This window comes from Phalacrocorax carbo, chromosome 7 (genome assembly GCF_963921805.1).
Source record: "Phalacrocorax carbo chromosome 7, bPhaCar2.1, whole genome shotgun sequence".
Taxonomy (NCBI): Eukaryota; Metazoa; Chordata; class Aves; order Suliformes; family Phalacrocoracidae; genus Phalacrocorax; species Phalacrocorax carbo.
Window position 1 is genome coordinate 23,990,999 of NC_087519.1, and position 133,470 is coordinate 24,124,468.

The 133,470-nt window shown below is 52.1% G+C and overlaps 3 protein-coding genes across 5 annotated transcripts in view; 2 read left to right on the forward strand and 1 right to left on the reverse strand.

The window, feature by feature from the left end:
* Positions 1–13,553, forward strand: part of TRIP4 (thyroid hormone receptor interactor 4) — a 33,502-nt gene extending 19,949 nt beyond the window's left edge. Inside the window, exons 12-13 of the mRNA XM_064456940.1 lie at positions 8,273–8,375; positions 13,333–13,553. Coding sequence (XP_064313010.1) covers positions 8,273–8,375; positions 13,333–13,400 — 171 coding nt within the window. The 3' untranslated portion in view covers positions 13,401–13,553. The remainder of the gene's footprint in view (positions 1–8,272; positions 8,376–13,332) is intronic.
* Positions 13,554–18,432: 4,879 nt separating this feature from the next.
* On the forward strand, positions 18,433–91,291 carry ZNF609 (zinc finger protein 609). Of its 3 annotated transcripts, none has more exons than XM_064456933.1 (10): positions 18,433–18,625; positions 33,001–33,862; positions 74,351–74,576; positions 83,671–83,758; positions 84,157–86,509; positions 86,793–87,159; positions 87,321–87,496; positions 88,103–88,319; positions 88,524–88,602; positions 88,797–91,291. In XM_064456933.1, exons 2-9 carry the CDS (start codon positions 33,116–33,118, stop codon positions 88,595–88,597), a joined length of 4,248 nt encoding a protein of 1,415 aa, XP_064313003.1. In that variant the 5' UTR covers positions 18,433–18,625; positions 33,001–33,115; the 3' UTR covers positions 88,598–88,602; positions 88,797–91,291. The 3 variants fall into 3 exon arrangements, with proteins under 3 accessions (XP_064313003.1, XP_064313005.1, XP_064313002.1); XM_064456932.1 differs by having other exon boundaries at positions 18,434–18,625; positions 32,998–33,862; XM_064456935.1 differs by lacking the exon at positions 88,797–91,291 and having other exon boundaries at positions 32,998–33,862; positions 88,524–88,772.
* A 1,641-nt stretch (positions 91,292–92,932) lies between these two features.
* Positions 92,933–106,184, reverse strand: OAZ2 (ornithine decarboxylase antizyme 2). Its single transcript, XM_064456943.1, is given in 6 exon segments — positions 92,933–93,739; positions 95,500–95,585; positions 97,330–97,505; positions 102,574–102,654; positions 102,656–102,731; positions 105,977–106,184. Coding segments are annotated over 6 exon segments (573 nt in total). The 5' UTR covers positions 105,997–106,184; the 3' UTR covers positions 92,933–93,605.
* Between the last annotated feature and the right edge of the window lie 27,286 nt (positions 106,185–133,470).

The window sequence follows — 133,470 nt, forward strand, 5'->3', positions numbered from 1 at the left end:
GGAGGATGAAAGTGGCTCTTTCAGCTGAGCCTAGTACACTACTGAATATTTTTCCAAGTCCACCCAGTTTCCCCCAACAATCATCAGGCTCTCTATAAACATCACAAGCCCTTCTTGCGCTGCTTGTAGGGTTTACCATGGGCGGGTATTTCCTCAGCCTGGGATTTGAGCCACAGAAGGGTGTTGGTGGCTGTAGGTCCTGTGACGCCGGTTTAGGGAGAGCAGGGAGAGTGCAACGTGCCTGGTGTTTGCTGGCACCGCTGAGTTCTCTGGGTCTCCCTGCGGACTGGAGGCCTGGCAGACTGCTCAGTGTTTTAAAAATCTGAATGCACCAGCATGAGTTTGAATATTAAATCTACATTTCAAAGTCCTGTTATTACTTACTACGTTTTAATTGCTTCCCCTGCCCTTTGAATGAAAGTACAGCGTGTGGTGTAGGAACACGACGAGAGAGGGGCTTGGGGCTGGGAGGCGGAGAACACCCACTGGATGGATCTGACCAGCTGGGGGAAGGATCCTGTGGCGATTCCAGCCTGCTGCGTCTGGATCTGGTTGTGTACCAGCTAAGCATGTGAGGAGCAGAGCAGGCAAGGACTGACAGACACCATTGTGGGAAGAAGGGGAAAGGAAGGCAGGCTAGCAAAATCCCTTGCACATCCTCACGAAGAGAGTCTATGCCAGCACATGATCTGCCAGCAGCAGATGTAAGCTCTCAAAAACAGCAGGGAGGATGTTGACTGCAACAATGCATCAAGGCTGCGGTTTGTAACCTCAATAGTAAGGCAGTTAACTTTTTTTTTTAACAAAGACATTTTGATTGCCAAATCCATAACCATTAGCAGCTGTGGTTTCGAGCTGTTCCTTCCTCACACGTTGCAGTCTAGACCTGACAGGCTTTCAAACAAAAGTTTGGCTGCCAGCTTTTGTTTGTGTTTCTTTGCGAACCTGCTTTTTTTTTCCTTTTTTTGCCTATTCTGTTGTTTTGGATTGAATATCAGCACGCATCCCTTTTCTAATCCAGCCTCCACAGAGTGGTCTCTGCATCCATGTGGTCTTCTGCGGCCAAGGGCAGCATGTAGAGTTCCTTGGGTGCATGTTCACAAGGCTGCAGTACTGGATGTTTCTGCCTCAGGCTAGAAAATCTGGTGTTTTTAGAAAGTTGGATCTCCTTTGCGATTTCTGTTTAGGAAAATGTTATATTTTTCACGGGCCAAAGGCTGGTTGGCCTGTGCTAAGGCAGAGGGAATGGGTCCTTAAAAGATGATGCTTGGAAATGTGCTCAGAAGTTGATAGCGTGATGTAAGACCATGTCATGAGGGAGATCAAACCTCAAAATGAAGCACTTGGTGCTCTGCAGGCTTTTTCCAAAACCGGAGGTCTGAGTCAGGAGAAGGTGACACAGAGCGGTGGCAAACCTGGATCTCCTGGCGCAGGTGATGGCTTCTGTTGCCAGTCAGGTGTCACCTTTGGGCTAATGTGCCCTGGAGCACTTCAGGGTGAAGGATGGGTTGGGAGATTGGCTAGATAATTCCCAAAAGTGAAGGTCTGTCTAAAGAGTCGGTAGAGACTACTGCTGTTAGAACAACGGATGGGGGAACGATGCTTCAATACCACTCTTCTTGGAAAAGCCGTTCTTGAAGTCTGGTCCTGCAGACTGTGAGAAGGGTGGGATTTTTTTTTTTTTTGTGGTTTTGATACTGAATAACTCCTACCTGCAGACTGACCACTGAGCTGGTAATTGAGCTTAAGTGCGGGATCAGCTCTGGCTCCAGCTGTACCTGGGCAGTTCCGTGTGGTATCTGTGGGTGGGAACTGGGGTTATTGTTGGTGGTGCTCAATCTGCAGTTGGGGAGTTTCTGCCATCCACAACCGGATAATCATTACCTGTCTCATTTTTGAGGGCTCCATTTCTCATGCATCCTTATGTCCATGTTGCTGGTGCCTGTGAATGCCCTTCTTTGGCTGCATCACTTCCTAGAAACTCCCGACTTTCTTTTCCCCTTTGCAAACCACTGAAGAAACATTTTCTAGCTGGCTGGTGAGCAATTTCCCTCCGGAGAGGAGGAGAAAATGGCTGTTTAGTAGTTAATTACCTGTTACGTTAGTCTGACAGCTATGGAGCTTATGAGGCGTGAAAGAAGAACGGATCTGCCTTTCCCACAAATCACTGAGAAAACGGGTGAAGGAAGTTGTGCCTGGCTCCCAGGGGATGCCTCGCATTCTGCTCCTCTCCCTTGCATGTGGCCAAGGGCCTTCTCATAATGCCTGGGGAAGAGCCCAGTGCCTGTTTTTGCCTGCTGGGGAAAGCTGATTTATTGCCACCACCGATTACAGCAGCCCGGCTCTTTTGGAGGGGATGCCTCTCTGCCAAGTTGGTTTTTTTTTTTTTCCCCTTTGAATGCATTTTACGGTGAGCAGTCTTGCCAGCATATGGGCTCTGCTTGCTTTTATTCTTTCCAGACAGCGTTGCTTTCCAGCGCTGCCTCTTTTATTTCGAAGCTCTTAGCAGTGGGGAAGTGAAGGCTGGAGCTGGTGTCCTGGCCCGGTGCTGCCTGGCACAGTGAGCTGTATTTCCCCTGTTGTTCACCAAGGAGGCACGCCAGGAAAATGATTCAACCCTTTCCATTATTAACCTTGCAGAACTTCTCAACCACTTCCTTGCTGTTTGATGCTAGTGCCCCAAGGCCACCCCTCAGCAGCTGTTAAGGTGGAGAGGGTGGTAGCCACCCGCCAAATAACTACAGGTTCCAGCGTGCAATTCTCTGCCACGTTTTGGCTAACCAGGATGTGCACCGGGGCTGGGTGGGCGCATGCTTGTTGGGCAAGAAGAGTGGAGGAGAGCTCAGTCTGCATTGCAGGGCTCTGTAGGCCAGCCTGTGTAAAATGCTGGGGCTGTTCCCACCTGGTGTTGGCATTTGGTCTCTTGCACTGTGTTTGCTTGTATCCTTTTGTATCTGGAGACCTTAATGAGAGCAAAAGATGCTCTTGAAAGGTTGCTAATGAAGCTGCTGGGGAGTGTTTTGGCTTTGTGCTGTGCAGAGATGCTGCTCCATTGCACGCAGTGCTTTTGTTCCTTCCTCGGAGGCACCGGAGCAGAGCTCATCTTGTTAGTGATGGTTTGGCTCCCTCCCCCAGCGTGTTTTCCTTTGGCTCTTTCAATTCCCCTGACTTCGGTTCATGGCACTCAGGTTCAAGCAAACACAGCTTATTGGGGAGGAGTGAAGAAATCGAGGGGATCAGGACAGCCCTTTTCCATGTTTTTTTTTTTTTTTTTCTGCTGCTGAGACGTAATCAGGACGAGCTAAGGGTCCCAAGCCCCCTATTGTTTCCAGTGATGCTGGGCAAGCTTGCCCCCGCATCCCCCTGCAGGCTTTACCCAAATCAGGGAAAAAATACTTCAACAGATTGGAGTGTGTGTGGGAAATTAGCAGGATTTTTTTTTTTCTCAAATGTCAGAGAAGGTGGGTTCATGTCTCTGCTGGCTCCGAGCTGGCTTGTCCCCTCCTTTGCTCTTTTGCTGTGGGCTGCAGAGTGGGGAGGTTGGGCAGCCCTGCTGCTATTTCTGGTGGTGACAAGCTGGTGATGGGAGATGAGGGATGGTGAAAACAAAGTGTAGGGAACATTCATTAGCAATTATCCCTGCTTGCAGCTTGATTAGGGTGGCTGTTGGGGAAATCTGATAGCCACTTAATGTATGTTCAAAGCGCCGGCTCCAGTGAGAGGGCAAATCTGGTGGCTGGTTTTCAGAGGAGCCCAGCACTCAGCTGCCTTTTCCAGCTTGTACTCAGAAGCTACATTTAACCTTGAGCTCTTTCTGCCTGTGTTAAGCTACACTGAGATCTGCTTCCCCCCGCCCCCCCCCCCCCCCCCCCCCCCCCGCTAATCTGTTCACAGCTAGGATCTTACAAACCTGTTAGCAGCAAATTGAAGCCCGACTGGTGCAGTCACAGAAATGGGATGAGCAAGGAGGGTGGTGGTTGCGCAGATGTCGGTGTATGGAGAGCGTACGTGGGGTTTTTGATTGTGCGAAGCAGTGGGCTGGAGCAGCAGTTGGTAAGCTGTGCCGGCTGTTTGCAGCCCACGGAGCCCACCGTCCTCCCGACTGCCTCATTGCAAGTCTGCTACAAGGTGACAGAAGGTCTGAAAGGAGGCTGAATTATTATTTTTTTAATGCTGTAGTTACATTGCATAACTCTCTTCTTTTGAGCTTTCCTGCTCATCTGCAGGATTGGAGGAGGGTGGGTTTTCTCCTTCTTGAGGGACAACCTGGCCTCTGGCCTTTATGTGTTGTAGAGGGTCTTTTTAGCCACCTTCTCCTAAATGCTGAGCTGGTTCCCGGCAGAGGCAGTGTCAAAGGCCGGAGTACTGGCACCTCTCTTATTTATGCTCTCAAGATTGTAATGATGAGCATTGTTGAAATTAGGAAGGAACATCCTCCATCAGGCTGCTGGCTGGGTTTGATTCTTGGTCTCTTGTAGAGAGGGAGTGCAGTTTCCCTCTAAATTGACCTTTTCTTTAAAAAATTGCTGTTGCACATCCTCTTTACTGGGGATATACTCTGTCTTCTCTCTCTGGCACACCAGGTGTGCCTTTTGGGCTTTTACTACAAGCCTCAGGTCTGCTGAAGTGCCGATGGGCAGTGGCCGCTGTCTGTGGGGTGTAGTAGTTGGGAGTAAATTGGTTCTCTGTCTTCTAAACCTACTATGTTGCAGCTTGTAGAGGGACTTGACCAACCTCTTACAGCAAAAACATTGATAAATAAGTTTTTTACTTGTTAGATACTTGGGTGGCTTTGGAAGATGTAACGCGGGCACTTGTGTTAAGTGGCAGTGTCTCCACTGAGAGTGTAAGTTAACTGAGGAGTTGCCAATAGCAGAGGTGTCCCCGGTGTTGGGCAGGTAGGTAGCGATATCTTAGCTCTGAGCTAAGCTGCAGAAAGAGCTGTAGAGGTGAAGGGGTGCCGCTGTTCTGCCATGCTGTCTGTCTTGATCCCATTGATGATGAGACAAGATAGTGTAGGTACAGTCCGTAAGTGCCTACTGGCAACGTTGCTCATGGTGATCATGCATGATGTCGAGAGCACTGTTTAGGGGACTGAGCAGCAACAGGGAGAGATTTTGCGTAGGAAATAGTAACAGCTCTGGTGACTTCATGGAGGTGGTTTCTAAACACGTTAAATGTTGGCGGCTGGTTACAGGTACACTGAGGAGAGGCTGGTCTTAGTGATGCATTGTGCAGCAAAAGCATTTCTGACTGTTTCTCTGTTCAGTTTGCAGGCAATGGTTTCAAGAGATGCAGCAGGCATATCTAACCTCTTGCTGCTATCCAAGAGGAGTATCGGTTCCTACCAGCACCTGGCCACATGCTCCTGCCATTCACCTGCTTCACTGGCCCCTTCTTTGAGCAGTTCAGCCCATTAACCCAGCAGAAAATTTACTTTACCCAAAAGCCCCCTAAATTTCTGCAGGATGAATGAGTTGAATTGACTTGTGGAAGGGACTGGGGGAAGAGGGGAGCCTGGCCACTAGGTTGGCTCAGCATCTTATGAGGGCTCAGCATCTTGGGGGAGCTCAGCCCCAGCTTTTCCACCTGGAGCATCTTGCCTCTAGGCAGAGGAAAGGGTTATGGCTTTTTCTCAGCTCCGGCAGGCAGGAATATTCTGCTTTTGTTGTTCACCAGGATGGGATAAGAGGTTTCCGGAGTAGGTACAATAGGAAGCCTTAACTGTAGCAGCTCGACAAGGGGCTCCTTCCCTGCCTCCTGGGAGTGGGATGCCAGAGGAAGGACTGGGGCTTTTAAAATGCAGGACATGGACGGATTTGGCACATGTACAGAAACTCACCCTGGGAGTGGAGATGAAAGGCTGCGGCACGGAAGTGTAAACCTGAGTCACAGCTGTGGCATCTGCCTTGGCCTTGGGATCGGATTGATCTGGAAGCTTTTGATGCTGAAGGTTTGATCCTGGTTTTGGATGAAAGCTGTCAGTGGAGAAACCAACCTGGCTGTTGCTTTTGCTGCCGATGCTGGGGTATCTGCCACAGGCATAGTCCCTGTGTGAGGGCCTGTAAGGTGCATGAAGGGGGACACAGTGATGTCCAGGTCCACCTAGGAGATGGTGGCTAAGGAGATTTGGGAAGCAGCCATACTCCAGGCAGCAAGACAGCACACTGGTCTTGGCCACACAGCCTGGCTGAAGAAGGCACTGGCTGAATCATGTGTAGTAGAGCGGCGATGGACCACCTCTGTGATCAGGTCTGGATGGTGGCTTACGCCTCACCACTTTATGGTTTGACCTTTGGAGGCCTTGCTGGTGTGGGAGCTGCTGGGTAAGTCGGGTGTTGCGGCCGTGGAGGAGCCACCAGTCACACGCAGGATGCTGACAGCAATAAAGCAGCTCCAGCATTCCGCACTCGCCAAGCATTGGTTGGGGATATTCATGTTGGCTCTTTCCAACCTTCCAAGATCCTCTTCCCTGCAGATGGGAAATGAAAATCCTGGCATCGGCATGGAGCAGTGGAAGCAAGTCAAGTAATGTGGCTCAGCCAAAAAAACAAAACAAAAAAAGGGAGAAACCTCTCCAACCCCAGACTGGTACAGCAGGGCATCTGCATGCAATGCAGATCAGTGCAGCTATTCCTCCCCCAGCGCGGGTGTTGTACATTGCAGCTAACTGCACACACATTGCTGTCTTGCTCGGTGAACAGCTCTTACACACTGCTGTAAAATGAGAGGGGCTGGAAATGCTTTCCCCAGTTGATCCAATCCCAGTGTCAGGCTTCTGTAAATCTCCCATAACCGCTGGCAACTCTGCCAAGCCCTGCTACAGTACTGAGAGAGTGGGGTGCTCCCTGCTCCCCTCTCCGTGCCCAGCTGTTCCAGGGCAAATCCAAACTCATCTTGGCAGGTCGGTGAGAGCTTTTCGAACACTTAGCCTAGGAATCATTTGTTAGTAACAAATGGGGGATTTGCCAGGACACGCTGCTCCATCTGGTCTGGCATCCAGTCCCCTACAAGCAGCCTTGATGGATCTGCTTAAGGAAGGCAGGGAAACAAAAAGAAAAAAAAAAGGCATTTTTCCCATGGAAGGAAAACTACTTCCGCATTCTGTTTGAACTGGGTTTCCTGGGCTGGAGCACCTTTAGGGCATGCCCTCACCTCTGCACCTGTCAGCGCAAGATCTGCAGCTGATGGAATCTGAAGTGATGATTGGTACATACATTTTTTTATTACTGTTTTGCATTTCACTTTTGAACACCAGTGAGGCCGAGCTGCATCCGGAGAGGACTTTGGTGCACTTCCCTCACTCAGTGGTTTTTCTTTCTCTCCTTTTTCTCCCATGGTGAATGAGAGAAACAATCTGTTTATACTCTTCCTATAAAATTCCTCCAGGTCTTCATCACATTGAAATCTCTCTGTAGGCTCCGTGTGCGGAGCCAGCCCTGCATGGAGACAGCTGACTTCTCTGAGCCATTGACCTGGCACGCCACAAGCGGTTTTTCTACTGCTAGCCCTTCAGATGCAGACGAATCTCAAGGGATGCACGTCCCACAGCAGGATGGTGCATGCTCTCCAAATGTCAAAGCCCTTGTGTTTAGACTGAGCTTTGTGAGGAAGAGATGGGCGTGTATCTGCAGCTGGGACAGCTGCTTTAGTAGATGTGGCCACTCTTCTGGTGGTCATAATTCTGTTGGCTTGGCCAAGCTGTTTTGGTTGAGGTGCTGGTGTGCTGTCCACCACCTGCTGGGGTTTGGTGGGGGTACCCACAGCCCTGGTCAGCTGAATGCAGGAATGCTTTGGGCTGGAAATTGGTCCTAGTGCAAAGCAGGCACTGAGTAGGCAAGCTTGGAAGGGCGGGGCTCCTGACTGCTTCTCTATTGACATCCTGTGCTTTAGATCAGCTTAAGCGAAGTGTGAAACCACACCTTTTAAGTGGCAAAACACAGGCCGGTGCTAAAGGGTGCTGGAAAGGGTTAGGGAGCACACAGGGAAGCAGCTTGGTGAGTAGAACCAAAAAGGGAACAAGCCCTGGCAGAGGCATGATGGGAGGATGCTTAGCCTAGGGGCTTATTGACTAAGACCCAAACCCGCAATTTGTTTTATTTATTTATTTATTTAAAGTGAAAAGTTCTTGAACTGGTTTAGTCTTAGCTGCTACAGCCTAGATATAACCCATCTCTTAAATAAAGCTTTCTCTGCTCCTGACTGCTGAGCTCTTTTCACACCCGCGGCCGTCGGTCTGACTCTGCTTTGTGTGTGTGTCTCTGTTTTGCAGTATCCGGATCTGAGCCAGGAGTCCGGGTCTCCATTTGTCTTTATCTGCACTAATCCCCAGGAGATGGTTGTGAAGTTTCCCATCAAAGGAAAACCCAAAATCTGTAAGTAGTAAAGTTTCCACAGATGCCCCCCATGGCCTTTCGTGCCTGCTCTCATCACCACCTCTGCTTGCCTTTGCCATATGAGTTCGCAACCTTTGCCCTGCGCTCTTTGATCTGTAGGTGTTTGTTTAATGACTCAAATACATCTGTAATTTTTTTTGTCTTCAGTTCCCCTTTTCCCAGATGTTCCTTCCTTCCAAATACATGCTTCTTCCTGCCTTTGCAAACACTCGGGAGTCAAAGAGCGCTCGTGCCTGCAGCTGATCCGCTTCTGGCATCGTCCTTGGTCAGGATACGAGCTGGTACAGCGATGCTCAGGCAGATCTGCGCTAGCTCCTTGCCTGCAGTTTGAAATTGCCCTCTTGCCCGTGAGGATGGTGAGGGCTTGGAGCAGTGAGAGCTACAGGGCCAGATGGATGTTCTCCATCCACAGGCGTCAGGATGGGATGTCCTGGCAGAGCTTGCAAGGAAGTGCTGCAGCATCTGTCCGCACTCTGCTTGCCAGTGTCATTAGTTCCTTTTATGAGCCACCAGCCCCTCTGCAGGCTGCCAGTTATTCCTGCCCACTGCTGTAAAAAGAATGGAGGAGGGATGCAGCAGCTGGGGAGCCTGCAGTCAGCTCCATCCTTATTAGCAGCTTCTCTGCCACACAGCCTAGGGAAGGCACCATACATGCTTTCAGGGGATGTGAAAAATTAATTTGACAGGCTAAAAGCAGCATAAGCAGAAATAGTCTTGGCTGTTTGTTTAGCAGAGCTGATGACTGGGTTTTCTTTCTTGTTTGCAGCATGGTTCTCCGGGAGTAATTATCTAGTAGTGCAGGAGTGGCAGGGCTTTTGAAGCACAGTGTAGGGTTATATTTGTTGTTTTTGAGGTTCTTTCCCCCTCACTGCTCAGAGAAGCACTGTTCTCCCATGGCTTTGGTCTTTCCTGGGGTATTGGGGGTGTTCCTGCCCTGCTGGGGTATTGAGCAGGGCCAAACAATTTGGTTTCTTCCCTGCCTTTTGTAGCAACATCTGGGAGGTGCATTCAGCTGATGGCAACAAACAACGCTTGGTGAGCTGCAGCACTTGGATCTTGCTAGCGGCACTGTCCTCCCCCAGGGACGGGTCTTTCCCAGCACGCTGGGCTGCGCTGAGTTATTTAGGATGCAGACATCTTTGCTGCGGTGGAACAGTCATTCCTGTTGCATACTGGAGCAGCTGCTGCATCTCATTCTTTTCTTTTTCTTTTTCTTTTTTCTTTTTTCTTTTTTCTTTTTTCTTTTTTCTTTTTTCTTTTTTTTCTTTTTTTCTTTTTTTCTTTTTCTTTTTTCTCTTGTTTTAACCTCGCCTTGCTCTCATACAGGCTCTCTTATGCCCCTTCACTGCCACATCTGCCTCCATCTGGCTGTGGTTAGGAGGAGAGCTGCTGGCAGCGGCTGAAGGAGAAGCTGCTGCGTGGTGTGAGCACAGGGTGGCCAGCTTCTGCATGTCTGCCTCACCGGGTGCAGGCGCTGCTTGTCCCCTCCCCATCTGTCACATCGTTTCCTTCGTGTTGTGACACTTTCCTGCTTGGAGAAGGATCAGTCTAACAGCCTGGAAGGAAGCCAGCTGTGCTGGCAGCCGCCTGCGCTGCCTTCTCCTGCTGCTGGCCCTGCCTTTCCTGCCCTCCATCCCAACAGGAGCTGTCACGAGGGGAGTGGCAGGGGAGGCTGTGGAGTTGCATTTTCCCCTTCTGGAGGGGACGTCATCCATCTGGGTGAAATTTGTGACAGCCTAGGGAAGGAGCAGGGAAGGGTTTGACCTTTCACTGGGGTAAGGTGCTGCTTTAATAGGTGCTGGCATCTCGTCCGAGGCAGTCAAAAGCTTAATTCTCCAAGCTGGAAGCAGAGCAGGGGTAAGGTGTCGGCTCACATCCCCAGCTGAGCTCTCTGGCTGCCCTGGTCTCCTTGAAGCCTGGCTCAAGCCATGACAAAATGCCAGTTTGTATTGTTGGGAAGCCAAGCTGGAGCAGTTTTTCTTGCCAGATAACAGCATGGACCTTGCCGCGATGACATCCGAATGCTTCTCTATTGCAAATTAGTCGTTTTTAGCAGCCCGGGGATGGGGAGTGGGGGGAAACTTAACATAGCCTGTTTTTTGCTGCCAGGGTTATTGTTTGTGTGGAAGAAATGGGCACTGCGTTTGCATTGTGTTTGGGAGCACAGCTGTCCCCAGGCATGTGCCCGCTTAGTTTCAGCACATGAGGATGAAGCTTGGTGGCAGTTCACATGGGAGATTTCCTTGAATATGGGCAAAGCTTCCTTGAAGCCTCCCTCAAGCATTGCTCAGAAACCTCCCTTCAACAGCTGATGGCTGGAAGAGTGTGGAGGAGTGGACGAAGGGACATGTTGCAGTGCAGTATAAGAGTTCCTAAATCACTGAGCAGAAAGAGAAGGGGACCCTTGGGCCATTGCCTTATTTTTAGCCTTTTCCTAAAGGTTACCCATGTGTTGTTTTTATCTTTGCCAGCTGACAGAGCCAAGGAGCCTCCCAGTTTGCTTTTGGGGTCCAGGAGGAGCAGGCAGGCATGTTAAATATGAAGCTTACAGCCCTGGAGGTGACACAGACCTCCAGGTGGTGGTGGGGACCAGAGCATGAAGTGAGTGTGAACTCACTGCCTTTCTCCTGCTAAAAACCCCACAGCCTGGTGACGTGCTGGCCCAACACGCTGCTTCTGGACAGTCTGGCCATGCTGGTTCAGCCTTCTTGGGTGCCTGTTGCTGACTCCAGCCGTTGCAAGGAGGGGGCTTCTTCCCCATCCTTAGGGAAGTGGGGAAAGTTGTCTCCCACACAGGGGGGGCAGAAGGGACAGTAGATTTCCCAAACCTTGGAGGAGAGCATCATCCAAACTCTGCAGCTCAGGGTGAGAACACTGTCTGAAAACAGATGCTTCAAGTAATGCCCTGTTTTGCCCTTTCACTTTGCCTCAGTTTTAATTTTCTAATTTGTGATGGTGGAAGAGTTTTGCAGACACCCTTTTGTGTCCCGTGGGCTGCAGTTTGGCAGCTACTGCGCTGAGATAGCAGCAGCATTCCTTCTTCCAATTTTGACCTGACTGTAGCTGCGTTTCAGTTTGCGGATCTATGGCACAGCGACCTGTAAACCCTTGCTCGCTTTTTGGTTTTTGCATGTGTTATGGGTTTGGTGCATTGAACTTTTTTCTCAGTCTCAGACAGGAACAGGGCTGGCCCAAAACTCAAGCTGAAGGAGGACCGGTTTCAGGGAGTCTGGGTTGTCCTGGTGGGACATCCTGAGCAAAGCAGTTTTGAAACTGCCTCTCCTGGAAAAAGTGTTGTTGGACTCTTTGTTGAGCTGAAATTGATAAGTTTTCTGGGTTTGAAGAGAAGGTGGTGATCTCTGCGTTGTTTGGAGCCATTTGCTCTGGACAAGCACCTGCTTCTTGCGGCACATGGGTATTTGCCAGCAGTTTTTGGAGCAGCGGCCAAAGTGGGACCCGTTTGGAGCCTGGTGGATCTGGTCCCCACCAGGGATGAGATCTGCTGGGTGCTGTAGCTGGACTGGAGAATACAGCTCTCTCAGGGACTGCGTGGGCCATGCTTCACCCATGGGGTGAAACCAGGCTAGATTCCCTGGAGGGAGGATGCTGTGGGACCCGGATGAGGTGCCTGCCAGCTCTGGCTCCGTCCACCTCACTGGGATTTTGCTGGGACGGGGTCTGTCTGTCCACCTCCTTGGGATCAAGCTCTGATACCTTTGCTTCCTCTCCTGACGGTGTGGCCACAGTGGCCACCTCTTGCTCCCAAGGGACACAGGGGATGCTCCCCAGGGACCGGGGCCGCTCTCCCCAGCTCACCACAGGCTCTGCAGTTTTTCCTGCAGGCTTCTGCAATGTGATGAAGCCCTGTCCCTGCTCCCAGCACCAGACAGAGACAGGATGAGGCTAGCATTTGGAGGATGGGAAGACACGGGAGCAGAGGCAGGGAGGCAAGCTCCTGGGGAGATGTGTCTCATTAGAGGAGGGGACCGGTGCTGGCTGATGGCAGAGCCCTTCCAAGAGGCTGGCTCTTTGCTGTGCTGCCTTGCTTAAGCTCACCTTCCCTTTTTTCCTCTCCCTTTTGGCAGACAGAGCTTTGCCTGGGAGAGCAGGAGCATCCTTGCTTTTTTACAGGCAAGGAGAGAGGGATGGGGACACTCCTCCAAGGCAGTGCATTGGCTTGCTTGCTGTGCCTGGCTTTTGGCTTCTCCTGCAGGAGTTGCCCAAATCCCATGTTCTGGTGTCCTGCTTCTCTCCCAGGTGGGAAAGTGGAGCTGGCAGCAAAGCCATTGAGGGCTATGAAGGACAAGGGGAGGCAGCATTTGCTCCAGGTCCTACCAGAGCAGCTGGCCGTGGGTGCCTGGGTCCCCCTGAAGTGCTGCTCACTGGCAAAGGCAGCATGTCCCTCCCAGCTGGTGGCCTTGGAAGCCACCAACTTGGCAGCACAGAGTGTTTGACCCCCATCACATTGTGTGCCCCATTGCATCATCATCCCCAAGCGTAGGGTTTGTTGTCCCCAAGCCCCCATGCCATAGAGAAACATGTCCCCTGACATGGTGCTTGATGGTCCCCCATCTCCTTCAAACATGTCGACACACATCCTGTGGGTGGCTGAGGGCATCAGTTCGCCCCCTGGTAGCAACGGGAAAGTGCTGGATGTCAATTTACTCTCCTCCTCACTGAATTTACCCCTCTCTGGCATCTCTTTGCCATGTCGGATACACTTGCCCCCGGCGCCCCAGTGTTGGGCCTGCAGAGGGAAGCCACAGCAGCTGGAAACGCCTGGCTCCTCAAGCATGATAATTGAATGTGACATGAACTCACTAACTAGGAGACCTCGCTGCCTTCAGCTGATTTGCATTGCAAATAGCATTTAAAAATAAAGAGTGATGAGGGTTTGTTGTTTTTTTTCCCTTTTTTTTTAATCCCCTCTTTACAGGGAAGCTGGATGCAAAGATCCATCAGGGAGCAAAGAAGGGGTTAATGAAGCAGAAAGCGATGGGGTGAGCCGTGGGGGAGCAGCACCACTTTCCCACCGAAGAGTGCCAGGATGGTCCTCGACTCTGGAAAGCAGGTGCAAGACAGATCCAAGAGCGCTTTTTAGGTATTGCTTTATCCGTTGTATTTCAAAAGCATTAAAAGAGACTGATTTTCACCAAGCTCTTGCCCAACAGCCCTGTGCTTCCTGGGAAGTTGTATGCTGCAGACAAGGGCTGGTGGGAGATGGAGCTTGACAGGTGGGATTCACCCAAGTGCTGGCATCTCCGGTGAGCCCTGGATCCTGGGACAGCAGCCAGACCAGCTGCATCTGTCTCAGCAGGCAGGAGGTGGCTCCGTCCTGGCTTTGGCAACATGTTCCTCCCCAAAATATGCTTCGAGGTCTTTTGGCAGGATGGGGTCAGACCCATTGCGGTGTTGGCCTTGCAGGAGAAGGACGAGAAATGGGGGGTGAGGGGGATGACTCCCAGCAGCTGGAAAGCCCAAGCCCTGTTGAGGGCATGCAGGGGACTTGGGGGGATGCAGGGAACTCAGGGTGCAAGGTGGGCTCTGTTCCTGCTGGGAGGCTTTTTGCTTGCTGGAGCTTGCCCTTACAACTCTTGGCATTACCAGGAAGCGCCCAGCCTTACATCTTTCTCCTGATTTGTACCAAAGCAGCAGCCGCCCTGTAAAAGGTGACGCCCCTGCCCCCCAGCTCTAGTAGTTGTGTGCATGAGTTAAAAACCTGCTCTACCTCATGAATAAGATTAATTTCTCCTTTTTCTTTAATTCATTTTCAGCGCCTCCCTGTGTTGCTGCGTCTATGCTCATTGCATGTTGGTGTTTGCTGGGCTGGGAGTCTTTCGTGCCATGTTGCTCCAGGCTCTGCCTTGCTGTGGTCTAGGTGCTCTTCATTCCCCAGAGCCCACCCTGCTCCAGAGGGGACCGAGCAACTCCCCAGCACTGCTGGCATCCCTCCTCCTCCTCCCTGGGGATGTGGCAGGGAGCAGAGCAGGGCTGCAGGCTCAGCTGCTTGGCACGGTCACTGGTTGCAGGTTGTCCCAGCCCTCTGCCTCAGTTCCTGTTGCTACCCCAGTGGAGAGGAGGAAGAGGGTGTGAAGCCTTCGTGCCAGCTGTCTGCCTGCCCTGAAACTTGGCAGCTGGACACTGTGTTTTCCCTGGGAGTCATCTTATAGCTCCTCTTTTATGGGATCTCTGGGGCACTGGAGATGGTGGATCTGGATTCCATGCCATTCTTGTTTGGGAAATCCTTACGGGTGTTTCAGCTCAGGCTTGGCATGGAGGTTGTGGTACAGGAGCTTCTCTTTGGCCTGGCAGAAGGAGATGGGCTTCTCCTGCTTCCTTCCTCCTCTGCCTGTGTCCCCCCATTCACCAGCCTGTCCCTGTCCCTCGTGTCCCACCAGTATGGTCCCAATCAGTTGTGCCGGCACTCTTGGTGACTTCCCTGCACACATTTCTCTTCTTGTATCATGGAGATTCTCCTCTTTTGGGTGGATATTCCTTGAGAGCTGGGGGAAAATGCCTGCGGTGCCCATAGGAGCCGAGCTGGAGAGGAAGGTGGGGCTTGGGGTGGTGTCCCGGGGTCCTGGTGCCATGGGGGAAGGAGGCAGGAGAGGACTCGGTCTTGGTGTCTGGGTGGGAGAGGCAGGACATGGAGGTCACTTCACCTGCAGCCTGCAGCTTCCCAGAGCATCTCTTCTTAAGGTGGCAGGCATGGACCCTGGAGCAGCCAGCACAAAGGCAGTGCTCGCAGGATGATGGTGGGGGAGAGGCTCTCCCAGGTGCATGGAGAAGCAGCTTCCCGTTCTGTGGTGGACAATGTCTTTCACAAAATCTCACTGATGTCTCTGCTGCCCTGTGCCTCACCAGCATGGCCTGGGAGGAGTGGGATGCTCAGGACATGGAATGCCCAGAGTGGTGAAGCGGTCAGGGAGGATGTGCTCAGCACCCGGGGGTTGCACCCAGCCTGGGCTCCGTGTGCCGCAGCCTTGAGGTTTCCGGCTCCTACTCCTTATCCCAGGAACGCAGCACCATTGGACAAGGCCATGACAGTGGGATCTTGTCCCATCCCCATGGGACAAGGGGGCTGTGGGGTTCATGTCCCGTCCATCACACCTAATTCCCATCAAAATCCCCATCTCAGGATGCCACTTCTCAGGATGGGTTGCTTGCCCCCCTACCTAAGACAGGCTTTTAATACGAGCCTGCAATTTGGCTTTGTATTAAACGAGATCCATCTTCTGTATCCACCTCCATGGGAGCGGCAGCTGCTCTTTATCAGTTCCCTGTCCTTTATAGCTCTTACAGCTCACATCTGCACGTCACCTAATGGCGTCATCCCCAAGGATTTCATGTTCTCCATCAGTTGTTGGTAAAATCCATGGAATCCTGCTGGGCTGGCAGCCCAGTGGCAGGGCTCCAGCAGCCCCAGGCAGGCTGGATCCTGGATGCCACTCATGGTCACGGTGAAATGTACCATTGGAGGGATGCTGAGGTCATTTCCAACGAAGCTGCTTTGCTCAGTGGTGTTTGTATTTTCTTCCTGTATTAATTACATAATTTATGGTTTTAGCCGGGAAACGAGCAGGCTGATGCATCTACCCAGCCCTGGTTTATTCTGCATTCCCAGCAGAAGCTGGTTTTCCCACCGTTCGGAGCATCATTCGCGGTCTGGGATGTGCTGAAAATCAATACTAACTATCCAGAATAGAATCATAGAATCACAGAATGGTTGGGGTTGGAAGGGACCTTTAGAGGTCACCTAGTCCAAACCACCTGCCATGGGCAGGGACATCTTCAGCTAGATCAGGTTGCTCAGAGCCCTGTCCAACCTGACCTTGAATGTCTCTAGGGATGGGGCCTCCACAACCTCTCTGGGCAACCTGTTCCAGTGCTTCACCACCCTCTTTGTAAAAAATTTCTTCCTTACATCCAGTCTAAATTTACTGTCCTTTAGTTTAAAACCATTACCCCTTGTCCTGTCACAACAGGCCTTGCTAATGAGGTTGCCCCCATCCTTCCTACAGTCCCCCTTTAAGTACTGGAAGGCCACAATAAAGTCTCCCCACTGCCTTCTCCAGACTGAACAATCCCAACTCTCTCAGCCTGTCCTCATAGGAGAGGTGTTCCACCCCTCAGATCATTTTTGTGGCCCTCCTCTGGACTTGCTCCAACAGGTCCATGTCATCCTTGTGCTGAGGGCTCCAGAGCTGGATGCAGCACTCTAGGTGGGGTCTCACCAGAGCAGAGCAGAGGGGCAGGATCACCTCCCTCAACCTGCTGGTCACGCTGCTTTTGATGCAGCCCAGGATACAGTTGGCCTTCTGGGCTGCAAGTGCACATTGTTGGCTCATGTCCAGCTTTTCAGCCACCAGTACCCTGAGATCCTTCTCCTCAGGGCTGTTCTCAATCTCTTCATCCCCTAGCCTGTATTGATATCAGGGGTTGCCCTGACCCAGGTGCAGAACCTTGCACTTGGCCTTGTTGAACATCATGAGGTTCTCACAGGCCCACCTCTCCAGCTTGTCTAGGTTTCTCTGGATGACATCCCATCCTTCCAATCCTTTAAAAATTCCCAATCCTTTAAAAAATTTAGGTAAAAACTGATGTGAATTTGTTAACATAGGTTGTCTTGGGGCCCACCAGGGTTGGGTTTGTGCCATGTGAGGACAGTTTATCTTCATCATTGTGATGAAGAATAATTTCTCCTCTTCCTCTCCCTCAGGCTAAACCAATGCTCTTCTCATCCCTCTTTTCGTACTGCTGTGCTCCTCTCCCACCTGCTCCAGCCCCAAAAGCCAGAGAAACATGGTGATGGTGCCCAAACCCAGCCCTTTGTGGCATCCCACCTCCTTCGCCAGGGCTTTGGGTCTTGCATTGTCCTCTTTTGGGGGCAAAAAAAAAATCAGAAGAAATCGGTGTCTCCCTCGGCATCATCATGAAACCATGCCAGAGGAGGAGACCCACTGACCCCAGGGATGGTGGCACCTCTCTGGGCTGGGATGTCTCATGCTGGAGCCCTGGTGGGTAGAAGGAGGTGGCATTCCCTGTTCATCACCTGTGCTGGCTCCAAGCTTGGCACTGCCGGGTTGCCACCTTAGATCATATGTCATGTCTTCCATTTTCACAATTGCCGTGCCGGTTGACCTTGCTTGGGGCAGGTCGCTCCTGTGCTGGGCTGATTTTGGGGTGTCCTGGGGCCAGGGCTGGGACACCCCTGGCTGTGGTGAGCCCGCATCTCTTCACTGGCCAGTGTGGGGCTGGCACTGGGGCTTTGGGTTTGGGAGTGGAGTGTTTGGGGGGTGCAGAGGGCTGGGGATCCTGATGCTTTTGGGAAGCAGGAAGATGCTCCCTCCGTCCAGCACCAGAGACCCACTGGGGATGAAAAATGACCGCCTAGGCATTGATGCCGTGGGTTCTGGGGGTTGCGTGGGTACTCCAGGGCGCACCCCGGGGGCCATCCCCTCCTGTCCGCTCCCACTGGTCTGCCTGAGCGCTTCTCTGCCGGCTCAGTGAGGCGAATCGGCGGCGGTGCTGCTGCCGGCGCCCCCGAAAGCACAGCCTCGGGGGGGCGGGCCGGGCAGGGCGGGGCCCACACGACACCCCGCAGCGTGTAAAACACCCCCAAAATTTTGCCTCCCCCACCTTTCCGAGGTGACACCGCGGCGGCTCCGGCTCCTCAGGGAGAAAACGTTCCGCTCCGGGCTCTGGCCGCCGCTCCTGCGGCCCGGTTCCCGGTCGCGATCGGGTCTCCACGTTTTCCGGCCGCGCCGCGCCCGCTTTTCCTCCCCGCTGGGGAAGGCGCTCCCGGTCCTTCCTGCTCCTGGATCCACCTTCCGGGTTTTGTCTGGCTTCCGCGCCACTCCGCTCCAGCTGCCGGGCGAGTTCCGGCTCCGGACTGCGGCGTCCGAACGGTGCCGAGCGGGGCCGAACGGTGCCGAGCGGGGCCGAGCCGACCCGAGCAGGGCCGAGCCGAGCCGAGCATAGCCGAGAGGTGACGAGCGTAGCCGAGCGGTGTCGAGCGGCCCCGAGCTCCCGGCCGGCCCCGCCCCGCCCTGCCCCGCCCCGCCCCGCCAGGCGGACACCGGCGCGGCCTGCGCGGCGCGGCGCGGCCCACAGGCGCGGGCGGCATGGCGGCCCCGGCGGCCGGCCCCTAGCTGCCGGCGGAGCAGAGGAGCGGCCAAGCGGGCTCCATGGAGGAGACTTAGGGCCACCGGGGACGGGAGCGGAGCCGGGTGAGTGCGGGCCCGGCCTGGCCCCGCGGCGCTCCGGCCACCCCGCCCCCCCCCCCCCCCCCCCCGCCCGCTGTGACCGTTGGGCCCGGGTCCCCAGCGGCTGTTGTGGCACCGGTTACCACTCGGGGGCCGTTGGGGCCTTCCCCCGCGGCCGTTTGTGCCGGGACCCTCTCGGGCCCCCTCCGCCGGTTGAGCCCCCTCCCGTGGCGGGGCGCCGCCACCGTGGCCCGGGTTCGCCCCGGGACCATCGGGCCGCGGGGTGTGTGCCCCCCGGCCCACACCCCCCCGTGGTTGTCGGGTACCGCGTCCCCCCTGCGACGGCGGGGTCACCTTCTCCGCGGCCGTGGGACCCGGAGGCACCCACAGGGCGGCTGGGGCTGGGGTCCATCCTCCCCACTATGATGGGGGGGCTCACCGTATATGTGGGGTACGGATTCCCCCGGGAGGGGGTTTAGGGGCTCGGCCCCCAGCGCGTCCCATCGCCAGGGTGCATGGGGTGGTGTCACGGAGCCCCCACAGCTGCGGGGTGTGTGGGGGGGAATCCTCCCTATGTGGGGTCACCGCAGGGCATGTTTTGGGCTGAGGGTCAGGGCTGGGACACACACACGCACACGATATGTCCGGGCCGTGGACCTGGAGTGGTAACTGGACACGGAGGTGCAGTTCCCGAGGGGGTGGCTGCGTCCCTGTGGGGGAGCGGGTTGTGTGTGTCCCTCAAACCTCTCATCCCCGCACAGATCGGGTGCGGGGGAGTAGAGATGCCCCGGGAGGGCAGGTTCCTCTCGGACACTGCACCCCAGACCTTTTGGGGTGCTGGGGGGAGTTGGGGGTACAGCCCTTCGTGGGGGGTTTTGGGCCCAAATCACGTAAGAATAAATTTTCCCAAAGGCATTTAGCAAGCACGAGTTGACTGTGTGCACTCGGAGAGGGGCAAACAGTGAGAACGGAGCTCCTCTGGCGGGGGGCTGGGTGCCAGCCCCCCTCAGCTGCACTTCAGAGAGGGCCTGTGGGGCCCCTGGGTGATGGTGACCCGGTACTGCAGGTGAGCCGGTACCGCAGGACGAGCGGCTGTCCTTCGAGCCCCTCACGTTGCCATTTTGAGGGCCAGTGCGGTGGGGCCGATCCTGGGACAGGGATGTGGGTGGGTGACACGGCAAGTGACAACGTGGCTGTGCCGGCAGTGAGGTGTCCTGTAAAGGCTGTGGGTTTCTGCGGGTGAAACGGGGGGCTGAGGACGGCTGCTTCTGCCGTGAAGCTCTCCTGTCGTCTGTTGTGTGCACAGGGAAGGTCACAGGTTCAGGTCTGGTCTGTGAGGCTTGGCTCCCCTCCATCTCCCAGCAGCCCTCTAATTTTTTTTTCCCTTTCTTTCCTTCTTCCCCCCCCCCCCCCCCCCCCCCTCCCTTCTGGGAAGGCCCTTTCCATTGCAGGAGGTGTCAGACACACATGTTTTTCATGGCACACACCAAAGAGCTCGCATGCCTTTTTTTTTTTTTTTTTTTTTCCTTCTCCAGAAGAATTAAGGATGCAGGCATTGGGGCTGGCTTTCGGGCTCAGGCGTGCGCAGGGACGGTGCGGGTGCTTGCAGCCTTCCTTGCCTGGACATCCTCAGGAAAACCTATTTCCACGCTTTGTGCGATGACTCTGGCATTGGATTATGCTGCACATTTCTAGCTCTTTGTTGGCAGTATGCGGCCGCACACACAGAGCACTCAAAAAATCCAGTCAGCTTATTTATTGATTAGCTCTTGACCAGAAATAATTTATAATTTATTATTTTGAAGCCATTTCGCTCTCGAAACAAAAATCTTTGCCCTTTTATGCCCTCATTCATCCAGCAGTGTTTTCTCCTCTCCCTGTGTCCCTGCAGGGTAGAGCTCACTGGAAAAGGGAGTCATGCGCAGCACCAGGTGCGTGGCCGTCTCGGTGGCGCAAAAGGACAGGGATTTAATGTTTCACCTAAACTGGCCTCGCGTTCAGGACAGGGGCTGCGAGCCAGTTAGAGCCACCAGAGGAAATTGATTATCAAGCAAGTTCTGATGATAGGTAATTGAGTATGTCCGGGAGGCCTTTTTTTTTTTTTTTTTTTTAGGTTTCCAGCAGAGGGTCTGTTTTGTGAGTTGCTATTAGGCTGCTCGTTAGCGAGAGGGGCTGGTGTGTGCCCATAGACGCATATAGGTGTCTCTTAATACATACATGTGCTACCCTGTTGCACAAAGTGTTGGGTTTTTCTGAGGGTGGGAGAAGCTGCTGCGAACAAGGGACGTTTGTCCGTCTGTAGCCCTGTGCTGTGGGCTGAGATGGCAACTGCAGATAATGTCTCTCCCTCGCTGCAGCTGCAAGGTTGCAAAGTCCCCTCGTGCTCGCTGTGCCTGACTTGTCGGATGTCGATGGGCATGGCATCTGCTTCTGTTGCCTCTAAAGCTTTTTCCCTTTAAATTGTAAGGCTAGCTGAAAGCGTGCCTTTTTCGGCAAGAAAGGGTTCGCAAAGTCAAAAGGCAGTTGTGTTGGAGCTACCTAACAGCTTCTGTGTCTTTATTATGTATGAACAAGAAGGAAGGACTAGAGTTCGCTCCATCTCGTTTATTCTCTTTGAGAGTGGGACCGTGTTGAATTGAAATTTGCTTCCAGATTATATTTACAGTATCTGTTTAATTTTAATTGCATAAATTAAAGAAAACCAGAAGCTGCCTTGTCTTTCTAGCGCTTCCACGCAGGCATCCCTACCAAACCAAAGTTGATGTCTGTGAGTCATGTCTGCCATGGCAGAGGTTGGAGACCCATGGCTGGTATCCCAGGGCTCAGCCACAATAGAAAGGCAGTCAGGGACCAGAGTTGCATGTTGTGCCCAACACTGTGATTTACTTGGTATTTCCTGGGAGTACGCTGCCTAAAAAAGGGATCTTCCTCTGCTTGCTCATGGAGGGAAGGAGAAGAGCTGGGCTGTGCTGTGTTGCTCTCGACCTTGGACGGGCTGGGAGTGGGGATGCACCTCGCTGCTGTCCCACTGTGCCCCATGCGGCAGGGCTCTGATTTGGATTAGGGCCTCTGGGCGCTGATGCAACACTAGTCCCAGATGTAATGCAGTAAGCCTCTTTGTCCCCTTTATCCAGAGCATTATGTAAATAAGATGGTATTTATGGTCCCAGGTATGTTGTTCTGGGGATGTGTGACAGCCTGTGTGTGCAGCTATGCCCTTTGAGTGTTGACGCTGTTGCTTCTGGCGGGCTTCTCCGGCTGGAGGCAGGGACCTGCTGGGGACAGGCAGCGAGAGGGCAGATGCTTGTGGGGAGCATGTCACGTGCCAGCTTTGTACTGAAAGGAGGTGAGGCCGCAGGTGACCTTGCTGGGGCTGGTGACAGTTTAACTGTGCTTGGTTGCTTGTACACAGCGAACACGGCAAGCAGATCAGCTTTGCGTAGTCTGCAGGAGATGGGGTGCTTTCCCAATGAGTTCAAGGTGAGGTCTGTGTTTATCTTTGCAGGCTTGCTGCAGAATATAGACTGATGTTTGCCCAGCCTCAGGGCCGTGAGAGCTGTGGGTCCATTCCCAAACTTGCCCCATATTTCCTTGCGGCTGATGGTGGTTTGTGGAGAGATTTTTACGAGAAGCAGCAAAGTCCCTGAAGCACTTGGAGATGGCATGGGCTGTCTGCAGTTCTCCTGCGACACCTCTTCTGATGCTTCATGAACCATGGGTCAAGCGTGCCTGGACCCTCTGTGTGTGAGGAGAGCTGGTCCCTTCCCCATGGAGCTTGCCCACTTATTTGGGAAAGTCATAGTTTGGATGCTTGTGCTACAGTGGTAGTGGCTGGAGGGAGGACAATGCTGTTGCGTGGGGGTACCTGACTTCCACAGGGTTTTGGGGATGTAGGGGTATGTTGAGGAGCTCATCTGGGCGTGAAGGGTCTTTTATAAGATCAAAGAGAGGTAGGTGAGCTTGCTCGGGGCTCACTGGTGGCCATGTGTAGCTACTGAACTGGAGCTTTGGCAACCCTGGCAGCAGCTGGTCTGTTCCGCATCCCCGTGCCAGGTTGGTGCAGGTGGGGAAGGGATGCTGTTGTTTTTGGAGAAGGGAAGAAAAAAAGGTCCCACCAGGATGTGGCTTCTTTTGCTGTGCAGTTGCATTGAAAATGCACTTTCCTGCTGTTGAGGATCAGTGCCTTGGTGTGATGCAATTTCAGAGGAAAGAGTAAGGTTTTGCGCTGATGGTCCCACGGTAAAGAAAATAGGTGATGGCTGCCTGCCTGGGGAACTTGCTCTGTGGCTGCAGTTACTTATGCAATTTCTTTTCTTTGAATTTATATCGTTTCTTCAAAGGAAATACCTATTTCACTTCTGGGTTTTGGTGAAAAGCCAGTTTTCAAGATGAAACCAAGAAGTTGTTTTGCTTTTGCAGCTCAGTGTCCTTCATGTGCACAAAAGTTACTGATGTAGCTGCTTAAGTGTCAACTCAGGTATTGTATGTGGTGGGAGTTGTGTAGAGAGGGAGTATAAAAGGATGCGAGTGCATTTTTGTGGATGCGCAAAGATAATTTCAGGAGAATCTTGATATTTTGTATTTAAACATCAAATGCTCAACTTCCATAACTCATTTCCTTGTTTATGGAGTAAGAAAATAAATGAAAAGGGAAGATAATAGTGTCCTGTTATGCGGCTCCTTCCCCAGGCGTGTTGTGTACACAGAAAGGTTTTGCGGCATTGGATTTTCCGAGCTGTTCCTGGGCCCCCTCGGCCACTCCTCTGAGGGCTGGAAGGATGACATCTTTGTACCGTGCTATATCACACGCAACATCTCGTTTCTTTGAGTGGCTACGCTGATTTATTGATAACAAAACAAAGCAGTTTGAGAATGATTTTAATAAATTTGCTGAACCTCTTTGTGGTTTTGATTAATAGACCATTTCTGGCTTGAGCCAAGTCCAAAGATTTGGCTCGGAGTTATCCCAGTGCTTCTCCAATGGGAGAAATGGTGGCTCTGAAGGAGTCTGCTTTGCAGATTTTAAAGGAGTGAAAATGAGGTGTGTAATGACTTCCCTAACATTAACTGCCATGAATTCAGTTGAAGAGGTAGAGTCTTGCTAATCTCCATGAGAATTACTGCTCCTTCCCCAAAGACTTAGTAGCTGATGCCATGATGAAGTTTTTTGTCCTGAAGAGCTCCTGTTTATTTTTTTGGGGGTTCGCATCTAATCCGTACCTTCCCTCTGTACCTATCACCACAAGTATTTAAAAGTGCACTATGATTACCAGAATAAGCCAAGTACAATTTGATGCACAGTTCTTGCTGCTTTTTATTTTAGTCCTTTACATGCTGGCTAATTCACAAAATTCAGCAATTTGCAATGGGTCATTAGCATGAATTAGCAACTTTCTGATCTATACCATAGCTTTGCAAGATGTGCTTTATTAATCTGTTAAATACACCTATTTATTAACCCTCCCAAGAAGGGAGTTCTTTGTATGGTACTCACTGTGCTCACATTTGTTTGTCTGTGTACGCCTGCATTCCTTCTTTACTTTGCAGTATGGATGTTTTTTCCCAAAGCGTTCCCAGGCTGGTGACTTGACAGCAAGAGAGATTACAGCCATACGTATGGTCCTCTGCTGCAAATGAAGCCTTAGCTTGTGTAGCCAAGGTGCCCTAATTGGTTATTGAATGAAGGGAATTAAAGGCATTAATAAGTGAAGTGGTTAGGAGCAGAGGAGAGAAGTTCGTCCTCTTCTGAAGCCTGCAAAACAGCCAAGGCTGCCTGTGTGCTCTTCTAAAAGAAAAAATAAAGCCCTGAGGCTCTCCCTTCTCTGGGAGCGAGCAAGCGAGTGTCTGCCTGTCCTCTCCAAATCATGCTGCTGCGTACCCTTCTCCTGTCGAGGTGGGGCTGTGGCTGGGAGCCGCTACTCAACAGCATCATTCAGCTGAGATTGCTCTGGCAGTCTTCCTTTGGATGGAGAAGACAGAAATGAGGTGTTGACTTTCGGCATGGAGCCCTCCCTGCTCTGCCAATTCAGCCAGTGGTTTCCTTTGCCTGCTGTACTTCTGTGGAGGGTGATCCTCATTGGAAACACTTGGTGGTGTCCCAGCTTGGGACTAGGACTGCCATGGGGTTAGGGGACAGCAGGGGTACCAGGGTGGCTGGGAGCGAGGCGAGGGGCCTTGCTGCCTCCAAAGCCCATAGGGAAGGGTACAAATGGCTGGTGCAGAGGCGCTCGGGCTACTGCCAAAACTGTGTGCGCCTTTCTGCAACCCTGCTGATGGTGCTGGGTGAGCAGGGGGAAAAGGGTGAGTCCCTTTTTTCTGGTGCTTACTCCAGCAGTTATTTATGCCCATTGGTTGTCTTTGGTCTTTGTCAGCTCTTTTTTCTTCTCATCTCCATGACTGATGCTTTGGGGATCTTTCCTGGTCACATCCATCTTGCTGTTTCCTCTTGCTGCTGACTTTCTTGGGCTGCTGGCAGTCTTTTAGCCTGCATGGAGCTTTATCTGAAATTTGAAAGCCTTTCTGGTTATTTTTTCATGCTCTCTACCCCCTTCTAGGTTGTGTATGAGGACAGGCCACTGATTCAGATATCTTTAAGCCTCTTGTAAATCAGTTTGCTTCTTCGTTGAGGTTAGCAAGGCAGTAACCAGACAGGTTTTAAATTCACACGGCTGGTCTACTTTCCTGGTGCACACCAGCTCTCTGCTTGAGGGACAATCAACCCCCAGGTTTGTCCCTCTGGGAGGCATTGCGACTCAGAGCTTGGTGCCAGACAGGCTTCCTCAGATGTCCTGTTTTGAGTGTTTAATGTTATTTTTTGAATAAGGCAGCAGCGGCATGGCTGTCTGGGTTCAATCAGAATGGGCTTTGTGGTGGTGGGAGAGCACTGGGGCCATGTCTGGTGCTGCTGGCAGCGCCTCCACTGAGCCATAGCACGCCGGCTTGTGCGCTAGACTCACAAGCTTAGACTCATCTGAAGTGCTTCTGAGTTAATTCTGGCCAGTTATTGCTCATGGGGTTGCTTTTTGCTTTTGCCGCTATGTAGCTGCCAATGGTCCATGTGTCAGCCTTCAACAGCCAAACCCTGTGGTGATGCCTTTCTGCTCTTACAGCACTGACTGTGCCTGCCAGGCACCCACTGGGTGCTGCGTGCCAGTAATGCCATGACATCTGCAGTCACACAGGGTGGCATGTAGGGATTGTGGGGCGAGCAGGGGATACTGGCTTTGGGTGAAGGTGGGGCTGTAATTCTATTTATTGTTAAACCATTGCGAGCAGGTCTGGGCACAGCGATTATGCAGCGATGTCTTCCAGGATGCAGACACACCACTGAGGGGTAAATCCCTGTTCAGCACCCTTAATTCAGAATAGATCTGAGAGCTGAACTTGCAGGAAGGAAGGTGGCTCTGTTGTTTTACCCACTGAATGCTTCTCCCATGCATCTGGGTTTTTCAATTCCTCTTTACCAGTACAACTGAATGTTAAGAGTGCTGGGCACCAGTTTATGTTTATGGATGTGGATCTGAGTGATGGGGTTGCTGAGAAAGCTCTTGGCCATTTTCAACTGTCAGAGGTTTTGAATTCTGTGAGGTCCTGCTTGCTGGAAGAAGCCTAGCCTGGCATTTTTGGGCAAGCAGGCTATGGCCAGCCAGCATTCAGAGGAAGATCCAAGCCTGAACCTTGCTGCTACCTGCTCATCTCTGCATCAGAGGCTTGGGAAGGGGATGTGCCTCACACAGGACGGTGCCATGAGAGTCATAACAAAGTGCTGTTATGGTTCTTGTCTGCCCTAGTTGTGCTTGATGCTCCTCTAGTCCATGCTGCTACTTTATCCCACCACTGTGACCCTCCCTGCAAACCTAGCTCCTGCCCAGCAGGACATCTGTCAGCTCTCCAAGGGAGGGCCATGCATGCAGACAAGCCACTGGACTTAAAGGGCGGCTATGAAGGACAGAGCCTCTCTTCACAAGGAGCTGCATGGAGAAGTCAAGGGGCAATGGATACAAGTTGCACCGGGAAAGGTTTAATCTCAACATAAGAAAGAAGTTTTTTACAGTGAGAACAATTATTCACTGGAACAACCTACTCAGGGATGTGGTAGAATTCACATCGCTGGAGGTTTTCAAGATGTGAATGGACAGAGTAGTAAATGATGTTATCTGTGCTCCCTTTCCCATGAAAGGTTGGCCCAGGTAACCTTCTGAGTTCCCTTCCAACCTGGACTGCTCTACAGTTCTGTGACTTGAGTCGTGTTGACACATATGTTCCGGCTTCTGTGTAAAGATGGTGCTTGCTTGGCTTCCTACTGGAGAAGTGACTCCAGCAGTATGATTCAGCAGAGGGCAAGTGGGAGTACAGAGAAGATGATGTTTGCCTGTTGTCCTTCATAGGAACAAAATGAAGTGACATTTGGTGCCTTTGTGTGGATCTGTAGATATGGATGTGCCTTCTGCTTGAGTTGAGGGCCTTGAGTGACGTTTCTCACACCGTTAGTTTTCTTGAAATATGATGCTCTGGACTTCACTGTGTGTTGGTGGAGGAAATCTGAGTTGCATTTTATTCAGTACAGAGGTAGGTAGGTTGAAAGAAATGCCAGGATTAAGAGACATAAAAATTAAATAACTGTAAATCTGAAGATCTGCTGGCTCTTGAAGCACAAACAAATGAAAAATGAGGACTTTGGTGATGACACTTCCAAGAGTGAAGGGAGGATTAGAGAGGAACTTGTTCCACTTTTCTCCATTTCGCAAAGGTGAAGGGAAGGCCTGAAACGTTTCCTCTTTTTGTTTTTCCCCCTTATTGTGTACCTCACATATTGGTGATGTCGCTGCTGGTTGTGTTTGGCTTGTTGGGAGTTGAGGGAAATGAGGGGGTCTGCCAAGGGTGGATTTGCTATCGAGCCATGTTCAAGAATGTTGGGTTTTTCAGCCCTAGATCGAGGTTTCTCCTCAATGCCTGTTTGGCATCGAGATTAAAGAGGTGTCAATAAGAAGCAAACGCTGAATTTTAGCTAATCTGGTGAAGTGTTTTCTTCAAGCACAGCCAGGTGGAGATCTGGCACCCCATGTCCTTATCTTGTATCTGCAGTTTTGCTGGAATTACTTGTGTGCTATAGTTCTGCTGAATGTTGCTGTAAAGGTTGTGTGTTAAGGTTGTGAGCGGATGGGGGTGGACGTGAGGTTGAATTTTTATCTGAGCTGCATCTTTGGGCTGATGATGAATGTGATGTTGAGACTTGAGTGTGTATTTGGTAGCAGGTGCATGTTGTAACTGATAAATCTCCTGAGATTTGCTCCAGATAGAGCGATTGCCTGGCCACCCTTACACTGAAGAGGTCTTTGCTAACCTCTCCCATTTTCCTCCATCTCCAGCCTCTTCCAGTGACCTCGTCTGCCCTGCTTTTGTAATGCATGGACTCAAATATTTCAGGCTTTTCTCAAGAATGCCAACAAATGACTCATGACTTGAGCGCTGTCCTGTGTCAGGTTCATCTCCAGTGTCAAGGCTCAGCCTACGGAAACTTGGAGTCCTGGCATAAGTTTCTCAACATCTCTCCGGGTGCTCTGGTTGCAGTGCATGCTGGAAGATGTAGTCTTGGTGGGGTGCACCTCCATATTAAAAAAAGAAGGGTGGCTCCATTTTATTCAAATTGGATTCAGCCTTCTCCCTCCTGGCAGCTTGCTGGCACTGTCCCGCATGGCCCCGAGAGCCACCAAAGTTCTCTCAGCGCCTTGTGTGAGCGAGGAGGTGGAAGCACAGCTCCTCCGTTCAAAATCTAGCTTAATTCCACATTGAACAGCTTGTTTTGAAGCCCTGTGCTTTAGAGTGTTTTGCAACAGCTCGGACTCCCGCTGGGCGAAAGCGATTGTGGGATCCTGCCCCTGTTGGGTGGCAGTTCTGGAGGGTGTCATGGTAAATCTCCTTTGTCTGCTATGGCTTGACTGATGTATGGGGGAGAGCAAACCCTCCTCCCCTGCGTGATTTCTTGAGCTGAAAGCAGCAAGTGAGTGAGGAAGCTCCTTTGTGCAGATTTCTCCGTCTCCTCTTGTGCGTGCCAGCTGGCTCATGTTCAACATTTCTCTTTTTTTCTCTTTTTTTTTTTTCCTCCCCCATCTCTAGAGAGAGGGGGCGGGGAGAGAGGGGAACATCTTAAAAAGAAATCCGCAGAAAAGACATGGGAGTTACTTAACAAAAATCCAACCCAAACAAGCCCAGCTGGGGGATTACAAACGTGGTGGTAGGAGCTGAGCAGGGAGTGAGTGCGGCAGCTCAGGAAAGGCAGGCATGTTCCACCCCACCCCCCCCACACCCCCCCCCGAGTTTCTTTAGTCGTAAAAGGAAACAAAAAGGGATCTTGTGCAGAGGCAGCGTATAGGGAGAACTGCCGGCTGGCCGCCAGTGGCGGGAGGAAGGGCTTCGGCATTGCAGCCCCTCATGCGGCTGCCTTGGTGGAATGGGGCCGGGTTCTTGGCAAGTGGTGGGGGCCAGCATCTCTTCCATGGATGCTCTCCCCTGGATGCCAGTGCTGTCTTTGCCTCTGCCTGGGAGGGAGCAGGGGGGTCTGTTTGCTATCCAGGGTCATTCCCAGCCAGGGCAACCATCTCGCTGAAACCCTCTGCTCCCTCCCTGCCTTGTGCCCTGCTGGAGGAAATGCCGTGTCCTGGAGATTCCGCCCCCCCCCCCCCCCCCCCCCGTCTTTGCCACTCCTTCTTGCGGGCATTCCTGAAAGTTAATCAGGGTGAAAATTGCAGTCGGTCATGTCTGGAAGCCACCAGAGGCTGATCTTGGAGCGCTGCAGGCTGGAGCACATGGGTATGAGACAGTCCCCCTATGTGTGGGCTGGTTGTTGCCAGGAGAAAAGCTTTCTCCTGCATCTCGCCGCCCTTGGGTGTTCAATCCTTCCCCACCTTGGTTTCTTGGCCTCCAGTAACTGGTAGAGAAAGCTGGAGTGGCGCGGTCTCGGAGGGTTTGCTGCCGAGCATCCTGCACATGTTCAGCACAAAGAGCCAGGGGCGCATGCGGTTTCCTTGCTCCCTTTTTGAAGACAAGCAATTCTGTTTGAATAGCTTTCTCTAGGTGTGTTTGCAGCTCTGAAAGTGAACTTTCAGGTTTGTCTCTTGGTTGGCTCCATCCCAGCCCATGGATGCGGATTGTAGAGGTCTCGGCACCTAATGGAGCTGAATTATTCATGTCTGGTGCTGTGTGTGCATGGCATTCCCAAGCAGAAAGCTGTCTCCTTGTAGGATCTGCGCTCCAGGACTGCTCTTAAAATGCTTTGTTGGCAGGTCTCCAGGCCAACAAGTGAGCACATGCTTTTCATGTTGCACAAGGATCAATCCCCCGCGATGGCAGGAGGTAAGGGGAAGGACACGTTTATAGCTGAATCAATCTCCTCAGTCTGTTTTCTGAGATGCTGTGATTTGTTATCCAAACACAACCCACCCCCACCCCCACTTCCCCCCCAGCAGGAGAGCAGGGAGGGTCTGGATAGCACCCAGTGCTTCTCCAGCTTGGGCAAACCAGGCAGTGGGAGAGGGACCCCTTCTCTGTACCATAGGCTGCGGTAGCCAGGGGTTCCCATCTGCCCCAAATAGTGACGGCATAGCAGATCGGGGGTCTTGCCTGGGAGAGGGACCTGAAACACTCCTCTGGCTGCAGAGGTTGAGCCTGCGAGGTTGGCTCTTTGGAGAAGAGAAGTGGGGGAACTGGATGGGAATTTTGGTGAGGGGGTGTTCGAACTGCGGGAAATGCTTTTAGAGCCACGTGCAGTGGATAGTGGATGGCTTGCAGGAGTTGCTCCCCAGATCATGTATTGGGGTCCCAGCCTTCAGCCCTGGTCTGGAAAGATCCCTGCCCAGGTTCCTCTTCCCGCAGTGGCATGTCTCAAGCTCCCTGCCCTGCTCTCGGCTTGACGCGCCTTTCTTCCGCTCTTGCAAATCCAGCCTGTTCTTGTCTGTCCTGTTTGCGATTCCCTTCCCTCTGCATTAACATTGCTCGTGCTCCCTCGATGCTCCCTCTGTAGGGTGAATGTTTTTCTCCTCTTGTTTTCTAACCCTTTGATTGTTCCTGGCTCCCTAATCGCTGGGGACCCAGCAGACTTCTGGTCTCCTTCTTCCTTTTGTTGTGATAGGAACTGGTGAACGCTGCTTGTGTTTGCATAGTTTCAGACCAAAGTCCTGCTCACCTGCTGTCCTTATTTCATATATATGAATAATATTTGTGTATATGTGTGTGTGCATATATATATGTACACATGCAGGTAAGCTGTGTGAGCTCCCTGGTGCGAGCTGAGAGCCACCCGAGCCAACATCATGGAGGTGTTGCATGGAGTGGGTGATGCTTTGCCTGTTGCAGTACAACCCTATGGATTGTCCATCACCTAACTGTGACTGCAAGGCCAAATCCTGGACCATGTCTCCTGATCTGAGCTGGCCGTGACCCTTTGTATGCTCCAACCTTGAGTAGGCAGCCCTTGGAGTTGGAGACTGAGCCTCATCCTCTCCTGGTAGCTCATGTGTTGCCGAGCCCTGTCTGGCAGGCTTATGGCTGGACCCTGTGCTTCAACTTTGGGCTGGGAGGGGGCTGTTACTGGCTAAAAATCTGGTTCATCCGCCTTGTTACCGGCTTTGCCCACCCAGACAAAGGAATCGCTGCGGATCCGCAGCACAAAGGGAGCTGGCTGTGGCAACATGTGCTGGCCAGGGAGGTCTGTGCTGTGCAGAGATGAGATGGTCGCTGCTGATCACCAGCCTCATCGGTGGTTTGGAGAGAAACTCCAGAGGGGCAGGTTGGCGAGGTTGGGCTGGATGCCCCAGTTCGGGGCTGGGGAGTGGGTGCTGGGGCAGGAGGAGGAGGCAAGAGAAACATGCGGTGCGGCTTTGGGAAGCCGTTAGTGACTCTGGTGCAGAAAATGATCTCCTGATTCCGCACTTTCTCTGCTGCTGAAATGAGAGGTCAGTGCTTTTCATTTCCAGCTTGCATGCTAGCCTCTGGCTCCTGGGGTTAAAAATATCCGTAATGACCTGTCAGAGAGTGGATTATTAGCTGTACAGAGCTGAGGATGCTGTGGGGAGCAGATGGAAAATGGTCTGGCTACGGCAGCCTGTCTGATGAAAGAATCCCTGGCATTTTTACAGTGTTTGCATCTCTGGAAATGCACCATGAAGCTGCTTTCCAGGCTCCTGCCTGCTGGGGTTTGAAGAAATTTGTGCATGTGGGATTTTTTTCTTCTTTTGTTTTTCCCTCCCCATCTCATTTCTCTTTGTCACCTGTTTTTGAAGTGTTGCTTGTAAATAGTACCAGGAGCCGGCAGGCCTGGAGCTCAGCAGGGAAGGGGAGGACAGTGCTGCTGGAGAGGAGCTTCATCCAAATGGGTGGCCAAGGATTTCTTAAGAGATCTGGAGAATGGGCAGCTGGGGCTGAGTAGCTGGCCGGGTGGCTGCTGGGAAGAAGCTGTTTCATGTGTTAATGATGTCTTGTCAGTGTAATTGCCAGGAGCTAATCTCAGTGAGCAACTCCGGTGCTTTTACGGTTTCTGCGTGGGTGTCTTTTTTGTTTTCCTCCTGCTGCTGCCGCTGCCTCCGAGGACAGGGCAGTGTACAATGCATCTGAGAGCAGGGAGGGCGAGGGGCTGGGAAGCTGGGAGGAGAAATTTTGGGCTAGCTGGGGTTGGCCATGGTGTGGGCAGGTATGGCTGGTCCCTCTCTTCCCAGTTAAGGCCAGGTACCCATGCAACTGTGCCTCAATTTCCAATCCTTCAGAGCCTGCTACATGGTTCATCGTGCTGGAGGTGATGGCAGTTTAATCTCATAAAGCCAGGTGCCGTGTTGCGCTGCCTGGAGGTGCGGGATGGAAAGCCAGTGCTTCCCACTGCTGTTTGGCCTTCAGCGACCGCTCTGACGCATCCCAAGTGTCACGGGCATGCTGAAGCTCAGGATTTATTTACCACCAAGGTACTTGACTTCCCTGGCAAGTGGCTCTTGTCCCTCACAGCGAGGCTGGCGTGGAGCGGAGCCCTCCCCCCAGGTGGCATCAGCAGGAGAGGAATCAATCCTCCCTCCCAGGGGCAGCACTCGATAATTCAGAGGGAAATGGTGAACGGGGAAATGTGTGAGTAATGTCATGTTGGAGCTGAGAGCCGTGACCTGCCAGGGCCGGTATTGATCGAGGGACTGGTGCCAGATGGCTGCTACTGTGGGGACAGCCGAGGAGCAGCCTCCAGCCCTAAGGGGGTGGCAGGAGGATGCTGCCTTGCATTGTGTGATGGGGGATTTGGGAGGTTGGGGGCTTTCATCCTGCCCAGGACTACTTCTGCCTGTCCATGTGGCTGCCGATGAAGGCAGATCTGCCTGCCTGGGTCTTTTCGTGTGTAACCCTCTTCTCTTTGCTCTCCCTTCCAGCAGCGATGCCGTCACCTGGGCAGACCCCGAGTGCTGGAAGCCCTCCGAGGACGTAGGTGACCCCCAGGGCGTGGAGGCAGGGAAGAGCCTTGAACTGTGAGGGGCCGTTAACTCTAAGATGTCCTTGAGCAGCGGAGCTTCCGGAGGGAAAGGAATTGATGCGAACCCCGTTGAGACGTACGACAGTGGGGATGAGTGGGACATTGGTGTAGGGAATCTCATCATTGACCTGGATGCTGATTTGGAGAAGGATCAGCAGAAATTGGAAATGTCGGGCTCCAAAGAGGTGGGGCTCCCAGCACCCAATGCGGTGGCAACCCTACCGGATAACATCAAGTTTGTGAGCCCAGTGCCGGGCCCACAGGGCAAGGAGGGCAAATCCAAGTCAAAAAGGAGCAAGAGTGGCAAGGACAGTGGTAAGCCAACCCCAGGGACCTCCTTGTTCACTCCCAGCGAGGGAGCTGGTGGCAAGAAGGAGGCTCAAGGACGCTCTGGGGACGGTGCGAACTCGGGTGGCTTGGTGCCTGCTGTCACCCCAAAGGGCTCAGAGAAATCAGCCAAGGCGTCTCGCAGTGTGGCCGGCTCCAAGAAGGAGAAGGAGGGCGGCTCATCCAAAAGCAAGAAGGAAAGGAGTGAGGGTGCTGGGGCTGTGGCAGAGAAGGAGCCCAGCATGCTGCAGCCTCTGGCCCTGGCAGTCAGGGTGGGACAGTATGATGGGGGCCAGGGGACAGAGCCAGCTGCTGCCGAGCAGCTTGGGAGTATAGCTATTGACACAGGAGCTGCACTCAATCCGTTGGGAGTTAAGTCGGAGCTGGAAGATGGGGAAAATGAGTGCCGGCAGCCGAAAAAAGTGAAGTCGGAGAAGGTAAGAAAGGTGTTGGGGTGTGGGTGGAGGCGGCATTGCTGCTCGGCTCTGGCAGTTGCTCCTGTGCCGGGACATGCTGCTGCGGGTGACAAGGGAGCGGGAGCTTACAGCAGGACCATGTGTCTTGTACTGTTGGGGGCCAGCACTGATGTGCGGCTGGTGCCTCCTGGTTGTGGTGTGAAGATGGTTTGGCTGTGTGATGTGCCAGGGTTTGGACATAGCAATGGGAGGGCACTGGTCGAGCTGTGCCTGGCTTCTGGAGATTGTGCACCAGCAAATTGCTTGCAGTCACTGCATGTCAGGGTACCATCCTTCTGTACCCTTGGGGATTTGGTTTCTTTGGTGCTGTGGCTGTGCCGAGCAGGTTCAAGCCTCTCCAACTCCTGTTACTCTTGGGAGGAGCCTGGGCTGGCAGTGAAGGTGATGTCCCAGTCCTGTGCCTGCTCCAGCTCCCAAGAGGACAGGGCAGTGTCTGTTGGCTCCCATACTCTGCTTCCCAGTGGCTTCACCTTGTGTGTCAAAGCTCCCTGCAGCTCCCGGAGGAATTAATTTCTTTCTGATTGCATCATTTGCAGGGAAGGGGACCTTAATGTGTTAGTAAATGTGGGATCTGCATGGGTGTGCGGGCAAGCACAGGGTGCAGGGTTGACAGGAGTTACCGCCTCATTTTTTGGTCTGCTGTTGCTACGTGGGCTTTGTCCCTCTTGTGATGATCAGCCTCGGGCCAATGGGTGGCTGTGTGTGATTTTTTTTTTTTACGTGTTGCTCCTCTGCTGACATACAGTGGCAATGCTGAGCTGGCAAAGCTGCTCTTCCAGGTCACCGGGGCGTGAATAGTCTGTCTGTCTGTCTGAGCTGGCGTTTGGCTCTGGGTGGCTGCGCAGCTGTTTTTGGATATGGCCGCTGGAGCGGCAGCTCGGTTAGCTTGTTTCGTAGTATATTGCAGCGGCTAATGGGATTTCTGTGGGCAGATGGGGGAAGACTTTGAATACATGTAGTTCTTTGCGCTTGGAGGAGCCAGTTCTCTGCACTGGCTGCATGCATGGTCTTGTCAGTCCATGCCTATGAAGCCACACGTTTGCCATGCATGGGGTGAGCATCATGAGCATGTGTGTTCGGGGTGGCTCAGCCCTATTCCCATCAACACATGCTGGGGTATCAGGAGAGAGTCTGGGGGGGTGTTGAGGTGTGCATTGCCATGTTTATAGCCAGTGGCTCCCTGGGAGGATTTCTGCTTTAGTGTGGGGATCACGGTACTGGGAAGGGAAGGGTATGGAGCACACAGTGGATTTGGGAGAGTTGCTGAGACCAGGGAGATGTTGGGGAGAATTTTTTTTTCATTCGCAAAAAGATAGAGCATATACAGGGAGAAGAGTGGTAGGGATGGCTGGCCGTGGGATGGCTCTGGCAGAACAGCTGCTAAGTAAGTTGGTGCTTCCTCCACTCAAGAGGAAGACTCCTGGGGCAGGTGACTGAAGGCTGTAAAATGGAGTGGTGTGGAGACAACATGTTGTTTTCTTGTCCTTTCTGGCAGCAGAACCAGAGTGCGTGAAACCAGGAAGAGAAGCAGGTGCTCTCTTGCATGATGGACTTGAACGCTGCTGCAAAAAGCTGCAGATGTGGGAAGTTCACCAATGCTCTGGGGCACCTGCATGGGTTTGTGGAAGAGGAACCCATTGAGGGGGGGGTGTACAAGGCAATTTCTTTTGGCTGGGGAAAATCCCAAAGAGGGCTGGAGCTTGGGAAGCGGTTTGGGAAATATGTCAACATGCTTGGCTGTTATGTTCCTTCATAGCCATCTGCTGCTGGCCGCTGTCAAAGCCAGCATGGGAGCTGGCTGGACTTTTGGTCGTACCTTGCATGGCTTTTCCTGTGTTGTTACTATTAAAGATTTATTTCTTTTACTGATGTAGCTGCAGAAACCCTCTGCAGGTAGGAATGCCAAAGCAAGGTGGGGATTATGAAGGCAGAGACCAAACATCATGGATGTCAACAGGCTTGAGGAGGAGGCCCATGTAAACCTCCTGAAGTTCAACAAGGCCAAGTGCAAGGTCTTGCACCTTGGTCACAGCAATCCCCGCTATCAGTCCAGGCTGGAGGGGAATGGGTTGAGAGCAGCCCTGTGGAGGAGGATGTGGGGATGCTGGTGGGTGACAAATTGGATGTGAACTGGCAATGTGCGCTTGCAGCCCAGAAAGCCAGTCACATCCTGGGCTGCATCCAAAGCAGCATATCTGGCAGGTGGAGGGAGGTGATGCTCCCCCTCTTCTCTGTTCTCGTGAGACCCCACCTAGTTTATAGGGGGCTTCTAAGAAAGATGGCGAGAGACTTCTTACCAGGGTTGACAGTGACAGGACAAGGGGTAGCAGTTTTAAACTGAAAGATGGTAAGTTTGGATTAGATATAAGGAAGAAATGTTTTATGATGAGACACCAGAAGAGGTCATCCAGAGAAACTGGATGCCTGGTGACTGTAAGTGTCCATGGTCAGGTTGGGACGGGGCTTTGAGCAACCTGATCTAGTGAAAGATGTCCCTGCCTGTGGCAGGGGGGTTGGACTAGGTGATCTCTGAAGGTCCCTGAAGACTAAAACGATTCTATCATCTCCGTACAGATACCCACTGAGGATGGTTCTGCCATTTTACTTGTCCAGATTCAGGTACATCCAGATTGATGGAGGCTCAGCCTAGAGGGTTGAGCCCTGTTCTGAGAAGTAGTTTAAGGTCTGGATCTGTAGGAAAACATGTTGTGTTTGTATTCAGGAGGAAACATCAGCTGTGTTTCATCAGCCTCCTAGGGACAGGTAGATGGCCTCCTTTGGGTTGGGAAGGCAGTGGGTGAGGAGAAGGAAGGTGTTGGCATGGCAAAGGGTAGGAAAGCAGTTTTGTTCCTTGAGGAAGAGCCTGAGAGCAGGCTGATGGCTGCAGCAGGGTGGAGGACAGAGGGGATGAGATGGAGGTGAGCGGTGGTGTTGGGCTCTTCCTGTCTCTTGAAAGCTGCAGAGATGCCCCAAAAATGGCATGTGGAGTCCAAAGGACAAGTGAAGAGTGGAGGTGCATTCTGGCTGTGGGATGGCAGCTCCTCTGGGGAATGCATGGGGGGGACAAAGGTGACAGGTTCCTGCAGGCCTGGGGACAAGCCCTGCCTGAGAAGTGAGAAACTTGCTCAGACCGAAACAGGAACAGCCACAATGTGACGCAGACCAACCTTTGGCCTTCGGCAGCTTGTCCTCTGCTTAACCCTGTGCTGCTCCCACTTCCGTTTTGGGCAGGGAGGCTGGTCTCCATCTGGGGATGAAGAGAGACCATCTCTCCCTCCATCAGCTTCAGCCTGGGGAGGTGACCTCCCCATAGGTACATGCATGCTGAGCAGTCAGCCTCTAGCCAGGAGGTTTTGTTTTATCTCCTTGGCTGGATTGAAAAGCACTTCAGTAGTGAGTATTTTTCCTTGAAGAGGTGCTTTGGTAGCACAGTCAGCTCACCATTTGCCCCTCTTCCTGCTTTTGTGCTATTTAAATATCTCACTCTAGGGTTTTGTAGCCCTCCAGTCCTTGCTGGGCTAGAGGAGAGCTTTGCTTTGGGGTTTTTCAGACACCCTTTCATGTCAGCAGGAGCTTGAGCTGGCACAGTGTCTACAGGTGAGATCACCTTTTCTCCCTGTCTGACATCGCAGCGGCGGAGCCTGTGGACATGGCCCATGGGCTCAATGGGACCTGTTTTGCTGGTGTGAACCCATGGCTCCTCTCATCGCTGCTTCCCAGGGTGAAGCCTCAGGAACTGAATATTCCAAATGCCCTTTCTCTAGGTGCATATCTTGGCTGTATCCAGCCTCCTGTCTTGTTACGTACCCTCCTCAAACCTGATGTCATTGGTGTGTCGGTATATGCAAGCAATAACTTAGCCAAGGATGGGGCTGATAGTGGTGAAAACTGTTGACAATAACCCTGCTAAGACCTTCCAGGGTCTCTTGGGTGGGCTGAGCACCTAGCACAGGTATGCCTTGGGCTGTGGTTCGGTGCCGGGGCGGTTCCTTGCACCAGCCCAGGCAGCTGGAGCCCCAGAAAGATATCTTTCATGGGGGTGGGAGTGGGAGCTTAACTCTTCTTGCAGCAGCAACAGAAGTGAACCTGTACTGATGTACCCACGTCCAGATCATGTGGCCCAGCAACTGGGTCTGTCCCCGACTTGGTGGACGGCAAGCCATGGATCACTGGGGGTGGCTGGAGCTGAGCTGGGGTTTGGTTTGGGGGGATGCCAATGTCTGGGAGGGAACGGCTGCTCTCGGTGAGCAGCCATGCTCAGCAAAATGGCCGTGCATGGAGGAGCAGTGCCAGCCCGGCTTGGGAAGCCTGTTTTTGCCGCCTCCCCTGCTGGCTGCTTTCATGTGGCCGAGCTGGCCCCGGGGTCTGTTTGCTGGGATGGCAGGCACTTTCTTTTGCTGGCTCTTCACTCTGGCTCTCTGCCTGTGCCATTGCCCCTGGCAGCCTGCTCCTCAGTGCACTGGGGCGGGCTGGCCCGGCCAGGGGATGTTAAGCATTAAACAAAAGAGCCTCCCAGCTCTTGGCTGCCGCTTGGGCTTTGTTTTGATTGAGAGGTTGTTCAGCAGGAGGAGGGCGTGTTTTTTTTCTTTTTTTTTTTTTTTTTCTTCCCCTCCTGACGAGGGTCCAGATGTGACGCTGCTGCAAACAAGGGAAAGGCAAACAGAAGCTGCTGGAGACTTAGCTCTTCTGAAAAGCCTCTCTGGGTCACATGCGCTGCTGTTTTGGGCAGCCAGGAGACTGGATTTGGTTATGTCCCTCTGTGGAAGAGGGGGCAGAAGCCACTGGTGCACTTTTAGCCCTAAATTTTCTCCCCCAAACATAGAGTGGTTATGCCTTGCATGCCTTCAAGCAGAGATCCCCTGCTATGGGTGGCGTAATAGTGAGGGAATGTTGTAAGCTGGGGGACACCATGGAGGATGGGCCCATATAGTTTGTGTGAAATTACATTTCTGGTTCTGTGGGAGGACAGTGTGGCATTGGAGGTGGTGCTTGAGCAGTGGCTGGGAGGTCAGACAGTGGTGGAGGAAGTGGGGTGGCTATGCTACGCCGGTGGCAGCTGCCAAAAAAGAAATAGTCCCCAAAAATACATCCCTGGGCTCTCCCTACTGCTGCTGTCTTGTCTGGCAGTTTGCAATGTGGCTTTGGTGTCATCTGTGTAGACCTTCTTCCCCTAAACCCTTAGAGGTAGACCTGCATGGTGTCTTCAGTGCTGTTCCTACAGTTGTAATGGTCTCAGCCTGGCTGGGGGATTAATTCCTTAACTGGAATCAAAACACAGTTGCCTTCTTTTTTAAAGCCATTTTTGGTGGGAGGGATGAGGTTTAGTGGTGGATGGAGGGTCAAGTATTGGGGGGAAGAGGTGCTCAGATGACACCAGCTTGAAGAGGTGAGATCTGCCCAGAAGGCAGTAGCTCTGCTATGTCTAAGCCTAACAGGAGATGGCCATAGACACTCTTAGGGACATTTCTGTAATTGGATATTGTATTTGCTTCCAGTTTTGTATCTCAAAAAGAGAGAGAGGCTCTGTGTAGAGCCTGGAGACTGCTGCAGGCTTGGCCCCAACCTGATTGTGGAGGCAGCTCCTTGCATGTGGCTGTGGAGATGGGGCCACTAATCCTGTGCTGCTGCTTTGCATCATCCTGCTGGTGGGTATAAACATCTCCAGCTCTGCTGTGGCCTCTTCTGTCACAGTATCCCAGCCATTGGCAGCTCCTTGCTGTCCCTTAGCGCTTGTCCTCTTCTCCTTTGCTAGCTGACTGTGGCACCAGTAAAGCAGACCCATGGATTCACATTGCTCAGAGCTTCCAGCTCTGCTCTTTGCGCATCCTTTTAGGCCTCGGTCTCACCTTCCACGAGCCGCTCTTTGTCTCTTGCTCCCATACAGAATGGTTCAAATGCTGTTTGACCACCAAGCTCCTGAGGAATGGTGCGGGAAAAGGGAGCTGCTGGGCTGAGGGCTTGAGCCCTCTGTGTGCTGAGTGCCTTCTGTGCTTGTAAAAAAACCCAACACACCAAAACAGCTTTTCCCACCCTAATTGACAAGACATTTGATGCAAGGCTTTGGCAAAACCTGAGCTGCTCTGACCCAAGATCCCCATCAAGGTGAGGATGAAAAGTGCTACTCTGTGTTCAAGGTGGTGGTTTGGACAGCTGAGTCACTTGATGTGGGGCAAAGCCAGGGTGGGGTGTTGCACGCTGGTCCCAGCCTTGTGCTGGGAAGGCACGCTTCTGATTTCCACCCAGATGTGTTGGGCAGGGCCCAGCATGGGTTTGCATGTTTTGGGGACAGGGTTTGGAGGTAAACCTCCCAATAGAGGTGTTTCAGTGAAACTGCCCTTTACTTTACAGCCCACTGCAAAGCTCGCTCTATCCATCCCTTTAGAGCTGGTGTTAATCCTGTAATTCCTTTTCCCCTGGGATTTTTAGGGCACGTGGGTAGCCAAATGCTTGGGGTAGGGACCCATTTGTACCAAAACCAGCAGGCAGAAGCTGTTTGCTTGCCATCCCAGTGCTGCTTCCACCCCTTACTCTGCAGGGCTTGGCTCTTTCTGGAGAACAACAGCCAGAATGGCATTGGCAGCTCAAGGAAGTGGCAGGCAGTGGGGGGTGCCAGCAGCTGTTGGCTCTTGTGGGCTTCTCTTGCCGTGATTTCTTTTCTCCAGCCACGATGGAATCAGCCGCTTCCAGAGCTGCTGACAGGGCTGTGTTGGGAGGCCTTAGGAATTACACCGCTCATTTCCTTATCGTCCCCGGACCCGCCACCCAGAGCCTTCTGCTGCAGGAACAAGGCAAGAAGGGGGCACGCAGCCAACATGTGTCAAGAGCTACAAAGGAGGAAATTGGCCTCCTTCACTTAAAACCATGGGGTTAGTCTTTGAGTTTTGGCTCCTGCTGAGAGGTTATTTATATGTGGGCTTTTTTTTTTTTATAACTGCTAGATGTAGAAGGCTGGGAGTTTCAGCAGATCCCACCTCTGAAGGTTTTATAAAGAAAAATTGCATCTCTCCTTATTTGCTTTCCTGGCTGGCAACATGAGGAAGGACTAGTTAAGGGGTGAGTTAGTTTTGCTGCCTGACCCATTGGCATTGCTGTATGCCATTTAATAGGTCGTCGTGCTGAAACACAGCCCCATCTCTGCTGGAACGAGAAGCAGGACCTGTGTCAAGGACACAGGAAATGGAGCCGCGCTGGGGAAGGGGGAAAACACTTCCCCATTCCCTAAGTGTGAGAGTGGAATGACAGTGCGCTAACAAGGAGGCTGACAGAGAGGGACAGCTCCTTCAGTGCACTGCTTCCTTGGCAAAAGCGAGCTGCAAGTCTGCTGTCCTGATGCTTTGATTAGAGATTTTGATGAAAAGGCCAGTGGGTGATTGATCCTGCTGACTCATGGACGTGATTTCTTCTCCGATGGAGACAGTAACCGCTGGAGATGGGTCAGATTTTGAGGCTAAGCAGCTCGGGTAGACTCTTGTGTTTGTTGCTTTGCTTCCAGGCTGGCGGTGGCTGCTTATTAGCCTAATGACCCCAGCTACTCAGCACCATTTATCTGCCTGAGCGAGATTTCTTTAAAGGAAGATTTGCACGTCTCGAGCACCGTGTGACGCCGAAGGCTTCAAAACCTGGCGAGCTGCTCCTGCAGCCCTGCCGGGGAGCTGATGCAGGGGGAGTGTGCCAGGAATAACCCACTAATGAGCAAAGCTGCTCCTCCACCTGGCAGCTGGGGAGGCTGCTGGAAAGGACTGTGGAGCAAAGCACTGCCTGCTTTTCCCTTCCTCTGCTTTTAAAGGCTGACTTGTTGGGGATTCACTGCCTTTTCTCAGTCCTGCAAGCATGATGTCTTCTGTGTCATTGCTTTCCTTATGTTTGCCATGCAAATGCAGCACTCTGCCACTGTTCTTGAAAATGCTTTGGGCTGGAGCTGGGAAATCCATCTCACCTGTGAGTCCTTGTGTGCAGGCAGCCTTGAAGATGTGCTGGGTGAGAGGGCACCCAAATATATAGGCAGCACCCCTATGCAGGAGAAAAGGCAACTGGCAATGGCAGTGGACTTCTTGGGGTGACTTCTTGTGATGTTCCCACCTTGTGGTGATCAATGCCTGGAGCTGGAGACCTTGGTGGGCTGCCAGGGGAAAAGCCACCCCAGGTCTCATATAGATGTTGAGCCAGCAGCTAGAGTTGGAGAGCAGGGGAGACGCAGTCCAAGGCTGGAAAGAGGTCACTAGGCTCCAAAATGATTTAAAGCTACCAGCAGCCTGATGATATGTTGTATTTGGTGGCAACATCTGCTCGAGATATTCCTGTCCCTGTTACTCATTCCTGCCCATGGACCAGATCAGGGAACTGATCTGATGTAAATAAACACACTCGGGGTTTTCTAGGGTGAGCTCAGGTTGCGGGCTGACACAGGTGGGCATGCAGCACCACTGGAATGGACAGGATCCCAGGCAGCAGTGATGCTGCCTAGGGCTGGAGATGGAGGCTTTACTGGGGCGATAACATGGTGTAAAGGGTCAGGGGCTCTGCCTGGCTGCCAGCCTCTTGCAGGACTTTTAGTGACTGGAAGCTGGCTGCTCACGGCTTGGACAAGTGCACTCTGCGCTGAGTTAAAAACTGGCTGGACAGCCGAGCCCAGAGAGTAGTAGTGAATGGAGTCAAATCCAGTTGACGGCTGGTCACGAGTGGTGTTTCCCAGGGCACAGTGTTGGGGCTGGTCCTGTTCAATATCTTCATGATGGATGAGGGGATTGAGTGCACCCTCAGTAAGTTTGCAGATGACACCAACCTGGGTGGAAATGTTGATCTGCTGGAGGGCAGGAAGGCCCTACAGAGAGACCTGGACAGGCTGGATCATTGGGCCAGAGCCAACGGTATGAGATTCAACAAGGCCAAGTGCCGGGTCCTGCACTTGAGTCACAACAACCCCATGCAACGCTACAGGCTTGGGGAGGAGTGGCTGGAAATCTGCCTGGAGGAAAAGGATCTGGGGCTGTTGGTTGACAGCCGCATGAACATGAGCCAGCAGTGTGCCCAGGTGGCCAAGAAGGCCAACAGCATCCTGGCTTGTATCAGGAATAGTGTGGCCAGCAGGAGCAGGGAGGTGATCGTGCTCCTGTACTCAGCACTGGTGAGGCCACACCTCAAATACTGTGTTCAGTTTTGGGCCCCTCAGTACAAGAAGGATGCTGAGGTGCTGGAGCGTGTCCAGAGAAGGGCAACAAAGCTGGTGAAGGGTCTGGAGAACAAGTCTTACGGGGAGCGGCTGAGGGAGCTGGGGTTGTTTAGTCTGGAGAAGAGGAGGCTGAGGGGAGACCTTATCGCTCTCTGCAACTACCTGAAATGAGGTTGTAGCGAGGTGGGGGTCGGTCTCTTCTCCCTAGTAACAAGCAATAGGACGAGAGGAAATGGCCTCAAGCTGTGCCAGGGGAAGTTTAGGTTGGATATTAGGAAAAACTTCTTCACTGAAAGGGTTGTCAGGCATTGGAACAGGCTGCCCAGGGAGGTGGTGGCATCACCGTCCCTGCAGGTATTTAAAAGAAGGGTAGATGTGGTGCTTGAGGATACGGTTTAGCAGTGGACTTGGCAGTGATAGGTTAGCGGTTGGACTCGATCTTAAGGGTCTTTTCCAACCTTAATGATTCTATGATTCTATGACTTTGGCCAGCACTGCTCAACCCAGGAGAGTGTGTGCTGTCCATTCCTCTTCCTCCCATGCCCTCGCTCTTGCCCCCATCTGGCTAAATGGTGCTGGCTCCATCCCAGTGCGCTGCAGACAGGATAAATCCCTTTGCAGGAAGATGTTAACCACAGAGCTTTTATAGAGTGTGGTAGTGGTTCATGCTCATACCTGCTGATGTTTCCCCTGTGCTTGATGCTGAAATTGGTTTAAAACTCAATAAGTGTCTAGATTTATTTTAAAATATTGCCTGGCCCTCGTTCACTTGGGGTCTCTTGAAAATGTGCCGTGATGAATAATGCGGAGAGCAAGCCTGCTTTGCAGGGTTAAGCTTTAATTCTGGTCACAACATAGAGGTTGCCGATTTTACATCCCATCAAGAAGGTGGGATGTGATACAACTCAAAAGCACTTTGTCTGGTGCTGATGGAACAAGAGAAGGTGTCGGGGCTTTTGGCTGCCCTTCCTTCATGCAAAAGCTGGAGCCTCTGTGCCTCAGTTTCTCCCATCCTTTGCACGGATTGGATGCTCCCGTTAGGCACGAACACAGACTTTGTCGGGGAGAGCATTCAAGGTGCTCCAGGGGGAGAAGGCACCATGACAGCTACCAATCCTGTGGTTGTGGTGGTGTCGGGGTCTTTCGTTGTGTTTTGTTTTTTGTTCCCCCTGCCCCCTCCCCCCCCCCCCCCCCCAAGCCAGAAAGTAATTTCATTCTGGGAAACTCGCTCCCCCAGTTAGCTATGTAAATGCAGTGTTGCATTTTGTTTTTCTCCAGTTGCTATGCAAATAGATGCTGTTCCCAGACTCCCCCTGCTTGCCCCCCACCCCCCCATCCCTTCTTCCAGTTGTTGGGATGCAGGTATGCTGCCTCCTGTGCTGGGAGAGGCCCTCCTCATCTGTTTAACAGATGGATGTGGCTTGTTCTGGACTGAACCACGTGCCGCATGGCTGGTGGCTGCTGTCCTCGGGCTCGGCCCTTGAAAGAGGACCCCAGAGCTGGAGCTCGGTCCTGAGTTGAAGCCTGTTGATGGCCAGGCTAGCGAAGGGAGAGCTGCATACCTCCAGCAGCTCATCCATGGATGGTGTCAGGTGGAGGCATGGAGTGTGTTGTCTGAAAGGGGCTTGTTACCTGGGGAGGGCATCCCAAAAATCATCGGAACTGCTAAAGCTGGTGTTGGTGCCAAGATGCTGCATTGCTGGCACGGTGTGGTGAAGGGGCTGTGATGTACTTGTGGTCCCACACCAGCCACGGTGCATGCCAAGAGCCACAGCTAAGGTGACTATACCAGCTCCAAGTGAGTATTTCTGGCTGGTGCTGCCCTGCCAGCTTTGGATCCCAACCCACCCTCCCCAGTGGGGTGCACAACCCCAAGTGTCTCCTCTGGTCCTTCTGCCAGTGCTTCTGTATCTCCTTTACCCTCCACGGTGAGATGAGAGGGGCCCTTTGCAGGAAGAAGGGAGCAAAGGCATGGGAAAGAGGAGGGACATCTGTGCCAGAGCTGAGCTCCAGCAGTTGAGCGGGGGAAGGAGACTTGGGATAAGAGGAGAGGGCTGGGGCCAGGCATGCATGCTTGGGGGCTGGGGGAGATTGCTTTGGAAGGCTGAAAAGGATCCTGTAAGGGGAGGAAGGCTAGGCACCAGCCAGCTCTTTGAGGTGGTAACAAAGTCATCAAGAAATGCTGGCATGTACTGGCAAAGCCTCTCCTGTCTGGTTGTTGGGGAGAGGAGCAGATCTATAGGATGTCTTGTAAGTAGAGTGGTGTTTTCAGGTTTCCAGTGCTGTTTGCTGTTCCGTGGCTTGGAGGGGAGGAAGGCAATCGTGTGCATATATATATATGTCTCACAGATCTGAGCAGTTTGCCAACAGGAAAATTTCTGGTTTTTTGCTTAGGATTAACATTTCAAGGTACAGGAACTCCTTAGCTATTTAGTGTTTTACAGTGTTCTAGACCAGCTATTAATATTCTGCTTTGTGTATGGGGTGAAGGGAGCTGGAAGGGTTGAGCTTTGAATGTCCCTTTGAAGGAAATCAGCCGTTCAGTAGGAACCCTACAGCCATGAGCAAAGCATTTCTTAGCTGCCCTGACCTGGGAGAAGAGTTAAAGCCCCTTGCTAGTGGGGAGAGTGGGTGGTTCAGCTCTCAGGCCATGCTTTGTAGGTAATGGATATTGCATCAGAAAAGCAAAGGCTGCATGTCCAGTGTAAGGGTAACTGAACGTGCCGTGGTTTTGTCAGATTGCTGCTTGGTTCATTTGTGGAGGAGCCATGTCCCAGCAAAAGGCCCTGCTGTTGAGGGGCTCACAGACTCTGCTCCTCTTTGCTCTGTCCTACAGATCCAAAAAACAGGAGTTGTCGGTGTTCCCTGCAACAGATAATGGTAGCTAACAGTAGCTTGGACCAGCTTGTGTGTTGTCCATGTGGTCTCTGTAAGTGGGTTCAGTGTTCACCCATTCCCCCAAGGATGTGAGGAGGCATTAAAAACTTGGAAGTTTTGGGATTTCCAGGCTGGCTGTGAACTCAGCAGTAGTGCCTTGGCTCCTGGCAGGAGCCCCTCCCTTTGTGGGGCCCTTCAAAGATGGAAGACACAGTGGGGAGGGCAGCAGCAGATCTGTTTCTGGTTTTTCTTGTTGTGTGAACAGAGGCTGTTTTGGGGTTCCTGTTGCACCACCTCTGTATCTGACGCTCCCAGGGTGCTTGAGTCCTGGGGTCAAGCGCATCTGCCTTCCTGCAGGGAAGGGGCTCTCCTCAGCTGCTCTTGGCCAGGAGAAGGGGATGGGTGAGATGCACCACATCTTTGTGGCACCCTGATGGTCTCCAGCATTTGGCCGCAGGAACGAGAGTGACCAGTCTTGCAGGTGCCTGTTGTTTCTGGACAAGAAAACCAGTGGCTTCATCCTCTAGGCCACAGAAGCAGCCAGATTTTCTGGGCAAAGAGGGGGATCCAGTTTGGCATAGATCCCAGGCTGGTAGTGCAGGGAGCCCATGGTGAGAGGTTGGCTCTTCTTTTGAAGCCATCATGATGAAGCAGAGCATATGAAGTTGGGGCAGGGGACCGAGGTTTTGTTAAATTGGACGCTTCTGGGCATGGAGACCTGTGTTATGCTGCTGTGCTTTGCTCCTTACCCACTGCTCCATTGTTGTCCATTGCCCAAAAGTCTTTGGGAACCACCCTCACCAGCCAATCCATTTCAAATGCAGCTCTAAAGCAATGCCTGGCAAGAGGTGCCTTGATAGCCCATGCTGACTGAGCAATTCTAGCCTCCTGCCAGCGAGCGGGGCCATTAAAATCCAGTCTCCTCTGGGAACTGATGGTCTGATACGGGAGATGGGAAGAGAATCACTTTCAATTTCTCATTGATCCTAACGAGCCAGTGTGGGAGACTTAGATGGCCTGGCTGTGTCGGCAGCTATTAGCTCTGGCACTCAGTGTTGCTCTCAGGTCCGCTTTACTTCTCAGTTCTAGGAAATTGAATAAAGAGAAAGCCATTTAGGAGGATTTTAATCAGAACTTGGCAGAAGAACTTAAGGAAACCCAAGAAATCTTCTGACAACAGTGCTTCATGCTGAGATTGCTGATGAATGGAAAGGGCAAAGACGGGGCCGTGGGTTGGGTTTCTTCTGGTGTGTTTAATGGGATTGTGTTAAGTGTTTCTGCCCCCCCCGGGCTGGGTGAGAGGAGGGAGGAAATAAGCTGCCTTCAACGGGCTGGAGACTTGCTGTCAGCTGGAAATGAGACGGAGTCCTCTGGGAGCAGTTGATCAAAGTCATCCCAGATCTGCTGGATATGGCCAGCCTGGCTTGAGAGGAGAAGATTGCTTACTTTATAGTAATAGTGGCCTTGCAGATTGGGGCACTAGTGTGACACATTTGGATTTCTTTAATAAGTTGACCTTGACAGGCTTGAGGAGGAGGCCCACGTAAACCTCCTGAAGTTCAACAAGGCCAAGTGCAAGGTCCTGCACCTTGGTCACAGCAATCCCCGCTATCAGTCCAGGCTGGAGGGGAATGGGTTGAGAGCAGCCCTGTGGAGGAGAATGTGGGGATACTGGTGGGTGACAAATTGGATGTGAGCTGGCAATGTGCGCTTGCAGCCCAGAAAGCCAGTCACATCCTGGGCTGCATCCAAAGCAGCATATCTGGCAGGTGGAGGGAGGTGATGCTCCCCCTCTTCTCTGTTCTCGTGAGACTCCACCTGGAGCACTGCATCCAGCTTTGGGGTCCCCAGTGAAAGAAAGACAGGGACCTGTTAGAGCAGGTCCAGATGGGGACCATGAAAATGGCCAGAAGGCTGGAACACCTCTGCTATAGAGAAAGGCTGAGAGAGCTGCGGTTGTTCAGTTAGAGAGGCTCTGGGGAGACCTTACTGTGGCTTTTCAGTATATAAAAGGGGCTTATAGGAAAGATGGTGAGAGACTTTTTACCAGGGCCGACAGTGACAGGACAAGATTTAGTGGTTTTAAACTGAAAGGTGGTAGGTTTGGATTGGATATAAGGAAGAAATATTTTATGATGAGGGTGATGAGACACTGGAAGAGGTCATCCAGAGAAGCTGTGGATGCTTGGTGACTGGAACTCTTCAGAGTCAGGTTGGATGGGACTTTGAGCAACCTGATCTAGTGAAAGGTGTCCCCACCCATGGCAGGGAGGTTGGACTAGGTGATCTCCGAAGGTTCCTGCCAACCCAAACCATTCTATGATTCTATGGAGCTAAGTTGCTGATGGTAATGGTAAATGCTGTGGGGCGTGGGAAGTGCTCCTGCGAGGTTCAAAGCCCTCGTGGATGACCTCTGGGTTCAAACTGAGGCATGTGTGAGGAGTGTCTCCTTGCTTGGACAAACTTGTTGTTGTTATGGGAGATTAATATCAGGTTTCTAGACCCTTGCTTCTGATGGTGAGTTTCCTTTAACATCTTCCCAGCTCAAGTTTCTTATTTTGTGGTTTGGCTTAGTTGTAACTCCTTCTGTAAGTTGTTATTTTGGAAAATTTGATTAAAAATCCATTGAGTGGTACGAGTCGCTTGACCATTTTGGGGAAGGAGAGCTGCAGGAATAGTTCTTGTGTGCACATCCTGTAGATGGGTAACCCAAACCAGCTTTTATTTCTGGTTCCAGGCGAGATGAGCATGTAGTTCTGGTTTATGAGTGTGGGCCTGGCACTGCTGAGCAGAAACCCCCCCAAAGTTGTGTTTATTTGTAAAGAGCTCTTCAAGACTGCATTGTACCATTGGTTTTTGTTTTATTGATATTCCAACATCTGGACTGTTTTTCTAAATGTGCTTTCATCCAAGAAGAGGTTAAGGAAGTGAGAACTGTTCTGATAAAGCTGCCAAAAATAATCTTTGCTTGAGACTAAGTACTGCTCTTGGGAATTTCTCCTGTAAAACAATTTGTGGGTGAGCACGATGAACAACCCTAGGAAGCCCCTAAATGCTCCAGCTGGTTGTTCCTGCTGGGGGCTATAGGACTGTAAATTCTCTGCAACAGTATTTGAGTTTGTCACGTGATGCATGAGATGATCTAATAGTGGTGAGGGAAGTTGCAGGAAATTGTGGTTGAGGCGACAGAATCCTTGAGAGGAGGGGTCTGCGTTCACCTGGTCAGGTTGATGGGAACAGTCTGGAACCTGCTGATGCATGCATCCATCTTCCTCACCCCCCCGCAATGAATTGCTTTTGCTCCTTCAGGATGCTATCTGATCGTGCAACAAGCTGATGTAATGAGCCCAATAGCTGTCATAGCTTTAGGTGCTGAGGATGCAATGATGACAACGTGATACGGATGTTCTTTAGGGTATTGTATGAAGAGCCATCTGAAAAGTAGGTTGGTGCAGCACCGGAGCTGAGTGTTTGGCTCTTGGCACCTGGGAATTGCAGAGCTAAGCTCTGTGCAGCAGCCTTAACTCTGCCCCTTTCGTCATGCTCCTTCTGGCAGTGTTTTTGCTAAAAATCACACGTCTGTATGCTGTGACTTTGTATGACAACTTGTGCAGTGAAAAGGAGCTACACTTCTTCCTTGATGAGACGTGTAGGTATACGCGGCATGTGTTCTCCAAAGTTGCATGGCCATGAAGCAAAATGTTTTTGATGCCATCTGCTTTGTAGGGGACAGAATTAGATCCATTGGAGGAAGCTTAATGTACTCCCCTGGCTTGCATGGGATCCAGCCTTGGCTTTGTGCTGTACTATGCCTCTCCTGAAGGACGTGGGATTGGTTATTTTGGGTCAACCAAATTCCGTTAATTCACAATTAACTGAATGCAGACAGCTCTTAGGGCGCTATTAAGAAAAATGTGCTTGTAGGAGGACTTTCTTCTGAACCTCTTGGGCTGGTGGCTTGCGTACCCTGGCAAGCCTTAGGGTTTATGTTTTGTAGGTGGCTCTTTCCTGGTGAGAACATCAGTGGCTGTCATGTCCCTCTGAATAATATGCAAAGCCAGGCCTTGAGTGTGCCCCTGCTCAAGTTTGTTTAAAAAAGCCAGTGGCTTTGGGAGGGAGCAGGAGTAAAGAGTGAGTGCAACCAGGGGATGACACCACCACCAGTGAGTGGAAGATTCAAGTCGTGACCAATAGCCTTGACTCCATAAACAGTTTTGATACTAACTTGGAGGAGGTTGCATCGGTGGTGTGACAGCGTGTTCCTTCTCAGGAGCTTCTCTTAGCCCTAGAAACATGAACACACATGAAAGCACTATTGGGCTTGGTGGCTCTGCCCACAGAGCTCCTCAAAGCCCTGGGTTGGCTGGACACATCTACGCTGGCCAGGAGCTGTGCTGCGAGAGTTGAGCAGGACGTTGAGCCCAGCTCCAGAGACTCGCTGGAGGACTCCAGCTGGCTTGTAATCCAGCCGGGCTGAAAGCAGCCACTGTTCCATCTGGGCCAAGAATTTCTTGCTACATAATTGACCTGTCCTGGTGCTGGGCTATAATGCCATTCCAGTGTCAGATTTATTGCTATTGACAGGCGGTTGCCCGAGTGCCTGCTGCAGCTTCTGCAGCTCGTGCGTTCCCAGTGGGCCAAATGCTGCTTGCTTCTTCTGGACTGAAATGAAGATCTCAGTATAGGGTTGGTCACTAAGCTTTTTTTAAGGTCTAGTACTGCACATCTTGATGCTTCTTCTTGTTTCTTGCGGAGAGGTGATCATACAGTGTGTATTTTTGAGTGAAGTGTGATCAGTTTAGTGAAGATTTTGGTCCTTGCTCTTACTCAGACCTTCTCTGCATGGAGGGAAGGAATCTTTTACCTGTGTATATATATGCCCTAGTGGTTCCTTACTGCCAGGGTGTCCTACCAAAGCCAACTTGCTTGTGAAGCCAGCAGTGTCAGCATGTGGGTGCATGCTGAAGCACACCTGCATCTCAGGACATTGCGTTCTCCTAAGCTGAGTGTGAAGAATAGAGACTGCAGATGTGCTGACCAGCTAAACTGTCCCAGCTGAAAGTCTCCATTTTCTTAGCTCTTCCATAGATTTGTCTCAACATCTGAAGTGGACTGATCCAACTCCTCTGCCATGTTGTAGCTTGCTTCCCTTGCTGGCATCCTCTGAGTGCCTACACACAGCTTGTCTGTTGCTTGGGAGCTTGCCATTACTCTTTGTGCCTTTATACTTAAGAGTTGGGTTGTCCTAGATGATGACCAGCTGAGATGCGAGGTCTTGCCGTTCTCCCTGCTGCCCAGGGGAAGGCCACAGCCCTTGGTCTTCCTACTTGATGGTTCCTGCCTGGAGAAGGAAGCAGAGTATGTGGGGACAGGAGGCAGTGTTGGGGTATTGCTCTGCTTTGGGATCTCCAGTCTTTCCTGTTGTCGTGAACTGCTTTCAGTGCAGCCAGGTTTCAGGATACAACACTCTGGACACAGCGGATATTTGGTTATGATCTCTTGGAAGATGGGAAATCTCACAAAGTTCATGTTCAGCCTGAGCCTAGGCACAGGAACTTTCCTGCCTGCTTGCGTGATGATCAGAGCTTTGCTGCTATACCAGGAGCTGTCCTGCCTGCTCTTGGCCACCTCTTCCCACACTGATGCTCAAGGGTTTGTGCAGCCATGTGGGGAACTGGGTCAGGGAAATGATCCAATTAAAAGCTATGCTGAGCAACATCAAAAGCAGGTTTTAACCAGGCGGTTTCCAAATGCCGCACAAATGCTTCTCTTGGTAAAAGAGGGCTTTGGGCCAGGGTAGGAATGGGCAGCTGTGGATAGAGTGTGGTGAGATGGTTTCTTCTGGTGGTGGTTCCAGTTGATGAAGACTTGCTGAACATGGCCTGTGTTCATAGGCAACTGTAGGGACAACAAACCTGACTCCTGCTGGGATTCTGGCTGTAGAAGCTTTGTTTTTTTCCCAGAGAGCCCAGTCTTGCTCCCTTGCCAGATGGGTTGATGTTTCAAGGCTTCTGTTGCTCATGGAGAGCTTCCTTGCCATGCTTTCAGTAGACTCTTCTCCCAAGGGTGCAACGCAAAGGGCTCTGGGTGCGAGAGGGGAATGGTGGAGCTGTACAGCACTCATGCCTATCCTTGCTGCCTGGGGCGTGGGGGGTTGCCTTCAGTAATCCTGACTAATCCTTTAATCTGTATCAACACTGATAGGTATTAAAGCAGCAGATAAGGTTCAGACCATGGCTTGGAGCTCAGCAATATCCCCACCCTCTTCCAGCTAAATCTATGCTGATTGCGCTTTCTCTTAAGGGGACCGTACTTGTTTGCTGAGTGTGTTGAGCAGGTAGATTGGCTGCTCCTAGCTGGAGCATGCCCCTGTTGCTGGGCTCCAGCTTGCCAGACAAGTCCATCGATCTGTCTACGTATGTTCCCGGTGACCAGCATCCTGTGCTTGCTGGAATGAACCCCTCCAGTTGCGTGTTCCTCTGCTGATCCGGAGCAGGCTTTTTATCTCATATGTCCAGCTGGATATAAGCCTGATTTGGCTGTAAACACTTCATGGAGCTCTTAGGCAACGAATGTGAAGCTTCCCTGGATCAGATGGTGCTGCTGATCTGTGGTTCCATGCTGCCTGGTGCTCTGTAGCAGGATTTCCCTCCTACCCCACCTACAGACCAGGGATCCTACTGCCATGTCCTCCTCCTCCAGGCCTTCTGTACTCTCTTCTTCTTGGGCACCTTTACTCATGACTGAGGGCTGTGATGTTCTCACTTGTACAGCATGTGGACACCTTTGATTCCACAAATGATCCAGTGTTCTCCCGTGAAGGTGGGACTCTAGAGCTGTCCACCATACTTGGTGGACAGCAAATGAAGGTTGTTAATGCCTGGAAGAGCAGCTCCTGGTTGAGTTCCCTACACAAAGCAAGCGGTCCCTGTTTTTGCTGTCATAGGCTTGTCCTCTCTTTCCCTGTCCTTCCAGCTTCTCCCCATCCTCACGGGATTGCTCTGAGTTTGCCACTGGTTTCCTCATCAGCAAAGCCACGGTTAATCCTTCCCTTAAATCCTTTAAGCTGTCAGCAAACAACCCCCTTCTTAAACTTATGACATGCAAGCTTGGCTGGGACAGAGCCTGGCTCACAACCCCAAGGTTTTATTTTTATTCCTAGATTATCAGCCCTTGGTCTCAGTTTTGGCCAGCACTGGAGGCTCCCCTCACCATCACTATAGAGTAGTGGGTGGCTTGCCTGTGCGTGGCCCGCAGTGATATATCCTAGGTGTAAAAATATTCAAGTTCTTAGTTACCTAATGACAGGTTCCCAGCGTGTCATGTTGTTTGAAGTTGCCGGTGAAGATTTGTTGCTTAGATTCAACATGGCTGAGGTTTCACCTCTCTGAGGAGCCTCTTGTCCCACAGGGCAGCATGCATTGGCCTTGCTTCTGATCTGCATGGGCTGGGTAGGGCCAGAATGGGCTAGAATTCTAGAATAAAGCTTTCTCCATAGGCATGCTCACCTCTCTGTACCCGAACCCTCAAATCCTTGCGTAGCTGTTTCACTCTGAGTGGTGATGAAGGTGCATTGATAGTTTGGCTCTTCCAGGTTTGTTTATTCCTTCAAAACACAAGGTCGTATCGTTGCTTTGGGTCATATTTTCATCAGTGATTAGGTTAGATGCTTCAGTTGTTGCACATCGTGTTGTGGAAGATCTCTGAATCCCCTTCTCAGAAAATCATTATCCTCTGAGGCATTTGGCAGAACCCAAGGGAACAAAAACTCGGCAAGCGCTCCTCAAAGTTTCAACCTGTGTGTCTTGAGTTTCTCTCCCATGTAATTTGGTTTGTCTTAAAACTCTGCGTGAAATATGCTTCAAAAGTGATGGGATTTGCATTGCACTTGCTCTCTAGGGCTGTCAAACAAGCACCCTAAACCTTTTCCCACTCTTGAACCCCGGGAGGGGGGGGGGGAAGGCTCGAAGCCCCCCTGAGGAATATCGAATGGCATCTTGCCACAGAGTGGCTGCATCTGGGGCTTACTCAGTAAAACAGAAAAGAATGAAAAAGAAGCTTAATACAGCGTTGGCAGCGGCAGCTCCAGAGGCTTGCAGTCTTCAAACTGCAATGGTTCAGCTTGGTGACTCTCAGCTGACTCAGGTGTAGCTTATCTCTCCAGTCTGACAGAGGAAACAGCATTAAATTTGAGTTTCTGAAAAATTAATTTTCTTAAAATTGATTTCTTAAAAAAAATAAAATACAGTGTACTTGTTAACACAGACTAATTGTGAAAGCTGTGTGGCTTGTGAGTGTGGACCTGTGAACACCCTCTTTTTGCACAGGCTGTTTTGCTACTTGCTCCTCTCCTGGCAGCACAGGAGAAGGCACTGCTTAGCTTCGTGTTCAGGCAGCATCACACCAGCGGTGGGATTCATGGAGCAGCCAGCTCTGCCTCTGAAGCCACAAAAACCCTGGGCTGAATTTGGGGTGAGTTGAAGTGGGAGAACACCCACGGGCAGGTGTTGGGCAGCTGCAGAGCTGCTCCCATGAGCAGTGCTTCTGCCTGCTGGTTGCCATCACTCTTTCCAGGAGCTCAAGGGAGGATCAGCCTCCAGGCATTACATGCTTTCATGCAGGCTGATGTGCTTGCTCACCTACCATCAGCAAGCACAGGCTTGAACAAAAGCTGGTTGCCTCAATCTGCGTGTGTTGTGGTTTGTGTTTGTTTGTTTTTGTGTGGTTGTTTTTTTTTTTTTTCCCTTTCCAAACAAGCTGGGTGATCTCGGCCTGCCTGTTGGCACCGCGTCTTGCAGCATATGACAGATAATCGGCCTGGCTCCCTGCCCGCGGAGAAGGCGAGGCTCCTATCGATATGTGACCTGGAAAAGCATGTTGGCTTTATAAATCACTGCTTGCTGCTGACTGTGCTTTGTGCCTCTCTCCTGCTTCTTGGCAAATTCAGTATCTGCTGTGAAGCTACCCAGTTGCACCTCGCAGCTGGGTGGGCATGCTACTTGTGATTGGAGTCTGCCTGGGGCGAGGATGCAGGGCAGGCTTACCTTCCAGTCCCCTCTCCTAACGTGGTTTCTCAAGGGATGAGCAGAGAAAGTAACTCTAATAAACTGCAGGCTGGAGGTGAGGCTCACCCATCTGTCTGTGCTCCTTGTGATGTGGAGGACGTCTCCTTACTGACAGCAGGACTGCCACCCAACCCCAGCTGACAGCCTAAATCTTTAAATGCCAAGGATCAGTGGGTGGAGGATGGTTTTACTGTAGCAAAGCTTAGATTTTGAGCAGTTGGCTGGTGCTCAGCCTTGGGGTGCCTCAGGTTTCCAGCTCATAGAGCTTGAACTACCCCAGTTCCCCAGTCTCCATGATTGGTCACAGACTGACCCAGGAGCAACTGCATGCTGGAAATGGTGTCTGTGCCTCTGATTCTTTTTTCTAGAAACAGTGAAATCAATGTAGCGAGAACGTTGTGGCTTCTCCTTTGGGGGTACCAAGCGGGCTATTCCCATGGGTATCTTCAGAGAGAAGCCTCTGCTGCCAGCTGAGCCTTTCCTGCCAGCTCCCTGCTCGAGCCAGCAGCTTTCCAGCACAGAGCACCTTGTGCTTTTCCTCCAAGTAAACCTGAATTTGGAGCCCAGCCTGTTGGATTTTTGAAGCCACCAGCAGGTTTGCTAACAAGCAGGAGAAGGGCTTGGGATCTGTCCAAGGACTCCACTTGGTTCCCCCCTTGATGGGTTACTGGAGCTGAGTTTTGGGGTGTCTCAGGCTGTCCTGTGAGTTGTAGGGAGCAGGGGGAATGAATCCCCTGATCTTGACAGGGCTGTTCTAGGCTTGTTAATGAGCCAAAAGCAGTTTTCTGTTGCCTGATGAACTGCAGTGGGAATCGTTCGGCGGGGGCACGGTCAGGCCCTGAGCTTTGCAAGTGCTGGCTGTCTCTCCCGCACTCGCTAAACAGAGCAAAAAATTGCTGTAGCGCTTTATTCCAACAGCAGGAGCAGAGGCGAGCAGAGCTGTCAGCCTGCCTGTGCTCAGCTGAGCACGGGGAGACCGCCGCTGCCTGACTTTGCCATCCTGGAGCAGGCAACATCTCTGGGCTGGGCTGCTGGACATGGTGAAAAGGAGGGTTAGGTGAGAAGGCTGCAAACTGGTTGGTGAAGAAATTACCATGGCTGCTTTCCTCGTTTGTCTGCGAACCTTTTCAAGGCTAGCTTTTCAAGCTGGGGATCAGAACCCTTCCATCATTCCTTGAAGGTTTTGCTTCAGCTTTTGGTGCTGCTGTATTCAAGCTTTTCTTTCGCATCCACTCCTCGTGGCTAAAGATGCAGAAAAGCTGGTCTCAGATCCTGGCACTTAGTTTGCCCCTTTTTGGCAATGATGCTTTTCTGGCATCCCAGTGCCTCCACCTTCCAGGCTGCATTTGGGGAACTGCAATCTCTGGGATCAAGCCATGGAGGCTTTGAAGGATGACGTCTCCCATGGATGAGCTTCACTCTCCTGCTTGCTGTGGTCAGTGGGACAGGCAGGGGGTGATGATGGGGACTGGGAAGTGCTTTGGGCGGGAGCTGCAGTGCCTTTTCAGGCCAGAATGCCATCATGGTGGCGGGAGGCTCCATCTCCAGTCCCTGCTCAGCCTTGGTGGTGGTGTTTCCCTGACCCGGGGTTTTGTGATGGCTTGTGGCTCTTGGGAAGTGTGTGGGAGGGTCGGAGAAGAGGTGACTTCAGGAGAAGGGCTTTGGGGCTTAAAGCACAAAGACAGACATGTTAGTGGTATGGGTACAGCTCAAGAGATGCTCTGGGAGCAGGATGTGGTGGGTGAGGCCACCACAGCTGCATCTGCAGCTGTAAATAGTGCCCCTCTCCTTAGGGAAAGAGTAAATCATTTCCTCTTGCTTGCTACGTCCCTTTCTCTCTCCCAGTGCCCTGTTGTTCCTCCTCCCTGCCATTAATTGCTTAGTGATTGCTGATGCAATTAAAATAAGATGTGTCTGCAGTCTCTGTGCTTGTCTCCCTCCTCTGGGGTCTTCCTCTGCCTGCGTGTGAGGAGGTGGGAGCTGCTGGCTTGGGAAAGCAGCTCAGGTCCCTGTGTTGGCTGGGTCCTGCCCACAGTGTTGGGCAGCAGCTGAGCAGTGCTCCTGGAGCAGGGGAAGCAACAGAGCCAGGGCTGGAGCAGGGATGTCTCTCCTGGCTCAAGAAGGTGGCAATTTGACTCTTGCTGCTCCTGAAGATGTAAACAAGATGAAGCAGAGGTTGGCTGGCTTCTTACGGTTAATGTCTAATGGAAAATACATATTTTCCTTAGCTTGGGGACCAGCGTTTGGTTTGCAAGCTCAATGTTGTATGTGTCAGCCTGATGAAGTGCTGGGCAAACCCTCCAAGACTGGGGAAGACCTATGTGGGGGAAGCAGAAGGTGGGAAGCCCACCCCTTTGGGTTTTTTCGGGTGGTCTCCATGCTCCAGAGCATTTTCCTGCTCTCCAGGTGCTGTGCATTTGCTGCCATGGCCTTGTTACAGTCATGCTGGAGCTGAAATCCTGAGCTGGGCTTGTCCCCTGAGAGGACTGTGGCATTGGTTGTCCCATCGAGGCCATATCTGGACTGGAAAACATGTAGTGTTGGATTGGCCAAGGCAGGGCTCGTAGAGGAGGGTGGGCAAGTGGTCAGACAGAGTGAGTTTTAGTAGAAGGGTGGGATGCAGTTGCTTGTCCTGCGATGGCTGGTAGAAACATTCCCAAGGCAGCAGAAGTAGGGGTTCCTGTAAGTCTTGCATTTCCAGCTCCAGGGCAGCCTTCAGTTAACGTGTGCATGAGGTTTGCCATGGGTCAGCAACTCGCCGGCAGACCCAGGGCTGGCTGCGCTTTTACTCTTGCTTCTGCCCTGGGGTTGTGATGACTGATGGGTAGGACATCTTATGGGACTGGGGATCATTTGTGCAGCAGCTAAAGCTGGATGACTGATGAGTCACTGTCTCTTGGCTTTCAAGGAAAGAGTGACAGCCATGAACCATAGAGATGCTCAGCTAAAGGAGGAGGACCCTGGCTCAGTAATGTCTCAGGGTGGCAGCTGCAGAGGCTGCAGGCATGGAGACCAGAGAGCACACAGAAGACATTTGCTCTGCTCTGAGTGCGAAGGGAGGTTCCTCATATAACGGAGAAGGGCTTTTCTCCTCTAGTAGTCTGCACCCCACATCTCTCCCTGCTTGCGTAGCGCTGCCCAAGGCAGTGTCCCCAGGTGTGACTCTGAATGGGCACCCTCATCTCTGTCTCTGAAACCTTGTATCTTGTGGTCTCTTCACTTGCTTTTTCTGGAAGTCAGTGCTGTTCCTCCAGCGGTGTCTGTTGGCTTTGGTGTGTCACTTTGACTTTTTACATCCTTATTTGTGTTCCTCTGGTTACTGTACCTTATTCAGGGACATTCTTCAGATCCCCATCTGCATTGTATCCGCGGTGGTGTTCTTCCACGTGAAGGGAGTAATTTCTTGGCTTTTTACCAAGCTTTAACTCTTTAATCCTGTTGAATCCCTCCCAGTCCCTAGTCCTTTCCTCATTGCCAAGCAGCTTTGCTAATGATCCCTGCAGCCATCAACTTTCTTCTCCAGGGCAATGCCATTCAAATTACAGTGTTTTGTCTTTAGTCTCCATGGCCCAGAAGCATCTCTTGGATCTGACATGTTGGCCGTGTCCCTCTCTTCCTGGCAGCCTCTGCTGCCATGCATGTTTGATCCCTTGAGCAGAGGCATCCCTGGCTCCAGGTCTGGGGCAGCATGGCCTCTCTGAAATACTGTGCTTTGCTTCCTAACTGCCCCCCGCCCTCCCCCTGCACTTCTGTTTTTGTGGTGGGAGTGGGTTGGGTCAGCCAAGGACTGTGTCCCTGGGTGGTGCCACTGGGCTGCCTTATGTTGGATGCTCTCAGTTGTCTCTGCATGAGCTACACAATATTGTTTAGGGGATGTGGCCATGGCATCTGCTGTGGAGAGGAGCTTGACAATGTTCAGACAGTCTCTGGGGCATCACCTTCGGCCTCTGCTTTACAAAAGCCACCATCAGGTGTGGATTTTGGCAAAGGCAGAAAGAGATGGGTGATGAGGACTATCGTTGGGCTTTTGTGGCCCACACCACTCTAAGCACAGGAGTTGCCCCAAACAGCTATCTGTCCATCCACCTCTTGCCTTCCTGCCTAATCCCAGGGTGTCCTACAGTTGTGCAAAGCCCTGCTGTTCCTCAGCCAGTGTCCTACTTCATAGCCCCGATCTGGGGCAGCCCTGCCATCTGCAGGCAAGCAGCCCATTAGCATGCCCTGGCACCCTGGAGCTGCTAGTTGGCACATTGGGGAACCTTCTTCCTCAGTCCAAATGATGTCTCATATGATTATTGTCAATACAAAGCTGTTATTCCTTTCCAGCAGGTACAAGGCAAGAGTAGATGGGTGTGTACAGACACACCACCTCTGTGTTTTCAAGAGAGATGGTGTGATTAAAGGTCATATTGGTTTATGTCAGACAGAAATGCATTTCTGCCTCTTCAGGCTGAAGTAGAGGTATTTAAAGCATTGGTCCACCATTGTGGTAGTCCAGTAGCTTCCAGTGTAGGCTCTGGAAGACTATTCCATTGGTAATGGGGAATCCTTTCTTATGGGATGCCATTGGGTCACAACACCGATCCAGGACAGCCATGTGACAGGGATGTTCTTGGGAGGGACTCTGGCATCCTGTCTTGTCCCACTTGCCTTGGTTTTGTTTTCCTGGGTTTTTTTACCCTCCTCAAGAACCTGGACCTGAAAAAAAAATCCCTAATTAGGAATCAAAGGCTAAGAAACACTGTGGGACCAGTTTCTCAAGGAGCCTGGGAATGTGGCACTGTAGGATAGTGGTGTCCCTCTATGATAAGGGCATCCTTTTTAGGGAAGAGACCAGAAGGATGACTTGAACAGCATGTGATGCCCACCTGTGGCCTCCAGGCCAGCTCTGAACCCTTGGTGGAGTCCAAGTCTGAACCCTTGGCATTTTTTGGACGACTTTTTGATCATCCCTCGAAGCCAACTCTTGGGTGTGGAAAGCAATGGGGAGCAAATAAGGGATCCCCCATCCCTTCCCACCTCTTATCAAGGCAGGAGAGGAGGATAGAGGAGGTGGAAGCACACAGCCAGTAGGTAATTAACCCCAGTGCTTGCTCCTTGTTGACTTTTTTTGCCTTGGAAGAGCTCTCCACAGCTGGGAGCGTTTGCATGTGGGGTTCAGGGTGCTCAGCAGCTGTGCTGGGCTTCCCCCCTCACTGAACCCATGGCTGCTTTCCTGGGCCAGCTAGGGTGCTTGGGGTGCAGCATGAGCACACCCCATTCCTGCCAAGGGCTTCATCTATTTATATTGACCTTGCTGGGTAAAAACACTCCAAACTCTGGATTATGACTTTGTTGCGTCTTTCCAAACAGGACTTGTGTTCTCCTCTATGGGTTGCCTGTTTCACCTGAGAGTGGCGTGATCCCTCTTGGGCTTGGAGGAGCGATGGGTTTTTAATGACGGTTGTCTGAGCTGGGGGCCATAGTGGCCAGCAAAGCCTGATTTATTGCAGGGCTCCTCAAGTGTGCGTCCTTGGTGCTAAAATGCCCATATTTAGTAGTATTCAGCTATTTTACATGATGTTAGGATTGTTCTGCCTTAGCTGGTTGTTAATTTGAAGTCTCAATTACATTTCAGTGGGGTGGGGAATAAAATTGGTGAAGATCTGGGCTTGTTTACGGTACATCTATCTCTAGCAGTGTCTTTGCTTTATTTTAGGTATTCTAGCTAAAAATTCAGCATGTTGGTTCAATATAACCTTGGCTGGCTTTCAGCCCTGCTGCTGCCCTGACCCCTGTGCCTGCCAGCCCTGGCATCTCATTTTTGCTCCTTCCTGGAGCTTAATTGGGCTAGAAGAAAGATTCAGCTGTGGGTGGTGTCGGCATCCCCCTTTGGTGGGGGCTTATTTGGATTTCAGATACAAGCTCTTCCGCTTGCTACTACAGTCCAGAGGAGCTGATGAAGCAGCCACTTGAAGCTATTCTTCTATTTTTACATCAAGTGCTCTCAAGGAGGAGCACGGCTGCGGGCAGCATAGTCCTGTGATGCGAATCATGAAACTCTGCTCCCTGAGATGTGCTGAAAGCCTCCAGGCTGGCTCCATCGCTCTCCGGCTGGTAGGTAGCCTGCAGGTGATGAGTTATGGTCTGGCTCAGCTCTAGCTCATCTCTTCTTCTTTCCGGCTGCTCAGCTTCCCCACCAGAAATCGATCCTCTACAGTCATACTGCTTGACCACTGGTGGCAGTTGGTTGTCAGCACTAAACCTGCCGGGTGATACCTTCAGGCATCGCAACCCAGCTGTGTCCAGCATCTGGGGCACTGGTGGCGTGGGATTTGCAAGGCAATGTGGTTAACACAAGGGGTTTTTTTTGGCATGGGCAGCGCAGCAGATACTGGATCCAGGATGAGTGCCCAGGGCTTCCCTCATGCTGTCGTGGGGAGGTCTGTGGGAGCCGAGGTGCCTTGCTTGACACCATCATGCTTGGGGTGTTACAGATGGGCAGCATCAAATGCTGCAGATCTGAGCAAAGCTGCAGTTATCGAGCAGGTGGGTACAAACCAGACTTACACTGCAGGAGTGTTCATCGGCAAAGCCTGGCTCAGGGTGGGATGTTCCCCCTGGCCTATGCTCCTGGGGCAGAGCTTGGCTCAGTTCACCTGCCTCCTAACAACTGCTTTTGATCAGACCAAGGCACAGAGAGGTATTTGAGCTAAAGAACAAAGAGCTGCTTTTCACTTCCAAGGCAGAATTAAAATCTGGAGTGATGGTAGGTGATGGCCGTTTGTTGGTTCATGTGCAAAGCTCATTCCGCCTCCTCTTGTGAATCATTGTTAGAGATTTCATGGCAGTGCAAGCACGTGTCATGCTGTTTTGGGGTCGGTGGGTGCGACTTGGCACTGTTTGCTTGGGGATTAGAGAGGCAGCAGCTTGATTTCAATAATTAAAAAAAACTTGGGGATTGTCTTGAAAACCTTTCTGTTGAAATCACTGCATCCTGCAAGCCCCAATGCCTGCATGTTCCTGACAGGAGCTGATGGACATGGGTGCAAGCCATTGCTGGAGGGACTGGGGAGAGCACAGCTCTATCAGCCAGAATAGCAGTATTGGCTTGTGCCACTATAAAAATGGCATGTTTGAAAATTTGCTGGAAAGCTGGGATTTGGGGAGTGGAGGGAGACATAGGATTTGTGGGACCCAGCACAAACAGTGAAAACATTTGTCCTTGTCCATATTAGTGTGAAGCTTTTGTCTTGTGCACTGGGGAGACAGAGGCGTGCACTCAACAAGTGATGCTGAGAGCTGCTCCTCCGGATGGGAGTTCCTGAAGGGTAGCACCATGCTCGTCCCTACTCTGTGGTCACCTTGTATGGGACACACATGGTGACACCCTCCTCTTGCTTGCCCACATCCTCATATATCATGTGATTGGGCTTATTTTTTGCTCGCTCCCCTCCTGTAATCTCCCCACCAGGCTGTCAGACAGAGCTGGCTTTGTGTCTGGAAACCACCAGGATCTCTCCTGGTGACTTGAGCAAAACCTACAAAGAGGAGGAGATGAGAGCCAAGCAGGCAGCTTCTTAAACGTGCAGCCTGCAAGGGCTGGGATGTGAAAATCATACCAAAATGGAGGCTTTAATATTAAATAATGGAAGGAGGATGTCTCCTCTTGCCTGAGGGATAAGTAGATCTGAAACTCCTCCTAGACTTTGCTGCTTATCACATCTGAAATGTGTGTCTCGCCCTGGAATTGAGCCTCTCCAGGAGCTGCAAATACCCATCTATGATGCATGCGTAAAATGCTCCTGCTTTTGTGGCATGTGTGCAGTGTGCCGAAAAGTCTTTGAATGCAGCGCCCAATGAATGGATTTGCTTCTCTTCTCCCAGATCCATAGCTGCGTGCACCTTGCAGTCTGGACAGAGGAATGAAATGTGATGCTTCTCAATGTGCCACCAAGGCAAGTGTTGAAGCTAGCTGCAGTCTCCTGGTGCCCGCAAAGTGATGCTCCCCTGGTGCTAGATCCCCTCCAGGAGCTGTGCAGGTAGCTCAGGAGATCCACCCTGCCTCACAGAGACCTTGTGTCGTTTCCTTCCCCACCACCCCATTCCCAAGCAAATTTTCTAGGTATGAGTGCTGAGCACACAGCTTGGCTTCTCATGCCTTGGAGATAAGAGTCCATGAGACCTTCAAAACCAAATGTTGTTGCTGCAGGCTATTGGGTTTCTTGCACAGGAAAAGTGCTTAGAAAATACTCCAGCTTGCTGACTGCCTTTTGTAGGTAGATTGATGCGATGAGAGAAGGGTTGTTTTTTTCCTTACATGCTTGGCCATGGACCTCCTGGTCCAGCCATAGAGGTGGACTTCTCTGCTGAAGCTGCTGTCATTACAGCAATGCTTGTTATCATTGCTGCAATGTGGAAGAACCTCAGGAGAAGATAGTCCTGCCAAAATTTGGCCAGCCTGAGATTTGCTGGTGCCTTGTCTGAATTTGGGCAAGTCCAAAACTGCTGGGTGTTGGCTCTCTGTGGAAGGACGAGGACCGCTGCCATGTATCGGGAGTGCCATGAATGTGGCTGTTGGTGATTCAGAGCCTGGCATGGGGGGGATCTGGGGTGACAGCAGCACTTGGGTGCTGAGGGGGTACCATGGGGAGTGATGTGGTTGCCTTGTGGTACTGATGGAGGGACATGGGGAGAGGGGAAGGAGGGGACCAGGGGAAGGATGAAGGATTTTCCCACCTGGAAAATACTGGTGTGCCAGGAAGCTGTGGCTGACATCTTTCTTAAATATTCCCATCCTTGATTCATCCTGTTCCTCCTTGCTGTCACCTCTGCATCACACTGTGTATTTCCCCTCCTTTGGTGTTTTCGTGGCCTGTGCATTTGTAGATTGACTGTGTCCCCATGTCGCTGTTGCTGTACCAAGTTATCTGTGGTTAGCTCCTTTAATCTTCTCTTCCAAACCAAAGACTGAGGGGGGATCTCATCAATACTTATAAATATCTAAAGCGTGGATGTCAGGATGACGGGACTGGACTTTTTTCAGTGGTGCCCAATGACAGGACAAGGGGCAATGGGCACAAGCTGGAACACAGGAAGTGCCACTTAAGTATGAGAAAAAAATTCTGTACTGAGGGTGACAGAGCAGTGGCACAGGCTGCCCAGAGCAGTTGTGGAGTCTCCTTCCCTGGAGACATTCAAAACCCACCTGGATAAGTTCCTGTGCCCCCTGCTCTAGGTGTATCTGCTCAAGCAGGGGGGGTTGGACAAGATGATCTCCAGAGGCCCCTTCCAACCCCTACCATTCTGTGATTCTGTAATCCTTTCAGCCTCCTTGTTAGTTTTGTTCCTCTTCCCTGAACTTCCTTGAATTTGTCAAGATCCTTTTTGTTCATGAGATGTCCAGAACTAAGTGCAATCGCTGCTCTCTTGAGAAGAGCCATCAGGGCTAAACTTAAATTTCTCCTTCTCCAGTACTCAGCTGGGGTTGGGAGAGGTGAGGACAGTTTGGTGTAGACGTGGCTGAGCAAAGTTCTGTTTGCTGCTCCTGGCTCTGCCTCCAGGTCTCTTTTGAAAGCTGGTCTCAACAGATTAGTGCCTGGTTTCCCGCTGACTATGGAAGATAGGATGAGTGTAGCCATGCCAGCTTGGTGATGCCTCTGTGTCACCACTGTGCTTAGAGGAACCTCTAGGTCATGTTGCATGGACTGAGACCAAGAGGATAAATGTAGGTTGAACACGAGGAAGAAATGTTTTATGATGAGAGTGGTGAGACATTGGAAGAGGTCATCCAGAGAAGTCGTGGATGCCTGATGACTGGAAGTGTTCAAGGTGAGGTTGGATGGAGCTTTAAGCAACCTGATCTAGTGGAAGATGTCCCTATTCACAGAAGCGGGGTTGGGCTAGATGATCTTTGAAGCTCCCTGCCAACCAAAATCATTCAATGATGCTAAGAGGTCATCTTGGACAGGAACCCCCTCTAGAGCATCACAAGGACCACTTTGGGGTAATGCTGAGCTGACTTACGAATGTCTGTAACTCCATATCGCCACCGCTTCTCTTGCGTGGTGACTTCAAGTGTGACTGACACTTGCTTTTGTGCCCGTTTGCACCCCTTGGATGTTGAGAGATGCAAACAAATGCTGTAGCTCTGGCTGTTGTGGAAGGTACAGCTACCCCCATGCCACAGTTACAGCTTGGCTGATGAAAACACCTGCAAGTCAAGCCCATCTTTTGCCCCACACCCCCTCTGTTCTTTCTGGGCTGTTCTCTGAAAACACAGGGGCCTTTTTTCACACCACCTTCTGTGCTTTACCAGATGTAAAAGTTGGTTTCTTAGCAGTGTGATAAAACCACATCTGTGCTCATGGTTGAGTTGTCCATCACGGGTCCTTTGGCTTGGCAGCAACAGCAGAGTGTTTGCAGTGGTGTATGGGCTGGGCTTTTTCACTTTTCACCTGGGAATGGGTGCTAGCAATGCAGTTGCTCTGGGTACTGGAATTGATGTGGAGAAAGGTGGTCACTTGATTGTGCACCCAGAAAACAAAGAAACCCTTCCTAGACGAGGCAGGTCGGAGGCCGGCTTATTTTTGCTGAAAGTCTTGGATCCATCTCCTCCCTCCAAATTTACTAGAGTTAAGTTTTATACCAAAATAGTAAATCCTGAGCTGTGTCTCCTCTGGTTGACTTATATATACTGCAGCTTTCCAAAGGTAAGGACTTTGCGCAAGACATTGTGCCTGGATGGAAATAATGAATTAATTAAAATTATTTATTTATTAACGCTTCAAGCTTGTACACTGGTGTGTGTGTTTGTGTGACCATGCCCTATGCAAATTGCTGGAGGCTCAGCAGCCACAGCATCTGGGTCTTGGAGGTTTAGACTTGCAAGACCGAAGTGGAGAAAAATTGGGGGGAAAAATGAAGAAAAGGGTGTACTGGGTAGGTGGAGCTGTGCCATTTCCTAACTGACAGCTTAGTTGCTGTGCCAGCTTCTTGCACTCAGCCCTGACCTACCAAGTGTCTGCCTTGGCTTGCGGTCCTTGGTTGCTAATCCTGGTCAAGGTTTATTGGTAACTTTTGGGTTCTCATCATCTCCAGAGGGACTGTTTTCAGTTTCTTTTATAGTCCACAGTGGGTCGGGAGTACTGTGGTTTTCTGACCTCTTCGAAGGTGGTGGAGGCTCTGAGAAGGACCTGGCCTTGGGTGTTTGTGTGGTGACCTCTAACTGCAGTGGGAACCTGCTGTCTAGGGTTTGTGTTGGTGTGTATCTGGCATGGCGATGCTTGCAGTAGGAACTCAGTTCAAGCATAAAATCCTTCTCCTTAAAAACAGAGATTAACTGCTTTATTTGTAGCTTCCTGGGAGTTACAGGATTACCCTGTAACTGCTGACCCATTGTTCTCTGTAAACAGAGATGCCAAGCTCTGTAAGATGTTCTTTGTCCCTAGGGCTGCTTGGGTGGTGGGTCATTGCTGGATGAACCTGTGGCCCTGGTGCTCAGGATCCCAGCCAGGGTGCTCTGTAGCATGCGACAGACTCCATAGGTCTCGTTGCCTGCTGGGGAGTTAGCAGGATTAAAACATCTTGCCATGAAGATGCTGCTTTTTTTCGTGTGATTTCCCTTCCCTGCTTCGTGGGTGTGGGTTTTAGGGTTGTCTCTAGCTTGGCTCTTTGCAACCCCTGTATCCTTTGGCTGGGTTTTAGGTAGCCAGTGTTTATCAGTAGGCTTTTAATGGCAGCTGGAGCTGCATCACATGGCAAGTGGTTTGTGAAAGACCTCCCGGATTTATCTCCTCCTTCCAGGAGATCGATGCATTGAGGCGCTCATGCAACTTTTTATGTTGCTCCTTTGCCTGCTCTGATGTGCCGGTCAAAGAGTGCTAGTATTAACAGTGGCCGTCTGAGCACTGCTTGGATTTGGGCATGAATTTTACATGGTACAACGCTGTCATTGTGGCTTTGGTCCTCTTGCTTCTAGTCTTCCTATGTGAACAACTTTTAGTGGGAACAGACCAGAAAATGAACATGAGGATGGTTAGTTGAGAGCAGCTGGGGAATGGCAGCTGGAGAAGCCTGGTGTAGATGGACGTCATGAGCTGGGGCGGTTTCAGGGAATTGAAGAGCTGTGTTGTGCAAGAAGGTTGGGTGCAGGGCTGGGACCTTGCTGGGGAGTCATTTCCCATGGAAAAGATGATGGCCTCCAGTGCAGAAAGCAAAAAGATGACATGTATGTCTCTGAAAGGAGGCACTGAAGAGCTGGGCTGCACTGGTGGTTGAGAAGGTCTGCAGGAAAGGGGCTTGCTGTGTCTCCCATGGAGACAAGGAAGGATCCTTCTTCTGCTTGCATAGAGTTGCTGGATTGTTTTGTGGGGTTTGGGGGAAAGAAAATAAATAAAAGCAAGACTTTGCCCCATGATGGTTCTTCCACTTAACATCCTGTCTTGAAGGACACATGGCTGGTGTTGGCAGTGCAGGGGGTGCTGGAGGTAGAGCAGCAATGTAAGAAGCCAACCACGCATCAGAGATGTTGGCCATGTTGACAGGAAGGTGAGCATGGGATGGGAGGGCTTAATGTGAAACCTGGCTTCTCAGTGGGAAGCTGCTTGCTGCTATCAGAGCTTTCCAGCTCAGACAGCACTGCCGGAGATGAGGATGACTTTGGTGGCAGGAACAGCCTCCACACGTCAGCAGCAGTGCTGAAGAAGGGGCCAAAGGCTGGGTTGGTCAATGCGAAGGATGCCTGCAGCCATCTGCAGTTGGGCTCTGTGTTTTCAGCCATCTCTGCCCTCCTTTGGCCCGGACACATCTCTAGTGGTTTTCAGCATGGGATCTTTTCCCCTTTTCACCACCAACTGAGCTGCTTCACATTTTAATTCAATAAAGGAGGTGAGCCTGGTGTAGCTGCTCTGTGGGATATCAGTTGTTGGCAGTAGGTGAATCGAGACCCCAACAGTGCGCCCTCAGTCAACTGGTCCAATGCACCAAGGTCCCCACTTGGATTTCTTCTTTCCCATGTCTCACTCACATCAACTGTCTCCTTTCATTGCTGCTCTTCACTACCTCTCCTCCTGGAGACACCTTTCCTCCCTACCCTCCCTTCCTGGAGCAGATCTGATAGTCTTGTAAGCGGTTGGAGCAGGTGACTTGGTGCCAGCACGTCTGCCTTGGATACTATTCCTGGCTTTACTGAAGACGTGGTAATATGCAAGACTGCCTCTGCGGTGTCTGCCTCCTCTTGATCTTGAAACGCTGCAAGCCCTGAGATAAGACCTGTTGTGTTCAAGCAGGGATTTTATTCCCCTCTCTGCCAGAGAGTGGCAGCCTGGGGAGAGAAAGCAGCTTGTTGGAGGTTGTGCTGGGTAATATTTTAATTTCTCCAGCAGTGTGGCTGGGGTTGATATGCATATTACTGTCTGGATCACCTGGGAGCAATGCTTGGATGAGTCCCTCATTGCTGGTTTGGTGGGAGGTTGCAACTCCAGCGCTACTGTCTGGGCTGTGGTGCCCTGATATACCTGTTACCACAACTGGGGCCATAAGCTTTGTGCAGAAGTCCTTGTCCAGGCTTTAGTTTTTATGGCATGCTATCATGTGGCCAGGGCAAATTTCCAAGCTGGGTCTTCCCCAAAATGCCTAGATAAAGATGAGTCCAGGTTTGAAAAGTGCCTGCTGACCCCAGCCGGTCTGCTATGTTGTGCTGGCTATTTGGCCACTATCTCCTCCCACTTTTCTGCAGGGACTTGCTGGTCAGGGAAGGGGTTTGCATGGATGAAGCCTCTCCACAAAGGGGACAGCTGGACCTCGTAGCTGGGACGTGGATCATGGGCATGCCTGGGAGAAATGCAGGCAGCCTTTTGTACGCAGAGCCTTCCTGTCACACCATGCTGTTAACGGCCTTGTGGCTGGAAGATGCCATGAATCTCAAGCAGGTGTCTCGGGGGTGAGAGCAGATGGTGAGGAGCACCGGGGACAAGCCACCAAGGAGCATGGGGGCAATCGGCCTTTCCCAGTTTGGTTTCAGGGGGATGGTGAGAGTCCTGGGCAGCAGAGCCAGTCTAGACCATCTGGGTGTGTGCTTGTTGTCTCCCTCCCAGCCTGCCATGCAGCCTGGGGACTGGCTTTACCTGCTGGCTCCCAAGGACAAGCTGCATCATCCCAGGAGGGAAACTGGGACCATTGCTCCTTAAAAATCCTTCGTTCCCATCCAAATTGCCTGGCTCTTCTGGTGGTGGCGCTGTCCACAAGGTCCCATGCTCTCTTCTTCTCTCTGCAGAGCGAATTTGGGGAATGCGATACTGAGCCTGCTCTGCTCCATGACATGGGGAAGCATCAGTCCTTCCTCGTGGCATTTACTGCTGCTTGCCAGGGGAGGGGCTGTCAAAAACAATGATCCTCCTTTTTTCTTGGACCAGCTGCCCTGATGTCCTCTGGGCTCGGATTTGCCGACTAAGAAACCAAATGTCCTCCCTGAGTGCATTACTGTAGAAATAACTGGCTTTGTTTATTTAAGCTGGCATTTTTCCAGGGAAGGGAAACTTTCTTCTAAAACAGGTTTCTTTTTTTACATCTTGATGTCAGCAACCTCAACCTCCAGCTAGCAAGTGGGGAAGAGCAATGGGCAACAGTGCCCCAAACCACGCTCCCGGCTCCATCCTTGGACCTGGCGCTTGTGCCACCCTTATTTCCCTGCATGCAGCATTTTGTTTGGAAGCTCTTGTTGGCTACTTTCTTGCTGGGGTCCAGAAAAATCCAGCTAGCAAACAGGGTTCACTGCCACCCATGCTATTCGGGGGGGGGGGCCCTTCTGGAGCCTGCTCCACACTGCCTGGGGTTGTGTGGCTGCAGTGTGTCAGGATAGTGTTTCTGGGGGATGTGACCAGGAGCTCTGGGCGAGCCTGTTGGAGCTTATTGAGCAATGCCTGCAAGAAGATTCAAGATTGAATCGTAGGCGTGGTGGGCACTGGTGCCAACAAAGGGATTTGTCTTCAGGCTCTGCATAACCAGCTTTGGGGGTCAGACTGGAGAAGGCTTAGGTTCCTCTTTGAAATCCTTGCCAAGCTCACTGGCAGTTGGGGAGAGGCACCTTAGGGTGCTGCGGTTTTGAGGTTTTGAGGTGCCCACCAAAGACACTCATCAACTGGATGGATCTGCTCCATGCTTATCTGTCTTAAAGGAGCTGGAAGCTCATGTTCCCAGGTCCTACTCTGAAAAAGCAAAGTTGTTGGTTATGTGGTGACCGAGTGGGACAAGAGTGACAACATCAAAGCTTGCAAATGTTGGGCTAAGCCATGCAGTAACGTGGGAGGTGTCAGCTGCAGCCTTGAGCAGTGCTTCTGTGATAGAGCAGTTTTTGGTCTGTGCTTTGTCTCCTGGCACACAGCAGTGAAGTGTTTGTGACCAGTAATGAGGCTCCCCCTTGGCTTTGTTGTCCATCTGCATTTGCAGGAGCTGAAGGACCCTTCTAGATGAGAGAAGTGGGCCACTGTGCTGCATAGCTCATTAATGTGGGGATACACCTGAAGCCTAGCACCATCTCAGGTGTATTGGTGGTCTCATGCTGACCACTGCAAAGCCCTCGCTGACAAAGGGGGTGCAGCTTTGTAGGTGCCCTGCACCACATGATTGTTCGCACCCTCTCTGTCCTTGTAGATGCACCACAAATATCTCTGCTGATTGCCCTTCTCCAGGTTTTTCGTGTCCATGTTGGCTTTTATTGCTCAAAAATGCACTTTTCTTGCCTAGTTGACTTTGATTATTGGGAGTAAACCAAAATACTCATAAATATGATTGGGTGGTCTGGGTGGTTTAGGGGTTGGCATCAAAATTAGTGCCATGTTTTTATTTTTGTTGTGTCCTCTTTCTCCCATTAGCTAATTGCTGCTGTGAAACCCCCTTAATGGTGGCTGATGTTAAAGAAGCCATGCTGGCATAGGTCTAAGATGGCAGGAGCTGCTTTGCGTGCATCCCCCTATGCTGGCAACCACCGCCATGGTTCCCTTTATGCAGAACCCTGTCCCACCTTCGAGCATGGGCTGTGACAAGGGGTAGGTTTTAATTAACCCACCTGGAGCCCTTTTCCCCAGGACTGGCATTGTGTGGTGCCATCGGCATCGTCCTGGGCTCTTGGTGGATTTGCTTTTTCCTCATCAGGCAGTGCTTGTGCTGGCTGCTGCCTGGGCTTGGCTCCGTTCCACTTCTGTCCTTGGTGGTGAAAGCACATTCCTCGTGATGGGAAAGCCTCTGCGAGAAACACAAAGGGCTTTCATTAGGGGAGGCGGTGGCGGGCGGATGTGGATGGCCAGCGCTGGTACAGGGAAGCTTCACCCCGTCTAACTCTTGCAGAGGAGCTGCTGGAAACACATTAAGCTTCTTCCAGCAGTGAGCGTGTAGCGGCTGTGTTTGTACTCACCAGTATTTAATCTTGGAGCCTACCCAGCCAGGAAGAAGAAATAAATTTTCCTCCCATCCAGAAGCATTAAGTAATTTGCTGGGGCGGGGGAGTGTGCATCAGAGCTGGAAGCCAGGAGGGTGCAGGGCTTGCTCTGGGGAGCCAGAGATCTCCTCTAGCTCCATCCTTGCTATGTGGAGCAGATGCAAAAAACACTGCTCGAGGGTATGAGTGCTGCCCAATGGCCCTGATGCCAGCATCTCATTTGGCTTCTGGCCCAGCAGAGGGAGCTGGGTGCCTGCTGATAGTAAGAGTGGCCGACAGAGCCACCCCAGCTCCCCTGCAGTCACCAGTGGGTGAATTTCCTGACCTTGCTTGATAAAGCAGGAGAAGAAAAAGCTGTGGCATTGGGAGATAAGACAGGCAGGGGAGGGGGCTGAGTTCAAGGATTGATCCATCTGCCCATTCCTCCAGCATGGCTTTCAGCTTTTTTTGGATGTATCCCAGTGAGGCGGCTCCGTTCCTGCCCTCACCCTCATCCTCAGAGGTCCACCCTGGGCTTTTTTATTTTGCTCTTGAGCTTTGGGTGAGGGAGCAAGAGAACTGCCTTGTCTCACCATGGTTGCTGAACAAGGCTCTGTTTGTTCGAGTTCAGGGTGAAATATGAAATCCCATCAAGCCGCCTCACTTATTAGAGAGATCTCAGCGAGCTGCTTATTATGCACTGTGGCGTAATGCAGATTACGAATGTGACCAGGCGATAATTAGCAGAGCTGGAACTGTAATTAAAAGCTCCTGTGCTGCGCTGTGATTTCTGTCGCAAAGTGGAAGGAAGCTGAACGGTTTCAAGACCTGCAGGTCCTCAGCATGCACGTTGTGGCCATTGCTGCAGGGGCAATGAGGCAAGTGCTCCCCATCACTTCCTGGGCTTTTGCTGCTGCCCACCAAAGTCAGGCAGCCCTGTCTGGTTCCTCTCTGGCTATTTCAGCTGGAGCACCAGCTGTGGGGCAGCCTTGGAGGCAGGGGCAATGGAGAGCTGGGGGTAGGCTCCTGGGTCCTGCCAGTGGGAGGTCAGAGGTGGCACATGGGGAAAAGAGCTGTGGAGCAGGAGCTGTGCTGCTGGTGGAGGGGACTTAGTGGTCCAGCCACTGCTGGACCAGCCACCCCCAGGCCACATTTAACACTCAGTGGAGTGCATGTGCTCTGATGAGCCATCCAAGAGCAGGATGGACACAGGATGAGGGAAGTGATACAGGCATGCAGGCAGAAGTTGCTGTGTGTTCTCCTGCTGGAAGAGCAAATCCAACCACTCTGGCAGAGCCAGAAGATCTACGAGTTGTCCACAGGGGTCATTCTCATGTCCCCCACTGGCAGCCACCACTGTGGGAGCAGGCAGAAGCTGCTGGGTGGATGTGGTCTCTTCCTCTCTGCTCCTCTGCCTAGAGATTTGCCTCTTGCACCTTCTCCACTTGCAAACGGTGTTTGTGTCACTGAGGATGCGGAGAGGCTTTGTGGGGTCATGAGTTTCTCAGAAAGATGGGATGCTCCAGCCACTCGCTGTGGTTGTGGGCACCATACTGAATGGGGCTGGTGAGGCTGGATGTGCAAGCTTCTCCTGGGGTTATTTGTCTTGCTTAAAGGATGGAGGCACGTGAGCAAGACAGCAAGTAGATAATTTTGGTGGCTGGTCAGGACCAGGATGCCAGTTCAGGGTGGGAGTCTCACTGTTTGGTGGCTGTCAGCAGTATTGGCCAAGGAGGGGCAGCAGCAAGATTGGACGTGATTGTGGGCTGGTGTCTGTGTCCCTGCTCGGTGACCAGCAAGCTTGGCCTCTCCAGGGTTATAATCATCTTTCCTCAGCAGAGGCTGAGGAGGACATCTCTTGGTGTAGCACTGGGTAGTCTAGGGGGATCTTCCCCTGCTTGAAGCCAAAACCCAGGTCAGCTCTTGCTGCTGGTTTGGTTAGTTCCCTCAGTCTGCTTCTGTTTTGAGGTTGCTCAGTATCTTATCTCGATCATACACCAGAAAGAGAGGAGATCTGAGCAGAGAATGAGAAGCTAGACCTAAAACTGCTGCAAGTCCTTGTGAGCCAAGATGAGGGGATGGCTGACTACAGCTGGTGTGGCTTATGAACCCTGAAGGACAGGAAGGTCTCCACCCTACCCTTTCCTTGGCCAGCAGCAAAATCAGCCTGTCAGCCATCCTCCTAATACCACTGTAATCTGCTAGCATGGCAGAGTGGCTGAGGACCTTGGCTTGTCAGTGGCAGGGTGACTTGGCTGTGGTTTCACTTGGTGTGTTGGCTTGTTGGCTTTCCAAGCTCAGGTCTGGCCATGAGATGTGGTTTCCATGCTCAAGGAGAGCATGATGGATGGTGCTCTGTTGGCTCAGCTGTCAGGCAGATGCTGGTGCAGAGAAGAGGGCTGTGATCTGAATGCCTGCATCTTCAGGTGGTCACAAGGTAAACTTGGGAAGAGGAGGATGTTGGTTTTCATGGGTGCTAGAGGGAGACCACTACTTGTTTGTCTTGTCCTGCCAGTAGAGCAGAAGCCTGCATTTTTTTTTTTCTTCTAATGAGCCACCAGGTCCAAAGTCGTTGATTGTGTTAACATCTGAGCAATAGCCAAAAGGCACCCCGACCAGGGATGATTACACAGGTAAAAGCTGTCAGGGAAGGAACTTTGCACAAATGCTTTCGGCAGGAGAGCAGATATCTCCTGCAGAGGGACTTTTGGGTGCGATCTGTATGACTACAAAGGGGTACGTGGGTATGGGCACGCTAGGGTGGGAGAGACCTGTGAGATCCTTGTCCTCTGACAGGGTGTGGGACTTGAACTGCCTACTGGCCATAGGAATTGAAAAGGTGGCAGCCCTGGGCTTGAGGTTCTCCAGGAATGTAGATGCCTGTTGATACTTGCTCTCCTTCCTGTATTCCCAACAGTGACTGTCATATTTTTCATTCTCCACAGATGGAGTCTCCAGTCTCTACACCTGCGGTGTTGCCCTTGCACCTCCTTGTCCCTGTTGTCAACAATGACATCTCATCACCTTGTGAGCAGATCATGGTACGCACCCGCTCAGTGGGAGTGAACACCTGTGATGTGGCCCTAGCCACTGAGCCTGAGTGCCTGGGCCCCTGTGAGCCTGGGACCAGTGTGAACCTGGAGGGCATCGTCTGGCAAGAGACAGAGGATGGTAAGTGTCACCAGAGAGCTTTTTGCTCTCCTACAATGTCATTTTGGAGTTATGGCAATCCCTTCCTTCCTGTGTTCCTGCTGTGTTGCTTATTGGCATGTCCTGGGCTTTCCCCCCACCATCTGGGTGGTCAGGACACAGAGGAGCCCTTAATCTGCCCAGCAAAGGGAGTAGCAGGCCAAAACTTGTGTCAGACCAATGCGTTCTGTTATCCCCTTGCCCAGACAGTGGATGAAAATCTAAGCTGCCATTTCTTTGCCTTTCTGCAAGAGCTAACTTGTTCTGGAGGTGCCAGAGGAGAGGCCGTGACAGTCTGCATGGGAACTCAATGGAGCTGACTTCATTTCTGCTTGGCAACCCACAGGTCCGTCACAAAACCACTCAAACCCTGGGAAGCAGCAGAAATCTCCTGCTGGGTTAAAAAAACCCAGCGGAGCTTTCAAAATCGACTCAGCAGGAGATCAGGCTCTTGTCTGTCTTGCCAAGCCAATTGAACCTTTTTTTCCTCTGGAACCCGTCTCATCTGCGCACAGCTTGGTTTGCTTTCCCAGGTCCTTTGATGGGTTTTTGTTGCTGTTGGGGCTCTGCCAAGTAACAGGGGGATGAATAGGTGGCTCAGCGGACCACAGCAAGTGCTGGAACCTGGCCTTCCCTCCAGCCTTGTTGGGATGCTGGAGGTTTCTGCTTTGGGAGGCTCAGGGTGAGCTCCTCCTACTTGTGTCTGGCTTCACCTGGGGTCTGGAAGCAGAAACAGCCCGGAAGCACAAAGGTGACAGAGAGCAGTGGTGGAGACCAGCTGGTGATCCACTTCGGCTGGGTAACCAAGAGCTCCTCTTGGATGTCTGCTTCTGCTCTTCTGTCACTGCTGCATGTGTGTAATGAAGCTATTGGCCTTAGTCACAGTGAGGCCAGGAGATTATCTCCGTTATCTCCAATGGAAGCTAAACTGAAACCCGCATTCCCACGAGCTGCTGCTGGGGGGCTCCCTTCTTACCCTGTGCTTTGGGAAGATGAGGATGGGCCAGTTTGCCTTTCCTCTCTTCCTACTGGGAAACTGATTTTGAAACTGCGGTTGATGCAGGACCAGGTGCAGTGGTGGCCCCTGATATGGAGATGTACCACTGAAATTGTTCCCATTACGAAAAACGTTGTGACCTGAGGTATTTGGGAAGAGAGGAGTGCATGGACCATGCTGGTGGAGACTGCTAGCTTGGGATGGTGACCTCCGTACTCCTCTATGTTCTGTACTTCACTGTCCATTCAGTATGCCCAAACTCATCCAGATTGAGGCTGCTGGGAGCTGTGTGTTTCTTCTGCTGCTCTGAGGCAGAAAGACACCACACACTGTAAAATCAGACCCAAGGGTGATCTTTGAGCTAGGCTGCTGGTGGGTGCAGGAAACACAAAGCAGGAGTGTTCAGGAGCCCTGCTCTGCGCACCCCTGGGCTGGGGGATCTGCTGGGGGAATTTGCCTAGAGGAAACCTGTGGAAGGTTTCTGGGCACTGGCACTACTTGCTCAGTGTCTGCAAAGACCCTGATAGCTTTACAAGAGGTAGTACCTTCTGGGAAGGTATTACTAGCTCCCTGGGAGCTAGGGAAACTGAGGCACAGCCAGGCTGAGTGTTGGGACATGCAGCAGTGCAGCCGTACTTTTGGGGCTGCATGCTAAGCCCACCACCACCTTCCCATCCCCACCACGGTGCCATTTTAGTGTGATTTCCCTCAACCAAAAAGTCCCGGAGCTGCAGAGTTTGCTAAAAATCCCAGGACTACTGGAGACCCCCCCCGGGCAGCAGTGAAGCTGATGGAGAGCTTGAACATTGTAGGTTTTGGGGGATTTGGGGGTTTTTTGGGGTTGGTTTTTTTGGGTGGAAATCAGGAGAAAAGGGTTTTAGTGGGTACAGGAGCCAAGTGGCTGTGCCAGGAGGGACAAACAGAGCATCCCTGAGACAGGGACCACAAAAAAATCCTCCCCCACAAATCCTGGTTGAGAGGTAGTGATGTGGGAGTGGTTTCGGCTTCTCCTACCTTTCCTCCTGCTCCTCACCCCACTGTGAAGCTCTGCAGCCTCTATTCCTGCCATCCGCATTACCCCTTGCTTCCACAGCCACCATTTCGGAGTGTGCCTCAGAGGCATCCTCTGATTTCCCACAGCCTGGCTGTTTTTAGTCTGCAGTAATTCAATGAACTCTTGCAAAGGTCCTTCTCCCACTGGCTGCTGCTTGGCTGCCACTCTCAGGAGCTGTGGCACTTCTGGGTCTTGGTGAGCCCACTGCCACCAGGCAGCATTGCCAGTGGTTCCCACTGAGCCTGTGAGGAGATAAGCATCTCTTCTTGGCAGTGTGATGCCTCCTTGAAAATTGGATTTGTGTCGGACGTGCCCCTTAGACTCCCACGGTAATTGCTCTGACATGGACCTTTTTGCAAGCTGCTCTTCTCCCAACTGTGCATTAATGGCGTGTGCCCCTGAGACGAGGGGATCTGCATTTCACTGCGCACACTGGCAAAAGCATATTTGGGCTCAGGTGGTTGCAAAACTTCCCTTCCCATGGGGCTGGGAAGAGGAAGGCAACATGGTTCTTCGACCAGAGCTCTGCTTTTGTAGAAAGTGGCTTTTGGGTTGGCTGTTGGGCTGCGAAATCAGGGAGAAAGGCGCCTGAAGCCAAAGCCTGGCAACGCTGGAGTGACCTCAGCAGGACAAGCTGGAGCTGACCTGAGATGGGAGCGCAAAGCTCTGAGGAGTCCCACAATGTCCCTCCTGCCTCAAACACTGGCTTTGTCCTTTTCCCCCCCCTCTAGAAAGCCTGCCGTGAGACTGCAATTGCTGCCAAAGGCATCCTAGCAGGCTCCCACCACCAAACATCTGGTGCTGGGCTCATGGTCGGTCTGCTCCACCACTGCTCCAGGTTGGTGTTGAGCTGAGGTCTGGTCTTGCCAGCGGCAGGCTCCAGTTGTATGCACTCTCCTGTAGCCACGCTGCTGACACTGTCCATTTGCTGAGCCCATCTTGTGCAGGGAATGTGTTTTATTGAAACGCCTTTGGTGGGAGCAGCTGTCTTGGCAGTTCCTGTAATTCTGCTAGGTGTGATTTCAATCTGCAGGAACTATTAACTGATCTATTTATACTGGAAAGCATCACTCTGCTGCCTCCTTAACTGCCAGGTCTCCTCCATCCCCCTCTGTGTTGCTGGTGTCACCTGGCTTGGAGCATGTCACCTCCTTGCTTCTGCTCACAATATGGACTGCATCCCAACACCACCCTGGTGCCATTCACAACCAAAATAAGCCAGTGTCTGATAGGCAAGCTCTCCGAGCAATGAGGATTGCAGCATGGCAGCACTGCAGCAAACTCTCTCCGCATCCCTTCCTCCAGCTCCGTGCTGGAATGGCAGTGGCAGGTCTCTCATGGCCAAGCTTCACGTGCTCTGGATAGATTGCACTTTTGCAAACATCTCTTGAGTGTATAATGGAGTGTTTGTGTCCTCGGGGTCTGCAGACGCCAATGTGGACGTGTCCTTGCATGGAACAGGAGGGAGATGCAGTAGGCTGTGAGGATGGAGAAACTCCCTGAGCGCGGTAGCTGCTTGTGTGTCGGTGTAGAGAAGCAGAGCTTTATTATGCATCATTCCCTTGTGCTCCCCTGGCACCACCACTTCGTGTCTAATACCTGCTGGCTTGACAGTGTGGGGAGCTGGAGGAGAGCTAATGCACTGTTTATCACTCTCGAAGCATCTGTCAGCTTTGTACAGAGGTTGTTTTATCAACAGGTGAGCAATATTCTGCTCCAGACAGGACTGTTGCTTGCGTCCATCTCCCTAAGGCATGTCTGTAGCTGCCCCAGGTAATACCAGCTGGGGCTCCTGCTTTAGCTGCCAAGCACTGGATTAAAGGGCTTGTTTTCATTGAGGCTCTTGAGCACAAGCCGCTCTGCCATGCTTTCCTGGGAGCTAAATTGGTTTAGATTCCTCTGTTTCCCTTCTCCAGGAGCATGAGGATGGAGGTCTGGACTGCTCGCAGGTGGCCCTGCGGACTTGGTGCTGTGGCTGTGTTCTGCCTGCCCTGCCAAGCCTTGAGAGGCACGAAGGTCCTCAAAATCCTAGAGGCATCTCCTGGGTAGGCTTCAGGCCATGGAGAGGGGGCTCCGGCTCCCAGTCCCATGCGGGTGCTGGCCAGTGTGGGTTGCAGGTGAATGGGCCATCCTCTTGCAGGACGATGTCAGGACCTTGCTCATAGTCGCATTATTACTGTTTGCCAAAAGTGGATGCTTGTTCCAGGATTTGAGCAGGAGCATGGCAGTGGGTGTTGTGCATGTTCAGCAGGTGCTGGTAAAGTAAATGCCCATCACATGGGATTGGCAACAAGTGGTGCAGGTTACTTTGGTCACCAAGACCCACAAACGCACCCTTGCTGGCTCCTTGTCCCTTGGTGTGATCCAAACTGAAGGTTTTCCTGCTGCTTTTTCCATGCTCCAGCATCTGAGGCCCCTCTCATAGCACTCTTGTCCTTTGGAAAGCAGGGCATTAGATGGCCTGTAATAGTGATCCACTGTCTAAGCATCTATCCCTGCACGGTTTAATGGAAACATTCTGTCTCCCTTTGACCCTGCCTGGGAGACTGTACTGGGTTTGTATGGCAAGATTTTGGCAGAAGGGGGCTGCAGGGGGTGGCTTCTCTGAGAAGACAACAGAAGCTTCTTGTGTCAGACAGAGCCAGTGCCAGCTGGCGCCAAGATGGACTCACTGCTGGCCAAGGTAGCCCTCTGCAAGAACATATTTTAGAAGGGGTAAAAAACTGCAGTGCAACAGCAGCTCTGAGAGAGGAGTGAGAATATGTGAGAGTGTCCTGCAGACACCCAGACCAGTGAAGAAGGAGGTGGAGGAGGTGCTCCAGGAGCCAGAGCAGAGATTTCCCTGCAGACCATGGTGAAGCAGGCTGTCCCCCTCCAGCCCATGGGGGTTAATGGTGGAGCAGATGTCTACCTGCAGCCCATGGAGGACCCCATGCCAGAGCAGGTGGATGTGCCCAAAGGAGGCTTTGACCCTGTGGAGAGCCTGTGCTGGAGCAGGCTCCTGGCAGGACCTGTGGACCTGGGGAGAGAGGAGCCCACACTGGAGCAGGTCTTCTGGCAGGACTTGTGGCCCTGTGGGGGAACCATGCTGGAGCAGTCTGTGAAGAACTGCAGCCCATGGGAAGGACCATGTTGGAGAAGTTAATGGAGGACTGTTTCCTGTGGGTGGGAGCCAACCCCATGCTGGTGCAGGGAAAGAGCGTGAGGAGGAAGGAGCGTCAGGACAATGCGTGATGAACTGACCACAACCCCCATTCCCTGACCCCTTGCACTTCTCAGAGGGAAAAGGTGGAGAATTGAGGAGTGAAGTTGAGCCTGGGAAGAAGGGAGGGGTGCAAGAGGTATTTTAAGATTTGGTTTTTATTTCTTATTATCCTACTTTGATTGGACTGGCAATAAATTAAATTAACTTTTCCAGTCGAGTCTGTTTTGTGTGCAATGGTAATTGTTGAGTGATCTCTCTCCTTGATGGGTGAGGTGGCCCTTGTGCTGGCCAGCCTCTGCAGCAGTGGAGCTGTTGCATGATGGCCATGTAACACCTTTGGGGGTTGTGTACTAAAACCTGGCCATTACGGGTCAGGCCAGGCTCCCTGCAAGTGAGCAGCAGGGCTCATGGCAAAGCTGGAGTATCCTAAAGGTGATGCAGCTGGAGGAGAAATTCATGGAAGAAGGACAGTGAACAATTCTAGGTGCTGGAGGCTTGGTGGTGCCCTGGAGGAGGATCAGTGCAGGATGGATCCCTGCTTCTGCTTTACTGGTTCAGGTGGGTTGTGGGGCTACACCAACCCTGGATTTGAGCTGGTTCACAGACCTGCAGGCAAACTGCCTCTCCTCAGGGAGGGAAATGCCACTGGCTGTTGTCCCATTGCCTTGCAGAGGTCCCCTGTACCCCCAAATAAGTAGAAAGCTAGCAGAGCTCTCAATGGGTGTCCTCTCCAGCTGGAGAGGCAACACTAGGATGGGGATGTTCATCCAAGCATGCTCATCCATCATAGCGGTCCCCACCATGCTTCAAGACCTGGCCTTGCTGGAGACAGCTCAATAGCATCATGACTGGGTAATGTTGAGCCACATGATGAACTGGCTGTGCGTTGAACTCGGAGCATCCCTGCACTGTGGGTGCCGGCACCCTGGTTTCTCAGCAGGATTTGGAGATGTTCTTGGTTGGGTTTAGGGGCTTCATCTTTGCAAAGGGGGGAAATGCGCTTGAGGGGAATCTGGGACACTCTTAGTGCCCATGGCCCCAGTCTGCAAGCACACACCACCATCTACATTTTAACATAGAAGAGCTGTGCCCCAGCAGGGACCATCCATCAGAAGGGCGTAGTCTAGTCTAGTTTAGGGCTGCGTTGGGATAGAAGACTTAATGCAGCATTGTCCTTGTCCATCCATTGTCCCCTCCAGTTGGGTGCACCCACTGAGCCTCAGCTCTGCTGCTACAGAACACCCATGTGGGGACCGTACAAGGACCAGGAGTTCTTGCATCTCCCAGCTCCCTTCATCCCTTAATCCTGTAAAAATGTATTATCTCATGCACTGTCTTCCTAGACAGTAACCCGCCATGGTCAACCCACTGTTAATTTTTCCTGCTAGGGTACAAATCTGCAGTGATGTGAGCACCTGGCAGCTGGGATGCTGAGTGGTTTGCTCCCAGATTTGGGTGGTATCTGTTGCTTAAGAGCATCCAAGGTGTCACCTTCTGTGGGACTGGAGTGGGATTTCTCTGCAAGAGCATCTCTAGCCTTGGAGACATGAGGGCATTGCCTCCTCGCTGCCTGCCCTTGCCCTGCCAATGCCTGCTCATCATCCTGCTGTGGGAGGGGGACATGGTGGGTGAAAAAAGCTGCTTAGGATCTATCCCCAGGGTTTAAATTGTCCTGGGTTATTGTTGGAGGATTAGGAGGGGATTTGGCATGATTGGTGGCAGTGGGTTAAATATAGGCTGGTGTGTGCTGAAGGGTTGATGCTGCAACGGGGAGGGAAGGGAGGGACAGCTATGTGCTGGCTCGCTTCACCCCTTCATCTTTCATCTCCCTCCTGTGGTCATGGCAGCAGGCGAAAAAAAAAAAGCCAGTATATCCTTTCTAATATTGCATGCTGGCCCCGGGATGCGCAAGAGACTCTGGTGGCTTGTGAAATTAACTTCCAGCGGCGCACATGGTCTTTGCTGGCTTCAAAAAGGGATTAAACTGGTGCTGGCTGTGTGGTGGAGGGGGCAGAGGGAGTTGCTCCTCTGGGCCCTGTGGCTGGGAGGGGGGACTGGTTTGGGGCTGCTGGTCCCTCAGCTGTCGCTTGGTCCTTCTGCAGCTCCTGGGAGCATTCCATGGTGATTCCATGGTCCTGGGGATGGTGGGTTTGGGCTGGTGTGCAGGACACAGCTAGCAGCTTCTGTGGGTTTTAAGGAAAGGGGGAGCAAGTTCCTGCCTGCCAAAAAAAGTCATGTTAGGAGGCATGGGGGATGAAGACCACCCTCTGCACACCCTCCTTGGGATGCCTGGCATCCCCCTCTCTCCCTGTGTGGGGCTGTGGGGTCCCGGCAGTTGGTTTTGCTGCTCATTTCTACCCTCTTTTGTCTCTGGCATCACATCCCGGCCACATCCGTGTTGAGGCAGGTCCTCAGCACCTTCCTCCAAATGCAGGACCCAACCTCTCCTGCTCGCTGGGATGAGCTGGCTGTAGGTCTTGGCCATGTGCCAGCACTGTGTCTTCCCATGACCTCCCACTGGAGCACCCAACATTTTCCAGGAGGAGAAGGGGGAAGAGAAGACCTGCATTTCATTTCTCTTTCCAAAGGAGACACACGTGTTGGACCTCAGCTCTGTATATTATCCCACCCAAAGCCTGCAGCTGGCTGCTGGCACAGCACAACGGGGGATATGGGCTGAGATTTATAAACTGTGCTTCAGGCACAGCTGCTCTGGGCTCCCTCAGCTCCATCCATCTCCTGGGGCTGCATGGCTGTATATCCCAGCGTGCTCATCAACCCTTGCAAACGCATTTCCTATCTCCTGAGTTTTACCTTGCTCAGATAAATGTGTGCGGTGCAACGGACTCCGCTCCCAGTCAGATTAGTTCTGCAGTAATCAGAGTGGTCCATGGCGGTGAGGAAACATCCCCAAAGCTGAGTGATGCTGTGAAAGACCACAAACACACACTTCCAAGAAGAGATACCAAGGGTCCATGTCCTTGGCATGGGTATGATCCAGGCTGCTTGTCTTCTTGAACTGGCATGAAAAAGCTGAAACCACTGGGTTTTCTGAATGCCTGATGCCTTTGCTCCATGACAGGGGGAGATGTGGCCCCATGGATGGTTCTTCAGGCAGAGATACAGGGCTGATGGGTGTCCTGGGGGTTGCAGAAGCAAAGCAAAGCCAGGGAGACAAGGGTTGTTCTCCCAAGGTTGGGTTTTCTTGCCAGGGGTCGTTGCCTGTGCGGGGATGCTGAGCTCAGCTTGCCATCTAGTGGCAATAACAGCCTTTTCCAGAGGGCTGTGGGGTTCGCTGCTGCATGTGGGGCAGGGTCGTGGCCCTGCTGTGGGGGTCAGCAGATCTGCATTGGGGTCCACAGCCTTGCTGGGGGCTGTCTGCATGTCCCCTGGGGGGTTCCCACCCCTCACTCCCCAGAGATTGCCTTTCCTACCCTGCCTGAGTGCACATGGAGCCAATGGGGATTTTCAGGACCCCCCCAAATCTTGCAGTATTTTGGGGTTCACTTGTTTTAGCATCCCCATGAAGATAGGGAAGAGTGCTGAGTGGCTCAAGGAGAGGTTGGGTGGATGCCTGCCAGAGCTGTGCCAAGAGGGGGGATGAGCCAGGGCTCTCCAGCTCCCACCTTGGAGCCCCTCCAGCCCAGAGCCCGGGGTCTCACCTCTCCAGAGAGCCCAAGACCCCTTGTCTGTCTTCCTCTAGCCCTAGAGCTGAGCTCTTCCTCCCGCCTATCTCGAGGGATAGATTCCCCTTTGCCCTGATGCCCAGGGAAGGTCACTCATGCCTGGCCCTGTCTGACCCTCTTCCCTCACCTTACAGGTATGCTGGTGGTCAATGTCACATGGAGGAACAAGACGTATGTGGGGACGCTGCTTGACTGCACACAGCACGACTGGGCACCTCCCCGGTAAGCAGCTGGTGGGGTCTGGCAGCGCTGTCTCAGCCCCCTCCTCTCAGGGACAGAAGGCAAACCCAGCCCCATACGGCCCCTGTCGTACCCGGTACTCTCTGTCCTGGGCCCATTGGGTTGCCATGGGAGTTAGTATCTCCTCCTTGCCCAACCCAGCTGCTCCCGTGGCTCTTTACCTCTGCGGTCAGAGGCTACTGTGTCCTGGAGACTGGAGATGGTCGAGCATTTGCCAATGGATCTCTCTTGTTGATTCCTCTTTAGCAGAGCAGCGGTGGGGATTAGCCTGTGGGATTGACAGTGAGGGGAGGAAGGGAGTCCCTGCTGCACAGTGGCAACGGTGTAGCCTGGCACAGCCATCTCTCCATTAAAACCTCAATTGTCCTCCTTCCCCACAGGTTTTGTGACTCTCCCACTAGCGACTTGGAGATGCGCAATGGCCGGGGCAGGGGCAAACGCATGCGCCCCAACAGCAACACACCCGTCAACGAGACCGCTGCTGTCTCAGACAACAAAGGGACCAGCAACAGCAGCAAGACCCGGGCAGGAGCCAACAGCAAAGGGCGCCGGGGAAGCCAGAACTCCTCGGACCACCGCACGCCGCCCGGCAGCACAGCGGAGGATGTGAAGGCCAGTCCGTCCTCTGTCACAAAGCGGAAAAGCAAACCCCTCTCTGACATGGAGCTGAACTCCAGCTCGGAGGACTCTAAGGGCAGCAAACGCATCCGCACGAACTCGATGGGCTCGGCAGCTGTGCCACCTGCCACGGTCAAGGCGGAGCCAGCTGTCCTTGACCGAAACTGCCCTTCTCCCATCCTCATCGACTGCCCCCACCCAAACTGTAACAAGAAGTACAAGCACATCAATGGGCTGAAGTACCACCAGGCCCATGCGCACACAGATGATGACAGCAAGCTGGAGGCGGACGTGGACAGCGAGTACGGTGAGGAGCCGTCCCTGCACACGGACATTGGGAGCTGCAATGGTGCCACCGTCTCTCAGAAGGGCTCGCTGTCGCCAGCTCGCTCAGCCACCCCCAAGGTGCGCTTGATGGAGCCCCACAGTCCCTCCCCATCCAGCAAGTTCAGTGCCAAGGTCCCCTGCAAGAAGAAGCTGGGTGGGGAAGGAGACACTGACCCGGGTGCCCTGTCCAATGATGGCTCTGAGGATGGTCCCTTGGTGGCCGATGAGACGAGTAACGATGGCTTTGACTCTCTGGAGAAGCGATGTGTTGATAAGGACAAGTCAAAGAAGGCATCTGGTGCTAAGCCGGAGAAGATCCCTTCCAAAAGCTTGAAGTCTGCCAGACCCATTGCACCAGCCATTCCCCCCCAGCCAATTTACGCCTTCCAGACAGCCACCCTCACCACAGCCAGCCCTGGTTCCTCCACAGGTCTTGCCACCACCGTGGTACAGACCATGCCCAACAGCCCTCAGCTCAAACCCATTCAGCCCAAGCCTACGGTGATGGGAGAGCCCTTCACGGTGAACCCTGCCCTCACCCCTTCCAAGGAGAAGAAGAAGAAGGACAAGAAGAAGAAGGAGCCCAAGGAGGTAGAAAACCCTCTGACTCCTGGCAAAGCCTGCAGAGCAGAGGAAGGCAAGAGCCCTTTCCGGGGAGAATCCAGTGACCTGGGGACAAAAGGCGAGGGGCTGCTGAATGGTTCATCTGACCCCCACCAGAGTCGGCTTGCCAGCATCAAGGCTGAAGCTGATAAAATCTATAGCTTCACCGACAATGCCCCAAGCCCCTCCATCGGTGGTGCCAGCAGGCTGGAGAACACCAACCCAGCCCAACCCATGACCCCACTGCACGTTGTCACCCAGAATGGGACAGAGGTGAGCTCAGTGAAGACTAACAGCCCGGCCTACTCGGACATCTCCGATGCTGGGGAGGATGGGGAGGGTAAGCTGGAGAGCATGAAGGCAAAGGATCCAGAGCAACTGGTCAAGGAAGGCGCCAAAAAAGCTCTTTTCCCCCCACAACCACAGAGCAAAGAGTCTCCCTATTATCAAGGCTTTGAAACCTACTATTCTCCTGGCTACCCCCAGGCAAGCCCAGGGCCCCTGAACCCTGGCAGTCAGGCCACAGCTGAGACACAGGCCTTGAAGCTGAAGAAGGACGAGGAGCAGGAGAACCCAGAGGTGAAGGTGAAGAGTGAAGGCTGTGAAGAAAAGAAGGCTGAGCTTGGCAGCTCCAGCCAGCAGCCCTCAGTCATCCAGCAGCGTCCCAACATGTACATGCAGTCCCTCTACTACAACCAGTATGCTTACGTGCCCCCCTATGGCTATAACGAGCAGGGCTACCATGCTCACCTGCTCAGCACCAACCCTGCCTATCGCCAGCAGTATGAGGAGCAGCAGAAACAGCGGCAGAGCTTGGAGCAGCAGCAGCAGCGGGGGCTGGAGAAGAAAGCAGAGCTGGGCTTAAAGGAGAGGGAGGCAGCGCTTAAAGAGGAGTGGAAGCAAAAGCCACCCATGCCCCCGACACTCACCAAGGCCCCAAGCCTCACGGACCTCGTCAAATCGGGGCTGAGCAAGGCCAAGGAGCAGGGAGGTCCTGACATGGCTAAATCCGTAATCATCCCCAAGCTGGAGGACTCATCCAAGCTGGCTGGCAGCCAGGTTGCTGAGGGGCTCAAGGTAAAACTGAGTGAGGCCAGCCACCTTGGGAAGGAGACGACTGAGACGAAGGCTGGCTCCGACTGTGGCCGGCAAGCGGAGGTGGACCCTGTGCTCTGGTACAGACAGGTAATGCTTATCCACTGCTTGCTCGGCTCTGCCCACCAGCTTTGCTGCAGAGGTTTGCTGGGGCCATCACCTCAGAGAACATGCATTGTCCTCTGCTTGTGATGGGAGTCCATGAGGTTCCCTTGGAGCCAGCAAAAGGGTGGAGCTGGGAGGCCACAGATGGGCCAAGGAGAGCCCAGGGAGAGGGAGTTGGGTTAGCTGGACTCCTCTAAATCCAGCCTGGTTTTGGGGCAGGCAGGGCTGGGGGGAGGCAGCTGCTCTGATGGTTGGCTGGTTCTTGCAGGAAGCCGAGCCCCGGATGTGGACCTACGTGTACCCGGCAAAGTACTCGGACATCAAGACAGAGGACGAGCGGTGGAAAGAGGAGAGGGACCGAAAGTTGAAGGAAGAAAGAAATCGAAGCAAAGAAGCCACATCTAAGGAGGATGGGAAGGAGAGTACCAGCTCCGAGTGCAAACTGACCCCCACTGAGGAGGCTCGCATGGTGGGGAAGGACCCCAGACCCAGTGTCCATGTCCCTGTGTCTTCACCCCTCACGCAGCATCAGTCCTACATCCCGTATATGCACGGCTACTCCTACAGCCAGTCGTACGACCCCAATCACCCCAGCTACCGGGCCATGCCCACCGTCATGATGCAGAATTACCCAGGTAGGGAGTTGGGGTCTTCTTGGGGATGTCCCTTCCGAGGCTGCCCCTGCTCCCGGAGCAGGGACTAGCTATGGGACATCATCTCGTTCCTGGAGGTGCACGTGCAGAGCTGTGTTGCCCGAAGACTCTTTGTGCCCTGACTGCTTTTTTCTCCCCTCCAGGATCATACCTACCCTCCAGCTATTCCTTCTCCCCATATGGGAGCAAGGCATCCAGCAGCGATGACAGTGACAAGTCCCGAGCCAGTCCCAGCGTTAGTTGTAAATCCAGCTCAGAGTCCAAGGCCCTGGACATCCTGCAGCAGCACGCCAGCCACTACAAGAGCAAATCACCCACGGTGAGGGTCAGGAAGGTGCTGGCTTTGTCCAGCTCCGTGCATGAACTTTGGGATGATCCTTGGATCTTATAACCAGCCTGGAGCAACTCAGCCTCCCATGGTTTTTTGCCATTCCTGCTGCTGTAAGAGATCTGGGGCTGAGGAGTAATCCCACAGCATAGCCTGGTTGGGACGGACAAGCCAAACCTGTGGGCAAGGCTGGCCCAGATGAGCACCAGGGCTTGTCCAGGCCCTGCAGAGTCTGGGCAACACTTTTCCTCAGGCCTGGAGCTGGTGGGTGAGATGCAGGAGCTCTCTCCATCCCACGGCACTGTAGGGCTATGAGCTCCTCCTGGGCTAAGCTGGGATGATACAGTGGCAGGAAACTCTAGTTTTGGACAGAAAGGAGCTGCTTGAAATGGGACCTGTGTCTGCCCTGCTGCTTTTGGGCTGCTCACCGGCTATCCTGTCATCCCCCAACAATGTCGTGGGGAGACTTTGGGCAAAGGCAGGGAGAATCTCATCCCAGTGGGGCAGCCCTGAGTGCCCAGCATGGGTCTGATGCTGCCCTGTGCCCCAGGGTGGCAGGTAGCATCCCTCAGCATGTGCCTGCTTTCCTCTCTCCAGATAAGCGAGAAGACATCTCAGGAGCGGGACCGCAGTGGCTGCGGGGTGGTGGGAGGCAGCGGGAGCTGTAGCACTGTTGGAGGAGCTGGCGGGGGAGAGAGGAGCGCCGACCGGCCCCGCACCTCACCATCTCAGCGCCTGCTCTCAACGCATCACCACCACCACCACCTTGGGTACTCGCTGCTGCCAGCGCAGTACAACCTGCCCTATGCAACAGGTGAGAGCCAAACCTCCTCCCAGCACCCAGCCAGGGCCACAGCCATGGCTCGGGGGAGCTGGGAAGGAGCCATAGCCACTTTTGGGCAGCATGAGCCCTCACGCTGAGCTTTGCTTTGACCAAATACGGCACTTTCCTGCTCCTGCGGCACAGCTGGCTGCCCATCCTGGGCTGCTGGCTCCTGACACCGCTTCTCCTCTGCAGGTCTCTCCTCCACAGCCATCGTTGCCAGCCAGCAAGGCTCCGCTCCCTCCCTATACCCACCTCCCCGGAGGTGAGAACGGTAAGGCTCTCTTCCTGTGGCACCAGCATGGTCACCCTGCTTCACCTGCAGGCAACCAGGCTGGGGTGGAGGTGGCTGGGACAGGTGTGCTGGGGGGGGTGCCCTTGAGGGCAGAGGGTTTGGGGTTTGCCTATCGCCCCAGGGCTCATGGGGCTGCCAGCGACAGGAGCTGACTTGACCTTGGGTCGTGGCAGGACATAACATGCCGGGATGCCTGGGCTGTACAAGACATGTGACTGGCTCACATGGGGAACCGCTGGAGACTCCTTTAGACATCAGTTGAATGGTGTTAATTGTTCTGCTTGACGTTCCTGCCGTGATCCGAGGCAGACTCTGTCTTCTCCCCCCCTGTTGGACACACACTGACTCCCCCCTCTACACTCTCCCCTTTGGTGAGTGGGTGAGCTGGTACCTGCGGAAATATTTATTCTACTGGGCACCGGCACTCGGGATGGAGGTGACTCGCCTGCCTGGTGCATATGAAGAGGAAACGGAAGCACTGAGGTTTCTAGATGGATTTGGGACCCCACTGTGTCTCTGCGAACTGCTGCTTCATGATGGGGCTGAGCGCCATGTGACTGGGGGCAGGCAGGGCCACTGTTTTCTGCCTGATCCTTAGCGGGGCTTGAAGTGCAAGGCTGAGCCCGTCGTGGAGTTGCAGTCTCAGGAAAGGAAGGGCTGGCTCATGTGGGTGTTAGGGAGGCTGGTGCGAGCCTGGCGGGGATGGTGGGCGGGGGGTGTCAGCCTGACTGGAGGCGGCTGTGGGGCATGGGGACATGCTGCATGTGGGGCGCACCCTATCCCAGCCCCAAGGCTGCTCCCATGCCCCACAGCAACCGCTGCACTATGCCTGTGTGGGCAGGAGCCACCAGTGCATGGTCTATGGCTGAAGTGGTGGGTTGGGGAGCCTGGGCTGCTCTTGGCCCCAGTGTAGCAGCCTCTGTCCCTGCCCCGCACCCCAGGCAGCTGGGGCTTAGCTGGACTGGAGGCAGCCAGGCACAGAGCTGGGGGCTGTGCCCATTGACCAGCCGGCTGCCAGCGTTCCTCCCCAGTGCCTTGCACAGTCCAGACCTGCCTGAAGCTTACGCTCATGGCATTCAAGTTGGTTTCTGAGCTGTGACTCTGCAAACCCCCCGGCCTCTCATCTGACCCCACCCCCACTCTGGCAAGTGCTCTCCAAACCCTGGGTCACCACATCCCTACTCGGGAGGGGGTGGGGTGAGGGCTGCGGCTCCTCTTTGCATCCACCTTCTGCTTTTAAATCGGCTTCCTCAGGCCATGAGCTGAGCCCAGGGAGGAACAAGCACGCTTAGGTTCTGCCAGAGGCACTTGAGGCTGTGCTAGTTCCCCCTCCAGCCCCATGCCAGGGCTCAAGGCACCAGGCCTTGGAGGAAGCTGGTCCCCACTCCCGGCTGCTCCCCAGCACCCAAGGACAGGGGCTTTCTGGTCCTCTGCTCCCCCAGCCCCAAGTGGCTCTCCCCAGGCCGATGCTCTACCTCGGCCCTGCAGCAGCCAGGCCACCCCAGCTCTCCCCGCCGCTCCCCACTGCCTGGCCAGGGGAGCACAGGGGTCCGTCGGTCTCGGGCGTGTGTGTCCGTGTCGCACCCAGCCCCAAGGGGCCGCTGTACCGGGATGCTCTGCCCGCCGGGCTCTGTACATACTGTAAAAAGGAATTGTTTGAAAGCTGTTGTTTTGGGTTTTGTTTTCTTCCCCGTTTCCCTCCATCCCACTTTACCCAGCTGGGAAGGAGGCGTTCGCTGGTCTTGCACCTGGTCCAGATGCCGGCAGCATGGCAGCCCCAGCCCGCTGTCATTGGGCGACTCATTTTTCCTCCACTCTTCGTTGTCTTCGCAAGGAGACAGGGCCATATGGCCAGGCACACTCCTCAGGGCTGGGGCAGGCGATGCTGAGCAGCAACTCAACCCTCCCCATGCCCGTGAAGGAGCCTCATGCAGCCGCTGGGCTGGGGACCAGAGGGGTCAGGGTGTTGGGGGGAGCCCCAAATCCCACCCACAGAGGAGTATCCCACCAGCTCTTCCTACCCCCGGCCTCAGCTGGTCAGGCAGAGGCTGGCTCCTGGCACGGCCAGGGCCCACCAGCAGCTCCAGGGGTGTGGAGGAGGGTGTCCGGTCCAGGGCAAGGGGGCGATGGGGGTGTGCCACAGGCTTTACTGGCAGTCAAAGAGGGTTGGGGGCGGGGGTGGGGAACTGCTCACATCTTCCCAGTTAGGTCCCAGTTGAGTCTCCCTTTAGGTGTTAAATGAAACAACAGTTCATGCAGAATAGGTTTGAGGTTTGATGTTTTATGTTTTTTCAGCTTTTTTCCCCTGGTCAGTTCCTGCCCATGGGGCTGGCCCCCCAGCCCTCCACAGCAGTGCTGCTCCCTGACCCATGGGGCCCCTGCCCCCGGGGTCACCCTCCCCAGCCCTGGCCCCTGCCCACTGGGCACTGCGGGCAGCCAGCCAGGGCATCAAACCATTGGTGTTTATAGCTCGTTTATATTGGCATTGCTGTGTTGGGTTTCATTTCAGTCTTCCTGATTCTGCCCTTCTGTAAAGTGTACATTATTACCAAGTTCCTTGTTTTTTTATATATATATATAAATATATATATATACAAACTGTACTCTTCTTGCCTTTGTACATTTGGGCAAGGGGAGAGAATAAATCTTTTTAAGAGACAATCACAAACCTGTGAGGGTGGCTTTTTCTTCCTGCTCCCCCAGATTCTGGTCCTTTGTCCCAAAAAGCTGTGGCCAGTGATTTTTTTTGTGGGGAAGGGGGGGTGTACCCATCTCTGAGGCATCTGACATGGCTTGAGCAGACGTGTTGCTCCTGGTGCCAAGCTCACCAGTCCATGGCCACTGAGGCTGTGGTAGGGTGGCCCAGGGGTGTGTGTGGGGGTGTGTGTGTGTGTCAGGTCAGCTGCCCCCCCAGGACCCTCCACTCTCCCCCTAGCACATGCAGCTCCACCTGGGGATGCTGCAGCCAAGCTCAGCCATGACAGTTTGGGTCAGAACCCTCTATGCTTGAACCCATGGGCACCACCAACAGCCAGTTCATTAACAAGCTCAGGAAATCATCCTCCCTCCAAACTCCCAGGAGCAGGCCTTTGCATTCTACCAGTAAGGAAGGAGGGAAGTGGTTCCCACCCCATCACATTAGGGATGTGCCAGTAGAGGAGCCCCATGGGGTGGCAGCAGGGCCCTGGAGTACATAGAAACACCCAGAGAAGAAACAGGGGCAACTCCAGCTACATGAAGGGATAAAACTTGGGATTTTGAAATCCAGACCTAGAAATCAGCATTGTTTCAGCCAGGGAATAGATGCAAGGGCTCTTCTGTCTCTGCACCACACCTGGAGCAAGGAGAGGAGAGGCACTGCCTATTGCAGAGTGACAGCCAGCACTAGAAGGGCTGCTGGCCCCACAATAAAAGCTAGGGCAGAGATGTTCCCAACAGCACAGCCCAGCCTCTAATTTTAAACCAGACTTAAGTTTTAATGCTCCATTGAAGAGGGAGTAGAGGTACCAGCCCTTTGATGTCATTGGAAGGGAAGGAAGGAAGGAAGGAAGGAAGACAAACTTTATGATGATTTATTCACACCAACTTGTATCCCAGCCCCACCTCTCTCCCCTAAACAGAAAACACTGACCATGATGTTTATGGAATGGCTTGGCTTCAGCTTTTAACAAAATCCTCCACAGAAGGGCGAGAGCACAACAAAGCACACAAGGACAAGTCCATACGCAAGCAACCAGGCCAGCAAGAGAGCTCACGGTACGCCTCCGGGGCACAGCTTATAAATACACCCTTCTCATGTGGCCCTCAAAGCAAGCCAGCCACGTTACATCCACATGGCATGAAGCAAGAGCACAGCCTCATTTTCCAACATCAGAAGGGGTAGGGATGAAATGCGAGCTACCACCAGCACTGCAGTTCCATTCCAGGAGAGCCCCTGGACAGGGAGGGCATCCCACCGCAACTGGCAGAGCTGCCATCCATACCTGCTCCCACACGCACCCCCCTTTCATTTGGATACAGCTGTTAGCTCAGTGTCTCAAGTCCTGAGATCAGCTCTTCAGAAAGGCGAGGAAGAAGAGAGGTGACAGCCACGGGCCTGCTCCTTACCTGTCCTTGGGCAGAGGATAAAGGCATGACCTGCTCAGGCTCCTTGGACCATCACAACCATCACACCGCAGGCAGGTAAGGAGATGTTCCCCCAGAGCAGAGGTATCGCTCCAAACACCCACTTGATCCTCTGAAACTATCACAGCCCTACAGAAGGCCCACCAGAGGCTCAGTTCCTTTCAAATAAGCAGCCTCACCTGTGTGAAGTTCATCTGAATGCCCCTTTTATTGAATGCTGTGATAGTGCAGTGATAACATTGAACAGAATTAAGACTGCGTCAAACGAGCTGGAAGAGCAAGAAGTTTTTTTTAAAAAAAAAGATTAGACCAGTTAAAACAGCATCAGTCACCCCAAAGCGGAGATGCATGGGGGTTTAATGTAGTGTTAAAGGTTAAACTCGAGCATATCTCCTCCATATGCCTAACACCCAAAACATGCCTTCTACTTAAAAGAGTCTGAGTGAAAAATAAAAAGGTGGTCTGTCAGATTAGCGCACATCAGGAGATGGAGAAAGGACCAACATGGGTTTACAGAAGTCAAGGAGTAGATACTGCGCCTACCGTCGCACTCCCCCAGGCACAGCCTGGCACCAGGCGCCCCTAGGCTAACACACCACACAGCTGCACTTAAAGAGCTCCTATGCCAGTTCATAAACATCTTTCATTTACTATTTGGTGATTACATGTGTGTATATATAGTTCTCTAGGCAACCCATTTCAATGAGATAGTCAACTCTGAGGATACACAGGCCAATCTAACAATGAGAAATGCAGTTTCAGTCCAACAGAAGCTTGTTTTGCCTTTCCTCAAGAAAGATGTAACCCTCTCTCCCCTCAACGGCATTTTCAGGTCACACTGGAGTCCCCCGCTGCAGCTATTCTTCATCAGAGGAAGAGTTCTGATCCAGAGGGTACACCATGAACATCACGTCTGGCCGCGATGGGACAGAGGGGTGACCAGGCCTCACAATTTCAAAGCCCAAGAAGCTGAATGTCTTCAGGAGTGGAGCTACCAAAGAGAAGGAAATCCATTACCATGAGGAATAATCCTCTTTACGTGCATCACCTTAGAAGCCACGAATATCAGAGTGTACTGAACACCCCCTGTGAGTGCATCCAGAGCTTCCTGTGCAGATGGAAACCATTTTAATGTGACAGCCCTCTCAAACAGAAGGTTTTGTCTCTTCCTGCATTCATCACAGCTGCTCCTAAGTGTGACAGGGATTTTAGTTGTGCAGCAGAGCAGGTTTGTCCATATTTATCCTGCGATGTCTGTTCCGTCCCCTCAGAGAGACGGCGACAGTTTGTTATCTACCTGCACCAGCTTTCCGAGGATGAACATGGCCATCCTGCTGCATATTTTTATTCTCTGCTTACATGGGTCCCAGCACCCTTTGAGCCCTGAAAGGGGGTCAGACAACAGGAAACAGGGATCTACTTACTCAGGGTCTAGGCAGAAATTTGCTGTGTCTGTGAGGAGGACCAGGAGCTCAGTGGAAACTCAAGACAACTCAGCATAGCTCAGTGCGGTCCCCCAGAAAAGCCACCCTCAGACCACAGGTTATGCACAGAACAAATTCAGAGTGGGGGCAGTCCTCACACACATCTTGTCTTGGTCAGGCAAGGTTATATTACATGGTGAGTGGACACATGCCTGCTTGTTAGTAAAGCGATCGCTTCCCGGCGACCCATGAAAAGCTACCTGGGTGTAGCATCTAATCTCTACAGCACCCTCTGATGATCGACTTCCAGCCCCTGAACGGTCATGCAGAGGAGCTCCTATGTATTTTCAAGACAGCACTGAATTTCAACTGCATAGACAAGGACCGAGGGTCTGGAGTGCTCCAGAACTCATATAGATAAGCCATGTCTAAGACCAACACCTCGCCTGTTTTAAAAACAAAACCCAGTATCAGATGTCTCCTGTAAGCAGCTGCTGCAGAGGTCACCAATGCAGCCTGTGGCAGCAGTGACATTATAGCAAGAACTTAATCTGAGAATTATTCTTGGCATCATAACAGGGAATGACATCTTCCTGGGCTCAGAACAGCTTAGCTCTAATAACGCACCATTTTGGAGAAGACAGTGCAGCTTGTGAAGCAGCAGAGTAAAATTAGAATTAAGGTTTGAATTTCTCCTGCTGTGGCAATTGCTTGGTTACCAGCCTGTGTCTAGGAAGATTTAAAGTGACACATCCATAGCTTGGTACCTCCATAAATCTCCACAAACTTCCGTGCTGTAATCACTCATCCAACATGCCTATCTTTAGATACTAATGCGGCCCCCTTAAGCCATAAAGCATTTATAGCCAGGGCCAGGATTACCTGTAGGTCTAGGAAGGGCAAAACTGCCGGGCAAGCTTTAAAAAGCAGATGAGGACTGGGGTAACAAGCTATAAGCATTCACTTCTCATGTAATAACCTCTCCCTGTTTTCTCCTTCCACATCACAAAAGCCTGGTGCCAAATGGACACCTTTATTCCTTAACCAATTTGTGGACAAGAAAATGGTCCAAGTAATTCAGCAGCAGCTTTCTGCATGAGATCACTACTAAAAATTTACCAGCAGGACAGTAAAGCATACCTGTTTGAGAAACAAAAATACTCCCTTTTAGTCTCAAGAAAGGGCTTATTTCTTCCACAAGAAGCTATTTCTAATTTGTAAGAACACCACAACAATTATGCATATAACAATTACTGCAGCAGGAAGTGCCCCGTGGAGCCTTGCCCTGGGTTTACCAGATTCTTGTACAGCCGGAGCAAGTTCTCACCTCTGTCTTCTCTGCTTTTTCTGAAGCAAATAAAGACATAGTTTACTTTCATTTTTTCTTCAGCAAACTCCAACAGTGCTGATAACCTGCCAAGGAGGAAGACGACAAAAGAACATCAGCAATAGGAAGTCCTGTCCTGAGAAAGCCTCTGCGCATTATCAACCGTTGGGATGTTTTCAGACAGAAAGACTACTTGTTTACAGACCCCTTCCAGCGAACAATGGGTGCTCAAACAAAGGGCTTCCTGCCTCACTGTCCAGCCCAGGAAAACTAAGAGCTATCCTCACACCAAGTCACCCAGCAGGTCACTGTCCTCAGCATCCACATACCAGCGTGCACAAGCACCCATCCCCACCAGCTAGTGGTTTTGTACAGAAGTCTTTGTACTCAGGAAGCTGAATACTGCAGCTGATCCTGAGCCAGGCTACGTCCCCTCCGCTGGCAACACGCACGGGGGATCTGTGAGTTTTGCACTTTATGGGAAGGGGGAGGGGGGGAAAAAAAAAAGCAAGCTCATGCCAGGCAGAAGAGAAGAAAAACATGACTGAAGGACCACGTGCACAGGCAAAGCTGTTTCCTGAGCACATCAGCTGGATGGCACAGCTGATGCACTCTGAATCCACGCTTCCTGCCTTTCCAGCTAAGTTATTTCTGCCACCTCTTGATGGAAGCAGCACTGCATTAACCCCTCTCTGAGCCCCTGGGATTGGCACAGTGGAGCCATCGCTGTCACTGCTGGCCTTATAACCATTTACAATGCAGGCTGCTAGAGCAGTGACAAACAGGGCTTCAACTGACATCTAATTAAACTGCAGTCAACAAGACTGGAGCACAGAGAGGGAGATTAAATTTGCAACGGTTTTGTTAATATGGTACTGAACTGTTTTAATTATAGCCTCTACTAGGCTGTTTTACCCAGCTAAAAATAATCTTACAAAAATCATGCTTTAAGTCACGATAACACAGGTGGGTAAATGCTCTCCCAGAAGAATGCACTCGGACAGCGAAAGGATTTACTGGCCGACTGAAGAAATTACACAAAAATTTTCTGGACTTGGAGTCAAGTGACACAAGTTTGAGACCTGCAAGAATACTGGTACTTACTGAAGGTGCCCAGTGAGTGGTTTTTCTTTTTTCTTAATTAGCTTGTGTCATTTACAGATGAAGCCTACTTGGCGATTTAGGAGGACTTCGGAGAGCTTTGCAGAGGAATCCAGTAAAGCCACACCTACACTACAGTGCTCCCCACCAGTGGGGATCTCTGGCAAAGCACTTGGCAGGAAGAAGCTGCTCTGGAAGCTGCGTTTACACAAACTTCCCAGAGCAGAGCTGTCCTGTATTCTGCCAACAGAGAAAAATCAGAGACTCTGGCAGAGCCCAATGCCTGTGTGGCAGCACTCCAAGAGCAGATCCACCTACTGATGAGAAGAAGCGCATCAATAGAATGGAGGTTTTTTGCCCCTCGAAGAGAGGAAAACGCCTGCCAAAGTAAGCTTGCCAAGTGGCCAGCAGAACAAAAATCAGAGAAAGACTTGCAGATTTTCCATATCAAGAGTATGCAGAGAATCACTCTGCTCATTTATTGCTTATTTTTCATTAGCACAGGGACTCAAAAAACAGTAGCCCATCTGAAATGATCACTAAGGGGGAAGAAAATGTATAAGGAGGACTAACAGGAGGTCAATTCTCTGAAGACAAGAACATACTTCAGAGACACAAACCAGGAACAGAGCTACCATACATACAGCCCATTCTCCTCATGCACACAGCATCATTCACGTAAGCAGGCACCTGCTCCCCACAGAACCAGCTCTAGGATCCTGAACTTACCCTTCTTTGCTTCCATCAGCTAATAATCCGTCAGGGATTTCCACAAAGAGGCTCTGATTAGAAAGCACTGCATCCCAGGAGGAGGTCTTCACCTCTGTGACCTTGTACTGGAAGTGGACAATATGAGGCTTCCCTTCATGCACTGGGACATCTTGGTTAACAGTGATCTTCTCGTCCTGCGCAGGGGAGGGAGAAGAGCTCATGAAATATGCTTTAGGCTTAAAGAAAACTATCCATAAGATTGTAGACCAAAAAAACCTGAAAGAGACCATACTTAAGCAAGCATGCAAAGGGACTGTTTTCAGTGAAACTCCTGAAAAAAAGACCAGCCCTTACAGACTGGTGTGCGTTCACAGTTTCAGCCTATCACTAAAATTCACCACTGTGAGACTCACCATAGCTCATGAAAGTATGTGCAGTTGGCTGCAAACTTGTATCTGAGTCTCAGCACTCAAAACAAGTTACGTGGTCAATACCTATTTTTCTAAGCTGACTGTATTTTGCAGAGTATCTTGCTTTTATTCTAACCTAATACAAAAATAAAGAACAAAGAAGTCAAGTCCTACATACTAAACAGCCAGGGGAGTATAACTAGAGAGATGCAAATGCAAAATAAATGGTATTTTAGTTTTACTAAGAAGAAAATTATACTTTTCCCTTCCCCTTTCACAGGCTCAGGGACACACCACAAGAAGTACGCAGACCTCGGAGTGATTTTTCTAGTCATGTTTTCCTATTCAAGGGAATGCAGTTTTGCATATTTACATTATATTAAATTTCTGGGTAGTGAGAGTCTGTTCATTCACTACAGGTCCCAGCCACAGGGACGGTTCATGAACTACCCTTCGAAGAACATGACGTGAACTGATAAGCTGAAACAGCATCTGCTGCCATGGTCTGACCAATTTCGTTGTCTCCCCAATCCCCAACAGAGTCTTTTTGTTTAAAGGATGACCACAAATTGCTTTCCTAGATTTTACAGCCAACTGGTATGGCAAATGGTTTACCTCCTGGTTTAAGGGAGGAAAATACATAGCACAGAGAGAATCCCAAAACAGACAGAAGCTACATAGATTTGAAGACTGTGACAAGGTCTTTTCCAGACACCACAAGCGTACGCGTCCCTCTCCAATACTACTCTAACTAGAATGCCAAGCATGCAGACTGCCTCAGATTCAGCTCAACAGTTCCTAGAAAACAATTTCCTGGTTAAAACTTCATTCCTCCTCCTCCTGACAATTTTTGCAGGCAGTTGGCTTGCCCAATAACAATTTCCATATTTCACTGCAAAGAGCCTCAATGAAATGACAATAGAATTAATTTGGTTCCCGAGTTAACGTTGTCAGCTGCAGCGGAACTAAACTGTTCCCATCTGCTTGGTTACAGGCTCATACATCCTCATTCTCCCACATTTACAAAGTCACCTGCACAGCTTTGAAGGGCAGAAGAAACCAGATAATACAAGTCCTGTGTGCTCCGTTCCCAAGTCACAGGAGTGCCCAGGAAAGCTGTGTGCCCCTCTCTCACTGACAGCATCAATGGGTGGGGTGGGAGGTTGTGTACCCCCTTGGGTCACTAGGTGAGCCTCTGGGCGTTTTATCAGGGTGATTAATTCAGCAGCTCATGATGAACTCCGATCTGCTGACAATCAGCTGGACTGGCAATGAAACAAGTGACATTGCTGCAGAAAGACATCATCTCACCAGACTAGGCTTAATAAATCCTTTGCGGTGACATAAACTCATCTCTGAGCATACCACATGCAGGCAGCAAATACAGCAAAGAAAACGTAATCCAGTTTGGATCTGCAGTGAAGAAGTATTTACATGAGGGGCAGTACAAACACATTGGCAGCCAACAGTGCCCAGTGAGAGGGGGAAGAATCCTCGGCATTGTGGCTTTTCCAGCAGATGTTTTCTTTAAGCTGTTAAGCATTGCTGAAAGACCAGCGGTTCAGCAAAAACATCCGAGACCCTTTCCAGGCTCCTCAAGCCTCTGTTCCAGTGCTTTAATTCCTATTACCACATGTATTAAAATAGATTCCTCTTAGTTTGACTATTGTGACAAGGAAGGAGCCATTTAGTATGTTAATGCGGGCGACAAAATAACACCGCATACAAATCAGGAACTGCCTGGCTATGCTAACCGGAGCAGAGGAAGCCACTGTTTGTTTAAAGCCCACAAAGCTTAGCTGAAAAACTAAGTTTACACTTCTTCAGAATAAATATCCTGTAGGAAATAAGTTTATTCATCAAGTTTGAAAGAAGTTTTCATGGCTGCGCCTGCTGTTGGGTTTTACTAGTTTTCAGCCAAGTGCGCTAAGAAACCTACCAACAGCTGCTCAAGTTAAATCAGACTGCTGCTGATAAAGCCACCATGGAGCCAGCAGCAAGTCTGACTGGAGCCCTGTTGGAGCTCTGCACTACAGAGGTGTATTTAAAAACAACTAAAACACAGGGATTATATGCACATCCTCCACCAGTGACTTTATAGGAGCCTTTTACAGTTGTTACTGTGCAGAGCGCATTTCTGTTTCAGAAAAGATCCTTCCCTCACGAAAAGCTCACAGATGCTTCTTTTCTTATACTTTGTGAAAAGAAAAACAGGGTGAGGAAGTTGAGAAAAGCAGGCTGGGATTGACACATTAGAGGGGGAGGCACATGCACACATTTGTGAAGGAAGACTGGCAGGAGCCTGCAATAGGAGGGGAAAATCTTTCCGAGCCTTCTGGATTAGCCCTTCTGTCACCAGAAGTTATGCCCGGCACTCCAAACCTAGCAAGGTGTCTCCACTTAAAAGCCCCCTAACGTGACAGCCCACAAACCAAAGGCAACATAGCCACAGGGATTAAGAGAACTGGTTCTCCAGGTTCAGCGGGAATTGTGTTTACACAGCCTATCTTGGGCAGCTGATATTTTATTTCTAGGCATCAAAATAGAGGCAGCAAGATGCTGGGGAGAGAAGCTGTTCCGGTGATGCAGGAGCCCAGAATCCTTTGGAAGCTGCTCAAAGCAAAATCCTGTTTACCCAACAAATGTTTGGTTTTATTTCACCCCTGCAAAATCCCCTCACCATGCTACTGAGGGGAAAAGAAACCCCACCAGGTATTTTTTATACACAGATGCCTAAACCACTGCTCTCCAGCCCTGGGCTCCATTTCAGCAAACTAAAGCCGCAAAGACCAGCTTCCCCTTGGTTACAATTCATTGAGCACAAGATTTTCCAACCCAACTATGCTCTTCAGATGTCCCAAGAAGGACAGGGGGAGGCCCCTATGTGTTGGCAGCGTAAGAAAGGATGTTATGATCTACCATAGCTGAGCAACTCAAGAAACCCCCTGTAAGCAGCCTACTGTTGGCATGTGCTACACCTGCGCCTCCTGCCAAGTTTGCTAGCCAGAGCACGTCCGTTTGCACAAAGCCCGTCCTGGCTGCGCAGCACTGACGCCAATCACTATTGCAATTCCCAGCTCAAGGAAAGCTCCCCTGATGAAGGGCTGAGTTATTAAGTCTCTTAACATAAAAATTCCAACAGCTATAGGGAGCCCCAGCTGCTTAATTTGTAGCACGGCTGTATACAAGCACTGTGCTGCATGCTCCGAAGGAGGCAGTCTTCTTCAGAAAGGTAATCCCTTGAACTAAAACAGCTGATACAGCTGGAAAAAGTACTTAAGCTTTTGGGTCCAGATGCCTTTCCAGGTCACACTGAAGGTTGCCAGCTGAAAAGCTCAGCCTGCTATAACTACAGCACCGCTAGACTGAGCGGGCAACTGAGAGGGGCAGAGTCCCAGTAATCCCTGTCTGAGGTTGGACTTTAAACCACTGAGCAACACGGCATGCTTTGCTCTGGGATGAGCTATGTTACAGAAAGGGCTGATTTTCTGAAAGACTCTGCTAGGTTTTGTTGGCAATAAACCCAGCAAGTATTATATCTATATTTCTGGGATGCAGCTATCTAGATGACATCCCCCCAGGCAGCAACCCCTGCCTACACACCACTGCCAAAAGCTTCTGTGCTAATTCAAGGCGATACTGAAATCAAATACTTCAAAGCCTCCAAACTGTGATTCTTTCCACCAGTATCTCCTCCACATCGAGCCCATTTTCTGCCTTCAGACCTTGTCTGCTGCATACACAAGACTTGGCAAAGCTGGCCTGCAGGAGTTCAAGTTGCAGGGTCCACTATTTCTCATTCCCTCCCACCCAGAGGGAATTCATTATTAGTCCGGAGGCCCTCTTGAAGCTATTTATGTATCTTCCTTATCTGACAGGAAGCTCATTGTGGTCTGCTGCTTCTCTGAATTTCATACCCCTCTAACATCTGTGACAATTCAACTCAAAAGCACTAAGCTGATGTTACATTATTATTAAAAGGCTACAGAGGTTGACATTTATTCACAGGGTAAGCAGGTGAGGCACATGCTAAAAATCTGCCAAGGCTGCATTAAAGAAAACTCCTCTGAAAGCAGCCACGAGGTCTGCGATTCTCTCATGAACTTCAAGAGATGACTTTAGTAGCTGTGACCCAAAAGAGCCTGTATCTTTTCATCATATGAAGTCTGTGTGCCTCCCACAGGGCAATTTAAAATCAGGTCCAACACCTATGACAACACTCCTGTCTGAACAGTCAAATTTGCAAGCTTAGCATAAATTTAGGCTACCTCATCTGATAGCACTTTACTCCCTGGCTTGTGGAAAAGCTGCCCCTGTCCCAGAAGGGAGACAGATGTGTGCCACCATAACGCAAAGTTGCACAAGTGCCAGTTATTCTACAGCAAGGAATAGCCAGGTCTCCTTTCGAAAGGAAAGGTCCCAGGCCCCAACAGCTTTCTTTACCTTCCAGACTAGGGCACTGGAAGGAGCTTATCAACCATTTTCTCTCTGCATTTCACCTTTCTGCTTCCCGCTTCCTCTTTTTGCAAGGCATTTAAGAAGTTGTTTCATGTTTTGACAATGCTGGCTCTGCATACAATAGCTGAAACAGACCTCTGGGAACAGGGCTAGTGAATTATTTCCTGTACACCTTTGAGAAAAGGCCTCTCATTTCTTAATGAACAGGTGATACTTAAGTGGGAGAGTGCTGCATGCAGCTCAGTGATCTACCAACAGGGTAGCTGAAAAATTAACAGATCTCCCACTTATTACCTTGGAGTTATTTGCATTTATTCCCATCAGACTGCGAAAGGAACCGAACACGTTTGCAGCACAGGTACAGGTCATTATTTAGATGTCAGATGTTTCTCACCTTATATATCAGAGCTGAAAGAGAAGGATCCCTGCTACCCCCTCGCCCACCGGGGATCTTCGACAGTGGGTGAGGGGCATCAGGAGCACCACAGAGGCCCTGGAACAATGTGCCTGCAGCACTGCAGCTGGGGACAGTTACTCAAAGGTAAAATACTACTGCAAGAAAAAGGGAGAGAACACCAGGTTATGTTAGCAGGGATCACATTTTAGATGCTACAGCTCCTCATGACCCCAAACCTCTTGTAGCCCTGCCCCTCCATAGTACATCAGAGGCAGCTAACAGGGCTTTTGCACCCAGCCAGCTACATTAAAAACACTCGCTGCCCAGGTCCTACCAGAATCCAGCGGTGTTTTGTTAGAAATGGAGGAGGGGCTTTGCATCCAGGAACCTGGGGAGAGTGCTGAGCAACCTCATGCTAATAAGGGATGCCTGGAAGGCTGCCAACAGCAGATGGCTGGAAATGCATGACCAGATGAGCACACATTTTCTATAGACAAACATCTACAAATAGATCAACAGGACCCAGAAGGAGGAGGTTTAAGTTTCACATTTTCAGAACGAGGAGGAGTGAAAGGCTGGCTCTTCAGATATTTTCAACATGCTCTACAACGTCCAAGTTGACATTTTCACATGCAAATGAAACCTCATACAAGCATCCACCACCCCAACCCTAAAAATTACAAGTTTGCCCCACAGATCTACTTTCAAGGGCAAGAAAATAGGCTTCCCTTGCAGTTTTTGTTTGGATGTCCTATGCACAGTCTTTCAGAATCACTTTGAATGCAGGCTTTAATACCTGCCTTAGCTTTTAGGAACTTCACGAAAGCAAATTATTTTAGTTCTGGAGCATCACTCCCTTTATCAGTACTGCAAAAGCTCTTCGCTGAGGCACAGCACAGCCGTGCTATTCTTCTAACAAAGCCTACAAAAGCAACGCAGAGAAACCAGAAAGTCATTCCCCAGCGTTCCCATTATGAAACACACCTGCGCAAAGGTATGCAAACACCACCTTTATTTTAAGGTGAGTGTGAGGGTTTCTAATACTCACATGGAGCAAGGAACAAGGCTGTAAGGGACAGGCTCTGCAGACATATTGACAACTCACTGTCTGTCCTAAAACTTCTCACTTGAGCTGATCCCAGGACGGTGTTTTTCCACTCTAAACCCTCTCCACAAGGGAGACAGGCTTAAGTATCCAAAGACCAAGCACCAAGCTGCACTATCAGAATCACCTGAACCGCCTAGGCTAGAACATATACCAGACTACAAACAAACTACTCAAATTTGGCATTTCTGAATGCCAAAAAAATAACTCGCAAACACAGTTATGACACAGGCAGAATTTACTAAGATCCCGACTTGTCATCTCATACCAAAATAATCTTTGTACAGGAAACACAAATATTCTTCTGCCGCATATTTCCTCCTCCTCCAGGTTTGTGAGACTGGGCTCTTCAGCAGCGCTCCCAAGTGCCATAGGCTATGGCAGACACTGCTTGGAGAAAAGGCTGTTTAAATACCCTAGGAAGAGATACTCAGTGGTTGCACTGAAGACAGCTCAGGGCAAACCCCTTTGCACACATGCTCAGTGGTGTTTTGTGTTAATACAGTCCCTCCTCACGGCATGACTTGGACTATCAATGGACCAGTGTGTATTCAGTAGTAGTGGATGTCGAGAGGCATGACAAAGCACTTTGCTGTGCTGTTCCCCACCCCCAGAAAGCTGTTGGCAGCTTTGTTATTCCCTTCCCTCCTCTCTCAGCCCCAGTCAACAATGTACTATTGATAGCTCTCTCCAACTTGAGGCCAAGGCATCAAGAAGCTGGATAATGAAGTGTAGTTGGGCGGGGGGGAATAAAGAGAGAGAGGCAGTAGTTTTCATGCAAAGCAGTTTGAGACACTTCCCGGTTTTGCTTCCTCTGGCACATGCAGAAGTCAAAACACAAGACCCCTTCAGCCACTGAGCCCTGCCTGTGGCACTGGGGCTTTACTGAGCCCAGACCTGCCACCACCACTATCCTCCCCCCAAACTTGGCAGCAGCAGCCAGCAAGGGTCCCGAGAGCAGAACACACAGGGCAGCGCCATCAGGCAACACCAGAGAGCAAGCGTGTGTGCATGGGGGACAGACATTTAAAGGGGGTTTGCTTCCTCCAGATGCACGTTAGCATCCTGGGAAGACTTTTGTGCAAGCACCCGACAAAGTTTTGTCCCTCGATGCGTCCATGTGCGAGCAGCCCCCTGCAACTCTGCTCCCTGAGGCCTGTTTATAGCTTAAAAAATTAGGGTAGTGCTCCCTTATAGCCTCTCTTCTGTTTTGAGAAGCTGCTTTCCAGCAGCTTCGTTTGTATTAAGATACATTTAGATCACCAAGGGCCTTTCCCTGAAGAAACTCCCAAGCAAAAGCTTCTCAAGCAAGTCCTGCCTAAAACGGGAGCTAGAACATTTTCAGCCAGTGGGTATAATTTTAACTCGCTAAGCTTCCAGCGATCTCAACCCTGTGCCCTGTCCCTGGGAACAGAGGACAACTCCTCAACTTTTGAACCCTGTCACAGCTGCTCTTCAATTGCCCTCACACCTGAAGCCCCAGGCCAGTGCTGCTTTCAGTCCACAACAACCAGCACCTCAGGGTCTGGAAAGCTGCACCATTTTCTTGGGCTTTGGGGATTTTTATTTGCAACGAACACTTGGTCCTGATGGAAGGATCCACGCAGCTCCCTTGACGTTACTGAAATGAAGGTTTTTCATTTGTTTTCGATACCGCCCCCTTTTTTCAAATAGGGCCTGAAGATACGGTTGCACTTAGCCCACCATAATAAGATATTATACCGCCAGCCATTGCAAGGCATATATGAAGGAACCTGATTTGAGTAGCAACTAGTAAGTCACCATCTGATGAACACATAATAGCTCAAGCGTCTACCCTACACGCAGCGGTCAAGAAACCAGACTGGCTTATACACATCCTCTGGGTGCTTATCTACACGGTATGACAGAGGCTCAGGAAATTACACTTTTCAGACTCTAAACAAGGAACAGATACACAAGATAATTTGGTCAGCTGAGAAAAATCACCACAAATCGAGTTAAGCTCGTGCCTGCTGATAACCGACGTGCCAGGAAACATCCCCTTTCCTCAGAAGATGCTCGGGGGCTGCGGAGAGGGACGGCACAAACCCTCCTCGCCCTTAAAGGCTTTATTAGCAAAAGGGTGCTCAGACACTCGCTCCTGAAATGGCCGCCCCCCCATTCCAACCCCCGGGGTCCAGCCCGGGGAGCTCCCCCCGCTGAGGAACGTTAGCTCGGGAAAGGCGGAGGTCCCCCCCATCCTCGGCGCCCGCCCGCACCCCAGGCCCGGCCGCCGCCGCTCTGAGGGGCGAGGGAGGCCGCGCCGCCCCGCACCTGTCCTGCGTGTTTATCATCCTCGGCTCGGCTCGGCTCCGGCCTCGGTTCGGGTTCAGCTCGGCTCTGGCTGGGCTGGGTCCGGCTAGGGTCGGTCTAGCTGAGCTAAGCTAGGCTAGACTGAGCTGGGCTCTGCTCAGCGCCGCCACCTTCGCTCGCCACCGCGCTCCGACTGACCTCGCGGGCCCGCGCGCGGGCCCGCCCACCACCCGCGCCGCGCACCGCGCGCCGCCCGCGCTCCGCCCACCCCCTGCGCCGCGCCGCGCGCCGGGCAGCCTGGGAAGCCGCTGCCCTAAACAAAGGCCTGCGCTGCGCCACACCCACCTTTGCGTCGTGATGGCACCGCACCGCGCGCGGGGGTAGGTGAGGGCCGCTGTGGGCCGTTACCACTCCTCGAGAGGGTCTCGGCTCCGCTCCCGCCCGTGCGGCCGGCGGCACCCTGCGAGTGGGCGGGGAGCGCGCGGGCGGTGGAGCCTTGGCGGCTGAATGTCCGAGGTGCCCGGCCCTCCTCAGAGCCCGGCGGAGCCGGGAGGCGGGCCTGGGGCGGCGCCGGCCCAGGGAGCGACGGCGCCGTGGCGGGAAGCTGAGTCATAGAGCCAATACGGTTGGAAAAGACCTCTAGGATCATCAAGTCCAACTGTCAACCCAACACCCCCAGGCCTCCTAAACCATGTCCCGGAGTGCCATGTCTACATGTGTTTTGAACACTTCCAGTGATGGTGACTCCACCACCTCTCTGGGCAGCCTGATCCAATGCCTGACCACTCTTTCTGTAAAGACATTTTTCCTAATATCTAATCTAAACCTCCCTTGACGCAGCTTGAGGCCATTTCCTCTTGTGCTGTCGCTAGTAGCTTGGGAGAAGAGACCAACCCCCACCTCACTACAACCTCCTTTCAGGTAGTTGTAGAGAGTCAAAGGTCTCCCCTTAAGCTTCCTCTTCTCCAGGCTAAACAATCCCAGTTCCCTCAGCCCCTCCTCATCAGACTTGTTCTCCAGACCCTTCACTAGCTTTGTTGTCCTTCCCTGGACACGCTCCAGCACCTCAGTGTCCTTCTTGTACTGAGGGGCCTGAAACTGAACACAACATTCAAGGTGTGGCCTCACCAGTGCTGAGTACAGGGGCACGATCGCTTCCCTGCTGCTGCTGGCCACGCTGTTCCTGATACAAGCCAGGATGGTGCTGGCCTTCTTGGCCACCTGAGCACACTGCTGGCTTATGTTCAGGGGGCTGTTGACTAGCACCCCCAGGTCCTTTTCCATCAGGCAGCTCTCCAGCCACTCTTCCTCCAGCCTGTAGCGTTGCATGGGGTTGTTGTGGCCCAGGTATAGGACCTGGTACTTGGCCCTGTTAAATCTCATACAGTGGACCATGGCCCATCAATCCAGCCTGTCCAGATCCCTCTGCAGAGCCTTCCCACCAATGAAGCATGCCTCCATTGCTTCTGACACTGGGAGAGGCCAGGGCCATTACATTGACAGCTTTCTGGAGGCATTTTGGCTCCTGTTGAAGTGGTGGGAGAAGAGGTTAGGGAGCAACAAGACTAAGTAACAAACTGCTGGGCCCTGGTGGTACTGCTACAGAACAAGTCACTGGCTCTGATGTGTGATGTCCTGCTTAAAGTATGATGCTAATGTTTAAAAGGTGGCCTGGGGAACTGCAGGCTCGTAACCCGTTTGAGTAGGAGCTAGAATAAGGAAGAGATGAATGAATATGTAGATAACAGGATGTTGAGCTGCCCATGGCAAAGTTCTGCTGGGGCCTGTGATGAGCAACATGCCCATAAGGGAAAGGCAATGGTGGTCACCCAGACAAAAATGAGGGGCCTGGAGAGCCAGGCAGTGTGAGTAAGCTGTGGGATTCAGTCCTGTAGGGCTTGGTAGTCCCTGAGCCTTCACATGGGCTGAGAAACCAAGCAGCTCACTGGAAGAGAAGTTCTCGTGATCCTTCAGGTGCAGGCCCTGCAAGTCAGACTCTTCCTGCAAAAGCCTCACACCTACTCGCCTGGCCTCGTGTGGTCCGTCAGCTGGCATTCAGAACACATCAGAGAACACAGGCAGGCCTGGCCCTGAGTGGGAGCGGAGCAGGCTCCCAAGTAACATACATGGCAGCTCAAGGCGCGATACTCTCAGCGAGCTCGCGGACTCCGTGATCTGACAGGCAGCCTTCGGCCTGGGCTTCCTGGTTCCCAGCACAGCAACGTTGGCCTTCATTCAGCAGGAAGTGACCAGCTGTTCTGCAGAAAGCTGGATGCTGGCCAGAGTCCAAGTTCAAACAGAGCCCGTTAAATGGCCTTTTCCCCCTTTCTCCGTGTTTAAAGCCCTGTTTGCAGCCATAATTCTATTTATAATACCCAGGAAAAGCAAGCTGAGACTTTCCCACAGTGCCGGCTTCTCAGGCGATTGTTGTTTGGGAAGCTGGAATGTACATGGTATTATTTTTGTATCCCCTTGAGATTTGGGTTTTTTTATTGCATGTGGCTCCATGTCCCCATCTGTGCTGAGGAAGGTTTGTGAAGCACAAGGTCAATGGCTGCTTCTTGCGGCTCTTGAGTGCTTTGCTGCAGTGCCGCTCGTTTGGGTGCCTCTGCCTGTGTGCCCCTGTTGGGGGTGGTGGTGGGTGCTCTGAGAGACAAGCTGAGGGGCTGGAAGCCAAAGAGGATGTTGCTAATATCCCCTGTCTCGTTACTGAACCCTGCACTTATCATGTTGCTTGTTCTCTGCCTTAGTGTCCCCCATGTGTAGAGAAGGGACAATAATAGTCCTCTTCAGAAAAACAGGGGCTTGTCATTTCTACCCTGCCTGGGGTTTCAGCAATGAGAAGTGACGTGGTGCCATGGTTTTGGGGTGTCACAGAGACACCACCTGACGCTGGGTGTGATGGCCAGGCTTCAGTGTCACTGTTCATTGGGGTATTGCTGCCAGCAGAGTCTAGCAGGCTCTTTTTTTGCCTTTCTTGGCCATGTGAGGCTGTTCCCTGCACGGGGAGCTGCTGTGGAATATTCTGGGCCGGCTGTGGGCATGGCTGGGCTCTGGCAGCTCCATGCTGCCCCTGCCTTCTGACAGCTCCCGGCATGCACCTGAAGGCGCCATGCCTCCCAGGCAGGCAGATATTTTACAGAGTGATGAAACACCCTGCTTGGACCCTTATTATGGTAGAGAGAATGCTCTGCCTGTCCTCTCCTTAGGCACTCATCACGTGGCAGTGCAGGAGGGCGCTTCTGCTCTCCCGTTTGCTGCCCTCGCTATACGGCAATGAGGTTCTGCTGGGCGCCATCACCCTTCTCCCCGCTGATCAGTTGCCCTTCTCTCTGTTTTCATTTCTCAGATAAAAGCCATTTGCAGACAAATTCCCAGCTCCAAGAGCTCTGCACTTGATTTTAACCTGGTACTCCAAGCAGCAGCCCAATGGAGTGCTAGACATTTCTGCCGTGCTCCAGTTCTGCAGGCACTGCCTCGCTCTTTTGCAAAATTGTTTCTGCCATGTCCTCTTCTGGCCTGGAAACAGGTTTTTTGTCCTGCCCAGGGTTTTGGCAATGAGAAGTGCCATTACACCATGTTTTAGGATGAGTCTTTTTTGCTACAGTCAGTCTGATGTAGGACAGGCACCTCTGAATAGCTTTGCCATTTGTTGCGCCGGGTTTTGGGATTGATTATCCCAAATTATAGATGCGGAACAGATGACATCCATGATGTTTCTAGTTTTAGAGGCTTGCAACATTAGTTGTGTGTCTCCTTAATTATTCTCCTTAATTATTGTGATTGTGGACTATGTAGCTCTTAAACAATACTTTCCAAACAGCAAACAAACTACAAAGAGAGAAGTGATGCAGACTTTCCCAGCTGGGGAATGCAAATGCAGAGTTCATCTGTGCCTGGAGCTGGTAACCACTGGTGGGCTGGGGCTGGGCAGGCAGGTAGCCCAGCCCCTTGGAGCTGCCTGACACTGAGACGGAAGACGCTAGATGGAGACAGGCGAGGACAAGATGACAAGAGGACAACCACTCGGTCACAGCCTTCTTGCGCATGGGACTGACAGCAGAGATGCTGCCCAGATGTTTGGGGCCACGGAGGAAAGTGGGGTCCCTGTGGGACAGGCCTTCTCTCAAATGGTTGCTCTGTGTTCTTCCTTGGCTGAAGTCCTGGCTGCGCTGTCTTTGCCTTTGTGTGACAAATGGCCAGAAGCGAGTTCACATGCTTGACCGGCTCTGTGGCAATGTAGTTGTGGGGTCTCTTGCTGACCTTGCAGTGATGAGACCACTTAGATAAGGAAAACAGTGCTATCGCAGAGGTGGTTGTACCAGGGAAGCGGTAGGCTGTAGCCCTGCCCTGTGCCCATTCCGCCAGCGAGGACTATGCGTCTGTCTCTCGGCTGTGCCCTCCCTGTCGGAGGGAAGCGCAGCCAGTGTTGGGGTCCATGATGGGTGCCATGTCCAGACTGAGCCTCAGATGCGGTTCCTCAGTACCTACAGCAGTGCTGCGTAGCTGGCTGTGCTTGAAAGATGTTGTCTAATGGAAAACACTTTCAAACAGAGGTCTCAAAATAAAGGTAGAAAAGTGTTGGTAGCTTTATATGTAATTAATACCCTATAGTTATTTTAAAACATCTTTAGAAATGTGTCATTCAGAACTTTCTAGGGCTGTATGTGTATCTGGGATTGTAATTATGTTTTCCACAGCAGCCTCTTCATCCCCTGATCTGTGATTGCTCTTTTTTTTTTTTTTTTTTTTACATGAAGGTCTTGTTTTGCTAAGGGAAAAATAAAAATGAACACTGCCAGGGAATTTTGTTTTCATTCCTCGGTCCTCCCAGCCCAGCTGCCAGTTCAGTCTTCCTGTGCCGACATGTCTATATCATGTTACAGCCGTAGCAGCACCAGGAGTATTCCTGGGATTTTGGCTCCCTGTGTTTCTAGGTGAGCTGTGGATAAATTCCCTAAAGCTGGTCCATCCGTGCAGCCCTGAGGCTGGAATCGTGTCTTGAGGTTTTCATGTGAGTCTCCATCTCAGAGGCGGATTTTAATTGTTAAACTGTTGGACTGTTTAGCGTCACTAACCCATGTCTCCTACCTGCTTCTCATCTCTAACAAAAAGAAGAGGTTCCTTCCAAGCATGCTGATAGTTTTCTGCTGTTCCTTTATATTTCCAACGGGATGAGCTGATAACTTAGAAGACCTTCCTGGGGCTGGGGGTCAGATTTAAGGCACACTGCTGACATCAATAGCTTTCTTTTTTAATGACCTTTGTCAGAATTTGTTATTTAGCCATTAAGTGGTGCCAGCGCAGAGTTCATGCATGAGCTGAGTTGAAAATCTGCTAAGTGTGAATTAGTGGTGAGAGAAATCCAGGTCAAGGAATGACTTTTTCTGAGCATGATGACCATCCAGCTTAGCTTGGGCCAGAACTGCCTCGTCCAAGGCCTTGAACCAGGGTAGGGGTAGAACAAAGAAAGTAGAAATCACATCAAGGGATGACTTCCCTCTGCTCTGTGCTGAAGAGGCATCATCCCTCTTCGTGCCAGTGGGATTTGCATGGAAGGTGTTCCCATGCGGCATGAATTTGGGGCGTGTTGGAGGGGAATGAGGTCCTGGATGTTATTGGGGGATGAGAGCAGGTGATACGATGCCACAAGATGGGTCTGACATGGACTTGTGTGTCACTGATGAGCCCTGCGCTCCGGGAGAATGCTCTGGGCCAGCAACACCTTTGCAGACACTAGAGTGGGCTCTGCTGGGATGATGGGATGGGCACAGGGTGAGATGCTACTGCAAAAGACATTCCAGAGTGAGTCCGTAACGAACCTGCTGTCCCTCCAAGCACAGAGTGTTGGGATGGGTTGCCCTGGAGAGGCAGGCAGGGATTTTACTCGCAAACACCAGGAAAAAGGTAGTCCCTCCACCTGTGATCTCCTGGTGTAACAGAACCTGGGAATGGGGTGTGATGGAAAAAGTAGCACAAAAGTAGCACAAAGTCTACAGCAAAGACAGGAACGTGTAGGGGCAAGGTTCAGGCATGTGGCTCCCAGCTTGAGACTGCATCAGCCAAGAGCTGGCAGCGATGCATACCTGTGGAGCAGCCCTCTCCCAGCAGAGGTTAGCTTGGGAGGGCACCTCTTTCTTGGTCAAAATAAATGCTCCTGTGTTTCCCTGCCTCTGTTTCCCCTGAAGGAAGAAGCTTCTCTGCATCATCCCTGCTCCTCTGTGCCCAAAGCTCTTTTCCTTGGCTGCTCGTGGAGTGGGTCACGCTCCAGGACAAAGCCAAAGCCTCCTAGTGCAGGGTCTGGTGTGTAGCACCAAGAGACAAAAAGGGGGAAAATCTGAGGACAAATTGCTAAAAAAGAGCACACAGGAAAGCATGCAGACAGCGAGGAGGTGTCTTGCTGCTGGCATGGTGCGCTTCTGAATCCACCTAGGTCTCTGTATTGATTTTTATAAAAGCTCCTTCAATTATTTTTACAATGAGCTCATCTTTTGTGGCACACCTTTGCTCCATTGTTCATTTAATACAGGCATGGCAGGCTTTGTTTCACCTCTCTAGTCATCTGCATGTGAACTGGGAACAGGCAGCTCTTCTTGTTGTCCCTGGAGAAAAACAGTTACCTGCAGGGTGTCTTTTCTTGGCTCCTTTCAGACACTGTGTGAAGATGGGATGAATGAAGCTGGAGGTATTTCTAATAGATCTGCCTGAACTTCACCAAAATCAGGCCCATGTACTGCCTCTGTGCAACAGGACTTGCTCGGAAGGTGGTTTTACTTGTCTGTGAAATCCTGGAGCACTGTCTCAAAACTCCCTAAGGAGAGGGTGCATGATGGTGAGGTGTCACAGGCAGCATGGTAAACCTAGCTCTCCTGTCATGTTAGCAGCACAGAGTTAAGCAGACTTAAGCCTCTCCCATGGGTCTGACACCCAGGTTTTGGTCCCATCCTCCTGCAGGGCCCATGTGTCAGTTTTGGGGACAGGTCTCAGGGATGCTGTACAGTGGCACTGGATGCCTTGGCACGTCTGTTCCCACAGGGCAGCGTGGGTGCTTCAGGGCCGAGGATTCGCTCACGACTGCAAGAGCGCTTGTTTGCTGACACCTCTCAAGCTGGCGATGAAGCTGTTGGAAACAAAGAGCAGAGAAGTGCAAGGACCTGTCCAGGCAAAACACCTCCTCCATTTGCTTTAATAATTCTGTTTTTCTCAATTCTACACCCCGATTTTAAAGCATGGGATCACTCAGAGGCTTCAGTTGATGTCTGGTACCCAGATATTTCTAGAACCTGATCCTGCCTCTGTCCCATCCTCTGAAAAAGGTGATGTTGTTCCTCTCTTTCCATGCCGCACAAGCAAACATGGACTTCACCGCCTGGGCTTGGAGATGTGCTCCCTGCAAAAACCCGAAACCTGCATGCTTGGATTTTTCTCTTTCGTGGCTCTCTGCGCATGCAAGACTTCTGCTCAGCGTGTTTCCATTCCTGTGCAGTCAGATTCACAAAGCTCGTGTTTTTGTGGCCCCATAGGAATTTGCAGGCTCAGTGAAATTGCTGGGGGCTCCCTGCTGAGGCTGGCTGGGTGTTAGCCCTCCAGATCATTTGCAGAGATGGAAGAGCAGATTGCAAAGAGCTGATGGAAGAAAATTTTTCTGCAAAGCTGCCTGCCTTGCTTATGACCTGGAAGATGAAGCATGGCTTCTGGCTCCTCTGCAGCTGCAGCGTGTGAACCACAAGCCAGGGTGCTGCTAACCCTCAAATTGCTGATTTTCTGGAGATGAGCTCCTTTATATTTTTCAAATACTGTTAAAACTGTTCTCTGGATAGTTTTATTATGACTGTATATATATGTAGGTGCTTGTCTCCTAGAAGTTTATGGTTCTTTATGGTCTAATGGATGTCAAGAGATGCAGGTCAATTATTTATTCACAATATGGATAGCTAAATTGTTTCATACTATGTAAACTTAAAAACCTTTCCTTTCTATTGGCTATTTCAAACCCACCAAATACACCTTTCCCTAGTGATTCAAACTTGCTGTACTCTGTTTTTTCAGATGTGATTTAATTACTTTTATAAAATTACATCCTTTATTCAGGATGACCCCAGAAGTTGCTTCTTGGGCATGCAGAGAGGGAGAAATGTATTGGATTCTGGAGGAGCTGAAAGTTTAACTCAGCAGATGGAGGGCAGTTTGTGATAAGAATGAGAAAAATGCTATGAGCTCTTTTACAACCATGGTCTGTACTATCTTCATAAAAGACTCAAAAGCTCAATAGTTCGATCACCTATACCTCTGGCAGCAAACAGGTAGAAAGGAAGTAAAAGCTGTGTTTTTCATGCAATTTCCTTTTAAGATAGATGATGAAAAAGGCTTGGTTTTTATCTTGCAAAGAAGACAGCAAACCCTTTTGGGGGTTGTCACCACACGTCTGCAGCATGCTGGGTGGAATGCACACCCATGTGGGAGAAGGGAACACAACTGGGAAGGTTTCGTGTGCCCATGAGGTGGGAGAGGAGGATCTGTTCACAGAGCACCCGTGAGTGTTTCTGGGTGCCTGAAGTGATATCCTCTGCTCCCCTGTCTGCGTCTGCCTGATGGGCAGTGCCTGCCCTGTCTTGTCCAAGTGCTCTTGCTGGAGGGTTCGCTGCAGGGGTGTGTGCTGCATATTCTTTTCCAGCATTGTTATAACAGCAATGGAAAACAGGGTGAGGGTTTGTTAGCTCAGAACACGTCCAGATGCCAGACCTTTTTGTACCAATTACCTTGCAGTTCTCCTTGTTCCAGGGAAGTGTCATTTGAACACCGTTTTGCATAAAGAAGAGAGGAAAGAAACAAGGGGGAAACAGGAAAAGGGCCTCCCCAGGCTCTGCACAGCTTTGCTTGTGATCTGGGACAGAAACACCTTTGCGTTGCAGGTGACTCCAGCTGGATTCATCCCAGTATGTTGGCCACTGAGAGGCATCCCTGCGAAACCGAATGCCTTTTTCTTCCAAGAGCCCACAGCTAAAAATATTTCCAGAGACCTCTGTCCTTCATGAGGCCCAAACCAGGTGCACAGCTGGACTGTTATGCTGGTGTCTTTGTGTGCAGGGACAGCCTGCCCTCCCTGGTGCTCCAGTTCTAGCTGCCAAGTTTGGGGAAAGGTCGAAATGCTTTGCAAGAAGGAACTTGAGAAAATGCCCATCAAATAGCCAAGTAAGGGATTAACGAGCAGGTCATTTGTAGACCTTTGAAACACTGATAAAAAGCTTCAGGAGTTCCTTGCATGGGTGACATTCTCAAATACAGTACCAAAAGCAAGTGTACACGTGATGCTGGAGCTCACCTGTAGATTTAGGGTATGGATAAAGGTATTGCACCCACTGGAAGTGGCATAATGGCCCCACTACAGAGTGTATGAGTTGGTAGGGAGAGCATGCTGTCCTGTGGAAGGGACTCATGAAGCCTCTCAAAGGAAAGCTGGCCCTTGGATCCTTTGGATTTGAGTTCTTTAATAGCTCTGCCTCACTGTGTGTGTGATTGGAATTATGCAATGTACCTAAGATAGGTGCCACTAGCAGCTCTGGTGCCCAGCATGCAAGGGCTGAGCCTGACTGGGAGGGCATCCTTGCTCCCTACCTCCTCCTGCACATCTATGAAGGAAGGGATGGGAACTGCAGCAAGACCAGCAGCACCAACATCTGCCTCCTGGAGTGCCCCCTTCAACTGTCCCTTCGTGAGTGAGAGGAAGTGGTTTTGGGCTGGAGCCAACCCTGGGTATTTTGCAAAATGTCATATAATGGCTCTGCTCAGGCCTCAGCCTTGCTCTGGAGATGGAGGAGAAATCACCTGAGACTGAATTTCCTGAGACCTGCTCTCCTGTGACATCCGCAGACCAGTTGGGTAGCAGGCAGACGAATCCCTGTCTGTGAGTGGATCCGATCCTGGGTGTCACAACTGTGGGGAATGCCACATAGAGGCTGTTCCCAGGCTGGGGCCAGCTCTTGGCCTCTCCTTCCACCCAGATCGCAGCGCTTCCGCTACCACGTTCTGGGGCCGTCCAGCAGCCGCCAGCTGCAGGAAGTGCAGTGGGTCATGGGAACTGGCCTGAGGACAGCAGGCTGAGCCGCTGTGGGAGCCAAGAGCATGCTGCCTTCGCTCCACCAGGTGAGGAAATGCAAAATGACACGAGGAGCTGGGATGCATGGGGTACACACACCACCAGCATGATTATGCGGCCCCTCATGGGCCAGTGGATTGTGTGCAGATGCATCTCATGCACATGTTCCCACCATGGCACCCCAAATGCTCCTCACCAAAGTGTGGGTGCCCAGCATCCCTCTTCACTCTGTTCCCTGCTGAGCCATTGTTCCCACCAGTCGTACCCCACCGTCTGGGTGGGCGCCGGTTGCTGCATGAAGTTGGGGAAAGGGGAAGGTTATTATGGACCAGCTGAAATCTCTAATGTGCCTTTTAATATTTTCCTCTTTTTTACTGAGTGAAGGGACTCTTCTGAGTGCTAAAACCTCTGAGTACTTGGGAAATATTGAAGTGCCACTTTTGATGCCCTGCCAGTGTCCAGCTTTTTTTAAAGTGTTCTAAAACTTATTCGCCAAGTTCTGCTTTCAGTTGATTGAAAAATGCCATGTTTTGGAGTTCCTTGTCTCCCATATCTCTCCCAGGGCTTGCTGGGCCCATCATCCTGCTGAAAAAGCCCCAGAAATGTGGGCACAGCAGCGCTCCATCCTCGTCCCTGAGCCCAGCCTTGTCGGGCACACTTTGCTCCATGACCCTGTGGGTTTTTTTAGGGGATATTCAGCTCAGCCACCATCTCCTGTCTGTTTTCCTCAGTGTGTTTCCAGCTCACTTCTCATGCAGTGGGGCTGGATGCATGTAAGGAGGGTGGTTTGTTTGGGACAGGAGTGTGGGATTGTTTGGACTTTTGGTCTTTTCCCCTGGAAAAGGCCTGGGGGGAAAGGGAAGATGAAGGGAACAGCAATTGGGGGCTGAAATGAAGGCAAAATACAAACAGAGAGTTCTTCTGTAGAACTTTCTATTGGTGAAAAAAAAAAGCCCAGGGACTTTCTGGCCTGAAAGCTGCCATTGCCCCTCTGTGCCGGTGCCCCAGGCTGTGGGGCAGATGCAGCCACGGGATGGCGGTGCGCCCTTGCATGCGCAACACCGTCTGGCTCTGCTGCGTCTGGGCGCCTGGCCAGCTTTGCTGCTAGCTTAGTTGTCCTCTGTGCGGAACCGTGCCTGGTGGGCGTGGGGTGGATTTCCAGGTGCTTGGTGGATTTATTATTTTGCAGCGCTTCCAGTTTGCTTGGTATTTCCCCAGCTGGTGTTGGTCACTGAGAGTATCTGAACTGGGTGGCGATGGAGTGAACCCAGGTGTGAGAGGGATGCTGAGGGGGCTGCACCCCATCTGCTCTGCTGCTGGAGGGGACGAGTGCGGGACCAAACCTGTGCCCCATCTTCCCCCTCCAGCCACCATGCTACCTCTGCGCCCCAGCTCTGGGCAGTCCCCATCAGTGTACTTGTCACCTCATCTGATATGCTAAGACACCAGATTGCCTTTGTCTGGTCTTTTGTCTCCCTCCTTGGTCCTCTGTCCCTTCTATTCCCACCAGTGGTTGCATTTTCTTCCATTTCATGGGTTTATATCAACTCCAGTGTGATCTTCCTGTAGCCTCGTAGGGGCACAGATGTCAGGTGTGGACCGGGAGGGTGCCTGGTCCCAGGAAGGTGACACCAGGAACAGCAACATGTCTGCTGCTGGCAGTGGAAGTGGAGACGTCGATGTAATTAAATCCCACCTGCAAACACCTGAAATTTTGGGGGCTCAAATATATTTTCAAATGTCTTAATGCAAAAACCAGGTTGCTCTCCTCACCAGCCTCTTTCACCTGCCCCACGGTGAACTCCTGCTGGAGAAGGACATGGGGCTATGTCACCTGCAATATGCTGTGACTTTTGTTCCTGTCTTCTGTCTCCCCACAGTGGTTTTATGCTTTGCCCTGGAGATGTCGGCTCTCACTGTCTGGCGTCACACCAGCTGAGACGCAACAGAGGTTTCCTTCCAGCATGACGGTTGGGGTCACTCTTTCACAACGAGTATTTTTCTCCTGAGCATGAGTTGTGCTTTCCAGTATGATGAACTCTGAGCATTGCATCCTGTTAATGTTGTGCTGGCTGGGATTTCAAGCTCTCAGGACTACGTTCTCCGGACGAACGCAGGGTCAGCAATATCTTTGATTTTAAATAGCACAGCCACACAGGAATATGCTTTTTACATGGCCTCAGAAGCTCAATAAATTAGTGTTCAAGCTCCCGGGGCTTCTCTGGGTCTGGATCCAGCAAGGGAGTTGGGATCTGTTCATTGTCTGGCCAGTCCCAGCTGTCACAGTGGGGAGGGAGCGATGTGGCTTAAGCTCACAGTGTCATACCCAGGTCTGGCACATGGCCTCACACCATGGCCATTGTCACAGTCACTGCAGCCCCCTTCATGGTACCCCAAAATCGCTGCGATCCTGGGACGGGGAGAGTGTAGGCTGATGTCAGGACCCTGCTGCGCTTCCTATGGGGAGGGCCCATCCCATACTTGGTTTTATCCACTACCAGACTTATGATTTCTACTGAAAGGGCCAGTGAAAAATATAATTAGAAACCAGCAAAAAAAAAAAGGTCATGGGTCTGCCCTCGCTGGCGTGCTGGTGTGTAGTGGCTGGCAGAGATGGAGGATCTCCCCCCAGCTTGCCCCCCATCCCTTCCCTCACCCCTGCCTGTCTCAGCCCCTTTCATGCCTGCTTCCTCCTCCCTGGCAGTCCTCAAAACACCTTCTTGGTGTGAGCAGGGCGCAGACCCACCAAACCTGTCCTTGGCCTGCTGGCACGTGCCCTGTGGCACCCGGCGATGCTGATGCTGCTGCAGTGCACAAGTCTGGCTTGCAGTGGGCACAGCAAGGTCCCCCTCTGGGGCCAGGCTGAAGCCCGTGGGCTCTTCCCTAGCTTTGAGGGGCCAGGGGTGGCCAGGCTGGAGCATCCTCAGGGTGTCCGGCTGTGCTCCCGTCCCGTGTGAATGTGGCCTCTCCCAGCCCGCCTGGGGCACAGGCAACCTTGTGGGAATGTCCTGTCCTGGTGGATGAGGTGGGGAGGATGGTGAGGAAAATGCAGGGGTGGGAGCAAAGCATTGCCCAGAGATGGGAACTGACCACGCCAGGGAAGGGGTCATCAGAGATAAATCTAGTGGCAGTGATAGAGCCCAGCTGGCTCTGGCTGGCTGTGCAACGAGCCAAGCGTGCCAGGAGCGTGTGTGACTCCTGCCGTTGTTGGGTGGCAAAGCCCTGCCAGAAAGCCCCAAACACCTGATGGGGGCGGGAAGATAGGGTGGGAGAGGGGTAGCACTGACCCATGCAGCCCCAGCCAGCCACGCCCCATCCGCAGTCTTCCTTGGTGGCTCAGTTATCACTCACTGAAGGAAGAAGAGCTCAGAGAAGACATGCTGGGGCTGATTTGGCAAGCAGATTGCCCAAGTACAGGGTGCTTTGCAATTCCAGGGTGGTGGCTTTGTGGTGTTGGGCCGGGGCCTGGCAGTGTTGTTCCTCGGAGGACCTGCCCAGTGCCGGGGAGCTAGCCCCAGCCTGGCACTACAAGGGAGCCATGAGAAGATAATTTGCGTTATTAACAGCATGGGGACAGATCCCATCTGCTGTGTGGACCAGCCAGGCCTGGTGACACCCTGCTGCCATGTGACAGGGGACATGGCACCAGCAATGTCCCAGACCTCGATGGATGGCCAACGCGTGGCGGCACCACCCAGCTGCTCCTCCTGGCCTTGCAGTGTGGCAGGGGGCTGTGAAGTGCCGTACTTACTCAGGCGAAAATGTGGCCCCCTCTGGATTTGATCCTTACAGGGGCAGCCCTTGAACGATGCTCCCCTGGGAGACGGTGCTGGCAGGGAGGTGTTCATGCTGCTCTTTATATATTTCCCTGTGCTTCCTGTCATTCCGATCCTGGAAATCCCATTCCCCGGCTTTTCCTTTGGCATTTACACCCCTGGGCCAGGTCAGGTGATGGCTCACCTGCTGCTGCACTGCTTAGCCCATCTCTTTTCCCCCTACCTCATCCCTACATCTTCCTTGTTGTGAAGATGTTCATGTGTACACCTGAACATTGCCCTGAGAGGAGACCACGCTCACATGCTGAGCTGTGCCACCCCCTCCTTGCACCCCACATGTTGGATCAACCATGGAAAACCATCCTTCTCTGACAGTGCCAGGTGTGACAGGCATCGCTCTTTCCCCAGTGCTGCTGACTGTGGCTTTTGCAGGCAACTTTCTGCTGGCCTCTTCGAGCCAAGCAAAACAATTTTGTGCTTTTTTCCTGCATTGGGCTAACACTTGCCATGTTATTCATTAACCTGGTTAGTCATGTGACTGTAGCACTGGACTAAATATTGTTTAAGCCCATGAACACAAGACTTGATTCACTTGCTCCGTTCAGCTCGGAGGTATCACAGCTCCACAGAGGGGAACTGCAACACATTGGGCAGCGAAGGATTTGCAGGAGGTGAAGGAGCCCTGGTGCAAGCTCTCAGGGGGCTGCAGGACTCTGAGTATTCCTAAAGCCTAGACTTGGTTTAGGTTTGAATGTGGTTTGTTTCTGGGGCTGTGCTGGCATCCTTTGCTGCTGCATGTGCCAGCCCTGCCCCATGCCAGCAATGCCGCCGTTCCTTCCACCTCGCTGAACGGCAGCCGGCCCGAGACAGAGCCTGTTTAATTCAGCAAGTCATAAATTCGTAATGCTTATTTACCACACAGGGCCATGAATATTTGATAGCGGCCACCGGCCCGTTACAGCGTGGCTTGCGGAGGAAAAGGGGGTAGCTGGTGGGGGGCTGGCATGGAACAGGGCTGCCCGGGCTAGTGTGACCGTGCTGAGATGGGGCTGGAGAGACGTGGGCTCCTCCTCCAGCCCTGCAAACCTGCTGGTGGTGGGATGAAGCTGTGATGGCTCTGCGGAGAGATGCGTGGGGGGTGGGACTGCAGCTGGAGGCTGTCAGGTTGATGGAGGAGTGAAACAGGGAGCTGGGTGCAGAACCAGGCGATTGGTGATGATGGGGGAAATCTGGAGTCCCTGGGCGGGGACTTGGTTGTCCCCAGGGTGTCCCAAGGATGACCATGGGGGGCTGTTCTCTGTGCATCCCTTGATGCTGGCTCTGCTCAGCAGCGGTTTGGCAATTAGCGCCATGAACTTGGGAAGCCCCTTGACCCTCGACCCCAGCTCACTAATTGGCTGCGGGGAGGAACATTGCTGTTCGTGGAGGGGTAAGGAGGAAGGAAACCTTTTCCAAGAGCTGCCGAGACTTCAAGGAGAAGGCACGGGCAGGGGAGTTTAGCTGTGCAAAGACAATATTTTGCAGTTCACTCCAAAAGAGCCTCTTCCTGCTTATGGATCTTGAGCATTTTGCCCACTGTAAGCAAAAGCTGTTGCAGACAGCAGCTCCCCCACAGCTCCCGCTGGGCCCCTGCTCTGAGCTGGCAGCACCCAGGGTCTCCTTTCTTCCTCTTTTGGAGGGGGCTGCTCTTTTCTGCCTTCTCTTTGACTGAGGTCCCCGCTCCCTTGGGTGCGTGAGGGTGATGGAGTGAGCCGAGCACGGGCTGTGCCCCTGGCAACTCTGGGCTCCCCTACGAGCCATCCTCACTTCCCACCAAAGGGCCGCGGTGGTGGGGGGATGGTGTGCGGAGACGGGGCTTGGCGGCTGGCAGTGCCTGATGGGATATGACAGCTCCAGCCGGGTGTGGGGCTGCAGGTTGCCATCACAGGGAGGACGGGGCTGAGGCAGCTTGGAGGTGGCCCGGTGTGTTGGTGCTTTTCCCAGCACCACTCAGCGAGCGCCAGGGGCTGTGGCATGCCACTGATAAGGTGGCCTTCAGCCACTGGAGCTGCGGTGGCAGCTGCTTGCTGAGTGGTTCACCGCTCTCCCCACTGTGCTGAGACAAACCAGGCCAGCCCGAATGACAGGTCTCCCCTTTTACGGTAGCTTTTATCTGTCCCTGGGGAATGCGGCCCCAGTGTTGGCTCAGCCCACTGTGGCACTGCCGACAGCCGTGCCGCCTTCCCTCCTGCTACCCCAGACTTTCCCATCAGTTGGCCACATCCCTGCTCCACCAGCTTCTAGGCCCACTGTTGCCACCCCTGGGGGATGTAGTGGGAATTAAAGCCCCTTCCCAGCACACTGGGGTCCTGCCCTGCACTAGCTTCGCTGGGAGTGAAGGCAGCATGTGCTGGTGGTGGCTTGCAGCTCTATGCCGGATTGGGGACAGCGGGATATCAGCGCATCCCTGGGTGTTGCATCTCAGACCCTGCCACCTTTACTCTGCCCTGGAGGCTCCCCCAGCTCGGACATGAACTTTTCACCCGGGACGTGACTCTGCACACTCCCCTGGTAGTTGCAACACCGGTGCTGATGGGGCTGCTATCGGGGCTGCGGCTTAGGGGATCTGGGAGCATGGCAGATGTGGGCAGCTCTGTTTTAATTAATGGTGACAAATGTTTATGGGCCTCATGCTAGAGCCCATACTTCACTGTCTCTGTGGTTGGCTTCCTCCTCTTACAGCCTAGAAAGTACCAGATCGTCATGGGCTGGTGCCAGGAGAGGGGTTTCCCATAAAGGCATGCATGTCCTCCGTACCAAACACTGTCACCTTCCCCCTACAGTGAGCCCAAAATGTGGGGTGACAGTGTAGGAGCACAGTGACCATGCTGCTTGGAGGTGATGGGGCCAACTGGGAGGAACTGGGAAGGTGGGGTCTGTCTTGGTGTTTGCTGGGAAGTAACTCTGAAGTGATATGGGATGGCTGATGGGTGGGTGGACATGTGTATGGGAACAAACCCTCACTGCTGTCACCTCACTGGGAGGAGAGTGGGAAGACACCAGACACTTCCAGGAGAGCTGTCCTCCTCGGTCACTGCTCCAACTGGCTGTTTTCAGGCTGTCCCAGATCTCTGCCTCTGTCAGGCATCTCTGCCAGTGTGGCCTGATACTCCCAGTTGATCCCCAGCAGCATCCCTGCCAGACCATGCCATGGCTGCCACGGTTACAGGGTGGCTGTTGTTCCTCTGAAATATCCATCAGCGTGCTTCATGGGAGGCACCAGATAGCTCTAAAGTTCTCTGAATGTTTCATCCCCTGCCCTGCAAATGGTACCGCCATTTTGCCGGAGCTGGTCATGTCCCCAGGATCAGATCCCTCTGAGATAAGCCACAAAAAACGGCAGGTTGGTGTCCCCAAACCTGCCTGCTCACTGGGCCCATGGCACCAGCCTGCCCTACCACACAGCCCCCTTCTCCTCCTCTTCTCCCCGCTGTCTCCATAACACAATATTTCTTGCCCATGCTGTTCCCATGAGCTGTTGGCATTCAAGGATCTGGCAGATGGACCTAATGGGGACACTGGGAGCGAGTAGGGACAGCTCTGGGGACAGGTGCTGCCCAGGGTGGCTTTGGGTGCAGTCGTTGGTGGGGTGCAGACATCAGGGCTCCTTGGGGTGTAGAGGTAGGGTGCAGGGATTCGCATGCAGGAGTTGCAGGGATCAGGGCGGTTGCAGGGTTGGGCAAGGTTGCAAGGATTAGGGATTAGCAGATGATGCACATGCTAGCAGTGGATGCAGGACCTAGTAGGGGTGCAGGAATGAGCAGGCAGAACAGGAATTATTGGGGGCGCAGGCGTTAGCAACAATGCAGGAATTAGCCAAGGGTGCCAGGTTTTGCGCAACAGCTCTGCCTTTCAGTGTTCGACCGTTGCTGCTGAGTGCTTCGAGGCACCCAAGTTACTCATTATTCTGATTAATTAATCAGCAATTTTGACCAAATAAATCAATAAAGTGTTAAAATATCGAAAGCGCTTCTTGCCCCTTGCTGTCCTGCCTGGAGCAGGGTTGGGAGCTATCGCTGTTGTGCCAAGGCTAGTTGCTGGCCCCTCTGCTGATTTTACTGGTCTTGGGGACAGGGGATGGAGGGAAACTGGGGTTGCCTATCCTGGAGACACAGAGAAACATGTCTGGCCCCATCCCACTGCCTCACCCCACTTTCTTGGGGGGCTCTTTCTCCACCTTCCTGCTCCAGGATTTAAAACCTTCCCTACAGCCTGGCATTGCTCATGGAAAGTTTATATATAGCCTTTTGTTTTTGCCAGCATCCCCCTTGAGTTTAAATAGCTCTTCCCTGTCCCTGGTGTTGACCCCGGATGTATTTATAGAGAGCAATCAGGTCTGTGCTCAGCACCAAGCAAACCAAGATCAAGTTGTCCCACTGTGGGAGGCTCTTACATCAGTGTGGCTTCACATTTAGCCTTACCTCAAGGACTGGAGGGGGGCTGCTTGGAGGGTTCATAGCTGCAGGTGTCCCAGGCTGCAGATCGCTTCCTTTGAGTGGGGCTGCACCAATTCTGGCCATGGAGCGTCTTTTTGGCTGCCATCATTAGGGTTCAGAGTGAATGCTGCCTTGAGAGGACTGGTGCCATTTCTCCTGAGACTGCCATTTCATGTGTTTCATGTGTAAACCGTGTCTCTGGTGTCACAGGCCACACAAAGCCAGGGCTGTGATTGATCCTGCAGGGTGGTTTAACTCCCCAGGGTTAAGCGGGAGACTCCTGCCACCCCTCCTCCAGCCAGCCAGCTCCCCCCGCGGGTGCCAGCTCTGCTCCCACCCTGGAGGTCTGGGCTGCTGGGCAGCCTCCCCTCCAATCTCAGCTCTTGACTATTTAAGGCAAATCTCCTCGCCGGACTTTTAAACAAAACCCGGGCTCCTCTCATTCTCCTCATTTTAAATAACTCGCCTGGCGTAAACAGAACGAGGCATAAGACTATAAATCAGGCATTCCCAGGACCTGCCTGGCAGGGCGTGTGCGTGGGGGGCTTGCCAGACTCCTGAACTTCATGGGGAGCTCTTTTCAGTGCCTGGGGGTGTGTGTGGGTATACACGGGGAGTGATAAGAGGGTAAGAGGGGCTCTTGTGGGGCAGGCATTCCCAAGGAGACTAATGAGATCATGGGGTGAGAGGCGCTGCCTGGGCTGCCAGTATTTGGGGTAGAATAATTAAGGTTGCAAAACAGTTTCCATCACAGCCCCTTGCTTGTCATTCCCCACCAAGGCTGGAATTTTCCAGGCCCTATTCCCTTCCTGTAAATGGTTTTTTCCTGGGAAGTTTGTGCTGGAGATGGTTAGTGATGCGATGGGTGTTTCACAGGAATTTGGGAGGATTTGGGGGGAAATGCCTTGACTGCAGGCATGAGCCCAGTGTGTCAGTCGTGGGGACATGGGCACTTTGCACCACAGCATGTCCCCTTCCATCCCATCAGCCGAAGCGGTTGGCAGTGGCCGGCTCTGGAAAATCAGCCCTTGCTGCTGTTGGTCCTCAGTGTTTATGTGCTGTGGTCGAAGCAGAACAGAAGTAATTATAGCTTGTCCCAGGGACCAGTGCTTCCCATGATAAAACTCTTTGTTTTCTGTGGTTTTAGGGCTTTGCCAAACTTTAATCGTGAGCTGAAGTCTTTCATGCTGGGTGTCCAACGTACCAACATACACAAATTCATCTAAACAGTCCAGTTTAAACAAGTCTGGCATTTCTGGGACTAAGAATTGGGAAGATGTATTGCTTTGGTTTGCTGCCAAGGCTTGAAACTCCCAGGGGTGAGACTTGGGGTGCCCTGGGGATGGGTTTGGGCCATTCGCTGTGCCCATTGGGAACCCCAGGCTCTGACCAAGCCCTCGAAAACCCCACAGGTCATGCCTGGCTGAGCTGTGGTGAGCATCCCCTGCGTGGGGACGGCACCGGGAAGGGTGCTTCTGTGGTGTCTTGGCTTTTGTACCCCCAGCTCCAGGAGGGCAGGAGCGACTGTGGAGCCATGCTGCTGTGCCTGGCCTGCCCGCTAGTGCTGCCCTCTGCTTTCTCTTCTCCACCCAAAGACAAGCAGGATGGATAGAGCAGCCTTTTGCAAGGCGATGCTTCATTTAGCTCTCATCTCCCCTGACTTGTTAATCCCTCTTGTTATCCACATGACCAAGGAGCGGCCTTCAAAGTGCCAGTGGTAATGGTGCGGCGGCTTTTACAGAGCAGGTTGCACCCTTGGCCAGGAACCATCATCTCCGGAAGGAGGGCATGGGTCCTCCTTGACCAGGGGAGATGGGAGGCTGAAGCCAGCAGGAGGTCTCCTCTATGCCATGCTTGGTGCCCATGCCGGGCAGTATCACACAGGGTCTGAGTATGGAGGTATGCCGGGCTGTCCCCCATGGTGCTCAGCACAGCAGGGCTTTACATTTGCCTGGAGAACAGCTGGGAGGAGGAAGAAGGCTGCAAGAAGACTTATTCCCTACCCTTGAAGCCACCCAAAGACAGGTCCCCATGGGCTGGAGGTGCAGAGGGGCTCATAGGAGCAGGGAGGATCCTGGGGAAGGACGTGATAAGTGAGATGATAGGGGGCTTTTCCAGGCTTGTGGCTGCCACAGAGAAAGAGCCACATCCAGGCTGGATTGATGCTTGTCCCACATGTCGCCTCTTGCTCACTGGCTTGCTCCATCAGGCTTTGGGAACTGCAGTGCATCATGGCCTGTTGCTGTCAGCCGCTGCGGCAGGGGAGCTGAGCCATGCCGCGTGCGGTGGGACCGCTCGCTTGCGTTTTTGGCCATCTGTTTTCCAAGTCAGAAGGTCATGTGTATGTTGGTCATGTTGCCAAGGATTCCTCCACAACAAGTCCTTTTGTTTTATTTGACAAGGTCTCCAGTGTGTGGAAGGCCTGGAAATTAATAACCTTCGAGAAAATGGGATGCTTTTTGTCTTGGGAGAGCTTGGGTAATGCTCTGTTATGATCAGGGAACATATCGTGCTGCAGGGCTCAAAGCTTCCCACCTCCTCTGTTACAAAGGTGGCTCTTCTTGATTGTCTAGATGCTTAATGGCAAAGTTTGGGAGCACTTCTGCCCTCCATAATGCCTGTTAATTAGGTGTAAAGATAATTAATGGAGGATGAAGAGATCTGGTCTGGAGAGGCCATGTGGATGGTCAGAGGTGGGTCTGCTGAGCAGGATGGGTCATGGCCCCTCCACTTGGTAGCACCTGGATGAGGGCAGGGAGGGATCCTGGCTCAGGCAACCTGGGTTTGCTGGCACCCAGAGGTGCCTGGGAGAGGTCCTGGGTAGAAGAACACACCAGGGCTCAGGACATGGGTGACACTGATCCTCTCTCAATTCTCTGGTTCAAGCCACGTCCCTTCCCTGCAGCTCCAGCCACTCACACGGGTGCCAAAGCCAATGTTCTCACTGAACACCTTGTCAAAACCACAGTCAAACAACCGCAGAGGGTAGGAAGGGGCAGGATCCCGGCAAGGGCTTGCCACAGTGTGCTGTGCCTTTTCCCTGCTGCTGGGATAGATCTGGAGGCTGTCGGTGCCACTTTGTTGGTGCTGAGTGCCAGACGCTGAAGCAGAACTGTACTTGCTGATGGCAGCAGTGATAGTGGGGCTGGGGGGAGCCTTTCCCCTCCACAGAGCTGCGAGCCTGTCCCTCCACTAGTGGGGCAGCTCCCGCAATGGCTCAGATGAGGAGGGACAAATCCAGCTGCAGAAGTCCCTCTGTTATGGCCTGTGTGGGACCTTCACAACCCAGGTGGCTCCCAGCTCCTCTCTGGACCAGCCATCATATTCATCATATCATCAGTGAGGTCCAGCTGCAATACAGGGAGGATTTTGGCCCCCGAGAGCACCATGGTGGCTTCAGCTGCTCTCCTCGCTGAATGGCGGTGAAAGAAGCTACAGGGGATGGACATGGAGGGAGAGCCCTGGTGCTCAAACATGTCTGCAAGGTTTGGGCATGTTGCATGGACCCAGCGCTGAGACAGCTCTCATCCACGCTCGGCAAGGCTGGGTTTCTGCCTCTGTTAAGGCCCAGCTATTGAAGCTCCTTCAGCAGCGGTTCAGAGCAGGGCAAGTGCTTGCAACCACCCCATGCATGGGGTTGGGCTGCCTCTGGGGCCTTTAACGAAAGCCCATATAAAAGATTCCCATGGGTTTGCTCCCCCATAATTAATATGCTCGGACAGTGCAAGTGACACATTAATTACAAAACTAAAGAGACAACAGTACGTTGTTTAAGCATTGCACAAGCAAGAAAGAGTTCTTCCCTTTTTATCTCCATATTTCATCTATAAAGCAAAAAAATCAAAGAGTTTTGGGGCAGACTAAAGCACTGTCTTCATTAGGTGAATAAATAGCAAGAGCCCTTCATGCAGCAGCACTTTTTCCACCAGGAGATTGCCGGCATGCTGCATCTGTAACCCATCAGAGGAAAGCGTTTGGGTTTATTGTTCCTGCTCCTGGCTCCAAACAGACTTGTTGGTTTGGCGGCATTTTTTAATTCAAATTTTGTAAACACAAGCTCTCCTCACCCCTTTTTGGTCTGAAGCCCACTTGGTGGGTTCACGTCACAGGGCATGGCAAGCGTCCTCAGAGCTTAGCTCTGGCGGCGCTGCCAGGAGCCGCTCTGAAATGCCCATAAAAGCAGCTTTGCAGTGATCCGATGCGTGTGAGCAAACATTTGTGCACACCTCCAAGCCCTTGTCTTTCTTGGTTAGCTTCAGCTCATCCTCCTGGGGGAAGGCAGAGCTGGAGAAGACAGGCAGTGACGTACAGAAAGGAATTAAAGTTTGAAAGCGCTCACCACCATCCTCAAAGCAGCTACTCCAGGCATGTGATGTTGGATAAGCACTGCTGTTCCCCTGCTCCTCAACTCTGCCCAGCACCCACTGGGCCACCTGAAATCCCGTGCAGCCCCTGGGATGAGGCTATTTGCACACTATCGTTCAGTACTCAAGTATCAGTGGTCCCTGGTGCCAATTTTCCTACCATGACTTTAATCTGCTGCCCGTTAGCAGTGCTTCTAAATCAGTCCTGGGAATGTCACTGGTTTCAGAGGGAAGGTGCTGGCAGTGTCTTGCTGATCAATTTGGGGCATGGAGTGGGTGCCCCGAGAGGTTGCTCTGGCTATTACATGGGGTGACCTGCTGCTGTCCTGCCTTTGAGCATCCTCCTGTTGCACCTCTTATGATGACCTTGCCTCTTGGCATGCCCATGCTCCAGGGCTGTCCATGCCCTTCTCCCAGGAGGAGTGAGGTGTCCTGCAGCTATTGTGGTGAAATGCAGCAAAAGGACTGGCACCAGCGGGAATCTGAGTCGTTTGACTAGGCAGGAGCAGCCCTCCACCACCTGAACCTTAGGACTGGCGTAGCCATGCGGTGTTTGGTCCAACACATGGAGGAGGTTGGAAGCTGCTCTTCAGCCTGTGCTTGGCCAAAGGCCATCCCTGCTGTTTGGGGATGGATGAGCCAAAGGAGGTTGTGGGGCCAGAAGGAATGGCTGGGTAGACTCTGCATTGGGCAGAGATGGGGACTGGGCAGGGGGAAATGGCAGAAGGGGCCAGTGAGGGGTCATCAAGGAGCTGGACTGGGTTAGTCTGGCCAAAAGGAAGTCGAAAGGGGGTCTACTAGCAGCTTACAACTCCTAGAGGGAGAGTGACAAAGACTTTCCTTGATAGTGGCAGATGATATAATGTTGGACAACAGCTACAGATGATGGCTTGGGAGGGTCAGGTTGAGTGTTAGGGAAGACTTCTTCCCTGCAGGATGGTGCAGGCCTGGGATGGACACCTTGAAAGATGGGGTTGCTCCATCCTTGACGGTTTTCAAGGCAGGACTGACCTGATCCAGTGCTGGTGACAGCCCTGTGGGCTGGTGGATAGGAGACTCCAGAGGTCCCTTCCCACCAATGCTGTGTGATGCTGTACAAGTCTCCAGATGTTTGGATGCTGATCCATACCAAAAGCAGTGTCTCAGCCCTAAAGCCTCCTCCTGCCTATGGCCAGAAATGTCTCTGAGAACTCATTTGAGGTCCTGTAAAGTGTCTTTGGTGATGAAAGCACACAGCCTGTCACTCATGGCAGTAGAATCAGACCGTGGCACAGTGGGATTGGCTGGTCTGCACTGCTTGCTTGGAAATCAGGCTTTCTCTGCAGTTGTGAGCAGAGGAAGTCCTCCCTTCACCACACCTCCAACACATTGGAAGTGGCACAGGAGCATCCTCTCTGCCCTGGGACAGGTGCCATGGCTCAGCTGTTGCCCCAGATAAGCAAATAGCAAAACAACCCACACTTCAGCCAAAGCGCGGCACAGCCTGCAATTGGCTTGGGGGTGGCAGGGACCGAAAATACCCCTGTGACAACCCCTGTGGTCCCTAAAATGAAATTTGTTGCCTCTCTACAGATGGGTGAATCCTGGGATCACAAAATGAATGGGTAGCAGATACAGGATGCAGGACCCCAGCCAGAGAGAGACAGTTCTGGTCCCCACTATACAAAAAGGATGGGGACAGGCTGGAAGGGGTCCAGAGAAGGGCCACCAAGATGATCAAAGGACTGGGAAGCTGCCATACGAGGATAGGCTGGGAGAAGTGGGTTTGTTCAGCCTTGAGAAAAGGAGGCTCAGAGGGGATCTCATCACCATGTACCAGTACTTAAGGGGTAGTTACAAAGAAGATGGAGACTCCCTTTTTACATGGAGTCACATGGAGAGGACAAGGGGGAATGGACACAAGTTGCTCTCGGGGAAATTCCAATTGGACATAAGAGGAACATTTTTCACATTGAGGACAGTCACCCATTGGAATAATCTCCCCAGGGGAGTGGTTGGCTCCACCACATTGGACACTTTTAAGACTCGGCTGGACAGGGTTCTGGGCCATCTTGTCTAGACTATGCTCTTCTTAGAAAGGTTGGACTAGATGATCCCTGAGGTCCCTTTCAACCTGTGATTCTGTGATCCCTCTATTATCACCTATAACCAGCATCTAAGCAGTGGGACCACACTTGGTCCTGTCTCCTGCACCAGTGACCTGCTTATTTCAAGGGTGAGAAAGAACCCTTGGAAAATGTTAAGCTGAGAAACTGTGAAAACACAGTTGCCTACAGCTGGTTGTGATTTCAAGTCCCACCTTGATTTCTAAGCTGATTACAACCTGTTTCAAGTATTTAAGTAACCCCCTTGGTAGGACCTGTTTGATGCTTGTGAGCACCTCACAGCTTTTACTCCTTTTTTTTTTTTGCTTCACTGCCAGCTCATCCACCCCAAACAGGCACCAGTGTGGGAGAGGTTGGTGGGCACAGGCTGAATAGTCACAGCATCATCTCTGGTCTTCTAACCAGTGCATCCCTATGGACATGGTATGGCGAGGACAGGGTCTCTGATGCAGGCCTTGGCTAGACTGCAGAGGTAGATGCTGTTGGGTGGTAGATACCTTTAGGTGAAAAGTATTGGTGTAAAAATACATTTCTATAAAACTTGGATAAGCGTGTTCCAAACCAGAGTGTTACCCTGTTCCTGTACTTGTTCAGCTGCTGTGGTCTCTGATTACACAGCTAAAGATGAGCATTGCCACATGGAAGTGGAGAACCACCCAAAGAAAAAATCCTCAGCCAAAACTACTGCAGAGACATCACAATTTTCTGGTGGAATGGCTCACCTGCACAAGCTGGTAGCTGTGACTGCTTCATTTTCCCACCTGGTCAGGCACTGGAACAAGCTGCCCAGAGAGATGATAGAGTCACCATCCCTGGAGGTGTTCAGAAACTCTGTAGATGTGGCACTTCAGGGCATGGTGGTGTTGGGTTGACAGTTGGACTTGATGATCCTAGAGGTCTTTTCCAACCTTTATGATTCTGCCTTTTCTCCACCCTTGTAAGCTCCTGGGAGCAGGAAACATATCTTCCCTGTGCTGGACTATCAAGGGCTCCATGGAGGGGAGAGGCTGCCTGAGTGTGATGTTTATGGGGACTTCAAAGGGACTTATGAGCCGCAAGGGGCTGGGCCATAGGGATGCTGCCACCACATACAGCTCTGAGGTGGGGTTGTGCATGTGGATTGCTTCTCTCTCACCTGACAGCAACACAATGAACTTGCCTACAGAGTGAACCACAGGTTATGGGCCATCAGTCTGGCAGCAATGTAGTGGACCTGCCATCATTGTCCCAGTGTGACAGATGCAGCTGCTCTTCTGCTTGCGGCGGGTGTTTTTCCTGCTGCAGGAGGACATTTCTTTCCCCTTCAGCACACCTCCTGTGATGAAACCATATGGCCCCACAGGCACTTGCTTGACTATGGGAACCACCTCAGTGATGGTGCTGCCTGCATGTCCTCTCCACTGCTGGACCTGGAGCTCCTTGGGTTGTGCTGGACGGTGTTTGTGCATGGGGAAGACTGAGTTTAGGGTTAAATTTTCATGGGCAGCTTCTGCAGAACCAGGTGGCAAAGCAAGTCAGAGGCTGGGGCTTGAACAGGGTAGTAAACCCAGGTGTCAGTGAAGAAATCAGCTGTGATTGCCCCCAGCCAGGCTCATGCCTCTTCACAACATCCACATGAGCAAAATGTTATCCCTGAGCTACTGCTGGAAGCCAATCATGGCTTAGAGCCAGCTGTGGGCTTAGTTTGATTTTGAAGTGACATTCAATGCTGTTGGGGCAGAACAGGCCATGGGTGCATTAGAGCATCTCCAGCCAGGGCTAACCCTGGTGAGCCAAGGACTGGGATCATACATTGCTTTTACAGCTCGGGGGGCTATGGGACCACCGGGGCAGGGCTGATGGTTCCCCTCACTTTCACCCAGTCTCGGTGCTGAGGGAGTAGTGAGGACTGGGTACAAACAACACTGGTTAAACTAATGTGGCTCAGATCCCCTGAACATCTCCCAGTTGATGGGTTGACCCCAAACCCATGAGATCTAACACGTTTGCCTTGCACAGGGACCAAACTGTGGATCACAGCATGCAGGAACAAGCCCCGTACCCCATTTTCTGCTCCCGTTACACATCCCCAACTCCGGGCTGCCCTTTTGCACGAAGGCCTGAAAGAAGGCAGGACCCTCTTCATCCTCTCCAACTGCTATAGCAGAGATGTGAATGGGTCGGGCTGCTCCATGGGTACAGTGGGGATCTCTGGGGGTTGGCACACCGCTGCATCAGGGAGCCAGGAACCATGCCAGAGCCTGGCTCCAACCTGTGCCAGCCTCCCTGCCTGCTTCATTAGGATGAGGCTGGTTAGGCGCTGGGGGAAGGGTAAGAAGATGGACATGCCACCTCAACCCTGCTTGTTCTCCCAGGCCTGAGAGCAGGGCTGTGCTCATGGCACTCACCAGCTCTCTGCGGGGACTTGGGGCTGCTCTGGCAGGAGGAACTGGGCTGCTGTTGTGGGGGATTTGGGGCTGCTTTCCTGGGGTCTCAGGGCCGCTGTCCCGGGCTCACAGGGCCACTGTCCTGGGGGATGTGCCTCCACCGTTCCGGGCTCACAGGGCCTCTGTCACAGGGTTACGGGACCCATGTCCTGAGCTGCTGTGGCTGCTGTTTCTGGGGCTCGGGGTCTTCATCAGGGCGTTACAGAGTTGTCGTTCCAGGACTGTGGGGCTGCAGTCCCGGAGTGCTCGGACACCCGCGGGGTTCAGCTCCGG

What these genes read in the sequence shown, in the direction of transcription:
- ZNF609 (XM_064456933.1), top strand. Translation starts at nt 33,116, where the DNA reads ATGTCCTTGAGCAGCGGAGCTTCCGGAGGGAAAGGAATTGATGCGAAC. An exon ending in AAAAAGTGAAGTCGGAGAAG is followed by an intron (nt 33,863 to 74,350) that starts GTAAGAAAGGTG and finishes CATTCTCCACAG; the next exon opens with ATGGAGTCTCCAGTCTCTAC. An exon ending in CTGGCAAGAGACAGAGGATG is followed by an intron (nt 74,577 to 83,670) that starts GTAAGTGTCACC and finishes CTCACCTTACAG; the next exon opens with GTATGCTGGTGGTCAATGTC.